Source organism: Ahaetulla prasina, chromosome 4, assembly GCF_028640845.1.
Source record: "Ahaetulla prasina isolate Xishuangbanna chromosome 4, ASM2864084v1, whole genome shotgun sequence".
Lineage (NCBI taxonomy): Eukaryota > Metazoa > Chordata > Lepidosauria > Squamata > Colubridae > Ahaetulla > Ahaetulla prasina.
Genome location: NC_080542.1, coordinates 127,353,501 through 127,497,679, shown reverse-complemented (window position 1 = coordinate 127,497,679; position 144,179 = coordinate 127,353,501). Strand labels below are relative to the sequence as shown.

Genomic DNA, 144,179 nt, shown 5'->3' with positions numbered 1-144,179 from the left:
GAAAATAGATGTAGCATTTGTAAAATATACTGCATTTAATGTAATGCATATAATGATATAATAGACCTAAAATGATCATGCAGTAGAATGGATGATTCAGCACAAGTCACAGCTTTCTGGAGTATTGTTTTGAGTTGTTCACCACACGTTTTCGGAAGGGTGTAAACCAGCTTTCCCTGTTTGATGTCTTCCAGATGTGTTGGGACATGTAGGCTGGGATTTAGGAATGCCTTAATCCTGACTCGTTTTACAGGTGCCAGATTTAAAAGACTGATATAGAGAAACTGAAATATGTCCAAAGAAAATTAGTCAGATTAATTAAGGAGCTTGGAAACCATGGTTTATGAAGGAGGCTTGAGGGACTGAAAGAAAAAAGCATTAACACTAGACATGATATCCAACTTTGTGGGTTGTAGTCAAGGTGGAAACTTCCTCTTAGAACCTTAAAAAGCAGAATTAGAATAAACAGAATTTGTACCCTATGACTATCATTAAGTGTTGTACCTTATGATTCTTAATGAACATATCTTTTCTTTTTTGTATAGTGAGAGCATATGCACCGACAAATTCCTTGTGTGTCCAATCACACTTGGCCAATAAAAATTCTATTCTATTCTAGTCTAGTCTAGTCTAGTCTAGTCTAGTCTATTAACAAGGAAGAATGCAAGGAAGATGATTTTAGCAAAATGTTAGGGAAAAACTATATTAGGGATGATAGATGGGTGGATCCTCATTTGCTAGATGCAAGTTGGGGAGTTAGATTTTTGGCATTTTGTAGCTGCTATTATAATCACCCCACAGTACTTACTGCCAAAAGACTCAAATAGCAAACTACAAATATACTGTAATCAGAAGCTGACATTAGATAAAATGGTTTAACAAATACAACAAATAGATAAGTATTATATAAAACACGTAAAACTCAAACTTATTGATGTCTTCCTAAAAACCTTGTCTTTATAACCACAGTTAAAAATGTGGCTGTCACCATTGTAATTTTGAGATTTTTATCTGAGAATGATTTGTTGACATATTTTGAAATATCGAAATATATCAAGGCTTTTATTGGCCTTGATTTTAAAATAGGCCAGATAATATCCTACCAAAAAAAAAGACTCTTATAAAATTTACAAGCAATAAAATATGATCCATCCTTTCAAGGCCAATGAAAGATGACAGCATCTTTGAAATGTACCTTTTAGCATATTTGCTGGCAGCACATTGAATCTGACTTTTCAAAAAGTGGAATATACTTTCTAAATGTTCCCATAGTCCTTGTTTATTTCTGATCTAAAAGAACATTATCTGCACCAAAATTTGATTCTTGTGAAAATAATTCCCAATTCCACGCATTCATACATGAGGTTCTTCCCAAGAACCTTATGCATGAATGAGACTCAACTTAGAAATATATGTATAGTAGCAGATTTAAGCCTTACTTAATTTTGATTAATACATACATGACATGGAAGTTCTCAGTAGATGGTTCCCTAACCTATTGCATCTGCTTGGAAAGAGTTAATTTCTGCATAGAAAAGACATTGTTTTTCACATTAATTTTCCACCTCTCACAATACTAGACAACACAGTATCAACAGTAGAAACCTTTAAATTTCTAGGTTCTATCATATCGCAAGATCTAAAATGGACAGCTAACATCAAAAACATTATCAAAAAAGGACAACAAAGAATGTTCTTTCTGTGCCAACTCAGTAAGCTCAAACTGCCCAAGGAGCTGCTGATTCAGTTCTACAGAGGAATTATTGAGTCTGTCATTTGCACCTCTATAACTGTCTGGTTCGGTTCTGCAACCCAACAAGAAAGACACAGACTTCAAAGGATAATTAGAACTGCAGAAAAAATAATTGCTACCAACCTGCCTTCCATTGAGGACCTGTATAAACTGTTTCAACTCCTACCCTCAAAATGACGCTATAGAGCACTGCACACCAGAACAACTAGACACAAGAACAGTTTTTTCCCAAAGGCCATCACTCTGCTAAACAAATAATTCCCTCAACACTGTCAGACTATTTACTAAATCTGCACTACTATTAATCTTCTCATCATTCCCATCACCAATCTCTTTCCACTTATGACTGTATGACTGTAACTTTGTTGCTGGCAGTCCTTATGATTTATATTAATATATTGACCATCATTTGTGTTGTAAATGTTGTACCTTGATGAACGTATCTTTCTCCTGTACGCTGCTAAGAGAGTCCAAAGCAATGGGTTGTTAACTTCATCTGATTGGCCTGAGACTGAGTTGAATTTGTTTAAACACACCTCCTCTTCCTGTTTAGCTCCAGTTTATTAACTCAGTCGGCCATAGAGAGACTACCTCCTTTAGCTCCATTGCTTTTGACTCTTTTATCAGCTCATAGGACTTCAATAAATTAGGAAAAATTCTTAAAAAAAGTTTTAAAGTGCCCAATTGTTTTTTCTTGACTGCTGGGAACTGGAGCGGCAAGGAAAGAGGCTCGCGCTTTGCGTGCAGCCCAGCGCCGCTCAGCTGAGCCGCCCGAAGGCCGGCGGCCATTTTTTCACACTCCAAGCCTCTCAAGCCTTGTGGAATCGCCGGATTGAGGAACGGACATCGCTGGACCTCACCAAACTGTAAGTGGAGGCCAGCAGAGCGCAGGAGAAGCCGTGGTGTCGGCTTCGCGCCTGCAGGGGTGGAGATAAAGATCCGTGGTGTCGGAGGCTAGTTCCCCCTGCCAATGCTGCAGTAAAAAGGCGCTATAGGAGCAGTGGTGTCTGCTTCGCGCCATTTGGGGACCCCCCCCCCAAAGCAACCCCCCAGGCAGCCTTTGAATGCTTGAATCCAGCTGTGGTGTCAGCTTGGTGCTAACTGGCCCTTATTGTTTGATCTTATTCCAGGATTCTCAGATCAGGGCCAATATATTATTTGGGCATATATTCCAAGGCCTCTGATAACCACTAGGCCTCATTTCCAAGATGGCGGATCGCAGCAGATCTCCTTCCCGGGCTTCTGCCTCGTCCTCCCAAGGACACCTCACTAGCGTGGCTCCTCCCTCTCACAAGAGCAGATCCAAATCAAGGGCTTCTGCCACCAAATCTAAGTCTTCTACTTCTCTCCAAACCTCTGCTGCTGCAGAGAGAGATGCCTCCAGAAGACAACGGGCCTTGGATAGGCAATTTGATAAAGCAAAACAAAAATTAGCAGAGGAAGGCAGGGAAACTTCTGTTCCACTAACTAAAGATTCTCCTCTATTAAATCAGCCTGGATGGTCTCCCACTATCCCTAGTGGTTCAGGAGAAAACCAGGAAACAATTTGTACAGTTTTTGGAGATTCTTCTAGAGCCATACCTGAGCCTCCACATCAGGCACCTTCTGCCACCTACACTCCCACAGCAGCGGGAGTCTCCCACAGAGAGGACAGTAATCCTGCCATTCCTCAGGATATACGTCATCTTATCATGCAAACCATTTCTCAAGGCATTGACAATGCCTTCACTCAGAGAGGTTTCCCAGCTCCATCTCCTTCCGGCAGCTCTGATCAAAGACTCATTTCTAATAGCCACCCACCCAGACTACGCGCGCTGCGCACACGCTCTCCAACCCCTTCACAGCATAGTGAGGACTCCTTTTTGGGGGAGGAAGACATAGCAGAGTATAACCTGTCTGAAGACGAAGAGTCTGCCCCAGACAAACCTGCTCCCACCGGCCTCTTTCGCCATGAACTTTTCTACACATTACTACACAAGGCAAAAGTTACGGCCAACATGGGGGTTGCCTTACGCCAATCTGAGGGAGCTTCAGATCCGTCAGACCCCAACAAATTCCTCTTTACTGAACCAGTCTCAGAGCAACGGGTAATTCCATCACCCAAGCTCTTCTTGGACACCATCCAACGTCAATGGGGTCACCCTGGTGCCATTCCTACTCCTAGTGGCTCAGACAAAAAGATATACACGACGGATCAAGAGCTTGAGGACCTCCTTAAGGTTCCTACCGTAGACACCCCAACTGCCACTCTGGCTTCTTCCTCCAACATTATACCTTCAGATGCAGCAGAAGGTCTCCGAACGGAGGACCGCAGAGCGGAACTCTCCACCCGCAAAACCCATCAAGCGGCTGCATGGGCTATCAGATCTGCCACAGCAGCCTCATTCTTTGCTAGAACCTCTTTGATATGGCTCAGACAAATGCAGGAGAGGATTCCTCAGGATGACTCCAGATTACATCAGGACATAAATAAATTGGTAGCGGCTGCTGAATACACTGCGGATGCCACCCTTAATTCTGCAAAATTTGCATCCAGAGCCCTTGCCTCCAGCATCACCTCCAGGAGGCTGCTATGGCTTAGACAATGGCAAGCCGACATGAAGACCAAATGGCGGTTAGCGGCTGCCCCATTTAAGGGTGGATCTCTCTTTGGTGAAGCCTTAGACCCTATTTTAGTTGAGGGAAAGGACAAACGTAAGATCCTTCCCTACATCTCTAGACGTTCAGACAGACGTCCTTCTCTTCCTTACCGCAGACAGCCTTTTCGCACCCAGGATCCCGGGTTCCAATCCCCGGCCTATCAACGTTCCTTCCAGCCTCCCCCTGACAGGTTTCAGGACAGACAGTCCTTTCGTGACAGGACCAGGCAATCCCAGACCAGACGTCCCTCCCGTGGATCCGGCTTTCGACCTTTTCACAGGAACAAATGACTATCCCGACCAGGATCCCATCGGCGGTCGTTTCACCAAGTTCGCCCCTACCTGGTCCCACAGAACAACCGATGCCTGGGTACTGCAAACCATTACCCTTGGTCTCTCCCTCGAATTCAATTCAAATCCTCCGAGGAGATTCATCCAATGCCAAATTCCCAAAGAACCCACCAAGAGGGCTCAAATGGAAGAAGAGATTCAACACCTGCTGTCCATCAGTGCCATAGAACTGGTTCCCACGCCTCACCAGGGGACCGGCTTCTATTCAATTCTTTTCTTAGTGGACAAAAAATCAGGCGGCACCAGAGCCATCTTAGACCTGAAGCAACTGAACCTTCATATCAAATATCGCAGATTCAAGATGCACTCCCTCAATTCAATCTTAGGAAGCATCAGAAGGGGGGATTATCTAACATCCATCGACCTCAAGGAGGCCTATCTACATGTACCCATCAGACCAGCCCACAGACGCTTTCTCAGGTTCAGTTATGCCGGGGCCCACTTTCAATACAGGGCCCTGCCCTTCGGTCTATCTTCCGCTCCTCGTACCTTCACCAAGATCCTGGATGCTGTGGCGGCCCACCTTCGCACAATTCCAGTACGAATGCAATGTTACCTGGATGATATATTGATCCTGTCGTCTTCCACCCAGCAGGCATTACGGGACTTACAGGTAACAATCCAATCCCTACAGGATCACGGCTTTTCGGTCAACAGAGCAAAGAGTCATCTAGTGCCTATGACCGAAATTGTCCATCTGGGAGCGAGAATCAACACCAGATCCTGCCAGGTGTTTCTTTCCCGAGACCGTCTTCTCAACATAAGAGACACGACAAAAAAGGTAAAGGCACTCAAAAGGTTCCACTTTCGCTGCTCACACAGTTATTGGGAAAGATGGTCTCTTGTCTGTCGATCGTGCCCTGGGCACGTCTTCACTCACAACCCCTACAATGGTTACTTCTCCCACACCAAAGAACAGGCAACAGCCATACCGAAATTAGAATTCCTCTGCCCCCAAAGGTCAGAAAGTCTCTACAATGGTGGCTGTCTCCAGCACTGACAAAGGGATGCTCATTCCAGGAACATTGCCGTCTTGTCCTCACCACGGATGCAAGCCTCTACGGCTGGGGTGCCCACCTATTAGACCAGGTGACTCAGGGTCATTGGTCCCCCAACGACCTCAAGAATGACATCAACTGGTTGGAAATGAGAGCTGCTCACCTAGCTCTCAGGTACTTCCAACCGCAGCTATCAAACCATCATGTGCTACTGCTGACGGACAACACTACCACGAAGGCCCATGTGAACCGTCAAGGAGGCACCCGATCCCGCATATTGATGAAAGAGGCTGCAGCCATAGGCCTGTGGGCAGAAAAACATCTTCTCTCACTACAGGCAGCCCACATATCTGGAGTCGCCAACACACAAGCGGATTGGCTGAGCAGGACGACCATCGATCAATCAGAGTGGCAACTGCATCCGGATTTGTTTCTCACAATCACGATCAAATTCGGGCATCCCATAATAGACCTCTTTGCCAGCCCGACCAACAAACAACTTCCAAGGTTCTTCTCCAGGTTCCAAACCCCAGGAGCAGAAGGACCAGATGCCCTGCGATGTCAGTGGCCCCGGGGCCTTCTTTATGCCTTCCCCCTGACTCCCCTTCTGCCAAGGGTCATACGAAAAATCTTGGAACAGAAGGCAGAAGTTCTCCTCATAGCCCCTTACTGGCCTCGACGGAGTTGGTTTGCGGATCTGGTGAGCCTGTCCGTCAATCCACCCTGGCGAATTCCACCGGATCAGATTTCTCTATGCCAAGGAGCCATTCTCCACTCAGAACCTCAATGTTACCAACTAACCGTCTGGCACTTGACCGGGAGATACTAAGAAAAGAAAACCATTCCATGGGGGTCATCTCCACCCTTCTGGCTTCTAGACGCCCATCCACAACGCGTATTTACGAGGCCACATGGTCATCATTCCATCGCTGGTGTCTTAGACATCGAATAGAACCTACTTCTGCTTCCATTAGACACATCCTGCAATTCCTCCAGGATGGATTGGACAAGGGCTTGGCCACCAACACCATCCGCCGGCAGGTTGCAGCTCTTGCCACTGTTTTATTCTGTGATGGGACTTCCACACTTTCTCAACACCCCCGTATCCGTCGTTTTCTAAGGGGAGCTTACAATCTGCGACCGCCTCCGGTACACAGATACCCTACCTGGGACCTAACCCTTGTCCTTCAGAAGCTTACGTCTTCCCCTTTTGAACCCTTGAGCTCCTCCAGTCTTAAGCTCTTAACCTTTAAAGTTGCCTTTCTCATAGCCATAACCTCAGCCCGCAGGATCTCCGAGATCGCTGCCCTTTTGGTCAGGAAAGACTTATGCATTTTTCACTCTAACAGAGTCATTCTCCGTTTAGACCCTACCTTCCTTCCTAAAATAAACACGAGCTTTCATAGGTCTCAAGAAGTCATCTTACCGGATTTTTGTCCTCATCCCAAGCATCCATCGGAGCGTAGATGGCACACGCTGGACGTAAGAAGGGCCCTGCGTATTTACCTCAACAGAACAGCTCCTTTCCGGAAGACAGAATCCCTATTTGTTTCTTTTCAACCAAGGGCTCTGGGCACCAAAGTCTCCCCATCCACCATAGGCAGGTGGATAAAGGCCTGTATTTCCATGGCCTACAACCAGCAGAAACACCATCTCCCAGGCCGCATCAATGCACACTCCACCCGCAGCGCGGCCACCACAGCTGCCTGGGCCACCCAGGCCTCTATCTTGGACATTTGCAGAGCAACCACGTGGGCCTCTCCTTCGCCATTTATTAAAAACTACAAGATGGACCAATTTGCCTCAGCCGAGGCCTCATTCGGACGGAGGGTCCTGCAGCGAGTTCTTCCTGTTGCTGAGTCTTCCTAATCTTCCTTTTTTCCCGCCCTAGGGATATTTAGCTTGGGTATATCCCATTGCTTTGGACTCTCTTAGCAGCGTACAGGAGAAGGAACATTGACTTACCTGAAGGTTCCTTCTATGTACGCTGCGTGAGAGTCCAACCCCTCCCTATTTTACTTATTGTTTTTTTCTATATACAGGAATCTGGAGGTTATTGTTCCGTTTTTTCCAGTTTTCAAATTGAGTTCGTCTTCTCCAATACTGCTTCTTCGTTAATAAACTGGAGCTAAACAGGAAGAGGAGGTGTGTTTAAACAAATTCAACTCAGTCTCAGGCCAATCAGATGAAGTTAACAACTCATTGCTTTGGATTCTCACGCAGCGTACATAGAAGGAACCTTCAGGTAAGCCAATGTTCCTTTCTTTTATGTACACTGAGAGCATATGCACCAAGACAAATTCCTTGTGTGTCCAATCACACTTGGCTAATAAAAAATTCTATTCTATTCTATTCTATTCTATTCTATTCTATTCTATTCTATTCTATTCTATTCTATTCTATTCTATTCTATTCTACATAATAAACATCAGAGATATTGATTTTTTTATTATTTTAGTTTGTTGCGTAGTTAGCCAGATATTCAGACTGGATTTGGCATTTTTATCCACCTATCTAGTCCTTCCCAAGAACCCAGGATAGACAGATATTGATGTTTTGTGGTGTTAGAGGTATTGTTGCAATATGTAAGCTGTTCCTAGTAAAGCTGCAATTGATCGATGGTAAATTTGTCAATGCCGATGGCGTTCAAGTGGTACTCCAGTTGTTTTGGGATTGCACCCAAGGCATCTATGACTATTGCTACTATTTTTCCTTTCTTTTGCCACAATTGTTCTATTAACTGCAGATCTTTGTACTTTGTTATATTCATCAGTTTCTTTTCTTCTTTTCGGCTGTCTCCAAGTCTTTTCGCCATGTCTTCTTGCCATGTCTACTATCCAGAGTTTGTTTGTTTGTTTGTTTGTTTGTTTGTTTTTATTTTTATTTTTATTATTTTTTATTATTATTATTATTATTATTATTATTATTATTATTATTATTATTATTATTATTATTATTATTATTATTATTATTATTATTTCGATTTCTATACCGCCCTTCTCCCAAAGGACTCAGGGCAGTTTGCAGTCAAAGTAAAATCAATTAATACAAAGGAAAATTTAGAGTTGATTGAAGAACTTAAAACCAATAAAACCCCTTATTAAAACCCCACTAGGCCAGTCCTGCACAGTGAACTAGAAATGTTTTCAGCTCGCGTCGAAAGATCCGAAGATCAGGGAGTTGACGGATAACTGGTGATAACTGGTTTGTCTTTCTTATCGACATTTGTTAAGTCTGGGGTGTTATGCAGCAGAGTGGCTGTCTGTTTGAATTCTAAAGTCCCAGAGCATTTTAGTTTCTTCATTTTTAAAAATCATTTTCTCTATTTTATGACTGCACCAGTTCTTGCCTGCAGGCAAAAGGGTATATCTTGCAGATCTTCTAGTGCACCATTATTGCTATTTGGTTAAGCTTTTGTTTTCAGTCAGTCTATGAAATCTTCTTGCAGCAGTTAACCAGGTGGTCCAATATTTTTTCAGTTTTTTTGTAGAGGCATCACTTGCTATCTGTTTCTGTCTTCTCAGTTCTGGTTTTGAATGCATTTGTTCTTAAAGCTTGGTCTTGTGCAGCCCTTGGTTTCTTTCTTCAACTTTCTTGCTGCTAGCCATTGCGGGTCTTTTTATTATTTGCCTTACCTGTTAGTTTTATTTAATGTAACAGCCATGTAAAACTTTACCATGTCTCATTTTTGTTCTTCATTTGGTCCTTCTTGTAGGCCAGTTTTGTCTCTCCAATATTCAGTAAGCTTTCCTGGTATGCTAGCTTCAGTGCATCTTCTTCAGTGTCCTTCAGATATTCTTCCAATGCCCATTTTTCTTCTTTAATTATCTGATGTACTTGCAACATTCCATGCTCACCCATTTTCCTTGCTAAATAGAGTCTGTCAAAGTCGCTCCAAGGATGAAGGACATGGTTTATTGTTCTTATTCTGTTTTTCTTTCTATCCAGACTCTTTAATTCTGCTTGAGTCTAATCCCCTATTCAAGCGAAATATCTAATGACTAGAATTACCCAGGTGTAGTGGTGAAATTGAGCCAGTTCTATCCGGCTTGGGCAAACCGGTAGCATTGGCAGAGGGAGGTTCCACCCACCGGTAGCACTGGCAGCGGGAGGTTCCACCCACCCACCTAGACATCATCAAGTCCCATTTTTGACCCTCCACACAGAAGGCTCTGTGCATGCGTGGAGGAGGCATGCATGTTCATATTTGTGAACCGGTACGAAGGTAAGTAATTTTCACCCCTGCCCAGGTGCTAACTGTCTTAATAGTATTACCTCCATTGAGTTTGGAGATCTTTAAAATCTTCTTCATTCTCTAGATGTATTCACTTATAATCTTTTTCTTGACTTCAGTGTGCTTGATATTATCAACTTGAACAAGCCCAGATATTTGCAGTGATCACCTTCATCCAGACTGTTATAGGGCATCTTGGGTCCTTCAACTTTCACTATTTTTCCTTGTTTGATGGCAAGCATGGCATATTTGTCCAGTCCAACTTCATTGCAATATCTTGGCTGTTTACAGAGTCAGTGTTGAGCAGCAATTCTATTTCAGATGGCATTTTTCCACAGACCTTCATATATAGGGGAGATGGGATAGTCTGGCAGATATTTTTTAATATTTGATAGCCAGGCCTGAATTATTCAGTATGGTTGGTCAGTATGGGTATTTGTCAGTGCAATGACAAATAGTAGTGAAAGTGACCCTCCTTGAAAGATTCCTTAATATTAACTTCTCCCAATCTATCACCATTGACTAGCAACCGTGTTTTCCATTATACTGTTGATCTTTGCACAAAGCTTTTGATGTTTCTACTGACTCCTGTTATTTCTGTGCACTTAATAATCTAATCACATGCCAAGGAGTCAAATGCCTTCTTGTAATCAATCCATGCTACATTCAAGATGGTCTTCCTTCTCTTGCAGTTTTCCAGAATCATCTTGTCAATTAGGAGTTGATCTTTTGTTCCTTGGATGGTTTTTTGTTCCTTGGGTGGTTTCCTTTCTGCTTGGATGAAAATAATCTTTTCAGGCAAAAACAGTCAACTAGATATTATTGGACTGTATCAGCTTCCACACCAGTTATCAATTTGAAAGTTGTTGGTAACTAGGCAATTGGTCTATAGTTTCCTGTTGCTACCCCTTTTTGCTGGATTTTCAATTGTCAGGTAGTTTTTGCCAACTATTAGCCACTCTTCATTTTCACTTCTCTGCAGTATATTGTTAAACTGCTTGGCAATAAGTAGCTGTAACAAGTCAGATGCTTCAACCAAAATCCATGCAGTTCACCTTCACCTTCACCTGCCCAATTCTTAATCTTTCTTGTCCTTTTCTCCACCATTTCTGCTTTACTACTAGTTCTTTCATGTCACCTTTTTTTTATTCTTATCTACCTCCTTTAGCCAAGCTGCATTGTTATTATATTTCTTTGGGTTATCCCAATCCCTACCTTCATAGAAAAAAATCATGGGCTGTGTTGTGACCCAGGTTCCTGGACCCGGACTCCTGGACTCGGATGATTAAGAAAGTGAGGGAGAAGACCTGGCAAGGCCAGCTTCTCTTGGGCCCTCTCCCTCCCTGGCACCCACCCAAAGGGAGGAGGAGGGGCCTGCAAGGCCTGATTCTCCCGAGCCTTCTGATTTGGCAACGCCCCAAGAACAGTTTTGGAGTGATGCAAGACTGCGCAGATGTGACTGGTGTGCGCAGCAGAGGAAGCATTGGGACAAAGCCAAAGAATGATGATTATGCAGTGACATCTGCAGAGACTATAAATAGGAGGCGGGACTTCCTGGTTTTTTGTCTTGGACAAAGCAATGAATTTGCGTGGGCAAACTGTATCAATGGAGGGAAGAATATATTCGTGAGTAATTCTGGCCTTATCTATAATTTCCTTGTTATCTCCAGAGACTTGGCAGGCCCGTGGGTAGACGTGGCCAGGACATTTATCTATGTAAATAAAACAAAGAGAAGGCCTTTGACTGACTCTTTGTTGGGAGTATTGGGGGAGGGAAACAGAACAGGCTGCCCCGTGATCTCACTGGACAGAATTACCAGAACACGATGCCTTAGCAAAGTGAGGAAATCCCCGGGGATGATTCACACCCTGGTCAGCATTTCCTTACTCTCCTACCATTGGGCAGGAGATATAGAAGCATAACCAGCCGAACAAATAGGCTGAAAAATAGATTCTATCTGTGGGCCGCCAGACTTCTGAATGCAACATAACACCATAATTAAGTTTAATATGATAGACTTGCAGGGCCAATGCAATGTGCAACATGTTCATACCAGTGTAATATAGTATAATGTTATATACAGTACATATATGTGTATGGTAGTGGTAAAATTCATTTTTTTACTACCAGTTCTGTGGGCGTGGCTTGGTGGGCATGGCAGGGGAAGGATACTGCAAAATCTCCATTCCCTCCCCACTCCTGGGGGAAGGATACTGCAAAATTCCCATTCCCACCCCACTCCTGGGGGAAGAATATTGCAAAATCTCCATTCCCTCCTACTCTGGGGCCAGCCAGAGGTGATATTTGCCGGTTCTCTGAACTACTCAAAATTTCCGCTACCAGTTCTCCACAACCTGTCACAACCTGCTGGATTTCACCCCTGGTGTATGGGAATGTGTGTTAGTTATTACTTATTTGGTTTAGGGATTTTCTTTTCTTTTATTTGAGTTTATTTTTAGTTATTGAGATGTATTCTGTGTTTCAGGGGGGCTGCACCAAGGGAAGCTCATTCAAACTCATTGTACACATATTGTGCATTGACAATAAAGGTTTGATTTGATTGATTTGATTTGATTCACCTAAAACTGCAGTATTTCTTCCTTGTCAGATGCTGACTGATCCATTGCAGTCTGGATCAGTAGAAATGTTTCTGATTGGATTAAAATTGGAGATTTGTCGTCTATAATTTGCAATTTGAACTGTGTACTTGCTGATCTTTTGGGCTATAACTGCTATTTGCTGCTTTATTATTTCACATGCTTCCTTGATCTTCCTTGTTTTAAGTGGCATCAGTGTTGATCTGCTAGCCTCTATTCTGTTATTTCTGATCCTGGATGTTGTTCTTTCCAGAACTGGTGCGTTCAATTTAAATATCCTCTTCTTGTTAGATTTGATCTATAATAACAGATCATTTCTTTGTTTTCAATCACTGTGTATTTGTGAAAAGTAAACACCTTCCCTTCCAGTAGTTCTGCAGCTGCTGGCCCTGGTTGCTCAGCCAACAGTCCTGAAGCCACTTTTTAGCAAATGTCCAGGAACTCCAACATCTAGCACGGCCTTTGTTGACCAAAGCTACAACCATGTGACCATCCTGGTATGTGTTTCTGTAATTTATGTCTCATCATATTTTGCCTGACTCATCTGATGAGATCCACAACCACATCAAGGCAGTGCCTCACTGGGGGTTTATTATTTTTATTATTATGCAGTTATTTTTGCACTTTCAAAAATATATTCTTCAAAAATACAATGTAAATATTTTTTGTTTATTGCTCAGATAACATAATAGCTCATCCACATTAAAGCACCCAAGATATCTAAAACGAGGGATTCAGAAAAAGTCCATTCAGAACATAATGGATCATGTGAAATGTGCTACACAGATGTACTGCTTCAATACTGGAACTAAGGAAGATCACAATTTATTTTAATCTTAGGCAGTTCATTGATTTATTCTCAGTATCTGCTTCATTTTTCTACAGAGTAAATACTGAGTAAACCTATTTCCCATTTTTCTTTTTTTTTCATGATCTTCAACATTAATATTTTTAATTTGGAACTATGCATATCTAGAGTGCAACATCAAACTTAAACTCTCATTTGACTCATTTAAACCTTTAACAAACCGACAATTCTTCATCTTGATAAAATTATCTTCAATTTCAACCTTCCTCTTGAAGTACATGCAATTATTTTTCCTTCTTTAATCTGCAGGAATTTTGTTTTCTTACATAAGCAACAAGCCTTATTTTTTTTATTCAGCCCATGTAGTACATTGCAGTGTATATGCTTATAACCACAACAGATGAATTCACACAACACATCAAACAAAAATGAAACAAACTACATTAGTGTGAATCCAATTATAGAGGGTTGTTGATCAAAAGTCCAACTCACAGATGAATAAAATTCTGATTTAAGGGATCTATTTTGATTGGTTTTCTTTTTTAGTTGAATCTTAAGATTCAAGCATCTGGAACAATTTAGAAATATACATGGGGTATCGGAAATCCAAAACGTTTCAAGGTAAGTTTTTGAGAATTGGAAATGAACTTGCAGATCCATATAATCCACTCCTAGTTTGCTTCAGAGATGAGTTTTTTTGTGATTGCTGTTATTGAGAGTGAAAAACTCTTGGGGCTGTGCATCTCCTGCAAACACCCCAAGATGAATTGGCAGATCCAAACCTACATTTTCTTCATCCCTGGTGTACCTTAGTATGACAGTCCTTATTAGATCTGGACAGATTTCCAGAAAATGTTAGGACTTTACCTCTTTTGATTCCAATTCTGGAACTGCTTGGATGGTTTCTAAAATGACGGAATGCTGCCTGATTGCAATACTGAAATGCCTGCATATTTTTTTGGTCAATCCAGGCAGCATTTTGTGATAGAAGGCAATGATGGAATTGCAGCAGAATGTTTTGGTGAACAAGAGAAATCAGCAGAAGGCGATTTTCCCAGCTGCACGAAAGTCCTAGAGGAAGCGTGACTCACTGACTAGGTGACTCATACAATACAAGCTGAACAATTGGAGGAACTCTGTCCAGGAAGTAACCAAAATAGCTGCATAGGCCCTGGCTTGAGTTGTTTAAATAAATAAGAGATTATTAAAAGGCCAGGGTCCAGAAAGGAAGGGGACAAGGCATATACACAGGTCTGGAAGTTCTTTATGCAAGTGATCTGGTCAGGACCCACTCACAAGTCAACAGCAAGCTTATTTCTTCTATATCAGAAGGTGTATCCACTGCATCCACATGGCGTACAGTACAGTACAGGGCGCATTGAAATATCTCATGCACTCTCAAATTGCAGCAATACAGTGATGCTTTCAAAGGGGAAGAGGGAAAAAGGAACACTCAGTGCTGTAGGACTTGGATGTCATACTTTACCATGGTTTGTGTTTAAACAGGGGTCACTATGGGGTTGTCATAATAACTTGTTTAGTTCTGGCTTAACATTATGATGTTTTGGTTTTAACTATTGGATTTTACTCAATACGTAAATCATAGTTTAGCAAAATATGTGAATCCAGCTTGAGGGAAGGACAGGATAGAAATGAAACAACTTAATGCACCTTTGTTATTTAGCCCACATATTTTGAGATAATAATCTGGCTGTTTAAATTACTGAATCTTCCCCCCTTCTTTCCTCCCTCCCTCCCTCACTGTTATTTAGTAATAGGCAATCTTGCAAAAGCCTTTCGAACTTCCACTTAATGTGCATTAATAATATTTAAGCAAGTGGTTGACTGTTGAAATAGGACAGAAATAAACAGTATGTAATCATGTTGCACCAGGAACAAGGAGACCAAATTCAGCTTCAGCATCAGAGATTAAACTTCATGTACCAGGTGATTTAGGCTTATTGGGATTGTCATTCCCTCTCAGATGGATACTGTGGGGGAAAACTGAGGGGGGGAGCAAGGGGAGATTATTATAAACTCCTAGAGGAAATAAAAGAAAGAAAGAATTAAATATATTAGAAGGTTTTCCTGCTTGTCTTCTGCTACAAGTGACATGACCAGATTCATTTGTAGCATAAAAGAGTTTCTTTTCAAAGATGAACAAAGGCAAGTAGTTCTAGTCTGATTAATTAATTAAATGCCAGCAGTGTTGATTCTTAGCAATTACACAGAGAGGCTTTGCCCATGATGATCTGTCCCTAACCTGGTCCTTCCACCTATCACCATTGTAACTGAGTCCCTCCAGCTCAGAGGTGAATTTCAGCAGGTTCTGACCAGTTCTGGAGAACCGATAGCAGAAATTTCGAGTAGTTTGGAGAACCGGTAGTAAAAATTCTGCCCCCATCTATTCTCTGTCACCCAATTCCCAGCTGATTGGGAGCAAATGGGGATTTTTGCAGTAACCTTCCCCTGGAGTGGGGTGCAAATGGAGATTTTACAGTATCCTTCCCCTGCCATGCCCGCCAAGCCACACCCACAGAACCGGTAGTAAAAAAATTTGAAACCCACCACTGCTCCACCTGGCTGCTGGTTGTCCTCTTCTTACCTTTCTTTCTGCCTTCTACAGAGAGCTGTGTCTTCTCATAATGTGACTGGAGTAGGATAATTGCAGCGTAGCCATTTGTGAGAACTTTGGGTTGATTGTTGGGGTGGGCTGCTGGGGGTTCGCAGGGGTTCGGGAGAACCTCTAGCCAAGATTCTGTGCAGTTTGGAGAACCCCCAAATCCCATTCCTGGCTGGCCCCACCCACCCCACCCCTCTCTCCCATGAGTCCCCATGCAGCCCATTTTGGATGCACGTAAGTGCAGGGTATGTGCGGAGGCTTGGGGAGGGTGAAAAATGGGCCTACTAGAAGTTTGGGAAGGTCAGAAACGGGCCTCCAGAGCCTGGGGAGGCTGTTTTCACCCTCCCAGCAGCTTGAGGAAAGCCTCTGGAGCCCGGGGAGGGCAAAAATGCCCCCTCTGACATGGTGCAGGAGGCCGACTAGGCCACACCCATAATGACCACGCCCACCCAGCAACCCGGCCGAGAACCCCTTGCTAAAAATTTTGAAGCCCACCCCTGGCTGATTTATTAATGATCCATTTGTTTGCTTTTCTGGCTGTCTGTGATATTCTGAGGAGTCGTCTCTAATACCAATGTTCAAAATCATTTTCCTGTACTGCTTCTTCAGCATTCTATTTCAGTGGTATTGCAATTTCTTAGACTTAACTCAGAAATCCAATTTCTGAATGACAAACATTCTAGCTTTCTGTATTCTGCTAAGATAATAATTTTCTGAGATAATGTGCCTTATCAATCTCTTTTTATCTCATGCTTCAAAGAAGACAAGAATATTTACATAAAAAGCACAAGACTTGACTTAGATTGTGTTTACCCTAACAAGTGTGTTGAAATAAACGGGGCTGCCAGTAAAAACAAAATCATAGCAAAATTTCTTCCATTGTTCATAATCCAGTTCTTCCTTCTAGCTTGACTTTAAAGTGGCTCTCTGCTGGCTCCCCCCTCCCAGGTTTTGACTACAAAAAGCATAAATATATATTAGCACTTTGATCTCCCTGACAGCAGTTGAATTTGGTCCAGACCTCTGTATAGTTAAATGTTATCACATGCTATCCAGTATTTCCTATGAATGATATTAAAACAGAATATGAATTTGATATATGGCTTGCTATAAAATACAGGGAAGAATCCACACCTTGTTTGAAAAACTTCAAATTTGTCCAGCCTTGCTTAATTCTAGCTTCTTGACTGTGATCCATAACCCAGTTAAGCTGCCAGATCTCATTTTAAAATGGCATCCATTGTATTCCCCCTGTTTGCAACTGGAACTAATTTACTTCTTCGAATTTAAATAGAATGTAATTTCTAGCAAACCCCGTTATTGCTGTTGACAGTAACACCTTAGTCTTTCACCAGGAATGAGAGAAGATGAATAAAATAAACCAATCCCTTTCAACAGAACCCATTAATCTTTCTGAGTCTTATTCCCCTGGCAGTTTAGCATACAAAAATGAGGGGGGCTTAAAAAATAAATACAAAGAAAGGTATTGCTTCATGTAAAAACAGCTTTCACTTCTATCTTGCTCCAGATTAAGGGGAAAAAAAACAACTATGCTCTCTAGGTTTCGACTCCTGGCCCTTCTAGCATAACAATGAATATGAATATGAATGAATGAATATTTTAATTTGTATACCGCCCTTCTCCCGAAGGACTCAGGGCGGTGAACAGGCAGATAAAATACAGATACACACAATAGTTAAAAACATCCCTTAAAAAACTAATTTAAATTTGCCCAAATGTTAAAATAACATACTCCCGCATAAAATTATAAAACTTTAAAAACCCATAAATTCAATTAAAATTTAGAGATAAAAATCAGGCTAGTCCAGCCATACGAAATAAATAAGTTTTAAGTTCACGGCGAAAGGTCCTAAAGTCAGGTAATTGTCGAAGTCCGAGGGGAAGTTCGTTCCACAGGGTCGGAGCCCCCACAGAGAAGCCCCCCCCCCGGGGGCCCGCCAGTCGACACTGTTTGGCTGACGGCACCCTGAGGAGTCCCTCTCTGTGGGAACGTACCGGACGATGGGAGATAGAGGCCGGCAGTAGACGGTTCCGTAGATAGCCCGGTCCTAAACCATGGAGCGCTTTAAAGGTGGTAACCAATACCTTGAAGCGCACCCGGAAAACAACAGGTAGCCAGTGCAGTCTGCGCAGGATAGGTGTTATGTGGGAGCTCCGAATCGCTCCCTCAATAACCCGCGCAGCCGCGTTCTGAACTAGCTGAAGTCTCCGGGTGCTCAGAAGAACAATAGCACTTAGACTTATATACCGCTTCACAGTGCTTTCCAGGCCTCTCTAAGCCATTTACAGAGTCAGCCTCTTGCTTCCAATAATCTGGGTCTTCATTTTACCCATCTTGGAAGAATGGAAGGCTGAGGCAACATTGCTGAGTCAACCTTGCAATCTTGAGCAATCTACTGTCACACAGCCATTGATTCCCATGACTTCCATGAATTGATCCTGGCCTGTTTGAAGCCAGCCAGACTAGTAGCCAGCACCATGGTAACAAAGTCCAAAGTTTAATTACATATTATACGAAAAAAAATTGATTTTTGTCTGTCCTGGTTCTTCTAAGATTCAAGTTCATTGGTTGATTTCTGGTTCTAGTATTTGGGGAAGGGGAAAATATTTTCTCTTTGTCCTCTTTATCCACCTCACAACAATGTCATTTATAAGCTGTGGGGGATGGAAAATATATTGACATGCTCTCAGAATTTGGGAGATTTCCTTCCATTAATTGCCCATCTCTGAACTTGAGATGTGCATTCACATTAGATACATAAGTAAACTGAATGCAGTATTTGCCCACCTGCATTGGGTAACTGTGGCTGCTCTTTAGCTTGTGCTTTAGGCATAGAAAGGCTCTTCCAGCAGACCACTCACCTCTTGTATAACTGGGTTTACACATTGGGCCAAATCATAATACCACCTGCATGACTGAGGTTTAATGTGTGAACCAGCCATTGTGTTTATTAGCCAGGACTTACCATGTTATACAAATGTATTATGTGGATAACTTGGCATATTACATAATGTCTGAAAGAGAATCTAGGAAAGTACAAGAATATCAAGAAGCAACCAGTCATCTACAATGAGTTGGGGTGTTGGAAAAGTAGTGTTCGTACTTCCAACTATAACCACTCTTACTCCAATGTGAACTTTGTGAATCTGCATGGACTTTCTAAGACAGAGAAATGGATGAAAATTTCACTTAGGCACTCCTTTTCTACGTGGATGAAAACAGTTTAGGAGATGGGAACAGCGTGTTTTTTGCAAATGTCTTTCTCAAATGTGCATCTTTCAATACACAATAGACTACAGATCGCATCACCACCAATTACACTATCTATAATTAATCATGTTCTGTTTCATGAGACAAAATTGGGCTTTTTCGCAATCCAGGCCTGATTAGAAACCATCATTTTTTGGGAATGGCCCTTTTTCAGAAATATTTTATTTTCTGGATAAAATTTGTCTTGAAAGATTTGCTAAAAGTTTCCTGGAATCCTATTTCCATGCAGTAATTGTTTTAAGGGAGGGCAAACTGTTTCGACTACTTCTAATTGGTGCTGTCACTTCATTTCTTTTTTTAAAGTTCATTAATAGTTCAGCTTTCAATTTTCTAACCAGTTAATTAACTCCATCAAGAAGTGGGATTGCAACAATGTTGATTTTGAGTAAATGTTTTGCATCTTTTAAAGAAAACCGTAACATAATTAACATTTTGCAAAATTATTCAGACACATGAGCAATCATACACCTCTTTTAAACTGATGAAGTTATTTATTTGTTGTACATAACCATTGTTAAATTTACATTGATGTTTTTGTAGTCTACAGAATGATCTAACGAAACACAAACATAAATAATCCCCATTGAATTCACTGTGGGTGAATTAACTAACTGCATTTTGCTTTGTTTGGGAAAAATGTGTGCTGTCAACAAACATTTAATTTCAACTTTTGCCTTTTCTTCTTTCTACTTTTATTTTTAACTCACAAGCAAGCCAGTTCAAAATTAAAAGCATCGTAACAAAATAGCCAGTGAGTAGTCAATTCTGGACTGTGCATATTCTTAATAGTGATTGCATTAGGGTGATCAAAAGTTTTGGTAGCTCTTGTAGATTTTTTTCATATTACACAACAGTATTCCCTCTATAATTATTTTATTTATCATCCCACCCAGATCCTAACATCCCCAAGAAATGTCTGCAATTTTTCTTGTTTCCACCATACCACTTGCCATGAAGGCAGAGTCCCCAGGAAAATAAATATGCTTATAGGGCAATCTTCTACATGAGCATTGAAAAAGGCAGAGCTTTGATGACACTGTTGTAGCTGCTGTTTTGATCATATCTTGAAGGTATCTCTGCATGCTGATCTTTTAGTATAGATTGCGTACAAACCTCTTCCTCTACATGGTTCATTGGCTAGCAAGACATATGTCAAGGGTAGATCCTTGTAGAATGCATTGGAACAAGAGAGGATATAAGCTGTGGTGGTGCAGTGGTTAAGTTGCAGTACTTTTGCTGACTGACAACTGCTTGCAATTTGGTATATCGAATCCCACCAGGCTCAAGGTTGACTCAGCCTTCCATCCTTCCAAGGTTGGTAAAATGAGGACCCAGATTGTTGGGGGCAAAATGCTGACTCTGTAAACCACTTAGAGAGGGCTATAAAGCACTGTGAAGATATATAGATATATATAAGTCTTAGTGCTATCACTGTCAGACTATTTACTAAATCTGCACTACTATTAATCGTCTCATAGTTCCCATCACCAATCTCTTTCCACTTATGACTGTATGACTATAACTTGTTGCTGGCAATCCTTATGATTTATATTGATATACTGACCATCAATTGTGTTGTAAATGTTGTACCTTGATGAACGTATCTTTTCTTTTATGTACACTGAGAGCATGTGCACCAAGACAAATTCCTTGTGTGTCCAATCACACTTGGTCAATAAAATTCAATTCTATTCTATTCTATTCTATTCTATTCTATTCTATTCTATTCTATTCTATTCTATTCTATTCTATTCTATTCTATTCTATTCTATTCATTTTGTTATCAATACTATATTATTACTAGCATGTGTTCTAGAAAATAAAAATTTGTTGGAAGAATATTACAACTGGGAAAAAATATTTCTGATGCTGAAAAAGTAATTTCTGATGCTGGAAAATCCTCAATTTACAGCCATTCATTTAGTGACTATTCATATTTACAATGGCAATGAAAAAAGCGACATAGCTTATCCTCACACTTACAACTGTTGCAGCATCCCCATGTTCACATAATCAAAATTTAGGTGATTGGCAACCAGTGTGTAGTTATAACAGCTGCAGTGTCCAGTTTTTGCTGTTGTTGTTTTTTGTGTGTGTGATATGATCATCATCTGCAATCTTCTCAGCTGACCTCTGACAAGCAAAGTCAATGGCGAAAGTCAGATTTGCTTAACAAGTGTGTGGCTCACTTAGTTGCAGTGATTCACAGCAAGAAAAGTCATAAAATTGGGCATAATTCACTTATCAGCTACCTTGCTTTGCAATGGACATTCTGGTCCCAATGGTAACCAAAAGTGAAGGACTACATGTAGGCCTCAATAGTTTTTAGTTTCTCATTGTAATTATTTTCACAAATCCCCCACAAAAAAAACTTAAACAATGTGTTGTCTTTTCCTCCCCGTTTGTCTTCCTTTCCAGCCTTCCATGTCCTCCTTTGTCTTGAGATATACTGTAACATAGCCATAGCCTTTGAACAAAACAGATCAGTCCAGCCCCAAAATTCCGAAGAGCTAATAATAAGGGATGTTAAAAGTTAAAGTTCAGTTAACAACTGGAAAGGTATTGCTTCCATACTCCTATCTTAAAGTTTAAATTACCTTTTCCTTGGCTCTACTGGCCAAGCTGACTTGTATTACCTTGCAATAACCTGGTTGGAAGAATAAAGAATTATCCATAGAAAAGCTTGGAATACAATAGTTGTTAGTGCCAGTATCTAATGCACATTCTTCAGAAAAATCAGCCAGAAGAAAAGTTAGCAATTCCAATAATAAAATCCAGTGTAGAAACAGTCAAGGATATTTGGGTTATTTTATTTAGGTTTCTATAATTCGTGCGCCTTGAAGCTGAATTGGCAAGCTGTATGGAAAATTACAATAAATTTTTTTCCCTTTAAAAGAACAATTCAAAAAGGGTTGAAATCCTTTGAAATTCCTGTTGAAATCTTTTTTTTATAATCTAGGTCTAACTCTGCGTTTTCTGTGTTTTGAATAAGCATGTTAATAATTCAGAACAGAATTAAATAGCAGGAGAGAAGTTCTGGTTATGAAATTGGACTTTCACATCTAAATCTTAATTTGAAACATTTTTCTTATTAGAGGGAATAGACATTTTTAGCAAGAATGACTAGCTCATTTGCATAATTGTGCCAACTATAAAAAAACCTAGAATTTTTTTTTATAGTTGGAATTTAAAAAAAACTAGATGCATTGTTGTTCTGGCTGTCAAAAGCTGGAAGAAAAATAGAACATCAGAAACTCTTTGACTGAAATACAAGTAGTTCTTAACTTAGGACCAATTGCTTTGCACCCATGCGAAGTTGCAACAAACCAAAGGTACTTAGGATCCAATTTTGAAGTTAGGACAGCTCCCACCACATACAGTCATTGACTGCATTTTGGCTACTTGGCAATTGGATCACCTTTTGTAGCATCCTGCAATCATGTGATCACAATTTTTGGAAACTTTGCCAGTTTCCAATGTTTACTTCTGGTTTCCAGCAAAAAACACCCATTGGATATAATGGATTCATTTAATGATGAATGCAAAAATGTCATAAAGTTGGGACTAGTTACATAGAAACCCATTTAACAACTGCAACAATTTACAACTGTAATCCAGGCTCAGTTATGGTCAAATATAGTACATGTATTTGAAAATAGATCTACTAAGCAACAAAATATACTGAAACCTAAATAGATTTGCAAAATAAAGCAGGCTTGTAATTAAACTTTTCACTTAAAAGACATACATTTTAAAAAGTTAATACAATTGTGTAATTGTACTAAATGCATCAAGTTTCAGTAAAAAATGAAAAGACAATGGTTTAAATATATAGTATCTTGATACTTCATGGACAGAATGGGTAATAAGAAACACTGAATTGTAGAAGAAAGGAAACAACAATTGATATTATTTAGTGCTCCTTTGTACATAACAGTTAAAATAGATCTTTCTTTCTTTCTCTTTCTTTCTTTCTTTCTTTTTTCTTTCTTCTCTTTCTTTGTTCCTTCCTTCCTTTCTTCTCTTTCTTTCTTTCTTTCTTTTTCTTTCTTTCTTTCTTTCATTTTCTTTCTCTTTTTTCCTTCCTTCCCCCCCTCAGTCTTGCTTTCTCTCTCGTTCTCTTCCTTCCTGCCTGCCTTCCTCCCTCCCTCCCTCCCTCCCTCTTTTTCTTTTATAGGCCACCAATCTCACTCTTGTGACTCTGAAGAACAGATAATTAAAACAAAAAACATCAAAACTTAGCTGATTTTTTAAAAATTATAAAAAATAATCAATAAATCATATAGAAGTCCAGGAAGATCATTTCTCCTTACCATCAATGGAAAAATAGCTATCAACCAATTAACAAACCAAGCAAGCTCATCTAACATCCCAATTCAAATGTCTGAAAAATCAACCAGGTCTTTCGTGTATTACGATAGATAGGCCAACAGGGTGGGGTGGGCCAGATCCTCAGGAGGATGTCATTCCATAAGGTAGGCACTACAAAGAATAACTTCCTAGATAGGGAATATAAAATCCACTGTCTCCAGAAGGATCTTCTTGACTGAGGTATAGTTGGAGATTATGTAGGCAAGAAGAATACTACACAGTTAACCATAAGGAGGTTCTATATAATTTTTTTGCTGTTTCTTCTTTCTTGCCTGCCTGTAAGATCCATAGACTGCAGGATCTCCACCTGTCTAATGGCCCAATGTTATGAAGAGCTGGCCAAGTCACATCAAGGCAATCCCTTGGAAGATATGTTGACCAAGAGGGTTTCTGGGACAGTATGAAGAGAGATTTCTTGGAAAGTGTGAAGTCTTCATTTTCATAAATCTGCTATATTTAAAATTTATGAACATCTAGTAGAAAAACAGAGAAAGGGGTCATGAAGTCAAAGTGTCTTTTGAAACATTTCTTGTTAGCCCTAGAATCTATAGTGTTACAAGTCTACAGTAACTGCCATCTCTACCCTCTTCAGAAAGACACAGGGCTGCTGTAAACTTTCCATTAAGTTTCAGACAATTGGAAGACACAGCTCTGTTTTGTTTGTGCTCTGCACCTTCCCTGGATAACATTAGGTTGTTAGTATTTTCACATGGCAAGATGAGTTATTTCTGGTTGGTGGCTATCAGTTTTAAGGACACACAACTGCTTATCTATTCTCTTTCATCTTCCTACTGAGAATTCAAAGAAACAGCTCATCATTTCCTGCAACTTCTTCCCTCCAGGGTGTCATCCTTATGAGGAAGCCCTGATTTGGGACTACCATGCTAGGAGGCAATATATATTCTAAAATAGCAGCCTCCGTCGGTAACAAAAATTAAAATTCAGTTTACTGCAGTGCTCTTAAATTATTTTGCTTTAGATTGCTGAGTCAAGCAAGTATAATTCTAAATATGCTGGAAGCGGGTTTTTCTCCAGAGGGAGGATAAGAGGAAATTTTAAGTATTTCCTGCATGAGTTCATAGTATCATCCCAGTTATCCCCTATTAATGTTAAGAGGCCTATTACACATTTAAGGAAAAGGGCTAGTTATTATCTGCACAAGATTCAGCTGTACTTTGAAATCCTGATGAATTCAAACTTAAGACATGCTTAGGTTTTTCACTGCAGAAAATACAAATGCAACTATATAGTCGTGCAAGTATAATCACCAGTAGCATATGTTTCTTTCTTTCTATGTTTACTCTCTTGCCATAGTTTTCTGTATTAATTTATTACTCAATTAATTAGACTTTTGTACTCTTTCAGTCTCATGACTCTAAGCAGCTTTTGCTGCTCAGTTGAACATTGTTATTTCTTCCAATCTCATGACTTAAAAGCCCTGTTTTAGGCTGGAAACTACAAATATGCAACACAGCCCTGATCAGAAAGAAAAGGTTATGTATGTATGTATGTATGTATGTATGTATGTATGTATGTATGTATGTATGTATATTTTCTGTTTCTAAATTTGCATCTCCCTGAAGGAGAAATTCTATACTAGAGCTAAACTAATTCCTGGGCCATTAGTCTGATCATGAGAGAACATAGGGAATTCATACAAATGTAATTAAACTTTTTAGGGCATCATTAAATTTTAGTTTGAGAATTCCTGAACTAAGCTATTAACTATGTGTTACAATTTAGAATGGCTTTTCCCACTCATTGTCATAAACTGAAATCAAACAACTATGTCAAAGAAACTGAAACCCGTGTTAAAATTCTAGCTATCAATCGTTGATCCGGCAGAAAAGTGGGCAGGCATACAATTGGTTCCAAACTCACTGTGCCAGAAGAACAAGTCCAAGTTGATGGTCCTGACAATTTTAATATGGGACAAGTTAGGTAAAGTGATTAGTGGATTTCTCTGTCTTGGCTTCCCTCCCATCATGTGTTGCCTGCTGATGAGATAACATCCACCAACTGAGACAGGGCAACGTAGCTGTGTCCTTGGAATGATATTTTTATATCCAAGTAATTGAAAACAGTTTGACGTGCTAATTCTTAAACTATGCTAAATGGTGGCTTATTTGAACAACTCCAAACAAGCCAAGGTAATCTACAAACAAATAAACATTGCAAAGATAGTTTGAGGTTTCCTGGCCAATTTTTGGCTTGTGTCCCTGATCTTCCTTTCTTTCTTAGCTGATTCACATTTTATAAAGCTTCAATGGGATATAAAGACAAACTGGGCATAAATTAGGAAACCACAAACAAACCATCTTGCTGAACTGACTAAAGCCGTAATTTCATACATGTGTATGACCTAAAATAGTTTATTAAAAGATCATGCCAAACTTTTAAATACTGTCTATTTAGCCTATTTTTTGAAGTGATCCATGCCAAGTAATAATAGCTCCTCATTAATAATTGGAGAACAAACAGACAAGAGAAAGTTGCTTGAAAAAAGTTTCGGTAGCAATTCTGATCAGATAAGTTTTTCCATACTTTTGAAATAGTATTAACAATATAACAACAACAGAGTTGGAAGGGACCTTGGAGGCCTTCTAGTCCAACCCCCTGCCCAGGCAGGAAACCCTACACCATCTCAATCAGATGGGTATTCAACATTTTCTTAAAAATTTCCAGTGTTGGAGCATTCACAACTTCTGCAGGCAAGTCGTTCCACTGCTTAATTGTTCTAACTGTCAGGAAATTTCTCCTTAGTTCTAAATTGCTTCTTTCCTTGATCAGTTTCCACCCCTTGCTTCTTGTTCTACCCTCAGGTGCTTTAGAGAACAGCCCGACTCCCTCTTCTTTGTGGCAACCCCTGAGATATTGGAACACTGCTATCATGTCTCCCCTAGTCCTTCTTTTTATTAAACTAGACATACCGAGTTCCTGCAACCGTTCTCCATATGTTTTAGCCTCCAGTCTCCTAATCATCTTTGTTGCTCTTCTCTGCACTCTTTCTAGAGTCTCAACATCTTTTTTACATCGTGGCGACCAAAACTGGATGCAATATTCCAAGTGTGGCCTTACCAAGGCATTATAAAGTGGCACTAACACTTCACGTGATCTTGATTTTATCCCTCTGTTTATGCAGCCCAGAACTGTGTTGGCTTTTTTAGTAGCTGCTGCACACACTGCTGGCTCATATCTAAATGGTTATCCACTAGGACTCCAAGATCCCTCTCCAAGGGAGCAAGGTACCACATATATGGTACCTGTGCATTTTGTTTTTTTGCCTAAATGTAGAACCTTACTTTTTTCACTGTTGAATTTCATTTTGTTAGATAGCGCCCAATGTTCAAGTCTGTCAAGATCTTTCTGTAACTTGAGCCTATCTTCTGGAGTGTTGGCTATTCCTGACAGCTTGGTGTCATCTGAAAATTTGATGAGTTCCCCATCTATCCCCTCGTCCAAGTCATTGATGAAGATGTTGAAGAGTACTGGGCCTAAAACAGAGCCTTGGGGTACTCCACTGCATACTTCCCTCCATGTGGATGTAGTTCCATTGAGGACTACACGTTGAGTGCGGTTGGTCAGCCAGTTACGAATCCATCTGGTCTAACCCACATTTTTCTCCTTTATCTAGTAGTAGGTTATGGTCTACTTTATCAAATGCTTTACTGGAGTCCAAGTAAATTATATCGACAGCATTCCTCTGGTCTACTAATTTTGTCATTTTGTCAAAGAATGCAATAAGATTAATCTGGCATGATCTGTTTTTGATAAACCCATGTTAGCTTTTGGTTATTACTTTGTTTGCTTCTAGGTGTTCGGTGATTCGTTGCTTATCTTTTCCAGAATCTTCCCCGGTATTGAGGTATTAAATCTTGTAAAAATCTATACTCAAGCAATTAAAATCCAATGAAAAAGACAATCTTTAAAAAGAATAATTTTCAGAGTTTTTGGAAAATCAGTATTGCTATTTCCACCCTCTATGTCCAGTTGTCCAGTTTCAGACAACTACAATATCCAAGGGACTAAAATATTTTTTTAAAAAATAACACAAAGTATATTCTAAGGTGTTTGTTTCACAAGTACAGTTTCATGGACCCAATCATTATCTGCAAGACATGTCACTCATGGCTGAAAAAAATGTTGATAGAGAGACAGAGAGATTGCATAGCAAAATTTGAGTGTGAAGTACATCTAGTTATGGTTAGATTGCATGTATGTTTGTGTCATTACACCAGCAATTGAATAAAGAGCATTTTCAGGTCATTTAGAAAAAAATGTCTCCATGGACTGAAATCATGGAAAGAGGGACATAACACAAATAATTTTATAATCATTACTTTGTGGAAGACCATTGTATAATCAAGGTGGCATCCAAAAGAAAGATTATGTGATGGGTAAGATCTAACAACGATGCAAAACAAATATATAAAAATAATGTTTTGATATACTGGCAATTGCAGTTAGGATTTTGAGAAGTCATTTTTAAGTTGCTCCAGACCAGGGGTCTCCAAACCTTAGTAACTTTAAGGTTTGTGGACTTCAACTGGACTTCAGCAAAGCTGGCTGAGGAACTCTGGGAGTTGAAGTCCACAAACCTTAAAGTTATTAAGGTTGAAGACCGCTACTCTAGACCTCATAGATAATTTCAATAGAATTTTCATGGCAATAACTTCATTGATGTTGTTGACCATTGCTTTTTTCTAGTCCGTACTATTGGTGTCCCCATCCAATTACTAACCAACCATCCTTAGTTTTTCAAAATCAGCTAAGGTCAGTCAGCTGCTATGTTCAGCTTGGCCAATTAGTATTTTAAGGTCTCACAATTAAATATAATCAATATATCTTATCTTTTTAACCACAACTGCACTAAAGTAAAATAAGTGACAGTTAAACAATAAATAATATAAGCAATAGATGTTTAAAAAAGGGCAAACAACAAAATAAAATCAGAAGCGACAAACCTATGGAAGCATCTATAAAGCATGAAAACTTTCCTAAAATGCCTTAACGCAGGGGTGTCAAACTGGTGGTCCGCAGGCCAGATGCGTCACATGTGGGCCACACCCACCCCAGCTCTGCAAAGGGAAAAAAGTCACAAAACGTCACATGGCGATGTGACACGGTGAGTTTGACATCCATGCCCTAGAGAATTTAAGTCTCTAATTGATTCTGAAAAACACCAGGCTCTTAAAAAATTCAGAAGCTGGGGACAGTTTCCAGGCTTTTGAGCTTTTTACCCATAGCAAAAAGAAATAACTAGCAAAAAAAACAACAACACAACAATTTGTCATACTCCTTCAAAGCTTGAATCCGCAGGGGAAAATGAGGTGGAGCTGTGGCTGATGGAGACTGGGAGGGCGGCTTCGTTGGCTTCAGAGGAACAAGGGGAGGAGCAGGACGAGGCAGATCTGGGCCCCTTGGGCTTGGGAAGGCTTGCCAGCCGGGAGGAATAAGGGCAGGATGACCAAGAGAGGGCAGGCAGTGGAGATGAAGAGCCACGGAGCTCAGGGGAGGAACAAGGACTGCTCCCTCCTGATCCCCGAGCACTGAGAGTGGAGAGGAGGCAGGAACAATGCAGGCTGACAACTCGGGTGGAGGGAGAGAATTTGTAGAGTTTTGCGTGCCGACATTTGGAGTTTGCTGGCCTTCTTGCTTTATTCCTTGTTTCCTGGATTTCTTGCCTTATTCCTTTGCTTCCTGGACTCATTGACTTATTCCCTTGTCCCACTGGACTTCTTGCTTTGGAGCCGTTGTGCTAACAGCATTTTGCTGGACTACTTGCAGCCAGAGGCTACTGGAGGTGTATGTGTGAGGGAGGGAGGGAGGGAGGGAGGGAGCACTTTGGGATTTGTCATAAATGTGGGAGCATTTGTGGGATAGTTAGAGCAATAAAGGGGCAGTCTGAACTATCAGCTGACTGTGTTGCCTCCATGCCTCACCCAGGGTCATCACACAATTTTAAATCTGTGTCAAACATATGCATATACATATAAATCCAATTAAAGCAATCTGAATCCTTTTTTTCAATAAAGTAAAGGCCTTCTCTTTTCAATTGACAGCCCAGTCAAATGACTTTCCTTCCCTTTTGTCTTTTTCCGCCCCCTGCCTCAAAGGAAATTTCCACATTGGGACCACCACTGAAAAGATTATTGCACAGGATCTTTGTCCATGAAGCCTCAACACCGAAGAAGAGCAGGAAAGTGAAAAGGAAAAGTGAATGTTGTTGGTTTTCTGTTTTAATTTTTCATCACCAGACACTTTAATTGACCCTGAGTGCATTATCTAGCAGATTATCACACAAACCCAACCTATTCTCAAACATCCCATATTTTTCTCATGGTGATGTCGTCGGATAAGAGGAAAATTCCCTTTTAAAAAGTGGGTAAATTAAGATCTGTTCATTATTAATATCCCACAGTTCTTACTGCCTTTCTTAAGACACATTTTGCAATACATTTTGTGCCTCAGAGCACAGGCTCGTTCATAATGTTTAATTAAAGGTGCCAAGAAAAGCAGGCTGATTATACAACCACAAGTCTCGGCTTCGGAGATTTTTATTTATTTTGCCAATACTGTAGAAAAAACAGGCTGGCTACTAACTCAATCCAGGGAAAACTGCCTATATTTTTTGTTTGTTTGTTTCAAAGATCTGAGATAAAACTCCACTTTGATCTGTGTTTTGAAGCTATAGGTTTCTGTGTTGACTATTCTGGACAAGCAGCAGGCAATTATAATAGGGGAGTAGACAAAATTTGCAGGCATAGTTTTCCTTTGGGAGGAATAAAGAGTCACTGAATATGACGCAGAAAGGCAAAAAAGACTTGGGACTAAGCTAGTTTCAAGCTGGTTAGTGAGATAGAGTATGTGTCTGTGTGTTTGTGTGGGTGTGGGAGGGGGGAAGGGAGAAGAAGAGGGAGATGGGGAGGAGAGAGAGAGAGAGAGAGAGAGAGAGAGAGAGAGACTGACTTGTACCTTCACAACCTGATAATTCCTAATGGTTTCAGTTAGTCTGTTTCAGTTAGCACATGGAGCCAAATCTGTGGGCACATGAGCTGGCACATGCGCATCAGGTGGCTGGCATGTGCGCACCAGCCACCTGATTTTCGGGCATTCTGGTCCCACTAGAAGTCGGGAAACAGACCGTTTCCGGCCTCTGGGGGGGAGGCTGTTTTTGCCCTCCCCAGGCTCCAAGAAAGCCTCTGGAGCCTGGGGAGGGTGAAAAACGGGCCTCCCGGGCCCACCGGGCCATCCCATGCCAAAAGCAGGGGAAGTCGTGCGTGCATGCATGAGGGCAGGGCAAATTGAATTATGGGTGTGGGCACGTACACGCGTGACCCACCCATGCTCCTCCCCCCCCACTTTTGGCACGCAACAGCAAAAAGGTTAACCATCACTGGTCTATAATGTAACTTTTAAACATCCATGGCATGACTAAAAGATCCTAATAATATCCTAAATCTCAGGAAGTAAAAGCAATAGCAATAAACGAGAGTACAAAGACAGAATAATTGGCGTTTTTCTTTAACTAAGAGAATGTTCCCATATAAAAGGCCATATATCATTAAGATAAAAGTCCATATATCATTAAGATAAAAGTCCATATATCATTAAGATTAAGAAACTCTGGAATATTTTTTAGGTCCACATTCCCAAGTGATGGAAGGCCCATTTTCAAGGCCTACAAAGAAGGGAACAGTCTGACCTTCATCAGGAAGCTAGTCAAAACATTGGCACCACTACAGAAATGCAGGCTGTTGTGAATTTTTCCTTTTCTTTCTTTTCCCCTCCAGTTTCCTAGTTTTAAGGTCAGCTCTATGCAAAGCGCATTGCAGTAATCCAACCAGTTGCAAATGAGGTCCTGTAGCAAGGGCTTCCAGCACCAGTTAAGATCATAACTGGCTCTCCATCTGAAACTGGGCTTATGTAGAAATTGCTTAAGAGTTCAGTTTGTTGTATTCCATTCGGGTGTACTAACTCAACCTATCATATCACCCAGACACATTCTTGCATTTTGTTGGTTTTACTTCTTGGCGGCACTTCATATTCTTAACAGCTTCAGTACACTGAGGCACAAACCAAGATCAGATCCCAGAAAGAAGCCAACTGAGAAACATCTAATTTAGGCCATGGTTTACATCCCATTGCTAACTGTTCACCACAAAAGTTCTTGGCTGATTGCTGGAAATTGTCCAAGCACATTTTGGAAACCAGTGGCTCTAGCAGCTGTGTGAGGTAGACAATCTGAATAGATACCTGGTTCTAAGGAGATGATAGGTGGGTAACAAACACAATTGGATCAGGGCATGACCTGATCATGCATATAGGTGATGAAAATTATATTATGTTTCCCCAGATAATACAACATCCATTCTGAGATATAAGCAAGATCCAACCTGTCAGGCCCAAGATTTCTTGAATGTCAATGGTTCTCATGAGGATATCTATGTTTTCAAATACACCATTGAATCCATAAGGCATATTAAGATATAACCATCTGCACAATGGCTTTAGTGTATGAACTCTGTATATCATATGGAGTTTACATATTTATACAGTAGTCTAATAATGGTTTACTGACTAATTTGCTGTATTCCTGGTGCTAAACCATAAACCAAGGTCTAGACGCAGCAATGGTGCATTTGCACAAAACATTAAACTACATCTAAAGAGCCATGGTGGCATGGTGGTTAGGATGCAGTATTGCAGACTGAGTCTGTTCACTGCCAGGAATTCAGTCCTGACCAGCTCAAGATTGACTTGGACTTTCACCCTTCCAAGGTGGGTAAAATGAGGACCCAGATTGTTGGGGGAAATATGCTGACTCTGTAAACTGCTTAGAGAGGGCTGTAAAGCACTGTGAAGCAGTATATAAGTCTAAGTGCTATAGCTATCTAATTAAGCCATAATATAGCTTAGAATGAAGTATGAATTCAGCTGGAACATGGGATCCTAAACATCCAGAAAACTTTTGAGATGATTGACTTAATTAATAAATATCAGTATGTCTGCTTAAAATAGTGAGCAACCTTAATTGTCAGGCCTGGAAACCATATTAGACTTTAGGTTTCCAGACGCTGCCACATTTTTCCCCTGAGGGGAAGAAGGGGGGCTGAGGGGTATGGTAACATTCTTTAGACGGTCAAGGTCGGATGGGGTTCACATCTGCAGGAAGAGTGGCAAGAAGATATTCGAATGGACTGGGAGAACGTGGGACCATGTGACCATCAAAGGGGTCAGGGGGGTGGGACTCTTGGGGTTTGTATAACGGGAAAAGAACTGAACTTCAGTTTTGGAATTGCACTCATCGTGTGCCAGTCTCCTCATGCTAGTAAAGAACTCTGGAAAAGAAATGTCTCTGAGTTTCTTTTACGCAGAAGAGGTATTTCTGGAACCTTGACATTATTCCAAAACTCATAACTTTCTTTTGCTAACGGTACCCTCTCCTCCTCTCAGAGGGGGCCCGTTAGAGGGGTGCTGGGCCCCAGTCTCCGCAACCTCCACAGCGGTGCAAAGACCCAGTGAAGATGGAAGAGCAGCAAGTTGAAAGCGTAGAAGGAGCACCGGAACATGAATCTGACGATATAATTGAAGTCACCTATTTCCCATCGGAGAAGAGGACTCAAGCCCAGTGGTAGAGCCTGCTTGTCAGCTTGGAGCACGGCCCAAGGACTCTGATTCATGGGTAAGCTGCCAGTCGGGAGAAAACATTTCCCCGGGGCGGAATGGAGAGCCCCCTCCCTCTTCTCAACCTCACTGGAGGACAGTAAAACCTGGAGAATCGGGAGAGTCACTGGATTGGGACCTGAGAAACCCCCTGAAATCCCAGCCCCTATTAGACCTCCCTGAAACTTTTGAGCGTCTGGAAGTGAGGCCCCGCATAAGCTCAGCCCACCTACCTCGAGAGCCTTTAGCTCAGCCTAAATTCACCTTCCCTCCCGCCAGAGAGAGAGAAATTACTGAAGCTCGAAGCCATTCCGATGAACGCAGACAACCCTCCTTTCCCTCTTTCGGATGGCAGGGAGTTCAGGCAGCACCAGGAGCTTGGGGGAAATCGCAACTCCCCCCTCCAATTGACATTTCCCGCCAACAGAGGCCTACGCTGCCTCCAGCAGTTTCTATTCCTCCTGGTTGGGCGTTTTATCCTGGACAAGGGTGGATCCAATACCAATGGCAACCAGCCAGTTCAGCACCTTTCTTTCCTGGGGGCCCCACGCCGATGTTTGTTTCATCAGCTGAAGCATTTCAAGGACTTCCTTCTCAGCAGCCAGGGGGAATTCCACCCCCCTTTACAGCTCAACAACCAGCCACAACAGCAACGCCCCCGCCCCCGCAAATCCCTCTTCAGCCGCAAGCAGGCCAGCTAAACCCCCCTGCACCCCCTCCCCTAACCCCTCCCCCTTTCAAACCAACCTTTGATGGGAATCCACACCACCTGGCTTACTTTCTCAGCAGAATTGAGGCTTACGTTGAACAATATAGACATCAATACCCATCAGAAAGAAGCCTAATCAACGCCATCTCAGATGGTATGAATGTGGGGCTAGCCTCAGAGTGGATAGCTCAGCTATACAATGAACATGCACCAGAACTAAACAATGTTCAGGGATTTATGGCACTGCTTCGCAACCGGTTTCAAGATGATGACCTAATTGCAGAATGTGAAACCTCCTTAAAAACAATGAAACAAGGCAACAAGCCACTAAAACAATTTGTATGGGATTTCAGAAGAGTTGCTGGCAATCTTAGACATTGGCCAGAAATAATTATTCTCCACTACTTCAAAGACGCAATTGATCAAAACATCAGAAAAGCCTGCTCCACCAGAGGAATCCCAGAACAACTTAATGCCTGGTACAACATGTCCATCGCTCTGGACAGAGAATTCAACCCCCTCCAAAGCCAACCACCAACTACAACTCCACAACGACCACCTACAAGATCCTCTCTCTCAAGACCAACCCCACCCTCCACCTTTCAACCTTCAACAATAATCAAATGCTACCGTTGTGGAAAACTAGGACATCGAGCGTCAGTTTGCCTAGCCCCAACACCCCTCCCACAGTATCGGCTACCAACTGCTACCCGACCACGCAACCCCCCTCGAAAGAATCCTAATACCAGTCGCTTTGCGAGACAAGCCATAGACCTTCCTACTGACCTTCCGTCATCTGATTCACCTCCCGACGACTCAAACCAAGCAGAAAACGACCCAATGGTGAGTGCACCTATTCCTCCTTTTGCCATCAAAGTAAATTTAATAATTCCAGGGGTAGGCGCCAAAAAAGTTTTAGACGCTATTGTGGACACAGGATGCACCAGATGCCTAATTTCAACCTCCACAGTCGCCCAACTCCGTATAAAAACATTTCCCTTGAAACACCCAATTAAATTCCACCAAGTAGATGGAACCTTGATTGGTGGCGTTCCAGCAACCCAAATCACACAACAGGTTCGCTTAGAAATTGGTGCCCATCATGAACTTATAAGATTCATAGTAATTCCCAAAATGTCAGAATCCATCATCCTGGGTTTAGCTTGGTTGGACAAATGGGAACCCACAATCAAATGGGAGGATGGATTCAGGAAAATTATATGGACTTTCGGACCCTTAGACCCAAACCCCCCCCCACAAGAAAAATCTTATCCAAAATGACCACCAAAGGGAACCAACAACCACCATATCCAAGCCGTCTCCTAATGAACCCCGCATCCCTAAAGCATACATGGATTTATCAGACGTTTTTAGCGAGGATGAATGTAACCTCTTACCCCCCCCCCCCCCACCGGCAAAGTGATTGCGCAATTGAATTGCACCCAGGGGCAAAGTTACCAAAACCCAAAATGTACTCAATGACACCAGCAGAAATGTCTGAACTAAGAAAATACATTGACACTAACCTAGCCAGAGGGTTCATTGAACCAGCAAAATCACCTGTAGCTGCGCCTGTGCTATTTAAACAAAAGAAAGATGGTTCGCTTAGATTATGTATTGACTTCAAAAATATCAATGCGATTTGCATACAAAACACATACCCTTTACCACTTATGCACGATTTGTTGAACCACCTATCAAAAGGAAAAATTTTCACCAGATTGGATTTAAGGGAAGCCTATTACCGGGTCCGCATCAAGGAGGGTGATGAATGGAAAACGGCTTTCAACTGCCCCTTGGGTAGTTTCCAATACCGTGTCATGCCCTTTGGCCTCCAAGGGGCTCCAGCTGTTTTTATGCAACTAATTAATGAAACCCTGCACCCCCATCTCTACAATGGGGTTCTTTACTTAGATGATATTCTTATCTACACAGACAATATGGAACAACACATCAAATTGGTCAGACAAGTTCTTAAAAAGCTCCTAGCCGCCAAGCTATATGTCAAACTTTCCAAATGCGAATTCCATAAGGAATCTCTGGACTACCTAGGTTACCGGATATCAAACAAAGGTATCGAAATGGACCCAGCCAAAGTAAAAGCAGTGTTGGACTGGCAACCGCTACGCACACGTAAGCAACTTCAAAGTTTCTTGGGATTCGCAAATTTTTACCGCAAATTCATTCCTTCTTTCGCAGAAGTAGCTCTACCATTAACAGAATTACTAAAAACTGGGCCATTACCTGCCAAACCCAAACCTAACCAACCCCTACCTTGGACAATGGACTGCCAACGTTCCTTTGAACATCTGAAACGCCTCTTCTCGATGGAACCGATTCTTCAACACCCGGATCCAAATAAACCTTTTGTGGTCCAAGCTGATGCAAGTGATGTAGCAGTAGCCGCTGTCTTATTACAACGGAATACCGAGAACAACCTTATGCCCTGCGCGTACGTATCTAAAAAACTGACCGACACTGAACGCAGATGGGCAGTTTGGGAAAAAGAAGCCTTTGCAGTACGTTGGGCACTCCTCTCCTGGAGACACTTCCTTGAAGGGGCAAAGGAACCGTTCGAGGTGTGGACGGACCACAAAAACCTCGAATACTTAAAAAAAACCCGAAAGCTTTCTCCCAAACAAGTTCGATGGGCTCAGTTTTTCAAGCGCTTCCATTTCACCCTCAAATACATCCCAGGCGACCAAAACCTACTGGCTGACACCCTATCTAGGAAACCACAATTTGACAGCAAACGCGAAGAAGTGATACATTTATTTATTTATTTATTTATTTATTAAACTTTTATACCGCCCTTCTCCCGAAGGACTCAGGGCGGTGTACAGCCAAGATAAAAACAATAAATATACACAGTTAAAAATCAATTTAAAATACCTATTCAATAATGGCCGAATTAAAACCGTCGAATTGACCAACCTAAAATACCCCATATAAAATTACAGGAAATATAAAAAATTTAAAATTTTAAAATTTAGAAATTTAAAAAATCTAAAAAATCAGTCCAGTCCCGCTTGGATGAATAAATAAGTTTTTAATTCCCGACGAAAGGTCCGAAGGTCAGATATTTGACGCAAACCGGGGGGAAGGTCGTTCCAGAGAGTAGGAGCTCCAACAGAGAAGGCCCTTCCCCTGGGGGCCGCCAGCCGGCATTGCTTGGCGGACGGCACCCTGAGAAGACTCTCTCTGTGAGAGCATACGGGTCGATGGGAGGCATAAGGTAACAGCAGGCGGTCCCGTAAGTACCCGGGCCCTAAGCCATGGAGCACTTTAAAGGTGGTAACCAGAACCTTGAAGCGCACCCGAAAGACCACAGGTAGCCAGTGCAGACTGCGCAGGAGTGGTGTTACCCGGGAGCAACGTGGTGCTCCCTCAATCACCCGCGCAGCTGCATTCTGGACTAGCTGAAGTCTCCGGGTGCACCTCAGGGGTAGCCCCATGTAGAGAGCATTGCAATAATCCAGGCGAGAAGTGACGAGAGCATGAGTGACCGTGCATAAGGCATCCCGGTCCAGAAAGGGGCGCAACTGGCGCACCAGGCGGACCTGGTAAAAAGCTCTCCTGGAGACGGCCGCCACATGGTCTTCAAACGACAGCCGTCCATCCAGGAGAACGCCCAAGTTGCGCACCCCTTCCGTCGGGGCCAGTGACTCACCCCCAACAGTCAGCTGCGGTTGCAGCTGACTGTACCGAGATGCCGGCATCCACAGCCACTCTGTCTTGGATGGATTGAGTCTGAGTCTGTTTCTCCCCATTCAGACCCGTACGGCCTCCAAACAACGGGACAGCACTTCGACAGCTTCGCTACATGCGATGATCCCCGATAGCGAACCTGCTAGCCAAGCACTTACTCGACCGCGATCACGCCGCAGTACTAACATCCCACCAAATAAACTGCTAGCGGACTTAAAATCAGCACTCACTGACGATGCTTGGTTTAAAGAAAACTTGCCAGACCTCACCTTGAGGGATGGGGTACCCTGGAAGGGCACCAAAATTTATGTACCCGTCGCTATGCGGTTGCCAATACTACAGAGAAGCCACGACTCTCGCCTAGGAGGTCACTTTGGATTTTTAAAAACTCTCCACTTGGCTAGAAGACAATTCTGGTGGCCGAAAATGAAATCAGATGTCGAAGACTATGTCAGGAGCTGTGCTACCTGCGCCACCATGAAGTCCAGACCAGGGAAACCTCCTGGACTCCTACAATCCGTAGCCGAACCCACCAGACCCTGGGAAGAGATTGCCATGGATTTTATTGTTGAACTCCCACCTAGTGGAGGAAATACAGTGATATGGACCGTGGTGGACTTGTTTTCTAAACAGGCCCACTTCACTGCGTGCAGCGGATTGCCATCGGCTAGAAAATTAGCAAAGCTCTTCCTCAAACACATCTACAGACTGCATGGAGTCCCTAAAAGGATAATATCCGACAGGGGTGTTCAATTCACAGCCAAGTTCTGGAGAGAGTTCCTACGGTCCATTGGGTTGTCTCAAGGACTTAGTTCTGGATTCCATCCGGAGACTAACGGAGCGGCTGAAAATTAAATTTGATGGTGGAACAATACATACGGTGTTACGTAAATTACCAACAAGAAAACTGGTCCGACTTGTTACCATTTGCAGAGGTTGCATATAATAATGCCGTACACAGCAGCACGGGGTTAACCCCTTTTCAAGTAACCAGCGGCATGGACTTCGTTCCAATGCTTGAACTCCCCGTGCAACCCCCCACTTCGGTTTCCCTAACGGACTGGATGAATTCGTTGAAGAAAGGTTGGGAAAACACAAAAAAGGCCTTAGCTGTGACAGCTCGAAATTACAAAGCCCAAGCTGACAAACACCGTTCCCTTCAACCTCCTTTTAGCATTGGAGATAAAGTCTTTTTGTCTACTAAGTATCTAAGATTAAGGATACCCAGCAGAAAATTCGGTCCAAAATTTTTGGGTCCTTTCCCCATTGTAAAAATTATTAATCCCGTTACCGTCCAACTCAAGCTCCCTCGAATGTTGGGGAAAATACACCCGGTATTCCATACCAGCTTATTAAAACCTGCTAGACAGTCTGGTCTGAGACCTCAACCTGCCGCTCCCCCACCACCCTTGATAATCCAAGGTGAAACCCACTATGAAATCAAGAAAATCCTTGACTCTAGACTATATAGAGGTCAATTACAATATTTAGTCCACTGGAAGGGATATCCATTATCTGAATCTACTTGGGTCAAAAGTTGGAAAGTAAATGCGGACAATTTGATTAAACAATTTCACGACACTTTCCCTGACAAACCTAAGAAACCTCTTGGAGAGGGGAGGGGGGGTAGAAGGGAAGTGTGGACCACTGACACTCTTCTTTATCGACTCTTTGTTTTCTTTCCTAGGATATAGCTTCTTTTCCAAGAGGGGACGCCTGTCAGGCCTGGAAACCATATTAGACTTTAGGTTTCCAGACGCTGCCACATTTTTCCCCTGAGGGGAAGAAGGGGGGCTGAGGGGTATGGTAACATTCTTTAGACGGTCAAGGTCGGATGGGGTTCACATCTGCAGGAAGAGTGGCAAGAAGATATTCGAATGGACTGGGAGAACGTGGGACCATGTGACCATCAGGGGGGTGGGACTCTTGGGGTTTGTATAACTGGGGAAAAGAATCCGGAACTTCAGTTTTGGAATTGCACTCATCGTGTGCCAGTCTCTTCATGCTAGTAAAGAACTCTGGAAAAGAAATGTCTCTGAGTTTCTTTTACGCAGAAGAGGTATTTCTGGAACCTGTTTCTTAGCTCCACTGAGATGTGAGGATTTGTATTGGGGTTCTACACTGGCGCTCTTGATCCCAGCCTTGAAAAGTAGAAAAACATTCATTGCCATTTCCAAGGTTGTTCCAAGGAGAAAAAGAGCACTCAAAGAAGTCATTTCTCTGTGAAAATTCTTGGGTTCCATCAGTGGTATCTGACGGGGCCTCTCCTACCCTTATTGGTCAAGCAAAAAGCAAATATTCCCAAAGCCACAGATAAATAGGGCTTCACTTAGTGAATATAATACTAGTTGGCAAAACATTTCACACTTCAATTAGGTAAATTCAGGATGAGCATTTTCAGAAGCTTTCAACATTTGAAACCTGAGACAATGCTAAAAAACTCTGTCTATGCCATGTACATATGAAGGAAAAAAACATATTTCATTTTCTTGGGAATTAGCAATCTAGCATAAACCCATCTCTTTTTCTCATCAATTTAAAGAAACCTTTCCAAATGCTTATTATAAGGCTATACCTGTAACAAGCAAGAAACACTAGCCCACTGAACAGTTGGCACTAGTTAACATGTATAGTTTTTGGGTGGAACAAACAGAATCGTTTAAAGCCATCCAGGAGATTCAGAACTATTAAACGTGCCTTTGAATCAAGTCAACTTTGGCCAGTGAGATGGGATACAGCTCTGCCTGTTATTTGGAGCATAAAATCGTATTGCTTCTGCTTAAATGTAGCATCGAAAATCACAGATACAGACAATAGATATTAAAGTCATACGGAACAAGGAGTCAATTTCCTCTCTCGCAAGGCAGGATAGGGAGAAGTGATTTGAACACAAATTATTTCCTGCCTGTTTGTAGTTTTGCAAATAGAATGAAAAGTTCTTAACCAGAGCCTGACTGGAACTGAAATGTAATGCAGTGTTCATGAGTGCCCTTCTCCCCCTCCCCGTTTTTCAGTTATGACAATATTCTCCAAAACTCCAAATGAAGCACAAATTAACTCTTTGTGGTCAAGGAAACACACCAGATGAAACAGTCTGCTCTGCTCATTGAAGGTTCCTGTTCTTTCCAGTTGACAGTTGACCAAGTTTATGCAAAGCATTGAACAGTGGGAAAGCTGCTTTTTAAAAAAGCATAATATAAAAAACAGCTTCCTCCTGCCAGCTGTCCATTCAATGCTGAAAAATTTACTACAGCAGCAGAGTTAAAATAGTTCTCAGGAAAATAGATCACTTGAGTAAAGCAGGATTCAATCCTTTATCTGCAGGAGATCATCTGCTGGGGCGATGGGAACTAAGCCATAGTGATTCAGTTGAAGCTACACATGGCAAAACTATGTGTAAGGGGCGGTGAGAGGGGGGGAAACGGGGAGAAGGATTTCAGCCAATGTTTTCTGCTTTGGTAACCTCTTGATTCCACTGGGATTGCCGCTCCTTGTCTTCTTGCTAGCTAGGAATTTTAGGAGCAGCAATCCCCCTAACATAGATGCAGGGAGGAGGGCTGATTTAAGTGCTTGGAGTCTTGTGCTCAGATTTAATGGTAGACGGAGTACTGTGAAACTCAAATGATGATTCATGTACCTGAAAGCAAGAGTGTGTGGTGGCACTGTGTTTTTATTTTCTGCCACCATATTAATTTAAAGCAGTATTTTTTAAAGATGGGCACTTTAAGATGTTGTTAGTCGTGAAGTCGTGTCTGACCCATCACGACCCAATGGACAATGTTCCTCCAGGCCTTCCTGTCCTCTGGAGTCCATTTAAGCTCACGCCTACTGCTTCAGTGACTCCATCCAGCCACCTCCTTCTCTGTCGTCCCGTTCTTCTTTGCCCTCAATCTTTCCCAGCATTAGGCTCTTCTCCAGTGAGTCCTTCTTTCTCATTAGGTGGCCAAAGTATTTCAGTTTCATCTTTAGGATCTGGTCTTCTAAAGAGCAGTCAGGGTTGATCTTCTCTGACTTGTTTGTTTGCCTTGCAATCCAAGGGACTCACAGGAGTCTTCTCCAGCACCAGAGTTCAAAGGCCTCAATTCTCAATTCTTTGGCGCTTAGCCTTTCTTATGATCCAACTATCACAGCCAGACATTGCAACTGGGAAAACCATAACCGTGACTATACAACTTTAAGATGAGTGGACTTCAACTTCCAGAATTCCCTAGCCAGCAAGGGAATCATGACTGGGAATTGAAGTTCATACAGAGCCCAAGTTTGAAAAACACTGATTTAAAACTTGTAAAAGCCTACACTCCCACCTTACACTTGACGTATGAGAATGGCTTACCCAAGCAGGAAGAAGGTTCATCAGATTTTTTTCCTTCACAACTGTAATCAAAATCACCCCATGAAATTGTTCAGGACAAACCAAAAACAACAAAACAAAACAAAAACCAACGAAAAATGTAATTTTCTATTGTGAGATACAATGAGGATAGCCACAGACTAAAAATAGGAATAAATGTAAGAATAGACAAATATTAGCTGAAGTTCAGAGGCACTCTTTTGCTGAAGATCAAATTTTAATTCAGGGAAAGAAAACTGTTTTATATTTAAATGCTATTTTTGTATTATTTTAAAATGTTTACAGTTGATAAATCTTAAAAACATTTAAAATAATACAAAAACATATATACATGTATTGTTTCATACTAAGGATTTTCCATAGTGTATTAAACAACAGCCTATCAAAATTTGGAAGGCCAACTCCTATCTATTTCAGGTAAACAAAAATATTTACTTGCTCACCCCTTTACAGTATGCCAAGATGCTGGCAAACTTACTGATCATCAGAAGAGAAGGGAAGGGAAGGGAAGGGAAGGGAAGGGAAGGGAAGGGAAGGGGCAAGGCGAGGCAAGGGAAGGGACGGGAGCAATGGGCCAGGGCATTCAGAAATCCAATGGCAACAATTGCTTTCTGTTAAGTGCAGCAACCACATACCAAAAGATGAAACCCAAAATACAAAAATATACAAAAACGAATCCTTTTTGCCTCTTAAGTGCAATAGTGGGGGTATATGTGTGGTGTGCCTTTCTCCCCCACCTCCCCTGAGGGGGGATTTTTCCCTTGACAAGAGCTGAAGACCCATATTAGGCTTTAAATTCCTACACAAGTATAGAATCCTCAAACGACTCTGACTTTAAAATGTTTCAGAAGTACAAGAAGGCTGGTCATAACCTGCATGGAAGATCCTGAAGGAGACTTAATAAAATTCCAGGAAGCATCAAGAAGCGAGGCTGCTCCTTATTTCAACTTCTCTTACCTGGAAATATAATTGAAGTTGATTTTGAAAACAAAGGTACAGTATGATCCAAAAGATAAGTGTACTCTTTTTTTTAAAAAAAAGCAATTTTTCTCTGCAGCATGGAAATGCCATTTGTAATTAGTCCTTATTGTGTAACTAGATAATTATCACTCCTCAGACAGTTTTTTAGTTATTAAGAAGCCTCACAATAAGAGCTCAATCACTTTGTTTTGCTTATTTTATTTCTCATTATGGGTATGAAAAACTGCAGAAATCAATGTAAGTACTTCAATAAAAATGGCTGCAAGCGTGTCAGTACGTTGGCGAATCTGATTTTCCATGGGGACGCTTTTAAAAATATATACATACTCTGAATTGTATAACACACACACACACACACATATATATATATGTTATACAATTCAGAGTCCCCTAGAACCTTCTCCACCCCCCACTCCCATGTCCAATAGTGCATTCTTCTTTCTTGGCCTGTTATCAAACATGATCAGTAGAAGGTGAATGGAGAATTTACTAAAGGATCCAGCAAGAAAGATATCCTGGCCAGTCCAGTTGCAGATGACCCTTCCATTTTAAACCAGGAAGAAGCCTGGCTTCTCAAGAGTAAATCTGCAGAGTCCTGTAGCAGCTGCCACACTTCTGAACCTTATCTGGGCATTGGCCTACATCTTTAAGGAGTTTAGCAAGTCTTTCACTCTGTCGCTGTTTAACACATTCAGTCGTTTGAAGCCTTTGCCGACACGTCCTGGTTCAGATGGTTGCAGAAGGGCAGCCAAGCCCCAAGGCTTGGAGTTATCTAAAGGACGTTTCTCCACCTGCTGTAAAATCCAGGCGCCGTCTCTGGCCAGGCTAACAAATCGTTGAAGCTGAGCTGCGTTTACATTCTTGCTAATGTTAAGATTCTCCTCAAAGGGATTCTGGATATGGATGGCAGAGGCCTCTGGCTTGTTCTGCTCTTTCCCCTGCAGAGTTTGAAAAGGAGAAATGAAATCCTTAAGTACCTGAACTTCAACTTCCTCTCTGAACAATCTTTCAACCGTTATGTGAGAGATTGCACAACATACAAAACAGATATTCCACCAACCATAGAGGCAAATTTATGTTGTTCGGAAGATAGAAAGATAACGAATGAAAAGAATGAACTGAGTTGCTACAGAGAGAGGAGACACCCTGTTTTGGCAAGGACACTAACGAAGCAAATAGTACAGATAGTCTTCAACTTATAACCACTATTTCCATGGATAAGCAAGAAGATTGTCATTGTGCTGGGTTTTATGATCTTTTTTGGTTTGGTTGTTAAGCAAATGACAGCAGTTAGTAGGTAAATCACATGATCATTAAATGAATACAGCTTCCCTCATTGTTTTTCCTTGTTGGAAGCCACTTAAGAAAATCACAAAGGGCGATCAAGTGAACTTGGGATGCTTGCTTGCATAAATGCTGCTTGCCTAGCACCTGAATTTTGATCACATGTCCACTGAGACTTTGCAACAACCCTAAGCGAGGAGAAGTCATAAGTAATTTTTTCCCCCAGTGCCACTGTAACTTTAAAATGTCGCTAAACGAACAGTTGTAAGTCCAGGACTACTTGTAGTGATATCTTTTGGGACTGAATTCATTTCCTTCCTTCAGTAAGTGCACCCCCGGTGGCTTACTGCTAAACTACAGTATATGCAATCTTATGCCACTGGAGTCCTGTAAAAAAGGTTCAAGGGCAACAGTTTGTTATAGGAGATAAGTTATTGTGTTAGAAACTGAAAGATGATGAATTCTGTCCTCCCTTAGGCATGAACACCAGTTGAATGGCTCTGGGACACTCTCACTCTCTCTTAGCCTGGCCAAACTCATAGAACTTTTCATGTCTACAAAAGGCAGGATACAAATCTAATGAAACAATGAACAAATAAATAAATAAAGACTGTACTTTGTTTTACTCAGGCCTCAGGCCTCTTTTACTCAGGCCTCTTCCCCATACGGCATTCATTTATATCAGACTGTTGATCTAAAACATTAGTATCCACTAATCAGGCAAACCTGATAATCCACCCTTTAGTGGATGATTGCTCTAATGGAAAAAAATTTCCACTTGTCAAAGGGTTTGATGTCCATTTCCCCCAGCAGCCCATTTTCAAGTGGTGTAATTAGCTATCATACTGCACTGCAACAAGAGGTTTAGTCTTTCTAGACAGCAGAAAGTTTATATCAATTTTTGATGTGGTGCACTTGACTTTGTAAAGGGCTGTTGAGGAGAAGAGCATCTCCTGCCCCAAAAGAGCTGTGATCAGAAGGGTTGGTTAGAATAATCAGTTAGAAAATCTCAATTACCAGCCTAAGGCTAACTAGTGCTTTGCTCAGTTTGCCCATGCTTTTAATGACAAGATGTTGTTTTTCAAAAGACGCCAAAAACTTCTCTGTGAAATTACTTAATGCAGGTTACCTTTCGGATGTTTAGTGAATTTTTATTGAAGGCAAAATTTCCATAGAATTCAAAGAAGTCTCCAAGAAGTACATCTGAAACATGAAATAGACCTGAAGTCAGTAGAAAGGAAAAACGAAACCAATTTTCTCAATTAATTGGTTCTCACCAATTAATTGAAAATGTCTCTCTCCTTACCTAATGTTTCTGTGTTGCTTGTTGGAGCAATTTTGTTCAAATTACTAACGAAGGTACAGTCAAATCCTTCAATTACTTCTTTGTCTTCTACATCTGAAAAAAGAAGTAATTTTACGAGCTTCATTAATTCAGCATCAACAAACAAGTTAGCATTTCTGTGAAGGGTTATACAAAATTACAGAACTCTGGGAGTTGAAGTTCATTTGTCTTAAAGTTGTTGAGGTTGAAAAACACTGAGCTAAGGAAAGGAACATTTCATGAACAGTGGTTCTCCAGCAAAAAGTAAATTAATCATTCTTTTACCGGCCAGTTTTTTCAGTTGATCCAAGGTGGGAACAATGGGTGGCTGCCTTTGTTGTAGGAAAAACAAGACCATCATGGTTAGAGAGAAATTGGTAATCCAAGCACCAGGGATGCTACTTGTAAGTCCGTGATTCCATGCCCAGTATCGTATGCTGAATGCAAGAGCTCTCACACGTGGGTCAAGGCTGCCATAGACATAAAGGAGTTCTGAACTTTTCAAGGCAATTCTGTTGGAACATAAAAATATCAAAAATTACAGTAGCAGTGATAATATACTGTAGTAACTTTACTACCATCTGGCAGACAGTACAGGTCAATAAAAACAAAGACAAATAGGCTGAAAAACAGCTTCTATCCCAGGGCAATAACCATATTGATTTTTATGGTATACTGCAATATCGGGTTTTCAATTTCAATTATATACCATGTTTCCCCAAAAATAAGACCCTGTCTTATATTTTTTTGAACCTTGAAATAAGCACTTGGCCTTATTGCCATGCGCTCAAAAACCTGATTGGGCTTATTATCAGGGGATGTCTTATTTTGGGGAAAACAGGGTAGAATGTAAAGGATGTATATTTGTGTTTTTATTTTTATAGTTATAATGTACGCTGAAGACGGCATTTAATTTCGTTGTATCATGTGCAATGACAATAAAGTAAACTAACTAAATAACTAACTAAAAGCTAACAATGTTTTAACTGTGAGTCCTTAGTTCTCTCTAAGCTTGGTTGTTTGCTTGCAAATGTTTTATTACCTGCTTAGGTAGCAATATCAGTATATCTAGTTAGGTAATGAAACATATTCAAGAAAGCAATCAAGCTGAGAGAGCATCAACCCTGAACTAGTACTATAGATTCACTTCTACATTAATATTTTAGCTTTCACATAACAGCTAATGCAAGCTGTTGCGTTTCAAGGTGTTGGTTACCACCTTTAAAACGCTCCATGGCTTAGGGCCCGGGTACTTACGGGACCGCCTGCTGTTACCTTATGCCTCCCACTGACCCGTACGCTCACACAGAGAGGGTCTTCTCAGGGTGCCGTCCGCCAAGCAATGTTGGCTGGCGGCCCCCAGGGGAAGGGCCTTCTCTGTTGGAGCACCTACCCTCTGGAACGAACTTCCCCCCGGTTTGCGCCAATTACCTGACCTTCGGACCTTTTGCCGTGAACTGAAAACGTATCTGTTTATCCAAGCGGGACTGGCTTGATTTTTAAATTTTTAAATTTTTGAATTTTTAATAATTTTAATGGGGGTATTTTAGTATGGGTCAATTCGACGGTTTTAATTCTCGGCCACTTATAGAATATGTATTTTAACTGTTGTTTTAATTTTGTATATTGAATTGTTTTAATCTGGCTGTAATCTGCTCCCTGAGTCCTTCGGGAGAAGGGCGGTATAAAAATCTAAATAATAAATAAATAAGCATATACGAAAATGGAACTCCAATAACAAAAGCAATTTCTAAAAAGAAAACATGAAAGCACATTAAATTCATTGAAAACACACTATACAAAGAGTAAGAATATGTTGCAAAAGTTACCAATTTAAGTGTATATTTATTTATTTGTATATTTATTTATTTATATTTGTATACCGCCCATCTCCCGAAAGATAGTGTATATGATAGTGTATATTTGATTTGAAAAGAACATTTGCAACATTCTATTTATTATTTATTATTATTAATCAATTATTATTAATCAATTATTTAGACCAATGTTTCTCAAACTTGGCAACTTTTTAAGGTGTGTGGACTTTTAACACCCAAATTTGCTGGCTGGGAAATTTTGAGAGATGAAGCCCACGCATCTTAAAAAGTTGCCTTGTTTGAAAAATAATTGATTCTATATAGCAATTTTAACAAATGCTTATTTATGAACATTGTGTTGCCATAGGATTACATTTTCTATTTGGTGGCTGGCATGTTTTTTTGTTTTTTTACAAAAACAAAACTGTACTGTGTTACTGTAACATTACCACTATACTTTAAAAACAAGATTGCTTTTTCTGGACAGCAGTAACAATAATGAGTTTAAGACAGCTTGGGAATTCTACACATGAGCCTAGTGAGCCAATTCAACTGGCAACAGTGATATCTTAAACAGTCTGTTAACCAGAATTACTAAGTGTCCTCAATAAGCCAATATTATTATTATTATTATTATTATTATTATTATTATTATTATTATTATTATTATTATTATTATTATTATTATTATTATTAAACCAGAGTCCTTACTAGCTTTGGGCTGAAAAATCGCACCACAACATAACGGTATTATGTGGGAAAGCTGATGGGCCCCATATCAGCTATAGGAAGTGGCTGTTCCTATAAGGCTGTTTTTGAACACAATTTATATACAATACGGAAGTACCTTTCACAAAGAGGTTGCAATAGGACATTGTAAGTGGCAAATGATATTACTTTCCTTCCCTGTTTCATCAGTTAGTTTCAGAACAGAAGTTAAAAAAAAAAAAAGGAACAGAATTCTTGAGTGGGAATGGAAAGGACTTGATTTAACTAGGAACAAAGGAGCATCGCCATACACAAAAAGAGAAATGATATAACAAGGCCCATAAATCCTTAGCTAAGACATGACACTGATCTATTCAATAGAATGAAGCTACTTCTCTTTCTCTCCCTTGGCAATTCATGATTGAGTCATTAACCAAGTGAAAAAAGATTCAAAGGAAAAATGAATCGATGATTCCAAAGAGATCTGCTTCCTCCTAGTGGCCATTGTAAGAAAATGATTCTTTCTGAATAATCCAAGTTTGGACAAAAATCCATGGTTTATTTTAACCATTTAAAAAATAAACAAAAAAATAAATAAATCCTGAATGTTATATCTGTTCTGGCTATTTCTAGAACAAGGACCATTTGAGGCATACAATGCTCAGATGGTGAGATCTGGGTTCAAGTCAGCCATTAGGTTTGTCAGCCATTAGGTTTACTGTTCATTTGCCACAAAGCCCTCCAGATCAATTGTACTTGCTAGGGAGGGTATCTCTGAAAGAATGGAAATGTCAGAAAAGTCAAGATGGTGCCCGCAATCATGTGGCAGAAGTTCTGCCCCCTTTATGTAAGCTACACAAAGAGTGAAGTTTTGATCATATAATTCTGGTAGCCATTTTGGCTTGTTTGGCTTTGGCTTGTTTGCCTGACAAGTACCCTTATAAAGATGTGGTTAGGGGGATGTATTAGGAAATGGGAAAGTCAGGTTCATGTCCACCATTAGCTATAGCAGGGCTCTACAAACTTGGCTCTTTTAAGACTTGTGGACTTTAACTCCCAGAGTTCTTCAGCCAGCAAAGACCACAAGTCTTAAAAGAGCCAAGTTTGCAGAACCCTGAGCTATCGAAGCTCACAGGGTGGGTGTGGCACCTTTTCTTAATCCACCCAATTGATAATGACCAACCGCTATTGCGAGCAAAAAATGCCAGTACAATATACTCCTCCTGGAGGAAAGAGACTATAAAACGAAGCAGTAACAACAGCAAAAGGGAAAGTGTAAATTTTAAAACCTTGTAATGCTTACCGGTTGTTTAGTGTCAAATCACACTGAAGCCCAGAAGGCTGATGGGAAAATCTCACCAATGGACAACGAGCGTTAAGTATCTTCTGTACACCCTCGCATCCTGGTCCAGAGTTATCAAGAAATTCACCAAGCACGTTAAGGATCCTTTGTGCTGCTATTCGTTCGGAAGGAGCTTTCTTCATTTGGTAAATTATGTTAAAGGGGCTTGTTTTCTAACACAAAAGAAAACCACACAAAGAATTAATTCGCAAATTAGATGTCCCATTCCCAAAGCTGAAACAAGGAGAGGAAGCATTGGAAAATTAATGTCAGACTTTCCCACATTAGGCAGAAGGCAGAGTACAGTTAACCATAGTAAAAACAGATGTTTCCAGATAATAATGGCCATTTTTATTGGCATGAGAATTAAAGTTACATGGCAACTAAAGCCTTCTTGATTTGCTTTTATAGTATTGTGTGCACATCTTTGAACTTCTTAAATTCTTAAAATTCACCTTATACCTCCCATAATGTAAATTTATATTAAACTTTTCACACAAAACAAAACTTCTGGCTCAGATAGAGAATATTGATTTACATCAGTTCTCTTTTCAATTTAGTGCCCTCCAGATGTGCTGGACTCCTCAATCCTTCAATCAGGGCTGAGGTCCCATCATTCTCCTGCATGGGTCACACTTACTGCTACATAAAAGCTACTTGAGAAGCTAACATCTCAGATTCTGGAAACTAAGAAGGCTTCATTTAGGCTACTGACTGAGTCTAACTCCCTGCTCAGAAGAAATCCAAAGCAAACAATCCCTTGGCAAATAATTGTATTGTCTGCTTTGGTACAGCACATAAAATAAATTCACCACTTCTTTGAGCAATGATTACCTTGATGACTTGCTTGTACATTTCAGAAAATAGTTTCTAACATTCAATCAGACTCTGCCTTTTTGTAATACCATGTACTCATAGTTGGAGAAGAATCCACAGATGCAATGACAACCATTATATCAGAGCTGGGAAATTTCTGATACTGCTAAACCAGAGTTGTTCAAACTTGGCAACTTTAAGATGTGTGGACTTTAATTCTCAGAATTCCCTAGCAAGCAGATATTGAAGCCCATATATCTTGAAGCTACTAAGTTCGAAAAAGCACTGTGTTAAACCGTAAGTCAAAGCAGCCCTAGCCAGCAGGAATAATGGCAAGAGATGATGGGAGGTGCAGTTCTTTATCTGGAGAATCACAGATTTTGCAGCCTTCTTTGACACTGATAAAATTACACTATAGCTGATTTGCATGTAAACGTTTCCATTTGTAGCCACATTTCTAACATGTAACTAGATAATAGTAGTAGTTGTGATTTTGCAACCTATTTACAAAGGGACAAACAAATTATTTCTTGCCATTTTAAAAATCCCTACAGTAAGCCTTTTTTTTTCATTTAAATACCAATAACTAAATTTAGGAGAATCTGTGCATTAACCTCAGAGATATATTAAGCACATAGAGCCAGAGACCTATCAAATCTGGTTTTTTTAATCAAATATCATGCATTTAAGTGGCACAATAGGAAAAAAATACTAACAGCTAAGATTTAAATTCATGTGCTTTTCATCGCTAATTATAGCAGAAAGAGCAACACAAACACATTTTATTTAACCAGTTGACAACTGAAGAGTTTTTGAGAGGATGGTGGTGGTTGTGGCACAGGGTAACAACAGAGTGAATCTCAAGATAGGATTTCTATAATCTCCCAACCTTTACCTGCAAATTCAAGATTTATCAGTGCAGCTGCCTGGTGCCAGAATTTTTATTTTTTTTCAACTACATGCAAGTAAAAGGCAATGCCCATGAAGGCCAGTTTGGTATAGTGGTTAAGGCGCCAGGCTAGAAACTAGAAGACTGTGAGTTCTAGAGCTAATCCTTGATTTACGACCACAATGGAACAGGAATGTTTGTTGCTAAGCAAGGCAGTTGTTGAGTTGTGCCCAATTTTACTTTTTTCACCTTGATCATTAAGTAAAACCAACACGGTTGTTAAATGAATCTGGCTCCCCTTAGTACTTCGACTGTTGGAAGTCAGTTAGGAAAGTCACAACTGACAATCACATACCCCAAATGATGCAACCATAATTACATACCAATTCCCAAGTACCCAAACTTTGATCACGTGACCATAGAGTTTTGGCAACTGTTTTAAGGGCATGGACTGGTTGTAAGTTGCTTTTTTTCAGCACGGTTGTAACTCTGAACGGTCACTAAACCAATGGTTGTAAGTGGAAGACAACTTGTTGTCCTACCATAGGCACAAAGCTATGTGTAGGTGACCTTGGGCAATAATTCTCTCTCAATTCTAAGAAGCAGGCAAGGTCAAACCACTTCCGAAAAACCTTGCCAAGAAAAGAACTAATCCAGGCAGTCAATGCTGACCTGAAGGCTCAATCAATCAGTATGGATGTGAATAAGCCCAGAAAGGATCCAAGCAGTTGCAATGCCTCATTCGTTTCTTGCACACATTTCAAAAGACCATGAACAGCAAAGCACAATCTTATGCTTTGAGTTTACATTTTCTTACAGCAAAGGAACAAAAGCAGTAGTAAAAGCGCATCACGCAAAGGAAAACACAGCTTCCTCCTGTTGTGAAATATGTCTTTGTTGACTAATGCGGTAAAGTTTCAAAGCTGTACGTGGGAAAACAAGGGGAAAACTCCCAGTTTCCCCAGGCCTAGTTTCTTACCGTTCAGCTCATGCTTGAGCCTTAGGGCTTAAAAGCTCTCAAAGTACTGAAACAAACAAACTATAAATATGATGATTAAAAATATAAATAAATAAAAATGTTCACATAAAGTATTTAAAACCATTTAAAAAGTATGATAGATATATTTAAATGATTCTTTTCCAATGAGGAGTCAGTGAAAAAAAAAATTCTATGAAAAATGATAGGAAAAAGTCAGAGTTTCTTCTTTTTTTTTTTTTTGCCAGAAATGAGAGACCCCGGAGGAAGTAGTTGATCACCAAAATGATTTCCTTAGTGAAACTACGTAGCAAGAAGCATGTAGGGAATTCGTCCACCCATCTTTAAGTTGCCAAGTTTGCAAAACACTGTTCTAAAGTCTAACAGTTTACAATAATATTGATTTTTCCTGCAGTAGCTGCCTCTTTTAAAATATAGGAGCATAACTATTTCAAATGTATTAAGAGTAACATTTAGCCTATTCAGGAGGTTAAACATCTTTTTAAAAAGCCAAGAATAATGGGAGATGAATCTGGGAATCAATCAAGAAATCAGACCAACTGCAGAGGCCAATGCTATCCTCATGGCCTCATTTCCATCCCAGCACAACACAATTAAGTCATTTTACAATAGCATTTGAGAAATATTTTACCCTTTTGGCAGAATTTTTCCCAACTTTATTCAGCTCTAGGAACATATCTAGGTCGCATCCAAGTTTGCCAAAGGTATTCACAGTAGAACCAAAAGGCTTCACGATACAGTCTGGAACATAAGCACTTGCAATGTCTTGAATTAAGGAACAGGCTAAAAACCGGAGCTTGGTATTTTCTTCGGTCAACTGGCATTCATTTGTGAGCAGGTACAACTGTTCACTCACCTGAATAACAACAATAATAAAAAAAGGAAGTATCTCAGATTTTAAGTATCTGGCGCTCAAGGTATTTGTAAGATGCAGCCTTACCTTTTACAATTGTATTCTTGTAAGAAACGGCATCACGGTTAACCTTTACAGAATATACCCTTACAAGAATTTTAGAAGAATAGCTAAAACATTAACAGATGATACAACCTCTATATAGACAAGTCTCCAAGAAAATAATCCTTTAAGTCTGTATTGAAAGAACTGGCTGTTGATTCTATAAAAGGAGAAACAATTTAAAAGATGCAGCAAATAATCTCTAGTTGCAGTTTTCTTTTCTTCAGAATGCTTTGGCATCCTGCTGGCATTGTTCTTTCATTACAATTTTATTGTTCTTGCTGCTTGCTAAGAACATTATGTATTTTTAAAGATAAAATGACTAAATTTCTGAGAAAAGGGCACCACATGATTATGTACCAGAAATATACTAACTCTACAGATGCAAGATGATCCTAGTTAATTTGGCTGTGTTGCACAAGCTCCCCAAATTGGTTCCTAGAGCTGTTAGACGGCAGATAGTTTTATACCCTAGAGAGATAAACACTGAAGTTGTGGGTGTAGCTTTTATTAGAAAGTATTTTGGAGGCTGGTTTTTGTATGAAGGAAAAATGTGTTTTATTTAGGAAATAACATGGTGGCTTGGGAGCCACAGTTTCTTAAGTCTAACTATAGTTATAAGCCTGGGATATGTTAAGAAGAAGAAGAAGCAAGTGAGGTTGGCACTTGAACTGCACAGGTCAGAGTCAGAAGAGAAAGAGGACTGAGACTGATAGGAGCGATGAAGGCCCTGAAAACATCAGACTAATTGGTACAAGACATGTTATACTGAGACACACAAAGTGAATCTTTTAAACAAGGAGAGGAGATAAAAGGTTCTCTGCTAACTATCCCAATATTTATTCCTCCTTGTGGTCGGAAGGTTTATAGGTACAGAAAGCCAATGCATGCAAACAAGAATTATATTTCTTCTTCAAAAGTGTAGCTGGAAATATTCTTGAATATACCTATCTGGATCAGTGAGGAAACTGGATAAATTTGTAATACCGTGTTTCCCCGAAAATATGACATGTCCCGAAAATAAGGCCAAGCTTGATTTTTGGGGTGGGCATAAATATACGTCTTCCCTGAAAATAAGCCCTAGTGAAGGGGTGGGCGTGGGCAACCCTTCCCTTCCCCAGTCACCTCCTGGAAGTTCAGCCCCATAATTGCTGCCCGCTGATCAGCTGAGCCAGCAAGGTCTGTGCAACTCGGCCCAGATCTCCAGAGCCTCCCCAGCTGCCAGCCTCCTTCCCCTTTTCCTGCCGAACTTTCTTTACTTGGGATCACAGCACAGACACACATCCTCAAAATGCTCCATCCGAAGCCTTCAGCCTTGCAATCCTGGCTGCGATCCTGTGCTGCGATCCCAAGTAAAGAACGATCGGCAGGGAGAAAAAAAATGGGAGGGGGTTTCCTGCAGCCTGTCCTTTCTTTGGGATCGCAGCACAGACACCCCTGCTATGATTGCAAGGCTGAAGGCTTCGGATGGAGCATTTTGGAGATGAGTGTCTGTGCTGTGATCTCAAAAAAAGGACAGGCTGCAGGAAAATCTCCCCTCCCCACTTTTCCTGCCGATTGTTCTTTACTTGGGATCGCAACACAGACACACATCCCCCAAAAGGCCTTCAGCCTTGCAATCCTGAAAGGGGCATCTGTGCTGCGATCCCAAACAAAGAATGGTGTGTGTGCGTGTGCGTACGTATGTGCGTGAGAGAGAGATCCGATCCAATCTTGGAGAGTTATCCAGGGCTGGCAACAATGTTCTCTCCATCTCCCCACCTTCTCTCACACATATAGAGGTTCTGCACTCCCCCCCCACCCCCCAAACCTCCCAGGGCAGCCACATCCCTTCACTAATCTGCTTTCCAGCTCCGTTTTTCACTGTCACAGGCAGGGCAAGAAAATAGTCTGTGAGACTAAGGTAAAAACATCTTCCAACTTTGCGAGATTTTTTTTTTCTTCATGAGAAGTTGGAAGGTCTGAACTACCGGTATTTGTCTCCCCCCCCCCTCGGTGCAACAGACTACACTTTTTGTCCTGAACGTGCAGCAGAGAACGGAGCAGGAAAGCAGGTTAGTGAAGGGATGTGGCTGCCCTTGGGGGGGGAGGGGGAGGGTTTGGCATGGGCAGCCTGGCTGAAGAGCTTTCAGGTAAGCCGATGTGGGGCCTTGGGGCAGCTCTGCAGCCCCTGCCTTGCTTTGTCCGCCAGCCCCCCACGCCCTTGCTTCGTTCTCCTTTGCAACATGCAGCCTCTCACAGTAAGAACTGCAGGCAATTCTCATTACCGTGAGAGGCTGCACGTTGCTTCTGAGCAGAGGAGGCTTAGTCCTCTTACCTGGTTCCCCTCCAGCATTTCTTTTTTTCTCTCTCCCTCTGTCGCTCACACACACAGAGATATTTCATCTCTTGAACTGCTGCACACTTTTTGCCCAGAGGGAAACGAAGCGGGTGAAAAGTGTTTGGGCGCCTGATAGGTGCTGGCCTGCATTGTCAAATGTTTGAGCTGCTGAGCGTTGGCCTGTACGCCTATTTGTTGCTGCAGGAACTAGGTTACAGCTATGCCGAGCAAGGTGCTTTTCAGGCCCTGGTGGCCACTGCAACTCTCATGCCAGCTCTGCGCACAGATGGCCTGAGATCTGCAGCACTCACCAGACCCAGGATTGTAGCCTGGCACCCGCAACACCAAGCAGGCGTGCAGGCTGGTGCTCAGTAGCTCAAAGGAGAAGCCTTCCTGCCAGAGTTCCGTGTCCAGCCAGGGAGAGGTTCCCAGGACTGCCCAATTCTCAACCAGCCGGTTACATGGTAGGAGGGGGCTTCCTGCCCAACTGAATGAGGGGCTGGGTTGCGTAAAGGGGCTTTCCCCATCCCTCAGGCGCTGGGATGTGGGCTCTACCACAGGGAACCTCAGTCGGGGTCAAGCTCTTTGCAATCAATTGAGGTAAGACTATTCTTGAAGTGGGTGCGACACATGTGGGGCCTCCTGCTTCTTTTGCAGCCTCAATCGAGACAGATTTTTGCTGTCTCTTCTCCCCCCCACTCACTGGGCATGGCAGGGCTTCTCCCCCTCCCCACCTGCCACCCCCAATAAGGGCCAAGCCCTTATTTTGGGGTTCAAAAAAACATAAGACAGGATCTTATTTTAAGGGAAACATTCTTTTTGCTTTGATACAAATTGCTATATAACTCACCGTTAACATACAATGATTAGTACAATGTAGGAAGCCAGTCCCTGTGTCACTTTCTTTTTGGATAGAAAAATGGAAGCAAAAAATAAACTACCACCTTACCATGCCAACTTATGTACTTAATATCTTAATGTTCTTTCCTTTTTCGTCTAAGGCAGTGATGGCAAACCTATGATACATGTGTCAAAGGTGATATGCTATCAACATTTTGAATGATACACAAGCAATCACGCACAGTTGACAACCTCTATTCTCGAAAGCACACCTTGTTCTCACATAATTTTTGAAGGCTGCAGAGGCTGTGTGAGAATGGATATGAATCTGGTCCAATCCCTGCACCCTTCCTGGCAAGAAAAACCAGGGACTGGAATTCTTATGTATTGGGAGGAGACAATAGAAAGAAACATAAGGTCCATGTTCTTTTGCTTGGCAAGCAAGGCAAACCCCAAAATAGAGTTCTACATAAAGCCAGTTTTTTTTTTCATTCAGAAATTTAATCAAGGTATTGATCATTTGTAGTACCTGTTAAAAACACCTGCACTTTAGTTCTTTCATCAATACTGATCTCTCAACTTTAGTTACAACCCATTTTCCAGTTATATATTCAAAGCAAAGTAAGCCTGCTAGTTTGCTGTCAAAGAATTGCAAAACAATTACTGCATGAACCATTACCGTATGAACTTACACTTTCTGCATCACAAAGTTTCTTCACCAGCATTTCAACTGGAATAGAGGTTTGTCTATGACAAAGAATTGGGATTTGTTCAGAAACGGGGTCTGATTGTTTCCTCAACATCAAGGTAAGGATTCTAGATTTAAATGGAATAGGGTGTTCATCCTTAAATTCTGGAATTGTAATGACATCCTGCAATGAAGTTATGCTTTCTTTCTCAGAAAATTCTATCACTGCATACATAGCCTGAAGCAACATGAGACAAGAAACAGGAAAAAATATTAGGAATAAGAGCTTAAGTTTGAGAACACAGATAAACTATTTAAAGGATTAGAATTTAATAGTTAAATTGATCTGCAACTCAGATAGATTGATATACTTAACTTCTTTTAAAATCCTTCAGGGCAAAAAAAAAAGAAAATGTCAAAAAATAATTATTATGCCATACAGTATAAGAACAAGGCAGAAAAATACGGATTCTCTTAAACTCATCCACTGAGGCTTTTTCTCTCTAAAATATATATACCTTAAATATTTAGATTTCAGTTGCTAACCTTTCAAATACTTACTTTACTTTTATAGAAGAAATGATTCTTAATATTTCCATGATGTGATAAGTATTTGAGAAAAGCCTTGGCATTGAAATTGGGGGGACAATTTATTAACACAGTCCTCTGTGCTTCTACTTGTCTTTCTGCAAGAATTTCACTGAATGTCTTTTTCCTGGAGTCATTTTCGCTATCTAGATTTGGAGAACAAGAGACTAATGTGAGAAACTTAGATGACACACTAGAAGTGTTTTTTTTTAAAGGATTACCTGTAAAAAGTTTTAGATACTGAAAGAAAAGGTTTGGGACGCAAAGCACTAGATGATACTTCTCCTGCGTCCCTTTTGCATATTTCTCTAACTTGTTCTTTATGAACTATTTCACTGATAACGCAGCAAATTTATTAAGAGAAATAGATTGGGTTGATCAAGTACACGTTTGCTGTGTTTCTTATCACTTACAATAGATAAAATAGCATTTTACTGCCTCGTAGCAAATTCCTGTAAGAGTTAAGAGGCAGAGTTCATGTGAACTGGGGGAAGTTGGGAACCAAATTTGTGATGTACCATAGTTTGAATTTATCTGGAAGCTAATTTTTCTGGGTTTGGTATCTCATTTATCTGCAGAGTAGCTTTAGCAGAAAACATGGGAAGTGCTGATAAAGAAGAATATTTGTAGCTCAGGATTGAAATGAGGAATCCATGATGTTCTATGAGCTTGATTATTTTCCTGCAGATATTTATTATCCAAACTAGGTAGTATCACCAGTGCTCAGCACTGATAATGTTACCTAGTTGGGTAATGAAACATCTGTAAGAAAACAACCAAGCCAAACACATGAAGTGAGTATATGAGTGACTAGCCTCAAAAAAGGGCAGATATTTGAAAGAATTGAATCGATGTACAGTCTGGCTGTCCCTTCCTAAACTGACTGAAAGAATGTTGCATTATTGGATAAAAGAACTGACTATCTGAGGCTTCTCTTGCAGAACAGAATTAGAAGGTCAGTGAAAACACTTGGCTTTAGAAATATACGAATCTAATTGTAGACTTTTTATTACAGGTAGTCCTCAATTGAGCTCAAATTGGACCCAAATTTTATGTTGCTAAGCAAGAAGTTTTAAAATGAGTTTTATCCCAATTTTATGATCTTTCTTGCCACAGTTATTAACTGAATCACTATAGTTATTAAGACAGTAACATGGTTATACATGAACCTGTCTTCCCTCTTGACTTTGCTTGTGAATGGTCACAAAAAGTGATCACATGACCCCAGGACACTTCAACCGTCTGAATTTTAGTTGCATGACCATAAGAATGTTGCAATGGTTTTAAGTGTGAAAAATGGTCATAAGTTACATTTTTCAGTGCCATTATAACTTCAAACAGTCAGTAAACGAATGATTTAAAGTTGAGAACTATTTGTATTCAATACTCTAGGTAATGCTTAAAGAACAGGTTATAAAGAAAATTTTAGATTTAAATGCTCACATCAAAACAGCTGTCCTGTCAACAGTTGAACTTCCAAATGGAAACATATCTAACATGCAGTAAGAAAATGAAGCAATTGAAAACTTCGACTTACCTGCATTTTATGCATATAGACATTATAATGAAGCTTGGCCAATTTTATGGCAACTCAGCTCAAGAAAGGCTTTGTGTTTATTGCTGTGGCAAGTATCAGATGTGTTTCTGAACCTTTTTTTAGTAAAATCCAGGAAGGTAAAAAGAATACATTCTTCATACTGGAATAAACCACTACATAATAGTGGTTACATTACAACACTACATTATTAATTATATTGATATGAGCCGTGGTGGCGCAGTGGTTAGAATGCAGTACTGCAGGCTACTTCTGCTGACTGCCAGCTACCAGCAATTTGGCAGTTAGATTTTCACCGGCTCAAAATAGACTCAGCCTTCCATCCTTCTGAGGTCAGTAAAATGAGAATCCAAATTGTTGGGGGCAGTATGCTGACTCTGTAAACCACTTAGAGAAGGCTGTAAAGCGGTATATAAATCTAAATGCTATTGCTATTAACCGTGTTTCCATGAAAATAAGAGCCTGTCTTATTTTTTTTTGAACCCTGAAATAAGCGCTTGGCCTTATTGCCATGCACTCAAAAGCCCAATTGGGTTTATATCAGGGGATGTCTTATTTTGGGGGAAACAGGATAGAAGACGATGTTATGAATATGTTTGCCGCCTTGAATTATTTGTAAAAACAATAAAAGCAGGATACAAATAAAGAATTAAAAAAATAAAGTACCCACCACATTATCTATTGTGAGCTAAGAAACAACTCCTAAATGTGATTGCGGTGCACTGCTAAAGTGATTCTAAAATATCAACACTTATATTTAGGGAAAACAATCACTCTTTCGGGGGGGGCGGGGGTTAAAAAATGTTTTAAGTTTTATTTGTTCTGTTTAGAGCGTTTTATTTGATTTGATGCCTGTAGAGATTTTCAGTCACGGTTGTCCCAAAGGTACTTGCCCCCCCCAAAAAAACCAACTGGAGTTTCTTTGTCTTTCCTGGAAGCCGTGGAAGGAAAAGAAGAAAAGAAAGCCCAGTGGCCTTTTGGTGGGGTGGGGTGGGGGAAGCACCTTTGGGATATTTGGTTTGATATTTCAGTTTGGTATTTCAATTCTCTTTCGCTAGGCTTTTGGTTTCAATCCGTTCACTCTTTTATGTTTCCATTCCTTGTCTGTTCATATAAGATATACTTGACTGGGTTGTCATGAACCTCTAGAAAGCAAAATGCTCCATACATCTTAGGGCAGGGGTTTCCAACCTTGGCCGCTTTAAGACTTGTGGACTTCAACTCCCAGAATTCCTCAGCCAGCTTTGCTGGCTGAGGAATTCTGGGACTTGAAGTCCACAAGTCTTAAAGCGGCCAAGGTTGGAAACCCCTGTCAGGGCATCACCTCGTGGCCCTCCTGTCTCCCCGAGCAGCTTTCTCCAATGCTATCCTCTCTGATAGAGCTTTGCCCAGTCTTACTCTTCGTGGGTAAAAACCTACGAACCATAAAAGAGTAAACGGCATTCCTCCCCTCTTTCGAATATCTACGCCAGCCGATCTCCATGCAGGACCTAACGTTCGCCTCTTGCCTTAGCCGGCTACCGTCCGCCGTCCGAAAAAATAAATAAATAAAAGGACTCCCCGTTTTACCCTTCGTCGGCGCCATGCCGCCAGCAGCCTGCTGCTCTCCCAGGGATACTGCAGCGGCTTCCGCGGAGCTGAACCGAATCGCACCGACTCGCCTCTTTGCCACAACCAGGCGGGATAAAAGCGATCCTCGCCATTGAAGCAACAGAGGCAAGGTCCCTGTGGGGGCGGCCATGACTGCCGAAAGGGAAGAGGGCGGTGCGCCTGCGCGCCGTGACCGAAACCGAACGGGACAGGGTACCGCGAGGGTCAATATTCCTCGGATGACAAAAGCAAAACAAAACGTGTTTCCAATCCAGGAATAGCCGAGGATGTCTCGAATCTATTCGGCTTCATTCGAAGGATTATTGGAGGGAGAAAGACTAACCTGGCAAAGGGCATAAAGTTTGCTTTTACTGCGCTGAATGAAAATTCAAGATTGTTTTTGTCTGCTCCGTAAGAGATCATGCTGAAATTATTTCTTGTAATTGATGTTACACATCTATTTCCTGAGAATGATTGATGTGTGCGGATTTTGAACGCAGAGACTCCATTTGGATAAGGAGCCCAATAATGACTGTGTTAACCCAACAACAATATAGATTTCCCTAAATCGATGTGGAAGAAGGTGGCAAAACAGCAAAACATGAAAGAAGAAGGAAGATGGAAAGGAAGATGGAAAAGAACAACCAAGGTTGGGAAGCTGGATTGTCTTCATCATGTTGTATATTTCATCATTTTCAAAGCTTTGCACTTTTTACCAGATAATTGTAAATCTAGCTGCCATTGACTTTTCTCCAAAAAACTAAGAAAGGTGGACCTGATTGATACAGGATTGTAGGCTAGATGGGATACTGGAAAACATCCTAAAAGAATCAAAAGCCAAGCACTGCCATACAGTATCGCTGCCAAGAAAACGACGTGAACGTAGCCACCAAATCACCAGGAATAAATATCTGATATTTCTTTATATTGGTATGGTACTTATGATATGGTACTTATAATCAGATCCAGTCTGAAAGAATTTTGGGTGGCATAACAGAAGGAAAGCAACAAAAAGAAAAATATAATAAATAGCAAAATCAGAACAAAAAGAGCCAGTTGGTGTAGCACAGTGTTTTTCAAACTTGGCAACTTTTAAGATGTGTGGATTTCAACTGCAAATATGCTATCTGGGGAATCCTGGGAGTCGAGTCCGCACATCTTAAAGTTTCAAGTTTGAAAACAACCTGGGTATTGCTTAAGGCCTAAAAACTAGAAAACCTTTGAGTTCTAGGCTTCAGACATACTGTATAAATTGCCTGTATGATTTTGGGCCGCTCACACTTTCTCACCTCACAGAAGTTGGGAAATAGAAAGCAGAATTAGTTCGCTGTCTTAAATTACATATAAAAAGACAAAATAGAAATAAAATAATAGGAATAATTTCCAAAACAAAGCATAACCATAGGTAGCAATGCTAAACATATAAAATCCCACATAAAATTCATAAAAAGAAGCATTCAGCCAGCTAGGATGGAAAGCACATATAAATAAAGCAATTTTTGCCTGGAACAAGGTGAGTGCTACTTATGCTTTCTAGGACAATGTTTTCCAAACTTAAGCCATTTTAAGATGTGTAGGTTTTAACTGCCAGAATATTGCAGCCAGTAATACTGCCTGGAATATAATACAACCCACACATCTTAAAATGGTTAAAGCTGAGAAACAGTGTCTTGGGGAAAAAGTATTCCATGAAGGAAGGGTCTGCGCTTCATCCACACCCTAAAGACCTCATAAGGGGAGGGACCCTTCAGCACACCCTCCCTCAACAACTGGGTCAGTGAGTAGAAAATTTGCAGGCACCGCCTAGAGCAGACTTAACCCCTCCCGATGTACATTTTTCATATATCAGCCCTGTATTTATCACTCAAGGTGGCCCATAATGGCAGCACTTAGGATCTTTGGAAAAATACTTACCACCTGTCTCATTTTTATACCTTTGAAAAGAAATGCATTAATTCCTCTGAAGACAAGGGTTATTAAAGTGGGCAGGGCTGACAGATGAGTGTGCGCACGTGTGTTGGAAGTGATGACAGTTTTCACACCCAGACAGTAGATAACCACCCATCCTGTTTCACCTTTGCTCTTAAAGGCTGACTATTCAAAGCAACCAAATGTAAAACAAGCCAGTATTTGTATTAAACGTACTGTGTTCTTCAGAATCCCATGCACTCAAGTAAAGCAACAACAACATAATTTGATGTCACTACGGATGGGATTGGTTGAGTGTATGGAAAAATAGGGTCCATTCAGGGGATCAGGCAGCTTTTTGATTTTAATAGAAATGAAATCTATCTAAAAGCATCAGGGAGGTTGGTAAATATTCACTGGAGCAGACCAGGGCAAAGATGACATTGTTTCTGCCAACTGGACAGGATGCTGAGTAAGTAGGCATTAACTGCAATATGTCAGGAGAAAAGGGTGGAGAAGGTGAAAACAGCATTATCCTTTTAAACTGTAAGTGTAAACTGCTCTAAATTTACTGGGAAACATACTTCAAAATGGTGGAAGACGAAATGTCAACCATGGGTGGGAGAGGAAGGAGACGATAAGCCTTCTGAGTCAGCCATAGCCAGAATACAAGCTGAAGAGATTCCCAATTTATTTGGTCCTCTAAATTTTTTAGAGTCTTCCTTCACTGTTAAGTTGTTATCCACAAAACTAAACCACATAAAAGTAGCTATTTTCACTGCTGATCCTGATCCTGCTACTGCTGCTTAGGGGTCAATTTGCGCTCCTCCCCAGGACAACCATCTTTGTAACCAATTTTTGCCAATTTTACAGATCTTGTGGTTCCAATGGAACTGGAGGGGGGTGGGGGGGGACAGAAATTAATTTTCTTTTCATTATTGCAGCTAAAAATAATTTAAGGCTGTTTCATCTGTCACCTGGAAAGGAGATAAATGTAATGTCATAGACCAGGGGTGTCAAACTCATGGGCCATGGGCCAGATGCGTCACGCGCTGGCCATGCCCACCCCCGTTTTAGCGAAAGGCAAAAAAGTTGAGATACATCACATGACAACATGTTATCATGAGTTTGACAGCCCTGCCATAGATAGACAACAGTGTGTGTTCATGTCACTGTTAGGTACAAATAGGAAAAAGGCCGTTCTTCACAGCCAACTTAAGTGCTATCCACAGATTTCAGCCAAGAGAACAGATGTTGACTCCAGCATACAATTTGCTGACCAAAATTGTGATCCCTATCCTGCCAGGTGAGAGAGACTGGCAAACGCTGTTATCCTTATTTAAGGCATACAGACTGTGGTAAAAGCAGAGAATGCTAGATTCCCCCAACTTTGTTTACTACTTCGTTAACTAAACACTCTCCTTAATGTGAGCAGGGATTGGGGAAGGAAGTGGATTTACTGGCTGTTTAGCCATCTGTCAAAACATGTTCTGGTTTGGCACAAGTGTTTTTGCTCATTTCAGATACTTATAGAGCTGTGCTACGTTTGATTGTACAGAACAGTGCTGGAGTGGAAAGGATATGACTTTGCCATGCTGGGTTGATCCCACCATCTGGAAAATATATTCAGTGCCTAGATGGCAAAGTATATCAAATTGAACTCAAAGCAAAAGCCTACGTTGGAGTCCCCAAACTGGCCGTAGCCTATTCACAACTGGGTTGGGTGAGTGGCAGGTGCTGGCGCTTGCAGTCCTACTCGTGCAAGGTATACACATGTGCAGGCCCCTGACACAAAACCATCTCCTCTTCTTCTTCCCCCTGCCCTACATAGATAAAGGAAATACACTACAGTACTTCATTATTACCATAGGTAAGAGCAGCTTATGCCTATCTCACTGACAAGCTGATGATCAGAGAAAGGCAATGTCATTAATATCTAAAAAACAGATTATTGGAGGCTCTTAGAGAGGGTTTCTATTTGCAGCAATTTCTGCCATATTGTAAGAATAGAATATAATCGGGTGGGATTCAGCCGGTTCGAACTGGTTCAGGCGAACCGGTAGTTACAGCCAGGAGTTGGGCCCACTCACCTATCCCTGCCCTATCATGTCCTATATTTTCTTTCTGACTCAGCTGATTTACGATGCACAGCTGATTTCTGCCCCTTCACTGTTCTTACTAGGGCTGCCTTAGCAGCTGAAGCAGCTGAGCTTCAAATTGCTATATTTTGAATGCTGCATGCAAGCGCGTTAGGCGCACTCATGCTCACAGAACATTGTTAAACTGGTTGCAGCCCACCACTGAATATAATCCTGTGTAACATACTTATTTTGTACATATTACAATACAAGTTCATTATCTGATATTTCTAGTGAAATGTCTTGCAGGCAGCAAGATTAGACACTAAACAATATTCATTAGAAATGATGCAGCAGGATGTTCTCAGCTTCAATAGAAAATATTTGTAGCTCAGATTTAAGCTGTGGTTCATGGTGCTCTCTTAGCTTGGCTGTTTGCTTGCAGCATTTCATTACATGTAGTCCTCACTTAACCGCAACTGTGACCAGTAACAGACGTATGTCAGTTCTGCTGCTGACATTAAGCGAGACATCATATGACCCTGACTTGCAATTTTATTGCTAGCTTTTCCATTGACTCTACTTGTTGGAAGTTAGCTGTGAAATGCAAAAATGATGATCATGGATGTTGCGATGGTTGTAAATGCCCACCAGTTGGAAAGTTCCCAAATGTCACCCAGATTTGGCTATCAGATCATAGGGATGCTTCAACAGTCATAAATGTGAGGACTGGTCATAAACATACTTTATTTTCTCAGTACCATCATAACTTTGAATAATCACTAAACAGGGTATTAGTTAAGTGAGGTCTACCTGTACATAACTAGTGACATCATTGCTGTGTGTGCTGCCTATTTATATTTCATCAGGTTTCTTGGACAAAACTACACTTCAACCAAAACAACTTCAAGCAAATAGCCAAGCACCAAAGACTCCACAATTTTTACTCTCCATGATCTGACTTAGTGGAAGATTCTTTCATCTGTAGATATCATGTTTTGGGGTCCCAGGAATACACTTTCAATAGGGATCTGGGTTTAAATCAAGCTAACCTGTTTTGAGATTCAGTTCATTTTTGTATTTGTCCTCAAGATGGGATGAAATTATCTTATTGGTTTTGGACAGTTCTGATGGGAGAAGGCTCTTAGGACTGCCAAAAATCAGTTACTGCTCTTCTAACACAAGCCCCATGGACAGTTACGCAAACTTGAAGTGATATAATTTAGGGCACAGGCCTAATTTGCAGCTGCTACTGTTTAACAGTTGGGAATTAGGAATCCTTTCTGTTCCACAATAGATATCACCCAATATCTGCCAGTAGAGCCTTATCTCACTTCTGTCCTACAAAGGCACTTCTGAAAAGTTTCAACCGCACCCTTGTGCTATTTTGAGATAAATCCTGAGTTGTGATTTCCATCTGTGTGCGCTAGGAGTTCCCTGATCACTTATTCTATAATTAAAATCTGATTCTGCTGGTGGCTCTAGGCCAAGGGTCTCCAATCTTGGCAATTTTCAGCCTGGAGGACTTTAGCTCCCAGAATTCCCCAGCCAGCAAAGCAGCCACCAAAGCAAAGCTGGCTGGGGAATTCTGGGAGTTGAAGTCCACCAGGCTTAAAGTTGCCAAGGTTGGAGACCCCTGCTCCAGGCTGCCAACCTGTGAATTAAATTTATTAAAAAAATTGCAGATTGCAATGAATTTGGAATTGCTATCTCAGCATAAATGGTAGTGCAGTACTATAAATATTCTTCGGTTGCACTTGTAACCATTTTCAGAGATACTTAAAGACTTTCCATTGGTATGACAACTTCACATGCTATTCGGGTTATTGTCTGTTTTGTTGACTGAAGATGGAAAAATATAGATTGCAGCATCAGGTTGCAGAATATACTACTATCAAAAATACATCATGGTTTTGTGAAAGAATCCCAACCCTTCTGAGTGAAGGACCTGATATCATCAGTATGTGGATTATATTCAGATATGCAGCTCAACCCAATCCAGGTCATGTCGTTAGTCTTTTGTCCATGTCTAGAAGCAGTTCCAGAGATGGAACAGATTCAGGTTCAATTCTAACCAGCCTGAATAGTTGTAGATGTTGGATCTTGGAATGTTTTATCTTTAGTCTTGGAAGAGGTAGCATAAGAACCTAAGCTGTCCTTACTGGATCAGACCCAATTACACAAGGAACACTACTAGCATCTCAGCACATGACCTACAGTGCGTCACACTGCCATCAAGGCTAATAGATATTGAGCCAAGATGCAGGTGATAGCTTGGCCAAGAAGGCTTTGCAGTTATCTGATGTGCCAGTCCTATTTCTAGTCATGCTCCATTCAACTCACAAATGCACTATTGCAATGCAATTTCGTGAGGTTGCCGTTGAAAATTACTCAGAAGTTACAGGTGATCCAGAATGTGGTAATCTATTCTAGGCAATGATAGGCATGTTGTGGTATGTTTATGTGTCTGCTGCTCTCTGAGCTGCACTGATTGCCAGTTGGTTTCCAAGTACAATTTAAGGTGCCAGTTACTACCTATAAAATGCTTCAAGGCCATTTGAGGAACCCAGGACTATTTGAAGGATCTCTGATAGCTTCTGACCATCCAGAGAGAATGGGTAGAATGGATGTGCTCCAGATCCCTTCAATTAAACAGTATCATCTGTTGAGATTTAGATTTACTATTTCTGCCATGGTGCTTTCTGTCTGGAACAGACACCACCACCCCCCCGCAAAAAAATACCCTGTATGACTCCCACCCTGATACTATTTCAAAAGTCGCTGAAAACTTCCAAATCTTAAGGTACATTATATGTTGCTTTTTTGATATGCTACGGATGATTTTCCTGAATTTGCACGATACTATCTTTTTAAGGTGTAAGTTATCCAGGGTCCTCAGGATGCCGCATTCATTAAACATAAAATGTCTCTTATTACTTCATGTTTCCTTTTCTCCATCCTGATCGTGAAATGAGCCAAATGACACATAGCCAGAGTTGTGTCCTTTCTATACACGTGCTATGTGAAAAATCCTTTTCAGTGCTCCTGCCCCATTAATTATAATGTTTTTCCAATAGACTCTCGTGACCTGCCCTTGTAAATCTGCCAAGATGGCTTCAGGAAGAGCTGCCTCTCTTTCCTGTGAAGCTGGCCTTAAAAGGACAAAGACTTCATTACAATTAATTATGAGCTTAAACATACTAACGATCCTGACAGGTTGTTTAAATTAATGACATCTTGAGGCCTGCTGGGGAGAAGGTGCTTGACTCCTGGTTTCACCTTCGATCATGCTCCTTAATTCTCTTCCTTTGATGTCCTCCACCCTCTGTTCCTCACCTGTACTAGATTCACATCAAAGGTAGAGTTTTGGAAAGGAATTGGCTGGAATGGAGTTCTGTGAGAGATTAACCAGATCAATTCATTAGCTCAGTGTTCAGCAAGGTAGACAATGATGAGTTAAAGAAAGGAATAAAATTTTATCTCAAATAGAACTGATTTTAGATGTTTATGGTTGGAACTGCTGGAAAAATAAATTCATTTTAATTCATTTTATTTAGTTGTAAACATTTTTATTGCATTTTTTCTCTTTACATATATTACATATTTAACAGATCTATGACATTATTCATACAACTAGAACCAATATTCAGTACATTGTATACATTCTATTTCTAAACATTCTGTACCTTTATGTACATTTCCATTCCTTATTTCTGTTATCTTTCCATTCATACCATTTCTTCCATACCGCATAATATTCCGAATCATCCTTTCCCTTTAACTCTAATGTGAGTTTATCCATTTCTGCACAATCAAATATTTTTTGAATAGCTAATCTCTCTGGCGATATACTACCTTTCTTCCAATACTGCGCAAAAGCAATCCTTGTTGCCGTTAATATATGTAACATCAAATATTTTATCTTTTTATTATATTTTGCCCTAAATATCCCCAGAAGAAAAAAATCCAGTTTTGCTGTAAACATTTATATACCACTTCATTATATATGAATATAATCATTATATATAAATATAATAATATATAATAATTATGGTATATGAATATAATCATCCATCACTGGAGGCTTTCAAGAAAAGACTGGACAGCCATTTGTCTAGAGTGGTATAAGGTCTCCTGCTTGAGCAGGTCCCTTCCAAGGTCTCTTCCAACTCTATTATTCTGTTATACAGGATTCCAGGAAGGTGTATATTATATAAAGATAATGCTTAATTTTCCTTTGAATTGAACTTGATTTCTTGTGATGCCCACATGGATTTAAAAAGAACTAATATAGGAATGGCTTGTCATTACCTTCTTTGAGGTATCTAGTTTATAGCCCTAAAGTTTTTCAATGGTATCTCTATCCAAGCATTAATCCCAGTTAGTTTTTCAACAACAACAAACATCAGTTAGATTCTGCTCCCTTGCTGGATGTACATTATATAAACAATTCATTATTTGAAACCCATCTGTTGTATAAGATGTAATACATAGACCTATAATAAAATGCCTCCATAAAAAGTCGTTTTGTTTCCATATAGAGATAGTGGTGCCAAAGATATAGGCCTAAGATATATGCTTTAATGTAATGCTGAGATGTCAGTAGATAAGGTGCAGGTATATTTCCAGAGGAAGTAAATTCATTCATATCCTTTTTCTGATAATAATAATTCTTACTGGAGCGATTCTATTTGTCCCCTTCTCCCCAGTCCTTAGATGTTGATTTGAAGATGTCACCCTGGTGTAGCATTTTCATGGATGATTGATTGAATCTCACCGTTCAGTGAAGATCTCAACTCAAAGAGATTTGAGTTCAGATCTTCATTTGGAGTTATTTTAGCCTTATTGATTAGACACTAGAGGATAAATCATGTGAAATGCACAACAGTAAATTGTATTGGACCTGACTGGAAAAGAAGGTACAACAAAGATAGGATATTTGCAGCTGGAGGGACTCTCTTTATCACTTCCTGGGCAACCCACAGATTTCTGGAGAAATATCCCATTCTGTTGTCAAGTGATCAGTCTTTAGCTAGACATGGATATATGGGGAAATCCAGCAGTTCACTAAAGTGATGGTTTTAGTAGAGGAGAAATGAGATTTTAATCTTGGTCTTCAGTTCCCAAAAATCATAATGCACTCAAGATTCCCACTGCCTACACTTGAAGCAGCAACTTTTATCACCATCACTGGAGGTGACATTTACCGTCACGTTCTACACATACAATTTCCCCCCCTTCCTTTCAGTGTTTCTTCATCAGCATGTTTCAATATAGATCTCTCTGTTGGTGCAGCTTGGCTGCTAATTTAATTCCAGAGGAATAATGACAAAAGAACCATGTCCCTATCAATTTGTGAGCACCCAAAATGTGCCTTGTTAGCTATTAAGAGAAGTAAATTCTGGAGCACAATGGACATTGGCTTGATCTATCTTTCTAATTTCTGTGAGCATCCACAAGACGGAACAGAAGATGCAGTTGAATTCTACACTTATCCTCATAAATAACATAAAAATAACTTAACTTTAGAAAACAATTTTCTTTCTTTCTTTTTTCTCTTTCTTTCCTTCCTTCCTTCCTCCCTCCCTCTTTTCCATACTGCCCAGTTCAAACAACTCTAATTTGCAAAAATTAACATAAAACAGTAATTAATATGGCTATACAACCAATGTCTCACATCACTTAACCTCCAAATGCCCACACCAATGGTATTGTCAAACTGCCTTATAGGCTACATGCACACCCACAGAGAGGCATATCATGGATATCTCTGGGGACAAATTTGAAGAAAGATTGCCTCGAGGCCATGTCCTTTCGATTTCTTGCTAGATTGGGATTGGAAGCATTTCCTCTCTATGCGGCTGGGCTGATTCCCCTTGGAAAAGATGGATCCAAAGTATCCTGGAGCTGAGTCAAGTTAGTTCTTACACTGTCATTAAGAAACAACATAATTGCAAACAACAGTGGCAAGAAAAGTCATAAAATGGTGCAAAATTTACTTAACTGTCTTGCTTAGCAACAGAACTTTGGGATTCAATTGTGGCCATAAAAATAGAAGTCCACCTGTATAAGACTTTTCATGTCTATGAATGTGAGATTTTGTTCTTGGTCCAGGGCAATTGCTGAAATTCATTTGATATGGCTTCCATTTCTTCAATAAACACTCTTATTCAGAAGTTCTTTGATTTTTTGTGAGCTAGTCCTAAATATTCATTCACTTGGGAAGTAAAACCTGACCATGTTTATCTATTATTCTGCTGTTTTGTTTTCCAAAAAGAAAATGCTCATTTAGATTATGAATGAGCATTTATATAAACAATTTAATTCATGCCTAGTCTGAAGAAGGAACTTCATGGTTAATTTTTTACAGAATGGAAGGCCTCATTTAAAAAAAAAACTTCTTTGGAAGAAAAATATGTTGATCAAGATTCTTGGTTCAGCCAAATAAAGTTATATAGAAAATTGAATCACGGTCTTAATTTTTTTGTTGGTTTGCGGGAAATAATTCTTTGGAGGGAAGTAATTGCTATTCTATAAACACAATTCAGGAATCCAGGATTTGAAACTTGCTATAATTGAGTGTGTCTATGCCAATATACAAAAAGTGGAATGTCCTTTAAGACACACTCAGCTCTTGCTGATTTTCTGGATGTCTCCATGTATATTACTTAGCTATGATCCAGAATCCACTGCCTTCAGAATTTTTGACTATCCATTCTATTACAAAACCCTGAGATCCCCTGGAGATATCCTCCTAAGGACTAGCTAGGCCCAACTTTGCTTTGCTTATATATACACTCATTTGCCAATTTACATCTGACATCCTTCTTGTTGGCATGTGGATACTATGAGTGGTGCAAAAAGCCATGGAAAGATATATGCTCATTATTACAAGACAAGATAGAAAGGTCTGCACATGGATTAGAGCAGCGGTCATCATCTGGTGGTCCGTGGACCACTGGTGATCCGTGAGAAAACTGGTGGTCCACAGAAAAATTATTTGCATTTTTTATATTGCACTAAATCAGGGGTCCTTAAACTATGGCCCCTGGGCTGGATACATGGAATAAATGTCTGAGTTGCTGCAGAGAGTCTCCCCCTTCAGGATCTTTTTGTGTGGGGCAAGGGGGGCAGAAATTCCAACTGGAGGGAAGTGCCAGTGGTAGTGAAGAGCTGGTGGGCCTTGTTCTAGTGGGACTGCCTCATGGCCTGGAACTGACCGACCATCTCAGCCCACTGTGCCTCCAGGCATCTGTACCTGGGCTTGCACTCCTCTGCTTGGAAAGCCTATGCCGTAGTCCTCAGTGAGGTGCCTCTGCTGATCTCGGCCAGATCCAGTTTGAACTGAGCCAGCTGTTTTGCCAACTCTTACTCATGGTGGCTGCTTAGCTCCAACAACTGCTTCCTGTTGGGGCCCTAAGGAACCCGGGCAGGCAGGCAAGAAGTGGCTGGGAGGGGAGGGGCAAGTAGAGGCTGGCAAGGCACCCCTCGACATGAGTGACATTGAGTTGGCCATGCACACCAGTCACATGGCCATCTAGCCACGCCTACACAGCTGGTCATTAGGCAGTTCATATTAGTGGTCCGCGGGATTTAAAATTATGAATTTAGTGGTCCCTGAGGCCCAAAAGGTTGGTGACCCCTGGATTAGAGAACAAACAGAAGTATATGGTATCATCAAGAGATACCATATAACCAGATAACAAGAGAGTAAAAGAATTGAAATGGAAAAGTCACTTAGCAAAAAGAACTGATGGCAAGTGGACCAAGGCAGTCACAGAATTGATCCCATTTGATAAAAAGTGCCCATGAAAGAGACGTTAAACAAGATGGAGTGATGACATCAGCAAGTATTGCGAGCCCAGTTGGCAAAAGAAAGCTCAGGACCATATTGGTTGGAAACACACGGAAGAGGCTTTTATCCTGCAGTGGATAGGCAATGGCTAAAATGGTGATTATGATCAAACAATACAAACTTATTAACGTTTAGATAATATTAACTGATTACATATGGTGCCACTTAGCTCTTCTCCTTTTTCTTTAATTCTTTTTATATTGGGAAGATCAGAAAACATGCATAAAAGGAACAACATTCAGTTCTCTTCAAACCTGTACATTTCACATAAGAGAACTGTAGTGCACTGCATCTGCACTAAATCCTAGGTTTTTTTTTAAAAAAAAATTAAGTATGATGGATACAATGGGATACATTTAATGCGAACCTGTGAGCAGGTACTATATCCACCAGGACTAGATTAAGTTCACTTTCAGTTTCCGTCTCCCTGAATCTTACATGCATTACAAATCTGCCCAGGGATTTCCCCAAACCTCCAAAATAAATTTGTAGGCTGGCTGTGTGTGTTAAGAGGAAAAAAATATCCTCAGTTCCATCTCATCAGCAGAGTGTCATCTAATGCAGAGTTTCCCAATCTTGGCAACTTTCAAGATGTAGACTTCAACCCCTAGAATTCCCTAGCCATTCATGCTTAACCCACACTGGGGAATTCTGGGAATTGAAGTCCATGCATCTTAAAGTTGCCAAAGATGGGAAGCACTGCTCTAACTTATTTTTACAGTAATATACACTTCATATGCACAGAGCCAGTAGTGGGTTCCACTTAACTTTGCTACCGGTTCGGAAGTGTGAGCACTCACATGTGGCACTTCTGCGCATGTGCAGAACCTTCTGCACATGCGCAGGGTGTCCATGATGATGTCCGGGCGGGTGGGAGGAACCTCCCGCTGCTCCCACTACCAGTTCACGTGAATCAGGGCGAACTGGTAGAAATCCACCACTGATAGGGGCTCATTGTGCAATTCTCTGATGCTGCTGAAATATAATTTTCTGGTCTGGGCTAGAAAATTTGGAACTGCTGGAAGGAAACAAAGTGGATTGTTTAGTAGCCAGTGCTACCACCCAATAGCCATCCAGAGTTTTGCAACTAATGTATAAATCTATAATTTAGCACATGAAGTAGTCTCTGCATCTCTTACACAGTATTAAAGCTACAGGCATGTTTTGACTGCACTGATTGGAATATTTTTAAAGATACCTCTGCAGACCTGGATGAACTCACAGATACTGTAACATCATATGTCAGCTTCTGTGAAGACCTATGTGTACTTACAAGGAACTTGCGAATACACAGTAACAACAAACCTTGGTTTACACCTAAACTTAAGCAGCTACGACATTCCAAAGAGGAAGCCTACAGAAAAGGTGATAAAATGCTGTACAATCAGGCCAGAAATGCACTAACAAGGGAGATAAGAGCAGCAAAAAGAAGCTACTCTGAAAAGCTAAAGAATCAGTTTTCAGCAAATGAACCAGCAAACATGTGGAAAACTCTTAAAAATATCACCGGCTATGGCAAACCTCCTTCCCAGGCTGAAGGTAATCAACAACTGGCAGATGACCTGAATGAGTTTTACTGCAGGTTTGAAAGGAAACTACAGCCACCTATCTCCACAACCCCCATCTCAGACACACCAACAACAGCCAAGCCTCCTACAACTGACCCCATTTCATTGGGTTCACAACCCCTAGTGATCACAGAAAAGGAAGTGCAGGACCTATTTCACAGACAAAAGCCAGGAAAAGCTCCAGGCCCAGACAAGATAACTCCTTCTTGCTTAAAAGTCTGTGCTGACCAATTGGCCCCATCTTCACCCATATTTTCAATAAATCACTAGAGATGTGTTATGTTCCTTCTTGCTTCAAACGCTCTACCATCATCCCAGTGCCGAAGAAGCCCACCATCAAGGAACTGAATGACTACAGACCAGTTGCTCTAACATCTGTAGTCATGAAAACCTTTGAAAGGCTAGTGCTTTCCTACCTGAAAACCATCACGGATCCGCTGTTAGACCCCTTGCAATTTGCATACCGAGCAAATAGATCAACAGATGATGCTGTTAATATGGCTCTGCACTACATCCTACAACATCTTGAGTCTCCAAAGACCTATGCAAGGGTCCTTTTTGTAGACTTTAGCTCAGCATTCAATACCATCATTCCAGACATTCTTCTAACTAAGCTAAACCAGCTACAGGTACCGGAACAGACTTGTAAGTGGATCACAAGCTTCCTAACAAACAGGAAGCAGCAGGTGAAGCTAAGCAAGATCACATCAAATACCTGTACAATTAGCACAGGGGCCCCCCAAGGCTGTGTGCTCTCCCCACTTCTCTTCTCTCTGTATACCAATGACTGCATCTCCAATGATCCATCTGTTAAGCTACTGAAGTTCGCAGATGACACAACAGTGATTGGTTTCATTCGAGACAATGACGAATCCGCATATAGACGAGAGGTCGAACGACTAGCCTTGTGGTGCAACCAAAACAATCTGGAACTGAACACACTCAAAACCGTAGATAATTAGAGGATAATTAGAACTGCAGAAAAAATAATTGCTACCAACCTGCCTTCCATTAAGGACCTGTATACTGCACGAATCAAGAAGAGGGCCGTGAAAATATTTGCAGATCCCTCGCATCCTGGACATAAACTGTTTCAACTCCTACCCTCAAAACGACGCTATAGAGCACTGCACACCAGAACAACTACGCACAAGAACAGTTTTTTCCCAAAGGCCATCACTCTGCTAAACAAATAATTCCCTCAACACTGTCAGACTATTTACTGAATCTGCACTACTATTAATCGTTTCATAGTTCCCATCACCAATCTCTTTCCACTTATGACTGTATGACTATAACTTGTTGCTGGCAATCCTTATGATTTATATTGATATATTGACCATCAATTGTGTTGTAAATGTTGTACCTTGATGAACGTATCTTTTCTTTTATGTACACTGAGAGCAAATGCACCAAGACAAATTCCTTGTGTGTCCAATCACACTTGGCCAATAAAATTTTATTCTATTCTAAGAGTAAATCTAAAGCTTTATCTGAATTAAATATAGGTTGGCTTACTGCAATACTTAACTGCAATACAGTTAAGAGGTGATGTGATTGTTTCTGGTTTACCATGTTACCTGAGTTGAGTCAATAGTCAAAAAGGTTAGACAATGATTTGCACATTACATTCCTGAGCTATTTTTTTAAATGAACACTGCTGTTGTGTCAAATTTTACTGTAGCAGCATGCCAATGCTGGTTACCATTCTGGCACTTATTTCAAATTAAATTCTGCATTACATCAGTTTTGGTAAATACGTAGTATGACTGAAATAAATTTTTAACAGGTCATCTGCTGGTTTCAATGGATCTCCAACATGTTCTCAAAAAATATGAAGTAATTTTGCATACATTTCACCAATTTTGCATATGACAGATGAAGTATCAAATATATTGTCTGTCCTTTCCAATAGAAATAGATGACTAAAATAAATGATGTGAGTTGTAATGTTTTACTTATCATAAAGACTGTTAGGTTTAACTTAGTGGTTGGTGAAAGTTAGGTTTTGACCTAGCTTGTTTTATGGAAACCTAACATTAGTTTGTTTCATTATGGTTTACATGCTGGCTGGGCAATTCCAGGAGTTGAAGTCTAGACCTCTTAAAGTTGCTGAGGGTGAAAAACACTGCTCTAGCCTACAACACTCAAAACATCATTAGCAATTCTGTTTTGGAGCATCAAATCTGCAGGACAATGTAAGAATAAAAGCAAGCATCTGCTAAAATCAGCAAAGAAGAGCATCCATATGCCTGGCTTCAGGTGTCTCACTAAGCTTCGCTTAGCCAAGATTCACTGAAGAAACTACGATTAATAAAGGAGAATATTTGTAACAGGGTTGAAACAAGGGGTCCTTGGTACTCTCTGAGCTTGGTTGTTTTCTTGCAGATGTTTCATTGATACAAAATAGATAATGTCATCTGAGTTGTTGGATTCCCTCAAGGCATCATTCTCCCTATGGTTTTGAGAATTTCTACTAGAATACAGGTAGTCCTCTTGACTTACAATCACAAATAAACCCTAAATTTTGGTTGTTAAGTAAGACATTTGTTAAGTGAGTTTTGCCATTTTACGAACTTTCTTGCTTCGGTTATTAAGTGAATGACTGCAGTTGGTAATCCGGTTGTTAAGTGAAACTGGCTTCCCCATTGACTTTGCTTGTCAAAAGGTGATCACATAACCTTGGGATACAGCAATGGTCCTAAATATGAACCAGTTGCCAAGCATCTGAATTTTTAACGTGGTTACGGGGAAATGCTGCAAAGGCCGTAACTGGAAAACGGTCATTAAGTCACTTTTTTCAGTGCCATTGTAACTCTGAATGGTCACTAAATGAACTGTTGTAAGTCAAGGACTACCTGTATTAAATTCTATCTCTAGAACTCTTGGATGGTAGTAAATCTAATTTTGTAACTGAACTGAAGTATGGGCTAGTTTCCCTTTTATGTATTCTTTCATTCAAGTTCTATAGCTGACCATGCTGGTCAATGATTCAAGTGCGATGTAGTTGTTTATTGATATCACTGCTTATTTTTAGCATGTTATCTTAAGTCCAGACAATGCAATGTCTGTATGTTCCATACACACAGTTATTTTTTTTAAAAATAAACTTTGCTGTGTTAAATTTTAGATTGTAGTAGGAACCACATAATATGGTCTACTCTATTGCGCTCGGTGGCGTTACAAGAACTGACCATTTTTGTTTCTCCATTTCCCTGCCCGCATTAAATTGTTTCTCCAAATTGTTTTGTTTTTTCATCTCCCCACCCCCTTTAATTCGGTTCCTATTAATAAAGTAATAAGGGAAGTATAAAATATCTAAAATAGATGTTTTTTTCTTCTTTCTATTTTTTTCTCTAATTTCACCTCTTTTTAAGGACACAGCCCGACTCTAAAAGAAAGTTGTCCCTAACAGGTCTGTTCAGTGTCCGAAAACATCCGGACTGGGCAGGTTGTCACCTGACAACCCGGTCGCCTCTCGCCCTGCTAAGTCCGCCACGCCGCGGTTCCCGCTCGCCTTCCGCATTGCTTCCGAAACTGAAATCGAAAGCGGCGCAAAACTGGACCTTCCTCCCTACCAGGCGAGCTCTGCTGCTGCGGAGGCTGGATTTTCCACTCGGCCCTCCTCCTCCCTCTCCCTCCTCCTCCTCCTCCGCCCGGCTTTTCCCGTTCCAGCAGGGGAGCCGAGTGCTCAGCCTGCCCAGGTAATCGAGCGTGACGGGTGGAGAGAGCCAACGCGCTCACCTGTTGCTCGCCTGGGCTACTTTTTTTCCTTTCGCGGGACAGAATTGGGCAGGAGGCAACTCTCCCTTGGCCCGGTCAGCTATAGGGAAGAGGGAAGGTGGCAGGGGAGCCGCGGGTGGCGGAGGAGCAGGGGGACAAACGCATTCGCGCTCCCGAGTGTAAGTAAACCGGTTGCCTATTTTCTATATAGGAAAAGAGGGGTTTGGGGCATAAGAAAATTACTTATTTCTTTTGGAATTAATGCAACTCTGGCGTGATCTTCCGCTGTTTATCGTTAAAAATGACGTGGGAATTTCGACTCAGTCACAACTTGTCTTCGGAAAATGTTTTATTTATGCTTTTGCAACCCTAATGTAGTTAAGTATTTTATGCATCGCATTTAAAGCCGGGAACTAAAACTAGGAACCATTTATAAGGATTTAAGCGTTAAATAGGACGATCTTAGTAAGTCTCTTTAAATATTGAATGTCCTGTCAGCGTTTGCTTGATGTACTCTTTTCTTTAATGGTAATCTAACCCAGGTTTTAAATCAAGCAGTTTATGCTGTAATGTTTCCTATCTACACCTGTGTACACCCATTATTTCCATCCTAGAGAGCACTTTTGGGAAAAGTGGTAAAAATAATTCTATTGCTCTTCTATAACTGGTTTTTCATATCAGTTTGCTTGCTAAAATATGGTTGGTTAGTTTATTGGGGTCAGCTAAGCAATTGATGAACATCTACTTAAAAATATCTTCGGAATAGTATGAACTTGTATTTTAAGCTATAAAGGTTACATGCACGGACTTCAAACTGTTGAACTTAATATTTAACAATGGAATCTTGGATTCTTGTATCAGTCAGTTGGAAATGGATCTTCTTCAGTTTGCATTGGTTGGAAGGGAAACTTATACAAGAGTCTCCTTGTCTTTCGTGTTAGCTATCACCAAATGTTCCCATCACTAGTGTGGGAGAAGCTCAGTGGAATATATTTGTTCTTGGAGAGGAAGGTGAATCTGCTAGAAAATTCCCTTTCCAAGTTTGCCATGAACTCAGGACTCCCCCTTCTTGCTTATAAGAGTAGCAACTTTATTCTACCTGATAGGACTGTTGCAAAGCTTAAGACAGATCTGTGCTAGAAAGTGATTTGAAGGTTATTTCTCCAGTTTAGCCTTGCAGGGGCAATGGAATACCAGCTTCCAAAGTTTTCAGCAAGTCCATAGTAATAATATTCTCTGGAGGATATTTGCTTTATTTCCTAAATATTATTATGCCTTAAATCACTGAATCAAGAAAGAATGCTTATTTTTTGCAGATTAAAAACATGTTTATAATATTTGATCGGAATTGCGACATTCATTTTGTTATTTTTTTTTTCCTGTACAAATGTATCAAAAAATTCAAAGAATGTTCCTAACATCCTGAGTGTCTGCCTGTTGTTTTTAATTGATATTATTCTGGATTTGCCTATGCAGAAATTATATTTGACTAGTGAAAAGCAAGAGACAAGGGGAAAAGTCATTCACCCCCCTTTTTTTAAAATGCATTTTTCCCATTTCAAATAAGAAACAGTCTATTTGTACCGAAACTCAGGTCTATACACAGTTCATTAAAAACATTACCTTAAGTGTTTGAAATGGTTCCCATTTTCTTCTACACATTTCCTCATGCTTTTGACACATGACATTTGAACTTCCACAATTGCGGTAATATATTAACTGGGAGAAAAAAATACATTGTGAATGGCCTATGGGCCTGACTTTTACTCTGCACAAGTTGTCCTTCACTTAGAACCATATGTTTAGTGGCTGTTTGAAGTTACAACAGCAGTAAAAAAGTGACTTACGACTGTTTTTCATGCTTAAGGTCATTGCAGCATCTCCATGGTCAGGCGATCAAAATTTGGATACTTGGCACTAGCATGCATTTATGACGGTTGCAGTGTCCCAGGGTCATGTGATCAGCTTTTACAAGCTCCTGACAAGCAAAGTCAATGGAGAAGCCAGATTTTGTTTAACAAACATGTCACTAATTTGAACATCTATAATGATTCAACTGTGGCAAGAAAGGTTGTAAAATGGGCAAAATTCACTGATATTCTGTTGATAATGTCATTGTGTCTAGGGAAAGACAAGAATGGGGCCACATTGAGTCATACTTAAGAAGAAGCCCATTAAAGTCATTGGTACTTCAGGCAGGGTAATAATGATAGTTCAAATCCCATTGCCTGTATCCCGAGGACTTTATCTTAGCATCATATAGCATTCGTTTCTGTGATATTGACAATCTAAGACAAACTTATCATTGATCTTTATTAATTTTCATTTATATGGATGTCCATCTCAAATTCCTGACTCTGGGTGGCTTTAACAACAATTAAAAGCACTTTATTGAAATGAAATGTGATGCATTACTGATCATGATGATAACTGAGATCAGACTAGAGCAGTGTGTGCCTCAACTTGTTAAATTTAAGAAGTGTGGACTACAGTTTTCAGAATTCTGCACCCAACATACTGTCTTTTCTGGGGTTCCTGGGAGGTCTTAAAACCTGACTTTGGTCCCTGGCAGGTTAATGTTTAATGCATTTAATGCATTTTGGGGGCTCTGTTGTGATGTGTGTTACTATTAAGATAGTTTTAGTCTGGGCTGTCTATACGATTTTATGGTTTAATTGTTTTTATGGGTTTGGGATTTCTATGCCATTCAATGTCCATGTGAATTAGGTAGGTAGGTAGGTAGGTAGTAGGTAGATGGATGGATGGGTGGGTGGGTGGGTGGGTGGATGGATGGATAGGCAATTCAACAGCTATTCTCCAAAGCAGGCAGGAAAGCCAAAAGCATGTATCTAACTCTATTTGCGGAATCTTAAATATTTAAGAGAAAATTTTGGGTAGCTGAGGTTAGAAGCTGGTGAATGGCATTAACTTGCTTGTTCTGCTTTATCATTTGCATATTCATTTTTGGAATAAAGAACCTTGAATCCCCAAAGAGAGAAGCTGAGTTGGGTTTTACTGACCAAGCAACTCAGCACCCATCCAACCACTTCAGTGGTTTTTCCCCAGCAATAATAAGACAAGAAAAGTAGACTCCTTGTTTCCTCTATTGGTAATCCCAGGCAAGAAAGACGAATGGCATCCTGTGAAAAACCCTCATCCTGGCATTTTGGGTGGAGTGGGCAAAAGCAGGCTGCTAGCCTGACACTCCAGCATCAAGTTTGTCTGGATGCTACAGTCCTGAATCACCTGTCATGTTGGTCTGATAGGCGTGAATTGAATGAATCAGGCTCATGGAGAAATGTCACTGAAAAATACTTGCTTCAGAATTAGGTCATGTTTCAACTCGGTGGGGACATAAAAACACATGGGGTGTCCCTGCCCTTAGGAATTTTGGTTTACGCCTTTCTTAATGACTTTGCAGGTCAGTTAGTGGAAAGTTAATTGGGGTGCCACCTTTCTAGACCTTGTGATTTTTCCTCGTTCACTACATTTTAAACATTCTTTGTGGTAAGCATTTTAGTGTACTTATTTGGCAATGTCTCCTTGACTATTCCGAACTGTAAAGCAGAATTGCCTCATCTAGGTTTTTTTTTAAAATTTCCCTAATCTAGTAAGGTTGACTTAGTCTTCCATCCTTCCGAGGTGGGTAAAATGAGGACCCAAAATTGTTGGGGGCAATATGCTGAGTCTGTAAACTGCTTAGAGAAGCTGGAAAACACAGTAAAGTGGTATATAAATTTAGGTGCAGACTATAGTTTTCAGAATTCCATAGTCAACATACTGTCTTTTCTGGGGTTCCTTGGAGGTCTTAAAGCCTGACTTTGGTCCCTGGCAGGTTAATGTTTAATACATTTAATCTGTTGTGATGTGTGTTACCATTAAGATCGTTTTAGTCTGGGCTGTCTGTGTGATTTTATGGTTTAATTGTTTTTACGGTTTTGGAATTTTTATGTCCATGTGAATTAGGCGGTAGATGGGTAGGTAGCTAGGTAGATAGATACTAGGTGCTATTGCTATCCTGCTGGCTAGACATTATGGGAGTTGTAGTCTAAAATATCAAGGTGATGCCTAATCAGGGAAGGTGTTGTGCGCAGATATTTGTCAACAAGCATCCTTGCGATGAGCTTTTATTCAGTGCTTTGATGTACATATCATTTAAGGGGTCACAAGTCCTCTTTTTTTTTCTAGAATAGGCTCCATCACATCCTCTCTATCTCCTAGCAAACCTCTTTTTCTAGGAAGATAACATTATACACAATGCATTTAAGGAATGAGGAGAAGAAAATGCTTGGAAAAGACATTTCTGTGAGTTTATTTCCTGGTGGTGATATTCCAGTTTTTACTGGGTGTCCTTGTGATTCTGGAGCAATTAGGCAAACAAGAGAATACTAAATATAAAATGAACAAACAACTTATGTAGTAAGTATTCCAAAGTAGTTCAACAAACTTTAATCATTATTATAATCTTGCCAGTCTTTTTGCTATAATTTTAAGCTCTGTAGCTTGGGATGCAGAAGCTAGAAATCTCAGAATCTCTACAAAAATGTTTATTGCTTGTTTGTTTAATTTATGGAATTTATAACCTGACCCAATCCCAAAATACTCCACCACCACCCCCAATAAGCCACTAAAACTGAACAAAATCCAAACCAAAAATAACCCTAGAAGGCAAAGATAAAACCCCCAATAAAACTCAAAACAGGTGCATGTAGTCAGCCAGTTTCCAAAATGCTTTGAAAGAAAATAGTTTTAACTTGCCTACGGAATTGCAGCGAGTACAGGCACTCCTTATTGAATGACTACTCAATCAGTGGCTGTTTGAGATTACAACCAGCATTGAATGAGGAGGACTTGCAATGGGTCCTTATAGTTGTGACTATTACAGTGTCTTGGGAATTGCATAATTGTGATTTGGGTGTTTGACAACTGGCTTGCATTTACAACATTGTAGTGTCCTATAGTCATATGAACACTATTTGCAACCTTTTCTTCCAGTTTCCAACAAGCAGGCCAATGGGGAAACTGGCAGGAGATTACAAATGGCAGTTGTGGGATCGCTAGAACTGCATTTAGCACAGTCTCATAACATTGTGCTTTATCAGCACATCACTTAGAATCGAGTTTTTGGTCCAATTTACATTATTAAGTGATGATTATCTGTAGTTTCTTGGTGGGAGAGTAGAGGTAGTGCTCATTTAATGATTGCCTCATTTAGTGATCATTTGCAGGTAGAATAATTATGAAAAGTTATTCTTGTAAGTTGCCTGAAGCCATTGAGAATGAGTTGGGGTGACCATATAGATTTTCTTAAGTAAAAACATTTTGTGACCAATCCTCTTATTTGTTTATTTGTTAGTTATTATTTGATTTGATTTGTGTGCCACCCATCTCATTTAGAGGCTACACATACAGCTTTCACAGCGAAAGAAAGCTGAAGTAGGACTATAACCACAATTTCATTTAACAACCAAGTTTCCTGATCCCCCTTTTTTGCGCAATTCTTAAGGAGTTACCTCTCATCAGAGGGAGGGGTTTTTGCAAAGCACAGGAAGGAGAAGAGGCACAAGATTTCTTAGGTTACCCTGTTGCGTTCCTTGCTCTTAGAATCCAACCCCCATTGCTTTCTGTTCCGATACAAGTGTGATCCACAGTTCTCTCTTGTGCTAAATGTAGACTAATTCTAAAACACAGCCTCACCCATTTGGGAGCTATTAGAATGATGTCAACTATGCAAAGCTCTCATCTCCAGAGGCTTCAGGTATTCATAATTACCTTGAAATTACAAGAAGGTTCGGGCAGAGATATTTAAAGTCCACATGGAAGCATAAACAATGCTATGTTTATCTTTTCTGGTCTGTATGGGTAGAGTTTGGAATTTACTGCAAAGGTACTCAGGAAGTGATCTGACATGATGGACAGCACGTAGGTTGCCTCCTGTGATCCTCCAGCTGTCTAGCCATGGATCACTGATTGGTGAATATTTTTCTTCAGAGAAATCCACTGCAATGTACGTATAAAAGGGTAGATTCACACAGTGCGTATACCTTGTTAAACTAGAATAACAATGTTTTGTTTTTTGGAATTTCAACATTTTAGGTGTTTTGTAGAGAACAAGACTTCCAAGCACTGGTATTGAATATCAATTTAGGATTTGATCAGTGTTTTGATCCAGATTTCCTGTAAAAACCTAGTGGTTCTTAATAGACATCAAACCTGTAAAAGATTTGCTCTGACCCTTCTTTTCAACTTATAACAAATGTAATTTCCTGTTTCCTTTTGTCAAGGGTTTTTTTTTCCTTCCGTAATTGCTCTGCTATTTTATCAGAGTCCCAATTGATCTTTTTCTTCTATTTCAAGCATCATACCATTTCGTATCATTTACCATTGTACTTCTGTCCTGGGAAATTCATTAAGGAGGAAAACAAATCCCAAGAACTGCTGCTGAAAGTCCTTTGATTGGTTGAAACTCTGACTAAAGATTATATGTTGGAATTATGACACTGAGGGACTTTTTCTGATTATTGAGGAAATAATTACTGTTCTTGGTAAAAATTACTGTTCTTGGTGAAAGAGAAAACCTTTCAAAGCTTATATCAGTAGAGTTAAATGCCAACACAGGAGTTCTTTTTAAAAAAATGTAGTTTAGTGAGGCTGAGGTTGGATTTTAAGTAGCTGTAGAGATAACCCTTTTTTAAAAAATACATATAACATTAGAAAAAGTATGTTTCAATTTGGAGACTAGCAGCCACCTTGATTGTATCTGGGAGTAGGCTTACCAGATGTCCAGTAAAAAGAGGAACGTAACCTTCCTTTTCCTCTCATGCGTTTTGTTCAGCACGTACAGCCTTAAAATCAAATATTGTTCAGGTTTTTTTTTTAGTGTCTTGGGCTTCTTTGAAAAAATTTGGGCTGCTTCCATATTGGTTTGTTTTTTTTTAATCATGATCAATTCAGTATTATTGCTAGCATATGTTCTTGAAAATAAAGATTTATTGGAAAAATATTGCAATTGAAAAACCTGTTTTTCTGATATTGGATAGAATAATTTCATATACTTGTAGGCCTAAATCTTTTTTTCCTTTACAGTGTTTCACTGTAATGTTGGTCATGGATGCCAAAAAATTTAAACAATTCGTGTGTCTTCCTTTTTCCCCATTTGTCCTTTACAATTGTCCTCCTTGTCCTTTTCAGATACCTGGCAATCCTTTCTGTGACAAGCCAGACTTCATTAGGACAGTGAGTTCATGCATTTAATTTTGTCTAGGGTTTGAGGCTGCAGTAGGAATTCCACTACGACAGTTGCAGCAAGTTTGAAAGGTGTTTTTTAAAAAATGGCACAAAGTCTATCAGTATACAGATAGAGAACATCCTTGTGAAAAACCCAATAGGCGGTGGCGGGTGCCTCAGTCCCGGCGGCGGCGGCCGCTTCGGTCACAGCGGTGGTGGCTGCCTCAATGTCTGGGGACATTGGGGACTGTAGCCCTCCCGTTCAAAACGCAACCGAAAATAACTCCGAGGAAAATAACTCGGCGTGAGCCACTTTCTCCCGAAGAGGGTGGGGGTGGGGTGTCTGAGAAGGAGCCCCTGTACGGAAGGGTGTATGTATGGAAATGGCTACGCCCTGTCGATGCGCAGGAGGCGTCCATCGCTCATCTGTCTGGAACCCATACCACATCTCTGACATTAATACTATTGAACGCGTCCAGAAATATTTTACTAGAAGAGTTCTTTGCTCCTCCGAAAACAACAAAATACCACCAGGCTTGAAATCCTGGGTTTAGAAAACTTAGAACTCTGCCGACTCCGACATGATCTGTGTTTAACACACAGAATCATCTATTGTAATATCCTCCCTGTAAAAGACTACTTCAGCTTCAATCGCAACAATACAAGAGCAAACAATAGATTCAAACTTAATGTCAACCGCTTCAAACTTGATTGCAGAAAGTATGACTTTTGTAACAGAATTGTTAACGCTTGGAACTCACTACCTGACTCTATAGTCTACTCAAAACCCCAAAATCTTCAACCAAAAACTGTCTACTATTGACCTCACCCCATTCCTAAGAGGACTATAAGGGGCGTGCATAAGAGCACAAAAGTGCCTACCGTTCCTATCCTATTGTTCTCTTCATTATAGTATTATATGCATACTTTTACTTATACTTTTACTTATATATACTTTTTTCTCTCATGATGGTTATTGTTTATGTTGATGATTGTATATACTGTTGTGACAAAATAAAAAAAAAGAATAGAATAGAATAGAATAGAATAGAATAGAATAGAATAGAATAGAATAGAATAGAATAGAATAGAATTTTTTATTGGCCAAGTGTGATTGGACACACAAGGAATTTGTCTTGGAGCATATGCTCTCAGTGTACGTAAAAGAAAAGATACCTTCATCAAGGTACAACACTTACAACTCTTAATGATAGTCATAGGATACAAATAAGCAATCAGTAAACAATATCAGTATAAATTGTAAGGATACAAGCAACAAACTTACAGTCATAAGTGGAAGGAGATGGGTGATGGGAACGATGAGAAGATTAATAGTAGTGCAGATTTAGTAAATAGTTTGACAGTGTTGACGGAATGATTTGTTTAGCAGAGTGATGGCGTTCGGGAGGACATTTAGCGTAAATATTTGCTGGCTATGGGGAAGGTTTTAGGCGGCTCTCAGAAGAAACTAAAAAAACAATTTTATTCTTGTATTTTATTTCTTGTATATAAAACCAGCAGTGATGTGGGCAGCATGAGACTGAGCCTGAAATTTACAAAAATTAAGTTGGACTGTTTTCTTCTTTTTCTGGCTTAGGGAGAGAGAAAGTGGTACTCCTGAGCTCCTTGCTTGGTTTCAACTTGACACAGTCTGGGTGAGCACACCAAGGGAGTTTGTGAGCAATATCCCATTCCCTAAGTTGGTCTGTGGCCACAAAGAGTCCGTCCATCTCTCTTCCTTCCATTTTTCTGTCCTTGAAATTTTCTGCCTGCTTCTTGAAGGTGTGAGTTGATCCTCTTCACATCTCGGACAAAGCTGGTTGGAAGCTCTTAGTCACCACAGAAGAGACAGAATTCTTAAGACAGGATTGGCAAATGTGCTTTCCACTGATCCTGTATGAAAGCCTTGGCCCAGAGGCTCCCCGCCAGCGGAGAGATAAAAATCTTGGACCCAAAACTTCAGCTACTCACGCAAACATTGCCTGGCAGCTTCATCAGATCAGATGTCACTTAACCTTGGGAGGAGTTGACCCATATTTTCTGTCTCTTGTGTCACCGTCCACTTTTTCATCCTTCTATCTGCAGATACAGATAGTCGAGATTCTGTCAGGTGGGCCAGGTGAGTCAAGGGGAAATCTGCCTGTCAGCTTGAGGAAAAGTATGTCTAGGTAGGATTAGGTATAGGTGGAATAACAAAAAGGAGATTGATTGCAGGGAAAGATCCTTTATCCTCGATCAGGTCTAAAGGTCCCAAGTAAGTAGGTGAATTTGTGCTGGCTGAGCCCGCCTTTCCTCTTGAATTTTCTTTTTCTTTCTCAGATTTCAGTGCCAAATAATTGTAGCACAATGATTGCAGTTCTCCAGAACAGAGGTTTTTCTTAGAATTGTCATCTTCGTAAACCATCAAATTCAATAGCAGTAGATTGGAGAAATCTTTGCTTAATATGTGCTTTTTAATATAAAATCTGAAAATAAATACGTTTTTACAAGCCAGTTGTTATAATTCTTTTTTTTTTCTTACAAAAAAAGAAAGAGAGAGAGACAGGAGCATTGTCTACAAAGAACGCCTGGGGGATTTCCAATGATCTAATTATCTAAAATAATGCAATCCTTGTTTTTCCAGGTTTTTAAGGGAGCCCTCTTGTGAATAGGAAGGTTTCTTCTTCTGATTGAGCACTGGGAAGTGATTTTAGTTGACATGTCAGTTTTGGATTCCTGTAAGTTCCCTTCCTTTCCCCAGCTTTGTACTGGAACTATGTCAAAAATCTGCACAGAAAAAAAAGTAAATTAGAAACAATGTAATGGGAAAGTTAACTCTATGATATCATTGTACAGTAATGTAGAAAATTTTGGGAACTTTCCTATGGTAATGGAGCATATCATCTATAATGCTCTTATCCTACAGTCTCTGCTGTTTTATGCAGTATTTCCAGTTTTCCCCATGGAGAGAGTTCCTGCACTAAATTACTGGAAAAAAGCAGGGAAGCTAAAATTTTTCTTTCCTTCCTAGGTTATTTCTCACAATTGCTGGGTTTATTTTTTTCAGATTAGTAAAGTGTTGATCCATTGGCTGTAACAGAATTTGATTTACCCAGGCCTACTGTACAGGCTGAGAAAGTTACCTATCCAGTTTCCATGTCTAAGGTGGACTCACAGTCTCCTGATTTCTAGCTGGTGCCTTAATGTTTTTCCTGCAATTGCAGGGTCCACTTTTTTTTGGGTGGAGGGGATCAGCTCAGTGGGTAAATCTATTGGTTGCAACAGGCACATTTCAGCCCATGAGTAAAAGAAGTCCTAGGATTTCTTTGGGACTACTTGGAGCATGAGTAGATATGGTTCAAATCAGCCTTGGCAGCTATCAGTGGCTGAAGTTCAAGCATGGAAAATAAACGTGGTAGGGAGAAGACCAAAGCAAAATCTCCCAAGGTTGGTGCTGATCATTTTGCAGAAGCAGGAAGATAGTTTAAGCCAGAGAATTGCAGAATTAAATTTTCTGCCACCTCAGATGTCTCACTCTCCCCCCATCCTTCATCCCCATACCCTGCCCTTGTTTAGTAATTGATAGTTTGGTCATTCAGAGTGGTGACCTTCTGCATGCGAAGAACTGTTGAAAATATGGGTTCAAGTAATACCACCAGAAAACCTTAAAGACTACATACATTCAGTCTACTTGGGCGACAGGGGTTGACAGCCACTTGATGTCTGATAATCAATTCAAATAGTTACTATTCTCCATCATATTGGAGGGTATCACTGGCCTTCCCTTCCAAGGATAAAAATCATAGTTCTACAACATTTGCTGAAAATGTAATTCCCAACAGTTCAAATCAGAATTGTCTAGGTGATAGGAGCTGGGAAATATAGTTCAATATTAACAGAACAGCCACTGTTCTTTACCTTTGCATTAGATTTCAGTGAGTACGTTCTGCTTCAGCAGGGTTGATAATATTAACACTTAAATGTATTTTTGATTATCTGCTGGAAAAGGACACAAGACATGTTGAACTCCTTTCAAAACCAGTGATTGCCTAATGTATAGTTGACTTGGAGAGTCCCTTGAATTCAGAGGTACTTAAACATATGCAACTCTGGATCAGGCCCACTTCCAACATACATTGCTCTAAGTCAGACCCTGTTCATCCATTGACCTTCAGCAATATTTTGCTCTCCAGGTATGTTATACTTTGGCTCTACTAGTCGTCAGCCATTTTCTGACCTTGGTAACCAGGAATAATAGTTAACATTTAGCACATCTGGAGGAGGAAGAGCTAATATCAATGCTTATTTGACATGCCTCTGCTTACAGTGAACTTTCTCCAATTATACAGGGTAGAATTAGGGCTTTAAAATGTGCTGGTTTGCATTTTATGATTAGGTAAACTGCACAGTTCTGCTTTTTCCCATTCTTAAATGTAGAGATGTGTAAGTTGCCCTTACATATATTTCCTCTGTTGCAATTTATTAACCAACCATAAAATATTATTCCCTTTTTTTTAGGTAGAATAAGAGGAAGAGAACATACAGTAATGGAGTATATGAGTACTGGTAGTGAAAATAAGGAAGAATTTGACTTACTGCTGACAGATTTAAATATGTCTGAAGTAATTGACATCATGGAGAACCTTTATCCCAAAGGTGACATGACAATTTACAAAGACAGCCTCATTGCTCTGCACCCAGAAAAGAACAAAAATGAGGAACGGAGTGAATCTTTGCTATTCAGCCGAAGAGAAGTTTCTTTGCTTTCATGTGTCAAGTATGGGACTGTGGAAGACCTGCTCGCATTTGCCAATCAGGTGTCAAACACTGCAAAGCAGTTGTGCCAGCAGAGGAGACAAGAATCTGGAATCATATTAAACATGGTGTGTGTTTTTTAAAACCCCCACCAGCTATTCTGCATGAATGTATTTCATATGAAACTTGGTTCAAAGCTATGGGTTTTGTGGCTGGATTTTGAAGTCTTCATAATTTAGGGCTGGCTGATAAGAATTTGCTGACCATAGACATTCCTATACCCTTATCAGGCTGTATAATATCTAAATATGGGAGTTAGATATTATTTAGTTCCAAAGTGGGGAGATGGTGAAGGTATTGGACTACTGCACCTTACTTGAATGACCTTGGTCCTCTTACACTTTTTCTCATTTCCTTGTGAGGCCCAGAGTTACCGGGAAAACCCTGAAAAGAGAGGGGAAGGTCCTTGAAATACCGCTTGAAGCTACATGAGAAAATTACATAGTACAGAAAAATGAATCTTAGCCTGAGCTGTGGTTTCTGCAAGCAAAGTCTTTAGCATGGATTTAAATTTCTGTTTGCAACTATAATGAACAAAACTCGGAGTGCAATACTGTTATTAGCACCTAGCTGAGCTTGGCTTCTTTCAAATAGCTAAGCAGGATTGGACTTGATTAATACTTGGGAGGTCATAAGGGAATCCCAGCTTATAGGTTAGGCTGAGCAGTCAAAAGGAGGCAATTGCACAGCCTTCCATTTAGTGCCCAAAATTTGACATGGATGTGTCAATGAAGTTCCAGGCATTGAGCTTGTTGAGTGAGATCTTATTGCATAAATTGATTCACTTTCTTAAAAAGAGAGTTGCAGCTATGAACATAAAACTAAAATAGATCATTTGCGCCTTTCTAAAATGCATACATTTATCAACCTGTGACACCTTATATGAAATTACATTGGAGCTGCCTTCCAGTTAATCTGCCTGTCTCTTTCTGTCTGTCTATGTCTATATCTATCTTTATCTCTACTTCCAATCCACCCATCCATCACCCACCCACCCACCCATCCATCCATTTTATATATTATATAGCCACCCATCTCACCAAAGGCAACTTTTGTGCATTCCCCAACTTTAAATCTCAGCTGTGATACAATTAAAAATTTCATGTAAAAATACATACTGAGACAAAAATCTAAAGTCTGAGCATTAAATGTGTTAATTAATTAATATACTGCCCATCTCACCAATAAGACGACTGTAGATAGCATACAAAGTGGTAAAAAGATAAATAGGGAAACAGTTTAAATTATTAAAATTATGCAGCTATCTATCATGTCCCTGTGGAGAGCATATTTGTCAGCCCTTATTTATGGTTGTTATATCAATCCTTGCTCAAAGTTGCTATTTGCAACTATGAGGACTAGAAAATTAGGTATTTCTTGACAAAAAACAAATTAAATATGAGGTTTCCATAACAGGTTGAAATTAAGACCAGGAAAACAGAATCTTCAACCTTCTTGTCATTTCTCATGAAGAGAGGTTGCCCTTTGATTTCTGTCAGTTTTTTTAGATGAGAAGAAGTGAGGCTAGGTAATAAACCAGTGTTTATAGTAGCCTTAGCTTAAAATCAAATGGCAGGCAACAGTTGTGAAAAACCATTGGATGGAGTTAGTCGGCTTTTTAGTTTTGTTTTTTATATGTTCAGGTCTTTTCACAAGGTTTTCCAATCAAATAGCATACCATACGATGTCTTGCTGGCTCATTCTCCATTCTGTTTTTCAACTTCAGCTTTGCTTGTTTGCCAATTCAATCATGGCCTCGAACACAATTAAACTTCCATAATACAGTTTAATCTCTGTAGAGGCAGTTGAAATCCCACTATTTTAGAACAGATGAAGCTAGGCTTAAATATAGTAATCTACTTGCTATACTTGAACTCACCCCAGGTATTTCAATAGTTTTCCCCTGATTAATTTTCCTTTGGAGAATTTTACATTGTTAAAGAAAAATCCTTGTACTTTCAAAGAACATTCATTCTCTGCAGTATACGAATAATTAGATTTCAAATTTCTTCTGCATCACCTATTCTGAGGGGGAAAAAAATAGTTTTATACACTTCTCTGCCAACCTCCTAATACAACCTTTGAAGATAGAATACCTTGTATTTGCTCTCAGAGCCAAACTCACAATTCTATAGAGGAAAAGGTTAGGAGATAGCCAGAATTACCCAATAAACTACTAAAAGGACTCCTTATGTAAGCCTGCTGATTAGGCTGTCAATCAAGCTGTTGATACCAGACAATTAAGTGCAACTTATGCTTTATGCAAGGCTAATCACCACTTGGAATCATAAATATTTCCAAGATGAATTGAGTAGCTCACATGCTGTTCCCATTTTAATGTTCTATATAAAGACTACTATGATCATGGAACTGCTATGTTCTGAAAAGTAGAACATCAGCAAAGTTCTGTTACAAGAAACAGCTGTAGCTTAGAGCTGCTGTCATCTTACAGGTATTGCTTGTGAAGACCTATGTTCTGTCCTAGATACAGGTAAAAATGCTTTGAAATGAAACTTCAGATCTGGTAATTCCAGGCACATATCCATGTATTTTTCCTGGCAGTGTTTTATAAGTAATTCTCATTGGATCATTTTGGTATTCCTTTATCTCCTCCTCTACAATATGTGTCTATCAGCCATAGGTTTCCCAATGGTCTCTTAACTAGACACACTCCAGAGCTGATCTTGCTTAGCTTCTGAAATCAACCAAGGTAAATTAACTGCTGTTACCTACTAAGACTCTGTAAAGGTATGTGACAAAGACCTTGGAAGACTGGGCAAAAAGTCACTGCCAAAGGTACAGTTAGATAAGACACAGCATAACCTGTAATTGGAAAATTGGCTGAGTGAGAGACATCCATAGTTTCTCAGATGCTAAAAGAGGTGGGAAAGGATTGTACTTTCAGACTTGCAAGATTCTGTCCATGTAGCTTTATAACAAAGTAGAATTAGCTCATCAGGTCACAGTTCCTATCTGGTTTGCCCCAGGGGCTGGTTTCAAAATCTGTTGCTACCAGTTTGCTTGTGGATGCATGTAAACTTGTGTGCGTGCGCAATGCTTCTGTGCATGCGCAGAAGCTTCTGTACATGTGCAGAAGCATCCGGGTGGGTGGGCGGAGCCTCCCACCACCATCACTACTGGTTCACCTGATCCGGGGTGAACTGGTAACCCACCACTGGTTTGTCCTCTGAGGACAATATCCTGCATGTCTGAATCCAGTTGCAGGCTATGCTGCCACTCAGATATCCATTCTTTAGCAGCATCTGTTTGCCCAGCCTCTCAGGTTTTTCCCACATACCAGTTTACAGACTCAGGCCCCAGTAATTTGCAACAGAAAGATCTTGGAGAAAATGTAAGACCTCAGGAAAGGCATTGCAAGATAAAGGTAGATGGTTGGTGCATATAGATTAATTCAGGTGTGTGTATTCCAGTAAGCATATTCGTATTTCAGAATAAAAAAGCTGTGAAGGAGTATTGTGTTTTGACTTTTTCATTTATCTGAAATATCTTTAAATAGATCAAACCCAAAAATGGGCGCTACAAGATTGACTCGGATGTGCTTCTATTTCCTTGGAAGCTAACCTACCGAAATATTGGGACTGACTTCATTCCACGGGGAGCTTTTGGGAAAGTATACTTGGCACAAGACACAGAAACCAAAAAGCGGATGGCTTGCAAGCTGGTAAGATTTCTTAATTATCTTTGGCAATGCCTGTGAGATGTTAGTCTTCTCTATAATGCTGAAATAAACGAGACCTATTTGTCCCTTTATGATAGACACCAGCATTTTGTAAATGTACTTACTATAATGTGCATATGGTAGACTCAAGTTTTGAAACTCGGTCTAAGTAGGACATACCCAGTTCTCTTCTTCTTTGGAAGAGATTCATATATGCTTCATCAACAAATGCTGAAGTGTCACATATGTGAGATGGGTGGCTGTATACGTTTAATAAATAAACGTAATTATGGTTAACAACCATCTGGAGGTGGATAACTATGCTGAAACTAATTAAGTCTGGTCAGGATAAGATAGAACATCACTTGAATAGTCTTGGTTTGCCAATGAGAGATCCACGGAGAAAAGATAGAATACCACTAGAAGAATGAGTCAACCAAAGTTTAATGCCCTTTAGATTGGGATGGGACATTCTATCATAAAAAAAGGATAGGAAGCTTCTGCCTATGTTTATACTATTATGCTATTTATACTGATGTTGGCATGCATATGATTTTATTTTTATTTGCATTTATATCCCGCCCTTCTCCAAAGACTCAGGGCGGCTTACACTATGTTAGGAATAGTCTTCATTCTATTTGTATATTTATATACAAAGTCAACTTATTGCCCACAACAATCTGGGTCCTCATTTTACCTACCTTATAAAGGATGGAAGGCTGAGTCAACCTTGGGCCTAGTGGGACTAGAACCTGCAGTAATTGGAGGCAGCTGCTGTTAATAACAGACTGCATTAGCAGCCTGAGCCACAGAGGGTTTTACATACCAGAGTTTTACAGTAGAAACATATGGAAGGTTTTTTTTTATTTCTAATACTTGAATTGCTGTATTAAAGCAGTAATTTCTATCAATAGTCCAAAATCCTGCTGTCATCTTCCTCTTCATAATAGATACTCAATCATTCTCTGACAAAGTTCTTAAGAAGATGAATAAAGATCAAAGAAAGCTGAGCTTTCTCTGTCCATTATTAAGAAAGAACAAAGGGAAATTCCTTATCCCCATTCTAGCTAAATGTGCTGAATTGGTTTGGGGTCAGTTTGCCACCCAAGCATGAAAAGAAGCCCTAGCTTTTTCTTGGGACTCCAGGGGGGAAAGTTGGGGTTGAATGGTTTTCTGGATCTACTTTCTTGTTTGTTTGTTTTTTCTTCCAATTTAATAATCTTAGATTATTATGTGAACACGGGGTAGTACTCCACAATATAGACCATCAAATTAAGCTTTGCAGCCATTCTAGCAGAACTATCTTTGCTTGGACAGTATAATTTAATCATCTTATGTTTGGCATCATAGGTTCCCGTGGAGCAGTTCAAGCCATCAGATGTTGAAATCCAAGCCTGCTTTCGCCATGAAAATATTGCTGAACTTTATGGAGCCATCTTATGGGATGAGACAATCCATCTCTTTATGGAGGCTGGAGAAGGAGGCTCTGTCTTAGAAAAGATAGAAAGTTGTGGGCCTTTGAGAGAATTTGAAGTCATCTGGCTGGCCAAACATATTCTCAAAGGACTTGAGTTTCTTCACTCAAAGGGAGTTATTCATCAGGATATCAAACGTAAGTTAACCTAGTCCTTGTATTGTGCAATACAAACTATATTCAGGATAACCCCAGCTTCTTTTAAGGTTATTTGGAGATTATTTACTTACTGAAAATCACTTGAATTTCTGCACCTTAGAGACAAGGTATATTCAACTTATCTTTTATTAATACGTTCATCTGCAGCGGGTAGATAATAAAGTTGAGAATGTTTTAAGGACAATATGTTGTGTGGAAATGGAATGAATTAAATGCTAAATGGGCTCCTTGCATTGCAATCCTAACTATGACTGCTCTGAAGCAAGTCCCATTAGATTCAGGAATCTTGTTCATATAAGCAAACATAGGAAAGTTGGGGTTACTGTAGCTCTTATTAGACTTAGTCAACAGTCAGAAGTTTGTAAGCCTATTGTTAGTTTGGAAGTCTGAAAGTTTCCACTGGTATATAGGATTGCTATTAACAAACCTTATGACTCCCCCTCCCCACCCATGCATTTATGTTGTAACCCCATGAAAAGAACAGAGTGATGCAATCAGGATTAAACCTAAATCTAAAAATTTTCCCTACCGGTTCTGTGGGCGTGGCTTAATTGGTGGGCGTGACTTGGTGGTCAGATGGATTGGTGGGTGTGGCCAATAACAATAAATAATAAAAATAAAAAACAAAGTATAAAAAAACAATAAGACGTACCAAAAACCAACTTTCACACTTTACACACACACAACACAACACAATTGACTCACACACAATGTAAAAGCAGCTGCATTTCACACTTCACATAGCCACAAAAAGCTCAAAAACTAACTTTCACCCTTTACACACACACAACACAACACAACACAACTGATTCACACACAGTGTAAAACAGCTGCATTTCACACTTCACACAGCCACAAAAAGCTCAAAAACCAACTTTCACACTTTACACACACACAACTAACACACACACACATACACACACACAATATGCCACATACATCTTTCTGAGATTTTGTGTGTTTGTGTAGTTAGAGTGAACACTACAGAAACACACCAAATCTCAGAAAGCTGCACAAATATTTTATTTTATTTTATTTTATTATTTTATTTTATTGTGGACTTCAAATCCCAGAGTTCCTCAGCCAGCAAAGCCAGCCAGTTGATTACCGAGGAAATAGATTAGCTGAACGATTGATTCTGTCTGGCTGAAAGTGAAACTGCTTTCGGGCTGTGGCCATGCGTTCATCAGTAATCAGGTAAGTGCCTTAGAATCTCTACTCTTACTTGTAGAAAACATCTTTTCTACAAGTAAGAGTACAAGTAAGGTTCTGCTGAGGCTTTTTTTTTACTTTTAAAGGCCTGTTTCGGCTGAAGCAAAATCGGCTTTTAAAAATAAAAAAAACAACCCTCTGCAGATGGTGCGGCTCAGCAGAGGCAGGGGGGCAGGGCCAGGAATTTTTGCTACCGGTCCTCCGAACCAGCAGCCGCCATCACTACCGGATCGCGCGATCTGGTCCGATCCAGGAGCATTTCACCCATGGATTAAACATTCTAAGAATGGAGACATATGTTTTAATTAGACAAATTCTGGAGTCATGCATACCATTAAAAAATGACTTGCCCAGCCATGATTTTATATTTACTTAACTATGATTTTTTACACCTGACAAACAAACCTTGCAAACATGATTGGCTAGTTTTACGCGGAATACTAGGCCAAAATCAAATGAACCACACTATGGCATAGCATAAAGTGTGCAAGTGGAAGTTTTGTATTCACGAATGGCAGATTACAAAAGCAGGAACATTGAAGCTCAGTCCTTTCTCTCGCTCTCATCTGCAAGAATTACTTTCTTTGTCCTTTGGACCTCCTGGTTAAAGGTATAAATATCTAGCATTCCTGGAGGGCATTGAGTTGCTCTGGATCATTAGGTTTGGTCTCTGTTCAAAATTCAGTAATATTTGGCATGGGGTGGAAAGTGGCATTTGTCATTGATCTAAAGAACTTCATTTCCTGAAATTTATCCCAAAACTCCAAATGTACAATTCTGCTCTAGAGCAGGGGTGTCCGACCTTGGCAACTTTAAGCCTGGCGGACTTCAACTCCCAGAATGCTTTGCTGGCTGGGGCTTTCTGGAAGTTGAAGTCCGCCAGGCTTAAAGTTGTCAAGGTCGGACACCCCTGCTCTAGAATACAGATTTTCCTTGACTTTGCTACTTTAATAGAGTCTGGAATTAGGGTTGTAAGTCATTGTGGTCGTAAGCTGAGCCATCACATGTTCAGAACCTCTTTTTTTTGGTGACAGTTGTTAAGCAAATGCTTAATTTAATCATTAATTTAATTTAAATGCATTAAATTAATCTATTTTTTCCAATGGCTCTTGCTGGAAACTGGAAGTAAATAGTATAAAACCGGCAAAAAAGATTGCAGATTATGGTCACATGATGACCGGATGTGCAAATTGCCATGAATGCAGACTGGTTGCTGAGAGTCTAAAATGTGGTCATGTGATCATGGATTGGGTGTGCAGCCATATTAACTTTGAAAAGTCTGTCATTTGCACCTCTATAACTGTCTGGTTCGGTTCTGCAACCCAACAAGAAAGACACAGACTTCAGAGGGTAATTAGAACTGCAGAAAAAATAATTGCTACCAACCTGCCTTCCATTGAGGACCTGTATACTGCATGAATCAAGAAGAGGGCCGTGAAAATATTTGCAGATCCCTCGCATCCTGGACATAAACTGTTTCAACTCCTACCCTCAAAACGACGCTATAGAGCACTGCACACCAGAACAACTAGACACAAGAACAGTTTTTTCCCGAAGGCCATCACTCTGCTAAACAAATAATTCCCTCAACACTGTCAGACTATTTACTGAATCTGCACTACTATTAATCGTTTCATAGTTCCCATCACCAATCTCTTTCCACTTATGACTGTATGACTATAACTTGTTGCTGGCAATCCTTATGATTTATATTGATATATTGATCATCAATTGTGTTGTAAAGTTGTACCTTGATGAACGTATCTTTTCTTTTATGTACACTGAGAGCATATGCACCAAGACAAATTCCTTGTGTATCCAATCACACTTGGCCAATAAAAAAAAAATATTCTATTCTAAAATAGGTAATTAAGTGATCGGTCTTTATTTTTTTATTATAAATAGAGCAACATATTCAATATCCATATAGGCAGTATGTTGACTGGTTACAATTCCTTTAAACAGTACTTCACATCTTGATAGTGATGATATTCTCTAGCAATAATCTCATGGTAACAGTGCTTTTCTTTCATAATAATACATATTAATTATTAATACTAATTAGAATTAATAATAGCTTACAATAATCAACCGTAATGATAAAATTAATCTTTCTCTTATAGTTTTAAAAGTTCTAACTTCTGTTTCTCTTATTTAACCATTGATGAACAAGACCCATATCTCAAAATATTCAGTGTCTTCCTTTTCTTTAATTTCAAGAGTTAGTGTACCCATTTCTGCACATTCTAAGATTTTTTTTTTATTATCTTCTCTTCTGTAGGGATCTCCTCACCCTTCCAATGTTATGCAAACACAATTCTGGCCGCTGTTAACACATGTACTATTAAATACACATTCCTTTTACTATATTTTTCAGGTATAATTCCCAACAGAAATATTTCCGGTTTTAGATCTATATATTCCTTTATCATTTTTTCTATCCAGGTATGTACTTTTGTCCAATATTTTTTTGCTTTTGGTTCGTCCACCACAAGTGGTAGTACGAACCTGGGATGTGGTTGCTCTTCCAACACTTGGACATATCTTTAAACATCCCGGCTAATTTTCCTGGAAGGAAGTGCTATCTATAAAACATTTTATATAAATTTTCTTTATATGCTGTAGACATTGTTAATTTATATTTCTATCCCACAATTTTTACCATTTATCCAATTCTATAGAGTTTTTGGGCGACACTATCATGGTTTCCTTTACTTGCTCTTCTTCCATTCTAATACTCAATAAATTATACAATTTTTTAATTAGCTTCTCCTCCGGTCCTATTAAAATTTATCCAGTTTTGCTGGTTCTTTATAAAAACCATATATTATAGCGTCTTTTTGATATCTAGATTGTATTTGTACATACGGCCATCACGTTAAGTCTCTCCCTTGTCTATTCAACTCCTGTTTGTTTTTCAGTTCCCCCTTCTCATTCAAAATGTCTTTATATTTTACGATTTTTCCCATATCCATCACATTTGGGTATGTCAATGCCTCCATTGTGGAAAAGTGATCGGTCTTAAATTGAGAGTTATCTATACTTAAAAGGGCATTTCCAGGCCCGGGAAAATAAAAAGTTCTATGAGGAAAATGTCTTGCTTTTTCTGCCTCCCCCTCCCTTCGGAGGCTCTTCTGTCTTTAAAGCTAAGCTGACATTTGAAAATCCAGTGGATGATGTTTAGTTTGGCATGGAAATGCATCAGGAGATGTTCCAACGAAAAAAATGTGGTAGAAATCCTAGCAATTGAAAGCATTTCACATCTAGCACTTATGAAGTGCTTTAGAGCAAGAAAAAGCCAATTCATATTTCTGTAGACCTCCACAACTTTATTTTCCTTTTATAGTCAAAGATGAACACTCCAGAAAAAACTTCCTTTTCTTTTGTGTGCCCTCCCCAGCGATCTGCAAGACAGCATTGTACTGTAGTTTTCTTAGATCTGCACAACTCCACTTGACTGCCCAGCCAGAATTAAGATGAACACTTAGTTTTGCATAGCTCCTCTCCCTTTTCCCTTCTGAAGAAAGCATGGTAAACCCTGGAATAGCGGTTGTTGCCCATGTAAATGTAGCATTATCCCCAAAAGGGCCACTGGAGTCCGGATCCCTCTGTCCCTTTTCCAAGACAATTAGGTCCTCCCCGCTCTCAGTTGCTGGCCTGATGTCTCAAGGTCTCTTGCTCTGTTGCCTTCAGCCCTTTCTGGTTGCTCACCCAGGCAGTTCCACTCGCCTGGCTCAGTTCACCTCTGTCGTCCTCCGGTCCATCTGGCGCTCTCTCTTATCACTGACTTCAGAAGTGGTATTCAGCAGGTTCTGACTGATTCTGGAGAACTGGTAGCAGAAATTTTGAGTAGTTTAGACAAGCGGTAAATGCAACCTCTGACTGGCCATGCCCCATCTATTCTCTGCCTCCCGAGTCCCAGCTGATTGGGAGGAAATGGGTATTTTGCAATAACCTTCCCCTGGAGTGGGGAGGGAAGGAAGATTTTACAGTATCTTTCCCCTGCCACGCCTACCAAGCTACGCCCATCAAGCCATGGCCATAGAACCAGTAGTAAATTGTTTCGAATCCCACCACTAACTGACTTGCCCATTCACCTGGATCAACTTGCCTTCCTTGTCTTCTGGTGCATCTGGCTCACCCACTCATCTGCATAAGCTTCCTTCTGCTGTTTGTTATGTCTGGCACCCTTTTTGGTCCCTGGCTCACCCACTCGCCTAGATCAGTTCTCCTCCTGGTGTGTCTGGTGCCTCTGTTGGTCACTGGTTTGGCAATTTTCCGGGCAGCTTCTGTCTCTCTCTCTCTCTCTCTCTCTCTCTCTTCTCCTGTGCAGGCCAGCCAAGCAGGGACCATTAGTGGGGTGGTGGCAGGGTGGGCCAGTAAGCCCCTCTTCCCATATTTCTCTTCTTCCTATGTTAACATTGCCTCCGTTTGCGTCCGTTTCTCTCCTGCCATTTCTCTGCTTGTCTCTCTTTCTCTGTCTGTCTACTTTTCTTTTCTACCTTTTTTTTACTTTGCTCCCTCTTTGTGCCACACACCTCTTCCTTTTATCCCTCTTTGTGCCACACACCTCTCAGCCATTCCTTCCCCCCACCCTAATTTCTGGCAGGCCATCTGCCCAGTAATTATTCGCTGGATGAGCATCACCCCCTGCAATTATCCTGAGTCCTGTCAAACTGTGCTGTGGTCCCAGGACATCTCTAGCTGGCCAATCACCCAGGTGTCCATGGTGATCTGGGCTGCCAATTAGCTGAGCCCTCCTGCCCCTCTCTTGCTCCCAAATGGACCCAACTGAGATCCCTGTAGAAGTGGGATCAGGGCAAACAGACTCTGGGACACCCCCAGCCAAGCCACCTAGCTGATTCGGCACTGCGCCCCGCAGTTGGCCCTCCCTGCACATACTCCCTGCTACACAAAGAAAGGAAGAAAATTCCTAAGCAACTGAGCTGCTTCTGACACAGCTTCCTTTGGGACTCTACTCTGCTTATCTTTTTACTTTGTTCAACATGAGTTAGGAAAGAATGGGGCATAAGAGAAAGACACAGGAAGGAACTGTCAGGCCTGCCCCTTGTTGTAACTCTACAAATGACAAAAGTTTTTTTATTTCCAGGCTGATGACAAGCAAAATAGGGCAGTAAAACTGAAGGAACTGACCGAATGGCTTGATTATCACACTCTACCATCCGAAACTAGGACAGTGGCATGTAGCAGTGACTTTTATAGATGCATTTATTGAAGAGGCAGGATAAAGTTTGGCAATGTGGGTAGAAAATTGCACAACAATAGAGTTTTCTACCAAATGAAGGCTGAGTAAATAGCACTTGAATTCAGCCATGAGGAAAGATCTTTGGAAGTTCTAATATTCACCATCCTTCTGAGCAGAGTTCCTGCTCCTTATTTTTATTTATTTATTTATTTATTATTCGTATTTGTATACCGCCCTATCTCCCGAAGGACTCAGGGCGGTTCACAGGCAGATAAAAACATTTATATACAAATTAAAAATAACCATTTAAAAAACTTATTCTAAAGCCCGATTCTTAAAAAATGATATAAATATTAAAACTAATTAAAACCCCTATAAATTTAAAATCTAGTCCAGTCCTGCACAGATGAATAAGTGTGTCTTAAGCTCGCGACGGAAGGTTCGGAGGTCTTGAAGTTGACGGAGTCCTGGGGGGAGTTCGTTCCAGAGGGTGGGAGCCTCCACAGAGAAGGCCCTTCCCCGGGGTGTCGCCAGATGACATTGCCTAGCTGACGGCACCCTGAGGAGTCCCTCTCTGTGAGAGCGCATGGGTCGGTGAGAGGTATTCGGTAGCAGTAGGCGGTCCCGTAAGTAACCCGGCCCTATGCCATGGAGCGCTTTAAAGGTGGTTACCAAAACCTTGAAGCGCACCCGGAAGGCCACAGGTAGCCGCATTCTGAACTAACTGCAGTCTCCGGATGCCCTTCAAGGGGAGCCCCATGTAGAGAGCATTGCAGTAATCCAGGCGAGACGTCACGAGGGCGTGAGTGACCGTGCATAGGGCATCCCGGTCTAGAAAGGGGCGCAACTGGCGCACCAGGCGAACCTGGTAGAAAGCTCTCCTGGAGACGGCCGTCAAATGATCTTTAAAAGACAGCCGTTCATCCAGGAGGACGCCCAAGTTGCGCACCCTCTCCATCGGGGCCAATGACTCGCCCCCAACAGTCAGCCGTGGACTCAGCTGACTGTACCGGGATGCCGGCATCCACAGCCACTCTGTCTTGGAGGGATTGAGCCTGAGCTTGTTTCTCCCCATCCAGACCCGTACGGCCTCCAAACACCGGGACAGCACTTCGATAGCTTCGTTGGGGTGGCCCGGTGTGGAAAAGTACAGCTGGGTGTCATCAGCGTACAGCTGGTACCTCACACAGAAGCCACTGATGAGCTCACCCAGCGGCTTCATATAGATGTTGAACAGAAGGGGCGAGAGGATCGACCCCTGCGGCACCCCACAAGTGAGGCGCCTCGGAGTCGATCTCTGCCCCCCTGTCAACACCGTCTGCGACCGATCGGAGAGATAGGAGGAGAACCACCGATAAACGGTGCCTCCCACTCCCAATCCCTCCAACCGGCGCAGCAGGATACCATGGTCGATGGTATCAAAAGCCGCTGAGAGGTCTAATAGGACCAGGGCAGAGGAACAGCCCCTATCCCTGGCCCTCCAGAGATTTTAAATCTACTTCATTCCAAAAGCATATTTTAGGCCAGCCAGTTTTCCCCAATTTAGTACCTTCTAGATTTGTCAGTCTAATTTTAGTCCTAAATACATGGCTGGAGGAGTGTGATAGCAGTGAAATGCTGCTATTCAGCAAGCAGGAATCAGAGGTCTGAGCTGCAGACTACACAAAATATGTCATGCACTTTTGTTTATGTTATCTCATAATATTTCATAGTCTTGCAGTAAGGCCGGACTTATTTTTGTACAACGAGGGGATTGCTAAATACCTATTTTGGTATTGGAAGCAGAGAGACCAACTACGATGAGGAAGATACAAGATTTTGATCACTGAATAATTTATTCTCCTTTTTGACTAAGAAAGCTCTGCTAAAATAAGTGAGAGTTAAGCTTGATTTAACTTATCCAAAATGATATAGGCATTGCCACATATATACACAGCAAAGGGGTTGAGAGGAAGAGTAGTTGCAAATGTTTGCAGACAGGCCAGCATGCAGACCTCCTAAATCTCAGTTATATATTGTATGGAGATGTGTGTCCTACATGGGTGATTGGTTGATTCAACCATGGATCAACAAATACCTTATGCCACCAGACTTGAACTTCTGGGCTTAGAAAACTTAGAACTATGCCGCCTTTGGTATGATCTAAGCATAAAATTATCTGCTACATTGTCCTACCTGTCAATGACTACTTCAGCTTCAACCACAACAATACCCGAGCACACAATAGATACAAACTTAAAGTGAACCGCTCCAATCTCGATCGCAGAAAATATGACTTCAGTAACAGAGTTGTTAATGCCTGGAATGCACTACCAGACTCTGTGGTTTCTTCCCCAAACCCCCATAACTTTAACCTTAGACTGGTTACTGTTGACCTCGCCTCATTCCTAAGAGATCTGTAAGGGGTGTGCATAAGCGCACCAGCATGTCTATCGTCCCTGTTCTAATGTTTCCTCTATTTGTATCTATTTTATGTATCCAATCTATGTTTATCCTTATTACCTAATACATTCTTGACAAATAAAAAAATGGTTGATCCTTTGTTGTTTGAGTGTTCACCAGCCAGAATGTTAACATTCACAGAAATGTAAATGCAACAACTATTCAACTTTCTAAATTACAGAGGCATATGTTACCTAACATGAAGGTGTTGGAGAAATCCAATAGCAATAGTACCTAGACTTATATACTGCTTCACAGTGCTTTACAGCTCTCTCTAAGTGGTTTGCAGAGTCAGTATACCAACAATCTGATGCAGCCTTTAGTCTTCTGCCTGCCACTTTCATGTTTAAATTGATCTCCTCAAGGTTTAGTTGAAGAGAGAATGGAGGTGGAAGTTATCATATTTCTCTTTCTCCCTTTTTCTCATCAACATATAAAGTTTTCCCATCATTGTTGTTGAAACTTAGATAATTTCAAAGACATCTGAGGAGTCATGGTTTTATCCATGTGAAATGCTATGATTATCTAAAAAAAAAAAATAGACATTTCAGATCTCAGAATTTGCTTTAGGACCACAATCTTCACAAACTCTGGAATTGAGTGTGGATTGTGTCTATCAGTGGCTCAAGTCGCTGCTGGAGGTCCTCCAAAGTGGGTTTGTGAAGAGTGTCTCATACCTTGGGTCTGGAAGCCCAGGAAGTTTTCTTAACTTGAAATTGTTCTTAACTTGGAATTGTCCCTTTGAGAACCATAATTAGGTTCTCAAAGGGACAATTATATATTTTTTTATTTTATTTATTTATTTTATCATACAGTATATATAAGCATAAGCATGAAATAACTATACAATATATAAGCATATATATAAGCATAAGCATGTGATAACTATATTAATTGGATATAATGAAAGGTAACAATAGGACAGGAACGGTAAATCAAGGTCAGAAGCCCAAATCTACAGAGATATCTATGCTATCTTTTCTGTCCCTTCTGATGCATCTTGAGACCCAAATATGGACATGCAGCTCAACATCTGAGTCAAATAATCCATCTATAGATTTGTTCAAGTGCAGGAAGTGGGACAAAGCAGCTGTAATGGCTTTTCCCTATCCAATTAGAATCACTGGTAGAATATGTCCCAAGTGTATTTTTGCTTGGTGTGTGCCTGTTTAATAATTGCTTTTCTTTTAATTCCTGCCTGTAAGATATTTTCTGTATTAAACTAAATATGAAAATTTGTTCCCTCCCTAGCTTAATCCTGATTTTTTTCTTTAATTTCTAGCAAGCAACATTGTTTTCATGTCAACCAAAGCTGTTTTAGTGGATTTTGGACTTAGTGTTCAAATGACAGAAGATGTTTATTATCCCAAAGAACTTCGAGGAACAGAGGTAATGATTCTCTATGAGAAGATAGCCTCATATGTATCATAGTAATTAAGAATGTCTGCCATGGACTTACCCTTCTCCTCTGTCCCCTTCTCCAATTTAGTAAAACAACCAGCATGGTTGGTATGGTTACCAACCAGGTATGGTTTAACCAGGTATGGTTAAACAGCTTTGACATGTCATTTAGAACTTATCAAGATTAATATTGGCTAAACATTCCTATGAATAGAATTGTACTAGAATCCTTTCGTCTAAAGGTAAGGGGAAACAGGGGAAGCACTGCTGAAGAGTGTTTCAGATCTGGACAAGTTCAAACGGAAGCAAGCCTCCCTACAAATGTAGTCATTATTATCAATACAAATCTTTGATAAATCTTAAATGGGATAGCTTATTATTTCTTGCTCTTTGTTAGATGTTCATTCATCACTGTATCAAAACGGGCAGCCAAAATTGGCACCCAATGAATTTTCCTGTTTCTTTGAGCAAAAGCTCAAATTTTGCATGGTTTTTAAGTGAGATCAGCGAAAAATGCAAAATAATAATAATAATTTTTTTTAAATCTTCTGTGCCAAACTGTTCGGCTTTAAAGAGGATTCCAGAGTAAAGTTGTCACAGAGGCTAATTTTTTGTTTGGATTTTATTTGCAGATTTATATGAGTCCAGAAGTGATTCTCTGCCGAGGCCACAGTACAAAAACTGACATCTACAGCCTAGGAGCAACCATCATCCACATGCAAACTGGCATTCCACCATGGGTCAGTCGGTATCCTCGTGCAGCCTATCCTTCCTATCTCTACATAGTAAGTTTATTTAATCAATTATTCAGTAGGCGTTCAACCTCTTTCTGTAGATTTTATAGTAGTGCAGTGATTAGAACAGTGCTTTTCAACTTTGACAAATTTAAGATGCATTGACTTCAACTCCCAGAATTCGCCAGCTGGGGAATTCTGGGAGTGAAGTCCACTCATCTTAAACTTAGCAAGGTTGAAAAATGCTGGGTAGATAATTGGGTAAAACCTCTTGGTTTTGTAAAGGTGATGAGGTTTTTAGAAATGGAACTGTGTTTGATTTGCTCTTGGTGTCATTCAGGATGTGTTTAGCAGCCGAACTGGAAGAAAATCATAGTAGGGTAGGACTCGTTGAAAATCCAGGGTATACGTGGGGAACAGACTTCTTTTTCCAGCATTACAGTTTCACATTCATTAATCCTAATCCTAATTCCAAACAAAAAAATCAGGCAAAATGAGTTGGCAACTACATTACTTGTTGTTTATTATAAACTTATTACCTATGCATGGGCTTAGATAATAAGATGTGATATATAACATGCAATAATCATCATATTATCAATATATTTAAGTATGCCAAATAGTAGCTTCAGCTAATCTAAATCATATGCCAATCATTGAATACAGTGTTTATAATATAAAACAAGTGATAGGTTTATTTATTTATTTTATTTATTTTTGTCAATCATATATAATATAACAGGTAAAAGTATAAACATAATTTGGATGTATGAAAAGAGTAAGTAAAATGGACTATTAGGACAGGGATGGTAGGCACACAGGTGCACTTATGCATGCCCCTTACAGACCTCTTAGGAATGGAGGTGATGCCACGGTCTTGAGTAAAGGTGATCCTCAACTTTTGACTGGTTTTTTAGTAACAGTTTAGTTAAAATAGACCTGACTAGGGCTACTCATCACTTATAGTCACATGATCATTTTTTCAGTGCTCAGCGATCAGCCTGCATTTATGACCATTTAAAGCATTCTGTGGTTCTGTGCAATGGTGGGATTCAAGTAATTTAACAAATGGTTCTCTGCCCTAATGATTTCTTCCAACAGTTTGCCAAACTGCTCAGAAAGTTAACAACTGGTTCTCCTGAAGTTGTGCGAGCTGGCTGAATCCCACCATTCGTTCTGTGATTGTTTTGCTAGTTTCCAGCAAAAAACACCTATTTTGGGATGATGGATTTGCCTAATAAGCATCATATTCATGTTATAACCACTGCAAGAAATTCTGGGTTCAATCACAATCATAAGTCAAGATCTACTTATAACTCACATTCTCACCTCAGTCCACAACGACATGTTGGAGAAACCATGCTTTTGCTTCTATATGCCACATATGCACCCAGTCCTATAGTAGATGCTGGGTGCATATGTGGTGCACATATGATTAGCCATATTGGAAATTGTAAACAACAAAGTGAAGTTTTGAAGACCAGGTCAGGATACTTACATTTTCTGTGTTTTGCATTCCTGAGCCAAGGAGGTTGCCATCCTGAACCTGTTAAGTGGACAGACAGAAATTCAGTCTGAAACCTTCTGCATTTAATATAGGAGTTTCATTTCAGAGAAATGTAACATTGCAATTTGGGTCACATAATGAATCTGGCAAGGGCCAGAATAAAAACACAAGCTGCTACAAAAGGAAGGCATTAGTTAGTTTTCATCAACTACTTTGCCTAAGGCTTGGAATCCTAAGTACCCATCCTGTTTCTTTAAGCAAGGATTGTAATCAGTGCTTCTACATTCAGTGTATTCATACTTATCATCTTCTATTCCTATAGGTATCTAAAGAATGCTGCTCTTGGCAAGATGTGTTTGTATGCATGTGTGTGTGTGCATTTGGGTGTGGTGGAAAGGATTGTTGCTTTGGGATTCTGGAAATATGCAGGGAGTCAAATTGAAGGCTTCCAAAATTCCTTCCAAATGTGTGATTACCTGCTTGCCCAACCCAGAACAATTTTTATTTATTTTTATTTATATTTATTTATTTGTCACAACAGTATATATAAGCATAAGCATGAAATAACTATACGAATTGGATACAATCAAAGGGAACATTAGGACAGGAACAGTAAGCACACTGGTGCTCTTATTGGGGAATAATATTATAATAATATCTAATATCTAATTATATATATATATATATATGTAGGTAGGTCTTTGGTTATTCGGGTTTTCTCTCGCGTAAAATTGGAAGTGTCTTGGCAACGTTTCATCTTCAGGCTTCAGCTTTGTGCTTCTGGGAGCAATGTGTGATTGCAGCTGTTTCTTCCTTTTAACTGCTAGTGGGGTTTGAACTGATTGGGTGGGAGCTTGGCTGTGCTCTGATTGGATGGGGTTTTTGTGCTCTGATTGGCTGGGGTGTGTCCTGTTTGGGTGGGGGCTTGGTTGTGCTCAGATTAATCTGAGTTGCAGATTTGAGCTGGTGAGTTGCATTGCTGTTGTTTGGCCGTGTTTGTGGTCGTGCTACATCTTCATAGTGGGTGTCTGTCTGCTGTATGTATGGATTGGAGGGTTTGAAATGGCTAATGTTGCAGCTGCGGTCTGGCTTCTGGTCCTTGGTTGTGCTTCCTGATCAGTGTGGGTTTGGGTCTGCTTTCTGGGTGGATGTGTGGTAGTGACATCCTGTGTGGACCTCGTGAGTGTGGGTCTGGTGTCATTCCTCGTGTTAGGGACTCGTTTGTCAATAAGGGCGGATTTCCAAATGGAAACCCGCCCTTATTGACCCGCCCTTTTCCATTTGGAAACCCGCCCTTATTGACAAACGAGTCCCTAACACAAGGAATGACACCAAACCCACACTCACGAGGTCCACACAGGATGTCACCACCACACATCCACCCAGAAAGCAGACCCAAACCCACACTGATCAGGAAGCACAACCAAGGACCAGAAGCCAGACCGCAGCTGCAACATTAGCCATTTCAAACCCCTCCAATCCATACATACAGCAGACAGACACCCACTATGAAGATGTAGCACGACCACAAACACGAAGCCAAACAACAGCAATGCAACTCACCAGCTCAAATCCCCCTGCAACTCAGATTAATCTGAGCACAACCAAGCCCCCACCCAAACAGGACACACCCCCATCCAATCAGAGCACAACCCCCCCCCCATCCAATCAGAGCACAGCCAAGCTCCCACCCAATCAGTTCAAACCCCCACTAGCAGTTAAAAAGGAAGAAACAGCTGCAATCACACATTGCTCCCAGAAGCACGAAGCTGAAGCCTGAAGATGACGAATGAGACTTCGTCGAAATGTTGCCAAGACACTTCCAATTTTACGCGGGAGAAAACCCGAATAACCAAAGACCTACATACAAACACCCGCGAAAACCTCAGAAAACCTTCCCCTTATTGGGGAAGAGACTTCAGTGGTCAAGTAGCACAGGAAAAAGGATTGAGCAGATGCCTTTCAGTAGCACCAGTACAATTTAAATTTCTGAATGGAACCTTCCACAACCGGTTGATTGGAAACTCCCAAGTTTCCATTGTATTAGAGATAAGCATAGCTATTCTACTGTATGCAGTCCAGACAATTGAGATGGTTGTGCCATAATTATGTACCAAGCAGTACAGAGTTAATACTTTTATTCATGGAAAATTAAAGTCAGAGGGGAGGTTTTTGGTATTTGGGATGGAGAAAAATAGGCGTACTTTCTCCTGTGAGGTCTGAATACTGAAATATAGTGAAAACAAAACATTGTTGATATGCATCTATGAAGTAAGCTGATAGGCTGCTGTGCTACCTCTTAGGCCTTTTGCATTCCCCTTGTGTAAAACTTTATAAATCATCACAAGGTTGTGGATATGGGAACAATTTGGAGAACAAAGATGTTTTGTTGATCTGAGTGGGAGGGAGATAAAAACTGCAAGCTGAGAAATTTGCAAGCAAAAAATAAATTTTAAAAAGGCAGCTCTGAGTGATTCAGCTTATTTGTTTTTACAGAACCTAAACTTGACCAGCCGGTGATTCTGCTTACTTACTATAAAATTCATCAGTCCTGTTTTGAATTGGCCCAAAGCTCAATTGATTAAAACTAGGCAGCATTTTTCTGGATAATTTCTTCTTTATCAGATCAGAAATAGAATGTTAAAAATATATTCAATATTCCTAGATAGACTCCTTTTATACATATAAACCCCGCCTCACTTTGAAACCAATTTAAGTATTTCCAGATGCAAAGCTGGCAAGTTATGCCTTGGGAGGTTGTGTTTTGTTGCAGGAGTGACAACACCAGCCTAAGCCAAAAGAACTATGTTTCTCATTTATAGCATGCCCATCTCGTTCCCGTTTGCTCCCCAAATTAGATTGTTCAAATGCTGTGCATCTGTCTTTGCTTGCCTTGGATATTCTGAGTTAGGATTGTAGATCTTAGGTTGAATTTGAACCTGTTTTGGGGGCAAGTTTCAATGTGAAACTGGCTCTGCTTCCAGAATTCCTCTGGCTTTTTGTCTTGGGAGTAGAATGGCATTTTTCCAACCTGTGAATCAGGGAGAGGAAATTCCTAGAGTGGTAACTTTACAACATGCATATATTTGTGCAGCTCTGGGAAATTTTTCCCTGCCTCCTCTTAAGCATCAAGTTACAACCTTCCTTTTTTGAACATTTCTTTTGGTAGATCCATAAGCAAGCTCCACCACTTGAGGACATTGCTGAGGATTGCAGCGCTAATATGAGACAGTTATTGGAAGCAGCTCTTGAAAGGAATCCCAATCAGAGACTCTCAGCTACAGAATTGCTCAAACATGAAGCCTTGCACCCATCAAGGGAGGAACAGCCCCGATGTCAGAGTCTGGACTCAGCTCTTTTTGCACGAAAGAGGTTGCTGGAGAAGAACGAGCTGGAACTCTCTGAGAATATTTCAGGTATGGTCTGCTCTTATCTCCAGCTTCTTCCAGACAACTTTGGCAGTGGTGGGATTGAGGTAATTTAACAACCGGTTCTCTGGCCTAATGATTTCTTCCAACAACCAGTTTGCCAAACTGCTCAGAAAGTTAACAACCAGTTCTCCCGAAGTGGTGCGAACTGGCTGAATCCCACCACTGAACTTTGGTCTGCATGGCAAAGACCCACACACTTCCCAAGTCTCTTAATAAAAGTCTGAGGGCCAGCAAAACCAATATTTAAGGGCAAGGCAGAATCCTTCTCAAGTGAAAAGGCTTTAGATGAATGGTGTAATTCCTGCAAAATTAGTTCAGTAAGTTCACATTGGCATCTAGTAATCTTAACAAAAGGGCTAAGGTGGCTCAGGGGCTAAGATGCTGAGCTGGTTGATCGAAAAGTCAGCAGTTCAGCGGTTCAAATCCCTAGTGCTGCCATGTAACAGGGTGAGCTCTCCGTTACTTGTCCAAGCTTCTGCCAACCTAGCAGTTTGAAAACACATAAAAAATGCAAGTAGAAAAAATAGGGACCACCTTTGTTGGGAAGGTAATAGCGTTCTGTGCACCTTTGGCATTAAGTCATGCCTGCCACATGACCATGGAGAAATCTTCGGACAGCGCTGGCTCTTTGGCTTTGAAACAGAGATGAGCACCATCCCCTAGAGTCGGGAACGACTAGCACATATGTGCGAGGGGAACCTTTACATTTACGTTTTAATCTTAACAAGTATTTTGGAACTTCCAAAATTATGTAGTCTAAGTGGTTCTTGGGTTACTATCACTCATTCAGCAATCATTCCAACTTGCCACAGGACTGAATGATGGGAACTTACATAGGATCCACAGAGTTCTGGCCATTGCAATGTTCCTGCAGTCACGTGCTTGCAGTCCTAATACTTGGATTGTCATTATAACCTGAGGACTATTTATAATGTTCTGCAGAATCTGAAATATTAGATTATTTTCTTAAAAAGGCTTTAAGAGGGGAAATCACAATAGAAGACAAATTTGAGTACTGTTGGTTTGCTGTATCTGTCTTCTTCATTTTCCTAGAGCATCATTATTTTCATCAATAATTATATTCCCAGCCTTTTTAACAATGCAGTCAAATTTCATAGTTCACCAGGTTACTTTTCTCCTAGCTAATACCAGGCTGATATGGTTTTGATTTAATAGTGGTGGCCTTTATTCCTGATTTCCCTGTATTCATTTGTCGGACAATTCCTGTTCTAACAGAACTAAGGCAAATCTGCATTAGCTCACATAAAGCTCTATTTCATATTTGATATAAAACTTCATTAGCCATGTGCTCATCCCTAATTGTTTTACAAAATGAACTATTTCTCAAGCTCATTGTACATTTAGTTTTGCCAAGGAGGGATTTAATGAAGAACACTTTGAGCTTGCTAAAGGAACAAACATCTATTTAATTGATGGCAATATTTAGCTAAGAAGAATAAAACTGTTGATAATCTTATCTTCCCCTTTGAAGTTATCTTAATTGGAAGCCACTGTTATGTATACTGTTCCTCTACTTATTTATAGAGGAAGGAGGGGAATTCATAAACTGTAGAATCACAGAACTGTGGAATTGGAAGGGACTACAAAATTAGTCCAACCTTTTGCAATGTGAAGGAAAACCAATGAATACATCCTCAAACAGTAATTGACTCATCTCCAGAGATGAAGAATCCCCAGTCTGGCTAATTAATTGTTCTGAAACTACTTTTCTAGTGTATAATATATCTTTTCCTTTAATTTTTCCTTGTTAGATTCTTCAAATCTTGGGATTACGGAAGAATCGGATTTGCTGAGGAGACAACGCTCATTATATATAGACCTTGGAGCATTAGCTGGCTACTTTAATATTGTCCGTGGACCAACAACACTAGATTATGACTAGATTTGGGGAGCTTTCATATGGAACTGAACAGGACTAGTTATATGTTGAGGGGTGGGAACCGAGAAAGAGAGAGAAGCATGAACCTTTATTGGCTTTGCTTGGATTCCTTGAACTCTAATAATGTTTAATGAATGTACTGGATGAGCTCCATTGCTACTTTCAATCACAAACACACACACACCCTTGCTCTCGTAACTGTGATGTTTTAAATACAGTTACACTGAAAATTAGTCCTTTGCTCGGTTTCTATTTGCTTGGCTTACCTAAAAAACAGCAATCTGCCTTCTGTTACCTGTAGTTCAACCTCATTTTCCCATTGTCTTCTTACTAAGTGAATGAAGTAATATTGGAGCAAAAGAGTGTATTTATGCTCCCCCATTAGTTTTGTTTATGCTTTGTTTTGATTATCAAGTGAGATAAGCATCTCCTTTTTAAATAATATTTTGGAATTTCTTTCTTTCTTTTTGGTCATTCTTCCTAACTTAGTGCTGTTGCAATGACCTCCTTTCTTTCAGACTGAGAGTGTGGCAATTTTAAGAATTCTGTACATAAGCTAAGAATATTTTCAAGAAACATTACTGAATTCTGGGTCACCTATTTTCCTAATGAATATGTATATCTACTGGTTTTGAGGGAAGGAAACCCCTATTGTGACTTTAGTTATACCTCCTGTTTAAGTTTTTAAGTATCAAGCTGCTAGACAGGGTATTGTCAAAATGCTTGCTCCCCACGCTGGCTGCAAATATTTTCCAACACAATAGTTCTTTGACATGAATGGGAACTATGCCAGATCTTGAGATAAACTCTGTCATGTGAATGTAAATTGCACAAAGACTTAGCAACTGTAATCATAGGCTATTTGAATGTTAACACATTGTATAAATGATTCATGAAGGTGAGCTTAATTTAATAAGAACTATGTGTTAAAAATAGACATGTAGTTAGGTGTTATGGTTATTTTATGTTCCTATGGAAAGAATACCTCCTTTTGTTTTTGAAGATTCGAGTGCATTTAAAACAAGTGTTTTGAATGATAGTAAAACTGGTCCAAGAACAAAGTTTTGTACATCCTATGGGATGAATATATTAACTTTTATAAAACAGTTTAGTAGAGGCATACTATGTATGTTATAAATAGAGTGATTAACAACATCATGGTTTAGATGTTTTATTGGAATGTCTTTGTATGCAAAATATGTTTGTATTAATTTCTTGAAGTCCTAATTCCTGAATCAGTTATTATAAAAAATAAATAAATTTCTGTTAAACATATTTACTGTTTTGGATGAGTGATATGGAATGATTAGTTCGTTTTGTTCCATTTCTCTTGTTATTAAACAAAGTTGTCGGGAAGACAGATTTTCAGAGGTCAAGGATTGCTACTTAATTTCTGGGCTTTCTGGAAAATCACAGGGAAGCTTCTTGTGACAAGAAGGATGGGTTCTACATCTGTCCTTCTGTCTGTCTGTTTGTCTGTCTATCATCTCTCCCTCTCCCGCCCTCTCTCTCTCTCCCTCTCCCTTTCTCTCTCTCTCTTATCTAGCTCTATTACGGTATATCTCACTGCAATTATATGATTCTTGGAAGTTCAAAATAATAAAACACAGTAATCAAACAAAAATATAACAAATATATTAAAGCAATACATAGAATAATAACATTGTGTCCTCCCACAAAAGACTTTAAAAGCTCTGTTCTTCAGGAAGGCTAATACGTTGGACAGAAGTGGACCACTACAGAAAAAACCATGCTTTGGCTTTGAGCCACCTAATGAGAAAAAATGAGAACAGTCTTCTGTTTTCCCCACCACAATATTAGTTTAATTGATGGTCACGAGGGTGGGAGCCATTTTAATCCAGTTCTCCCCTCCAAGTTAGACCACAAGTTGATACTAAGTAAAGGCCTTTGTCTACAGCCTCCACTAGCAAGTCAAGGAGAACACAAACAAGTCTAGGATAACAGCCAACTCAGCACAACCAATTTACCATGGCCAACTCGCCACGGGATAATTCGGGACAAGAATTATTCTAACATCAAAGAAATGATAGAATAGAATCATTAAAGAAAATATACCAAAGGAGGGACAAAATGAAATGTGAATGACAAAAATTAAAATATTTTTAATTATTTTAAATAATTGAATTATTAAATTGTGACTTATTAAATTGTCCCACAGCAAGTTGCCCATGGCCAGTTGGCCATGGTGAATTGTTCCATTACACACACACACACACACACACAGAGAGAGAGCGAGAGCCGTCTGAAGTTAAGAAAGAAGGATACAAGATCAAAGACAATCTAGGAAGTCCAGATAAATTGGCAAGAGAATCACTCTACAAGACTCCACTCAAGTGAAGTTCAGATCAGAGTAACTGCCAGCCAAAGTGTCAGGCAAAATGGTCACAGTGGTCAGGTCAATAGAATAACCCTCGAGAAACCACCTCATCCTGATGAGACTGACTTGTCCCATCCCTTCTGGCAGAGGGGTTAAACTGCAGATTCTCAGCCTAGGAATTTTGACTGGCAGGATCCAGGAAAAGAGACTGAGGCAGGGGTGAAATTCAGCAGATTCTGACAGGTTTTGGAGAACCAGTAGCGGAAATTTTGAATAGTTCAGCAAATACCACCTCCGGCTGGCCCCACAGTGGGGGGGGGGGGAATGGGGATTTTGCAGTATCCTTCCCCTGGATTGGGGTAGGGAATGGAGATTTTACAGTATTCTTCCCCTGCCAGGTCCATCAGCCACACCACACCCACAAAGCCACGCCCAGAGAACTGGTAGTAAAAAAAATTGGATTGAGGTAAGATTGGTTGAGGTGAAATTGGTTCCCTTCCCCCAATGTTTTGAAAAAGCTCAAGATCTTGGCTTGGGGTTTCAGTGGGAGACCTTCATACTGGACGTGTTGATTAATGTGGTTAATTCCACCTCCCCACCTCCTGTGTGTCCAGATCCTTTCTTTGCCATCTTGCCCCCTTGATTTTATCTGTTAATGTCTTTATTTACTTTATTTTTATAATGGATGGTTTTAATGTTTTTCAATTTTTTTTTATGTTGTAAGCCACCCAATGTCAGATACGAGATGGGCAGCAAATAAATTTTATATCTAAACAAATAAACCCCTACTCAAAAGGGAACTGGCCACAATAAGGTGGAAGAAATACTGAAAGAGTTTTTACTACTGTTATCATTGTAGAGTAGGCCTGAATATGGACATGCACCAGGGATGAAATCTAGAAGGTTCTGACAGGTTCTGGAAACCAGTAGTGGAAATTTTGAGCAGTTCGGAGAACCAGTAGCGGAAATTTTGAGTAGTTCGGAGAACTGGCAAATACCACCTCTGGCTAGCCCCAGAGTGGGGTGGGAATGGAGATTTTGCAGTATCCTTCCCCTGCCACACCCACCAAGCCACACCCACAAGCCACGCCCACAGAATTGATAGTAAAAAAATTTGGATTTCACCACTGATGCACATATGCTATGTCAAATTCAGTCCTAGTCATTTTCAATCTGCATTGCAGGCATTGCTTCTATAGAAGCATGTCTATCTAGACCCATTCCAGTCCAGCTTCCGGTCCGGGTATAGCACGGAGACAGCTTTGGTCGCGTTGGTGGATGACCTCTGGAGGGCCAGGGATAGGGGTTGTTCCTCTGCCCTGGTCCTGTTAGATCTCTCATCGGCTTTTGATACCATCGACCATGGTATCCTGCTGCACCGGTTGGAGGGGTTGGGAGTGGGAGGCACCGTTTATCGGTGGTTCTCCTCCTACCTCTCCGACCAGTCGCAGACGGTGTTGACAGGGGGGCAGAGATCGATCGTGAGGTGCCTCACTTGTGGGGTGCCTCAGGGGTTGATTCTCTCGCCTCTCCTGTTCAACATCTACATGAAGCCGTTGTGCGAGGTCATCAGTGGCTTCGGGGTGAGTTACCAACTGTACGCTGATGATACTCAGCTGTACTTTTCCACCCCAGGCCACCCCAACGAAGCTGTCGAAGTGCTGTCCCGTTGCCTGGAAGCCGTACGGGTCTGGATGGGGAGAAACAGACTCAGACTCAATCCCTCCAAGACGGAGTGGCTGTGGATGCCGGCACCCCGGTACAGTCAGCTGCAACCGCGGCTGACTGTTGGGGGCGAGTCATTGGCCCCAACAGAAAGGGTACGCAACTTGGGCGTTCTCCTGGATGGACGGCTGTCATTTGAAGATCATTTGGCGGCCGTCTCCAGGAGAGCTTTTTACCAGGTCCGCCTGGTCCGCCAGTTGCGCCCCTTTCTTGACTGGGATGCCTTATGCACGGTCACTCACGCTCTCATCACTTCTCGTCTGGATTATTGCAATGCTCTCTACATGGGGCTACCCCTGAAGTGCACTCGGAGACTCCAGTTAGTCCAGAATGCAGCTGCGCGGGTGATTGAGGGAGCATCACGTTGCTCCTGGGTAACACCACTCCTGCGCAGTCTGCACTGGCTACCTGTGGTCTTTCGGGTGCGCTTCAAGGTTTTGGTTACCACCTTTAAAGCGCTCCATGGCTTAGGGCCCGGGTACTTACGGGACCGCCTGCTGTTACCTCATGCCTCCCACCGACCCGTGCGCTCTTACAGAGAGGGTCTTCTCTGGGTGCCATCCGCCAAGCAATGTCGGCTGGCGGCCCCCAGAGGAAGGGCCTTCTCTGTGGGAGCACCTACTCTCTGGAACGAACTTCCCCCCGGTTTACGCCAATTACCCAACCTTCGGACCTTTCGCCGGGAATTGAAAACCTATCTATTTATCCAAGCGGGACTGGCCTGAATTTTAAATTTTTAAATTTTTTAAATTTTAATAATTTTAGTGGGTATTTTAATATGGTCAATTTGACGGTTTTAATTTCGGCCTTCATTGAATAAGTTTTTTAATTGTGATTTTAAGTTTGTATATTTAACTGTTTTAAGGTAGGCTGTACACCGCCCTGAGTCCTTCGGGAGAAAGGCGGTATAAAAGTTTAAATAAATAAATAAATAATAAATATAGCTTTATTTTGTGAAGGTCTTCAGAAAATCATAAAGGACGCAGTGGTTTAGTGGGTAAAACACTTAGCTTGTCGATCGAAAGGTCGGCAGTTCAGCAGTTCGAATCCCTAGTGCCATGTAATGCTCCCATTACTTGTCCCAGCTTCTGCTAACCTAGCAGTTCGAAAGCACATAAAAAATGCAAGTAGAAAAATAGGGACCACCTTTGGTGGGAAGGTAACAGTGTTCTGTGCGCCTTTGGCATTTGAGTCATGCTGATCACATGACCACGGAGACGTCTTCGGACAGCACTGGCTTTGAAACGGAGATGAGCACCACCTAGAGTCGGGAATGACTAGCACGTAGGTGCGAGGGAAACCTTTACCTGTACCTCAGAAAATCAAGGAACCACCTGGAATTGACTGGAAGTTGGGAGTAATTTTTTTAACCATCTGAATGATACTTCATGCCAGCAATGACAAGATCCTCAACTGAATCATCTACAAGATTGTCAGAGAAATCTCAAAATAATTTCTGGAAACTAGATGGATCCAAAAAGTGTTTGGGCAAATAATCTAAATGTATCACCTGTGGAAGAAATGAATGACTGCAACATATGGGAAATGGTGGTTACTCCACACATGCAGATATCACAATAAACCTTAAGAGTGAAAAACCATCCATCTGTGTGTCAAAGTCAAAATGACTTGGGAGAAACCCATGGTTATCATTCACACTGAACTCTTTTATTTTTATTTATTGATAAAAAGTTTTTAATTTAATAAACATTAAAAACATTGGACACATTAAAAACAGTAAAAACATCCTGGTCTTATCATATCCATACATATTTTTTCCATAACAGCAAATTACTATTTAACATACATTGCGACTTTGTTCTTATATCCCTTGTCCTCATTTACATATTTGTCCAAATATTATCCAGTATTAATTCTATAAACCCTAAATCTTTTTCAGCTACCTGAAAAATGAAGTTCTATAATAAAAATAAATTGTTAATGCCTAATATTTCATTGCTGCTACAGTTGCTAATACAGGTGGTCCTCGGTTTATAACAGTTTGTTTAGTGACTGAAGCACCGCCCTGAGTCCTTCGGGAGAAGGGCGGTATACAAATTAAATTATTATTATTATTATTATTAAGTTACAACGTCACTGAAAAAATGACTTGTGACTATTTTCTCATTAAGGCAGTTGCGGCATACCCATGGTCACATGATCAAAATTCACATGCTTCACAACTGACTCAAACTTATAATGGTTGCAGAGTCCCTGGGTCATATGACCATTTTTTGCAACCTTCTGACAATCTAACTCAATGGGGAAGCCAGATTCACTTAACAACCATGTTACTAACTTAACAACTGCAGTGATTCATTTAACTGTGGCAAGAAAGGTTATAACACGTGGCAAAACTCACTTAACAGCTGTCTCACTTACTAACAGAAATTTTGGGCTTCTGGTTATATGTCAAGGACTACCTGTACTCTAAATTCATAGCAGCACTTGAAAATCCCAGTTATTCTTGAGATAACTTACATAAAATAAAATCGGAGGTTACGTTTGGTATATTTCCTATATGAAAATGTCAAGAAATCTTCCCCAGTTTTGGGGAAATATAATTAAAAGACTTAAGGGAGGGAGATAAAAATACAGCCTTAGAACTGTATGGCTAATTGAACTAGCAATTACTTACAGCTTCTAGTTTTAGAGGCTGTAAATGGTCATGTAACACAGTACAGAATCTAACTGGTTACAACAATTATAAATGAAACAGAATTACAATATCTGAAGAACACTAAGATTTACAGGAAGTAGACTATTACCAATCAAACAAAAACTCCACCCTTCCTTCACCAATAAAACAAAACAAATAATGATTTTGTAATAATCACGAGACTAATGACTGTAACTGAAATAAGGCCATTTACATTTGGCATGGGTTGGCGATGCTACTTGGACATTAAAGAGTTGTGGCCTAACAGATTCAGAGACCATCATTCTAGCTAGTGTATTTTAAGACATGTGGGGATTTGCAGTCTAAAAGCATCTGGAAAATTCCGACTTGGGATATGAAATAAAAGAAATTTATGAAATAATAAAGCAAGAAATAGTAAGTACAGTAAGTGTGGACTTAGTTTTTATTTACTTTTTGGTTCTAAATTAAATGTATAGACTGCATAGAAACTCATAGAAACTGTGGTTGGCCTGCATGAATATAAACATTGTTTAATAAGCAAAAGTAATTGTAAATTACATTTACAATATAATTTAGTACGTTGCAAACAAGCTTGGTATTTTTCTTAAATCTGATCTACCAAATTATTCAGGCCTGTCAAATTGCCTTTTGCATCTTTTTTCATTCATAGGTTTATTATATATTATTATAATTAGCAAATATAGAATGATCTGAAAATATTACTTGTGTCATGAAATTCAGATTAGAGTAGATGCTTATGGCCATACTACATATTATATTTTTCATTCACATTTTTTAAAAATGTGTTTAAACCCATCACTCTTATACTGAAAGAAACATGGCATTCAGGTCACAATTTAGAGTGGTGTGGTTCTGGTATAAATTCCTACAATGACCATATTCCTATTTCAGATTGGAATCCAGCATTTTTGTGGCAAAGGGCAGCTGGAATAAGATGGAGGAGCAATTATGCCCCCATTATAAATATACAGTTTGGTTGTATACAAATAGAAATTTAGGAATAATTACTGTCATTTAAATGGAAATACAATACCTATCATCAAAGGGAAAGAGAGCAACAATGCCTTGCATACATGGTTAATTTATACATTTTACTGCCATCAAACTTGATGTCACCAATTTAGTGGATTTAAAAAAAAACTAGAGACTATCAGTAGTTACTCGTTTCGATAGCTGCATGTACTGCCTGAATATAAAATCAAGCTGCTGAAGAGCATCTGTAAAAGACAATTATCATTCTCTTGTAAGCTTTGTTAATCTATTCAATTATCTGTTATTTGTGTCTATTTGTATTAGATGGGCCATATGCATACATACAAAGCAGTGGTGGGATTCAAGTAATTTAACAACCGGTTCTCTGCCCTAATGATTTCTTCCAACAACCAGTTTGCAAAACTGCTCAGAAAGTTAACAACCGGTTCTCCCGAAGTGGTGAGAACTGGCTGAATCCCACCACTGATACAAAGATATACACACACACACACACACACACACACACACACACACACATAGAGAGGGAGGGAGGGAGGGAGGGAGGGAGGGAGAGTTGGATGGGTGGATAGCCTACTACTCTCTCGCTATACTGTATATGTTTGGCCTATTCTCTATGTGTAGGACATTCCGATAGTAGCTTGTTAATTTCCTCCCACATACAAAGGGGCAGGATTCCTGTGGCACGATGAAGATTAACAAATGTTGTTGACTACTTCACCAGATCCATGAACTATCCTGAGAGACAAGTATATATCTCTAATTGGATGACTGGATATTGATGAAATGAGCAACAGTCTATGAAAACATGTGGCAAATTACTTAGTTAACATTTAAAGTACAGAGTAGTTGATTTATTTTATTTATTTATTTTATTTATTTAGATTTTTATACCGCCCTTCTCCCGAAGGACTCAGGGCGGTGTACAGCCAGAATAAAACAGTACAGTATACAAATTAAGACAAAAGTTAAAATAACATATTCAATAAATGGCCAAAAATTTAAAACCGTTAAATTTGACCCATAAAATTCATAAAAATACCCGAATTAAAATTATTAAAATTCAAAAAGTTTAAAAATTAAGCCAGTCCCACTTGGATAAACAAGTGCGTTTTCAATTCACGGCGAAAGGTCCGAAGGTCAGGTAATTGACGCAAACCAGGGGGAAGTTCGTTCCAGAGGGTAGGTGCTCCAACAGAGAAGGCCCTTCCCCTGGGGGCCACCAGCCAACATTGCTTGGCGGACGGCACCCTGAGAAGACCCTCTCTGTGTGGCGTCTGGTCGGTGGGAGGCAGAAGGTAACAGCAGGCGGTCCCGTAAGTACCCGGGCCCTAAGCCATAGAGCGCTTTAAAGGTGGTAACCAACACCTTGAAGCGTACCCGAAAGACCACAGGTAGCCAGTGCAGACTGCGCAGGAGCGGTGTTACACGGGAGCAACATGTGGCTCCCTCAATCACCCATGCAGCTGCATTCTGAACTAACTGAAGCCTCCGAGTGCACTTCAGGGGTAGCCCCATGTAGAGAGCATTGCAATAATCCAGACGAGAAGTGACAAGAGCGTGAGTGACCGTGCATAAGGCATCCTGGTCAAGAAAGGGGCGCAACTGGCGGACCAGGTGGACCTGGTAAAAAGCTCTCCTGGAGACGGCCGCCAAATGGTCTTCAAATGACAGCCGTCCATCCAGGAGAACGCCCAAGTTGCGCACCCTTTCTGTTGGGGCCAATGACTCGCCCCCAACAGTCAGCTGCGGTTGCAGCTGACTGTACCGGGGTGCCGGCATCCACAGCCACTCCGTCTTGGAGGGATTGAGCTTGAGTCTGTTTCTCCCCATCCAGACCCTTATGGCTTCCAGGCACCGGGATAGCACTTTGACAGCTTCGTTGGGGTGGCCCGGGGTGGAAAAGTACAGCTGCGTATTGTCAGCGTACAGCTGGTAACTCACCCCAAAGCCACTGATGACCTCGCCCAACGGCTTCATATAGATGTTGAACTATAGGCGAGAGAATCGACCCCTGAGGCACCCCACAAGTAAGGCGCCTCACGGTCGATCTCTGCCCTCCTGTCAACACCGTCTACAACCGGTCAGAGAGATAGGAGAAGAACCACCGATAAACGGTGCCTCCCACTCCCAAACTCTCCAACCAGTGCAGCAGGATACCATGGTCGATGGTATCAAAAGCCGCTGAGAGATCTAACAGGACCAGGGCAGAGGAACAACCGCTATCCCTGGCCCTCCAGAGGTCATCCACCAACGTGACCAAAGCTGTCTCCGTACTATATCCGGACCAAATTGTTTTAACTACAATAGACCTCCCTGGATAATAAAACAAACCTGAGAGCCACGTGTATAATTTTTTATACAACTTTCAAAAAATTTACCCTAACTACAAATCAGCAGTGTTCTAGTTTAGATGGCAGTATTTGTTGAACAAATACTGAGGTGGGACAGCTCACCTCAGCCAACTCACCAAGGGTAGCTCACTGTGGCCAATTTGTTGCGGCCAACTCACCAAGTCCAACTCGCCATGGGACAATTCAACATGGCCAACTCCCTACAGGATAACTCGCTGTGGGATAATTCAACAATTCAATTTAATTATTTAAAAGAATTAAAAATTATTTTAATTTTTATCATTCACATTTAATTTTTCCTCTCCTTTGGCATCCTTTCTTTAATAATTCTATTCTACTATTTCTTCGACATTAATGTAACTCTTGTCCTGTGGCTAGTTGTCCCATGGCAAGTTGGCCATGGTGAGTTGTCCAGCAGTGAGTTGTCCATGATGAGTTGGCTGTGGCAAGTTGGCTATGTGACTGATTTTAACCTCAATATAAAATGAACTGGGAAACTATGAGCATCCTAGAGCAAGCTAGTTCCAGAATTCCTGGAAGCCTGGTATTCAGGCAAATCAAACAGGCACATAGAGGTAAGCAACATCTACAAACAATTCAAAAGAGACAGTCAAAAAGTTAAAAAGGAAACAAAAGTCAGTCCAATCAAGGAACTCCTATCAACAAGCCACTAGTGCAGTGGTTCCCAATCTTTTTTGGCCATACTCCACCTAAGCATCTCTAAAATCCTGATGCCCACCCCCCATGACATATAATTCTTACTGTTTAAAAAGTGAACTTCTACTCATGCAGAGGAAGCCTAAAAGGCCATTAACTTGGTTTAAATAAGGTTCCAATTGTCCCCCTGTGGGCCATGGGCTCCATGTTGGGAACCACTGCACTAGTTTATAAACACAGAGCCAACTTCTCTTCTCACCAGCAATCAACACTCATATAAACAGAGATTAACACCAATATTAATTCTAGGCCAAAAATAAACCAGTAAACAATACCCCAATGAAGGAGCTACCAAATCAGACAAACAGTAAACAACTGTCCAATCAAGGAACTCCCATCAACAAGCTACTAGAGAGCCTACTTCACTCTCTGCACTAATGAACTTACCTAGTTGGTAATTAAGTGTCTGTAAGAAAACAACCAAGCTCAGAGAACACCAATAATTTAATCCTGAGCTACAAATATTTTTTTTCTATTGGTACATACAAATCAAACAAAAATCCAGAAATAAACTGAATACAGCCACTATCCTTTAATATATATCCAATTGTCTCTAATATACATTATAGGTTAAGAAATACATGCATCGCAATGGTGAAGCTCCCTAGTTTTTTTTATTTGTTTATTGATTTATATATCTGCCTATTTCACAATTGGGAACACTTCCTTTCTCTTCCCTTGTGTTGATAGCTGTCATTAATGTATCTGAAAATATAAGCAACTATGTTCTGTATTTTATTTCTTCTTATAGGTTTCAGTTTGGTTAAGCTGATTTGGCAACTAGTATATTGGCCAAATGTTTGATTCTTGTTAACAACCAGCAATTCCCAATGGGCCATTTTGTTGGGTCACAATGATTCATAATTTGAGATTCTGGGCTAAAGCTAATCTCACCCTATGTTGTCCATTTTCTGTTCTTGCTCATGAGAGAAATATTGCAGTTTTATGGACATCTTTCTCTCAGTAGAATAGGTTAGGTCAGGGGTCTGCAAACTTGGCTCTTTTAAGACTTGTGGATTTCAACTCCCAGAGTTCCTCAGCCAGCAAAGCTCTTGGAGTTGAAGTCCACAAGTCTTAAAAGAGCCAAGTTTGCAAACCCCTGGGCTAGGTGACCTCCAATAATTCTGAACTTCCTTTTCCATCATTTCTGGCTCTTGGCTAGGTGCACTGGGATTGTAATCTAAAAATCTAGATGATTTCAGATTGTGGAGGGCTGGTCCATGTCATAAGCGGAAGATTCATTTCTCATCATCACTTCTAGTGTTTTTTTCATCCCAAGATTAAAGTGGATATAGCTCAGAGGTGGGTTTCAGCAGGTTCTGATCAGTTCTGGGGTACCAGTAGCGGAAATTCTGAGTAGTTCGGAGAACCAGTAGTAAAAATTCTGACTGCCCCCCCCATCTATTCTCTGCTTCCTGAGTCCCAGCTGATCAGGAGGAAATGGGGATTTTGCCATTCCTCTGCTATGCCTAGCAAGCCACGCCCACCAAACCATGTCACACCCACCAAGCTACGCCCACGGTAGTAATTTTTTTTGAAACCCACCACTGATATAGCTGTGCCTGTCACATTAGAGATTTCCAAATTTTATTTTTCTTTTTGCTACAAAGCTCTGTGAATTTGACCATGGTATTAAAGGAGGAAACAGTTGAACATATTGTTTTGTGATGAGACTCCCCTCCTTCCATGGGAGACATCATTAATTAAGGGAAAAGCCTAAGTGTTCCTTACCATGTTGTATTCCTCTGATCCCATTCCTCTTTTCACCAACATCATTTTGGGAATAAAAGAAAACAAGTGGTTATGCATTCCTACCTCTGATATCATCAGTGCATAATAGAAATTTGTATAAGGAATGCAAGTGGAAAATTTGGAAATCATGGACATCTAAGAAGACAGAATGTAGCCTGGCTACCAGATATTAACTGCTTATTTTGTGACTATTGTAAAATGTCCTTTAGAATATTGTGTTTATTTCTGTTTATTTCTTTTTCTAGTTTTTTTTAATCTTACAAGTAGCGCTTGACTTATGATTGGTCACTTTTAGCAACTATTCAAAATTACATAGGACTTCCCAAAAGCTACTTGCAACTCAGTTTTGAAGTTACAATGTCTGTGCCTCTACTAGCCCTCCCCCCATCCTGTTACATGACCACATTTTGAGCATTTGGCAACCAACCAACATTTACAGCCATTTGAAGCACTCTGCTGTCATATGACTGGGATTTATGACATTTTTCCTGTGGAAAACCTGCATTTTCTTCTGGTTTCCAAAACTCCCCACCCAATGGGTTTGCTTAACAATGGCCACATTTGCTTTATGACCGCCACATTCTCTTAATAACTGCCACAAAAAAGATTGTAAAATTGGGTTCGAACATGTGATGACCCACTTTATGACAATCACAACTTATGACTGCAACAGGCAAGCTCAGATACAGTTGTAAGTCAAGGACTACTTTATTTGCATAGATTTTCTCACATTCAGACTATGCATCGATCCACCTTTACAAGTTCCTTTGGCTAGCAGACAGGATTCTCTAACCAAATCCTTAAAATGCAACAATTTGAAATGCTTTTCCTTGTGGTTATTCCAGAATATGACTCTTGAGCTTGAGTAGTTCCTGGAGCGAGGTTGTTTTTGCATCACCCAGGAGACACTTATGCAAACAGCCTTCAGCCTCAGAGCAGCATGGCCAGCTGAGTATGTAAAAGAAGTGTGGCAATGTTACTGAACACATGGCCAGTGAATCTTGAGTGGCATCTGCACATGTTGGTGTTGACTTGTAGTTACTTTAGTGCTCATCCAGGTCACGGTTTCTCTTCCATCTTTCCAAATAATGACTCAAAAGATGAGATGAGAATTTGGAAATAGTGGAGCAAACTCTGGCTACCTGGGACAAGACACAGACTATTATCTTTCTACACTAGACTAATTAAATGTGTTTCTTAAGCTGTTGCTACCTTGACTAATTAAAGTACATTGCCTTAAGAAATGATGGGGAATATAGTAAATAGAGCTAATATCATCATGTTTGTTGCCATGGTCAGAATATTCACATGCACATTGCTTGTCACAGTAGCTTTTTCTTCTTCTTTTAATGTGTTTAGCAGCAGTGGAAGGAAATCCAAAGACATTCCCATATTTACACCCAGAAGCTGTAGAAATGATCATGGTCAGATAAACAAAAACATTACAATTTGGGGACAGGATTATTTAGATATAAAGGGCCAGAAATTTCTTGATTGCATGTGCTGCAGTCTCTTTTCTAGAAACTACTTTTGGGTTGTTTGATTCATCAATTTTTTTCTTTACCAGACAAAATAAAATATGATAAAAATCACATGCTGATGAAAGAAAAGTTATTCAATATTACTTATTGTTGCATGTTGCACAAATGACATTTAAGAGACACTGCACAACTCTTGGTACGAGGTGACCCCTTTATTTATCCACCATGCAGTTTGAACAGCTAATTTGGTGCTTCTACGAGGTCACTATTTTGAATGTTTCTTGATTATTGTCATTCTTATGCTGTGTTGTTATTTATTGTTATTTATTTATTTATTTATTTATTTATTTATTTATTTATTTATTTATTCATTCATTCATATTTGTATACCGCCCTATCTCCCGAAGGACTCAGGGCGGTTCACAGGCAAATAAAACATTTATGTACAAATTAAGATAACCATTAAAAAACTTATTCTAATGCCAAATTATTAAAAATATAAATATAAATATTAAAACCAATTTAAAACCCCTATAAATTTAAAATCTAGTCCAGTCCTGCACAGATGAATAAATGTGTCTTGAGCTCACAGAAGGCGAGTCCCTCTCTGTGAGAGCGCACAGGTCGGTGAGAGGTATTCCTATGCCATTTAATTTATTATATTATCTCTATTGTACTGTTTTATGTACTTGGTTTGTACATTTCCCCCATTTTAATAAAACCCTTTAATGACTTCATACACAGGCCAGAGATTGAGATAATCTAAAATCACAAGAAAAGAAAAGGACAACCATCATCACTGTGGATGGACTCTATTATAACTATAATAGGTGCACTGTTAGACAGAACAGGCTGGAACTGATTATCCTGGAGAAGTTTATCAGTGTAGTCTCTAATACTCAACATTAACCAAAAGGCACATAACCAAATTGAAAAAAAAAATACAGACAATAATGCTCTCCCAAACAAGAAATGGAGTTGTAGAATCATTAAATCTAAGATCTAAAATTAGATAGCTTTCCTACAGAAGTAATTGTCTACATAGTTTGCTTGTGTTCTTAGTTCACTTCTGGTTCAATCAATGTTTATAAAACTTTGGTGGTGCAATAAATTGTTTTTGTCCATCCAGGGGAGATTTTTTTCCTCCCAGCCTTCTCATGAGATAAGATCTGGTTTATCCTAAAATTAGCTTTGCACCTATCTTACTTGATGTTCATGTTTCAGATATGACTCATAACTTGCTTTTGAAAATTGATTCCTCATGAGATTGGTCAGTTCACAGCACATGCAAGAGTAAATTAGCACAGTTTCTGTTAATGGCATAGCACAGCAGTAGCAAATGTACAAGACAGCTGCCTAACCAGCCTTTCTACTTGCTACATCAGAAAAAACAGAAGTGCTTCTGGCTTCCTACATTAGGAATTATCTAAAGGGAAATGCTTTAGGTTTTGATAATTCATGGTGAAAAAAGTACATCAATCTAAGGTTATTACAAATTTGGAAATGTTTCAACTACTTAGGAACAACTATTGAAAATAAAGCTATGTATACAAGTGGAAGTAAAAGAAAAAGATATAAAATTCAGTCCAAAGGTAGCTTTAGCATTTTACCATTCTTAGACATTATGCATCTGAACAATTTCTAGCAAAAGATGTATTGAAAGCTTTAGAATTACCCGCAAGTAACCAAGCAACCAAACTTGCAACAGTCAACATTGTAATGCCTGTAATCTATCACAATAAGCCAATGATTTAATTAGCTATTGTAAAGATCAGAAGCAGCTATTCACAGAACAAATTTGAAACCCAATACTTATTTCAGGGGAGTGATAGTTCATACTTTACTTTTCAGACTGAATTAATACAAAGCTAAATAATATTAATCTAAGGTAATGAGCCATACAGTTTGACTACATAAAAAAAAAGCAAAAAATTATAGAATAAAAAATCTCCAAGTCCAAAATCCTTCAGTCTGGTACTGAAAGGAAAAAAAAAATTATGCCAGCGGCCACCACAAAAAAACAAAACAAAAAACAAAAAAACCCTGTATCTAATTTATCAAGCATCTTATCAACTTTTAGGAAACTATAGAATACATATGCTTTTAAAAGAACAGTTCAAAATATTTATTCTATTAGAATATTAGAATATTTGAATAATTGCTATTATTTAAAACTATTTCCCCAGTTTAATTGAATTTTATAGTGAAATCAATGCTATGTTTTATGCACTATGGACCTCTTTGAATACTGCTGAGTTCCAAAGACAAGGTAATAATGCATAAATATTTCACTTTAAAAAGCAAATCTACTTATTTGCCACAATTAAAGCATGATTTTCTGCAATAGCTAAAACAGAGTTTCAATACCCTTAATTACAAATGTTTTAGAAACATTAAATTCCTCATAAAGAAGATCAAATGAGAACAGAAACCAAGAGTTTGCTAAAAATATTTTAAAAGAATTTTTTCTACCTGAAGAAAAATAATTTACTGCTTAGCAAATTAATGATCATATTGCATTCTAAATTATTATAAAAATGTAAGGTCTTATTCTAAAATATTTATTATTTTATCACTTTATTAAATGTTATTGTTATAATGTGCACATTAGCAGAATAGGGATACTTTGCTAGTTGAATGAATGAATCAATGTTACATTCAGCAATGTACATAAAAAAGGGAGAAAGGCTTTGATCATATGATTGTGGTTGCCATCTTGATACTTGGGCCTTTTCCTCCAAACACCTCTTTGCATGTGCTACGTAGATTACACACACACACACACACACACACACACACACACACACACGTATATGTATGTATATAGAATAGAATAGAATAGAATAGAATAGAATAGAATAGAATAGAATAGAACAGAACAGAACAGAACAGAACAGAACAGAATTCTTTATTGGCCAAGTGTGATTAGACAAACAAGGAATTTGTCTTTGGTGCATATGCTCTCAGTATACATAAAAAGACAAGATACATTCGGCAAGAATCACAAGGCACAACACCTAGTGACAGTCATAGGGTATAATAAGCAATCAAATCATACTAGGAAATAATCAATATCAATATAATCGCAAGGATATAAGCAACAAACAAGTTACAGTCATGCAGTCACAAGTGGGAGGAGATGGGCGACAGAAACAATATGTATGTGTGTGTGTGTGTGTGTGTGTGTGTGTGTGCATGTACACACACACACACACATAAATGCATCAAGAAAGCTCAAAATCTTGTCCCCTACACTGACTGCTTTCATGTCCAACATGTGACCTTCTCAGAAACATATAGCTAACACATGTCACTGCTATCCAGATAATCTTCATTTACAGCCACAATAGGGATTGGAAAATTCATCATTAAATGAGGTGATCATTAAGCAAGGCATCATGTGACCATGCCCGATTTTACAACTTTTTTTGTCACATTCATTAAATGAACCATCTGGGATAGCTGAGGCATCACATGCCCATGATTTGTAACTTCCTTCCAGCTTCTGCACTGATTTTGTTGTTGGAAGGTGATTGGGAAGATCGCAAATGGTAATCATGTGATCATAGGATGCCACAACCATTGTAAATATGTGATGGTTGCAAGTGCCCAAACCATAATAACATGACCGTGGTGATGTAATGGTCATAAGAGTGAGAACCAGTTGTAAGTCACTTTTTTCAGCATCATTGTAATTGGAACAGTTGCTAAACAAATGGTCATAAGCGAATAAACTGAAGCTTGATCTAATAAATTCTGCATACATGCTTGATTCTGATTTTCCTTCCCCTTACAATAGACTCCACAATTTATTCCCATGATAGGACTTAGACAGTAATGGGAACCAAGCACAGGGAATGATAGTTTTATTTGGCAAAGGAGCTGTAGATTAAGAGAAGCCATTGTTTCCAGCAAGTATAGAAAGACACCTAGCAAAAAATTATGACCTGCCATTTTTTCGAATCTGATCTTTCAAGAGACAACATTTCCAAAAGTTTGTAAAATTCAAGATAGCTACTGTCGTAATGTGGGTGTTAAGATGAGTTACTGCACTTGAAAACACTAAAGCTTTATTTGAGGACAGAACATCATACAGGCCAGTCTTTCAATTAGCGCTATCTAGATCAGGGGTGTCAAACTCACATTGTCACATTGTTGTCAGGTGATGTATCATTACTCCCCCCCCCTTTGCTAAAATTGGAATGCACATAGCCAGCATCTGACACATCTGGCCAGTGGTTGGACACCCCTGGTTTAGATAATTTGAAATTATAATTATAGCAGAGTCAAAACAACTGGGAGGCATTAGATTTGGGAAACTTGATATGTAGTATGTTAATCTTTAATCCTATTGGATTCACAAGGGACCCAAAGCAAAGTGCTTTAGCATCCTACTTTGCATCCTACTCGATTCCTTATCTAGATTAATTTAAGCGGACCGGAGTTATAAAAAAAAGAAGCAACATTTTGATTCTCCTGTGGTCTCATAATTCATGAAGAGATAATGTGCCGAGTTGTGTCCATGATAATGCTGAAAAAAACCTCCTTGTGAAATAAATTGTATGCAGCTTGCAAAAATCTCTTTTACACACTAATGTCTTTCAGTAGCTTTGTTTGCAAAGTGTGACTCGCCCAGTGAGTATCCCTTAGTCAATTCAGCCAACTTCACGTGTCATCAGCACATGATCCATAACGATAGGAACACTCAGGAGTGAGTACCTTTTACTCCACCCAGCCACCAAACAAGAGCCTGGATAGTTATTACTTCCCTCCCACTTCCTGCCTTTTTGTTTGTCCCTTTGAAAGAAATAGAATACGTGTGTGTGTGTGTGTGTGTGTGTGTCTGTGAGAGAGAGAGAGAGAGAGAGAGAAAAAAGAGAGAGAGAGAGTTAAACTTTATAGATTTAAACTTAATGTCAACCGCTTTAATCTAGATTGCAGAAAATATGACTTCTGTAACAGAATCATCAGTGCTTGGAATACTTTACCTGACTCTGTGGTCTCTTCTCATAATCCTAAAAGCTTTAACCAAAAACTTTCTACTATTGACCTCACCCCATTCCTAAGAGGACCATAAGGGGCGTGCATAAGCGCACAAACGTGCCTACCGTTCCTGTCCTATTGTTTTTCTTTTCTTCTTCCTATATATATATAGATGCTTATACCTTTATATACTATATAACCTTTCTGTATGATACTTACATATATTGTTGTGACAAAAATAAATAAATAAATAAATAAATAAAGAGTGAGAGAGAGAGAGAGAGAGAGAGAGAGAGAGGAGGGAGGGAGGGAGGGGGAGAGAGAGGGAGAGAGAGAGTGGGGGGAGGGGGGAGAGGGAGAAGGAGAGAGTGGGGAAGGGGGGGGAGAGAGAGAGAGAGATGGAGGAATATAACTCCTATATGCTACCCTTGACTGCTTGGGGAGGCTATTGTGAATGTAAGCTTCTTCCCAACGACAGAACCAGTCATTCACATGGATTCTAACATCTCAGTAAACATCCTTGTTCTTTTGGTCAGATGCAGAGATCTTTACCTCTTTGCTGCAGCTAAAATGAGGCTGAAATTGTTGGGCAGAGGCTGGTAAACAAGTGGTATGTACCATCTACCCAAACAGCCCCTGATTGATACATATAAAGCATCACCAGAAAGTCCAGGTACACTGAAAAACAGAGCAACATCTCTTTAAAAAGACTTTTAAAAAGACTGTAGAGAGATCTAGCCAGAAACTTATATTTTTCTAGATTTCTTAAGTCTGCTGTTTATTATTTCTCTGTCCAAATTTGGGATATACTCTTACTCTCTCTCACACTATCCCCACTCTTTCTTATCATATATCTACAATTTATCCTATATCTGTCTGTCTATCACCTATCATCTATCTACTGTGTTTCCCAGAAAATAAGACCGGGTCTTGTATTAATTTTTGCTCCAAAAGACGCATTAGATCTTATTTTCTGATTAGGTCTTATTTTTGGGAAATATGGTACTAAATGCATCCATCTGGCTGACAATCTTAACTAGGGTTTATTTTGGGGATAAGGCTTATATTACAAGCATCCTGAAAAATCATGCTAAGATCTTATTTTCGGGGAAATGGGGTATATCTGATCTCTCTGATTTTTATGGCCATCTCATATACATGACTCTGGGCAGTGCACACCCCCACACACTCTCTTATCAAAATGGAGTTAAAAAACATATAGCAGCAGGGGAATCATACAATGCTTTTAACATAGCCAGGAAATGATTTGCCCAGGCAGCAATCACAGAACTGTTCAAAGCCTTCTGGAAGCCATTTGGAGAGGGCACATAATCTCAGGTTAGAAGATGCTCCAGAGGACCAGAAAAAAACCAAACCCTCTTCTTTGAAGTCCCATCAGCCAACACCTTTTAGCCAAGGTGAAATCCAGCAGGTTCTGGCAGGTTCTGGGGAACCAATAGAGGAAATTTTGAGCAGTTTGGAGAACTGGCAAATGCCACCTCTGGCTGGTCCCAGAGTGGGGTGGGAATGGAGATTTTGCAATATCCTTCCCCCAGGAATGGGGAGGGAATGGGAATTTGCAGTATCCTTACCCTAGCCACACCGTGCCTACCAAGCCATGCCCACAGAATCGGTAGTAAAAAAATTTGGATTTTACCACTGCTTTTAGCCAAAGGTGCATTTGAATGTGCCTTTCCTGCCAGATCTCATAGGATGAGTAGAAACTGGGAAAAAATGTATGTCCCATAAGTATCCCAGCTCTAAGCTATGTAGAGCTTTAAAGGTAATGATGTACATTTCAGATTCTTATGCACATATCCAGTTGTGCATTATATATATTTTTCCAGAACCCTGTGTTTTATAATATTAAGCTTAAATGCATGATTTTAAAAAAAGGAGAAACAAAACAGCCATTGAAACAAGAGGCTTATAGAAACCTCTGTTTTTTGAATCACACTTAGGCCATTATTTCAATTGTGGATGTTGAAAGAGATGTCTAACCATTCTGAAAGTAATTCAGACAACTTGGTGCATGTGTGTGTGTGTGTGTGTGTGAAAATTAGTCCAAATAAACCCAGTTCTGTTTGGGTTTAAAAATTAGCCCGTGAATATTATAGTGGAGAATAGCTGTACCTTAGGGGTGGAATGTTGAGGATTTGGGGTTTGTGGGCAGGGTTTTCTTCTTGCAAATATTATATTATCAAACTATATTATATATTATCATTTGTATTTATTAATTAAATTATATGTTACCCTTTTCACTGTTGGATTAACTTTGGGCAACTTACAAATTGATGAAAAGATAAATATAAAAGCAGTTACAATTAATAAGAATTAAATAGAGACTAAAAACCAAGGGTACGGATGGTACAGGGAAGGGTCTTAGCAGCAATTTGCCAGGGAGGCTAGTCAGAGACAGCCCCCCCTTCCCAAACTACAACAGTCCCAATCAAGACAATAGGACAAGTTGCCATGTAAACCACACTCCTTTGTGTCAAAGTCCTGATGATGCTTTCAAAGATGGGAATGAAACGTTTGCAAGAAGAAAAGACAGCTCAGCAAACATCATCATTCCAACAAAATTCACATTCTCTAGAGCCTGCAGAGGAATCAAGGAGAATCAAAGTGAAGGAGGATCACAGCATTGCAATGTCACAATGAGAGTCCTGTTCACTTCTTTGTATGTATCACAATGTCATCTGCAAACCTGAAAGGACAGAGCTTGTGGTACAATTTTGCAATGCTACGTTGGTTATTCTGATGAAAGCAACAAGTGGGAAGAGACACTACCGCTTCCCTGAATTAATTGACTTGGACACCATTGGAATCAAATAATCAACACATTTCTATCTTGCAGTTCTGTCATATGGCTTATTTTCTAAAGATGAACAATTTGTCAGTTTTTTAAAAATGGGTACATTTGATTGCAGTAACTTTAATGTATTGGTGCATTTGATGGCAGCAAACTTCATTCTGATTTTTTTTTTTGGCTGCTCAATTTTGTTCAACAACAATGAGTCAGAAGAACTGACAGTGCAGCTATGTGGAAAAGCAGGTTTAATTATGTTTATGGCATGTGACAAAAGCATCTGCCAGGGAATCAACAGCCTGAAAATCAAGCAAATAACTTCCTCTGATGAATTTACTCTAAAATATGCCATAATAGGCATTCCTCCCACTGGTCAAAGCTTTAGCCTGGCATTCCGTTTTTCATCAGCGGTGAAACCTATCTTTTGAAAGCAGGAGTAATTGCATCCTATATTGCATACATTCTTGTAAAATCAGCATAGGTAAATTAGTGCCATTAGAAATAGCATATAGCTCAAGGCCTTATTTAGATCTGGGTTCCTACTGGACTCTGGTAGATCTTTTTAAGTTGCAAAGTGCTTCAACAGGTGGCAACACTTGGCTGATCTTGGCTCAATCTGTACATTAATCAGCTTCAGGCATGATGAATATTTGGGTGGGAGATCTCAAAGGAATATTAGAGCTATAGTCTATAAGGAGAAGTTGAGAAATATGCTGGAATGTGAAACTGGTCAACCACTTTTGTCCTGCTACTGAAATCATTACACAATTGTATCCATGCAATTGCTAAAAAGCCAGTTTGACTTAAATATCCATCTGTTTCTGTTCCAAGCCAGGAGAAAGACACTGGAAACATGGAGACTGATTGGAAAGATGGTTTAATGATGAACAGAACCACCAAGCACATGTTTCTGGGTCTCTGACCACATGGAATTGAGAGTGGGGGGCTTTTATACCTTCTCCGGGCTTTGCACTTGAGCTTCCTGTTCCTGTGCAAGAACATGTATTCTACTGGCTATTGTCAAACTCCCATGGGGATATGTAGGGGTCATGTTTTTCTGAGCTAAGTTTGGTTGAATTTGCTGGGGGTGGTGCAACTGAGACGATGCAATGAAGGAGCTTGTGTTCTGAAAGGGTGTTGACGATTCCTATTATGGCTGAGAGCTAATCCTACCTTTGTTTAGACCTTGCTGCAGGGAATTTTTGTCTATGAATAGAGCTACCTAGATATTTCATTAAGCTTTTTATCTCTTAAGTGCTGACATCTGCTGAGGGCTATTAAGAAAGGTGGGGGCTGCTTTCGCCCTCTAAAAAACATGTTTCTCAATTTCTCATTCAGGGGAATATAATATTCTGCCTTTTTTAATATTTATCAAAATATTTCATTCTTCTAGGAGAGGGGTGAGTGCTAACTTTCTACAAAAGCATCTTCAACTTTTTTTTAATCAATGAACAATTATTTAAAGTTGCTTGTTCGATGAGCTAATATAGACCCTAAATATTTAACCTTTTTTACTACCTCAAATCCTGTCATTTCCTCTAGTTTTTGTTTCTGTTGTATAGACATATTTTTAATTATCACTTTTGTTTTATTCTGATTTATTTTAAATCCTGATACCTTTCCATATTTATCAATTACTTCCAACAAAAATCTACTTGAATTTATAGGATTCGTTAACGTAACCACTACATCATCTGCAAAAGCTCTAACTTTGTACTCATATTGTCTAATCTTAATTCCTCTATTTTCATTAATTCTCGTATTTTATCTAATAATGGTTCCAGAGTCAAAACAAACAATAATGGTGATAAGGGACATCCCTGTCTTGTTCCTTCAATCTTAATAACTTCTGTCAAACTACCATTTACTATAATCTGTGCTGTTTGCTCTCCATAAATCGCTTTAATTATTCTAATAAAACAGTCTCCAAATTGCATTTTCTCTATTAATTTAAATAAAAAATCCCAATGCAATCGATCAAAGGCTTTCTCTGCATCCAAAAAAATAAGTGCCGCTAGTATTCTTCTTTTCCAAATATTCCAATATATTAATAATCTGTCTAACATTATTCCTCATCTGCCTCCCTTTTATAAAACCAGATTGATCAGTATGAATTCTTTGTTGTAAAACTAACATTAATCTATTTGCTATTATTTTTACAAAAATCTTATAATCATTATTTAAAAGTGAAATCGGCCTATAGTTACCAGGTTTAGAGCAGTCTTGCTCCTCTTTGTATCAGTGAAATAAAAGATGTTTTCCATGACGGGGTATTCCCACTACTAATTGTATCTGATTAAATAATTCTTTAAGTGGGCCTAATATTTCATCCTGTGTTTTTTTATAATAAGTTGCTGTAAGACCATCTGTACCAGGGGTTTTCCCCATTTTTAATTGTTTAATTGCCTCCACTATTTCTCCAGTAGCTATCGGCCGGTTCAGCTCCTCCCTCTGTTCTAATGTTAGAATATTCACCTTATAATCTTTCAAATAATCATAAATGTCCCTATCCAATATTTTGTCTTTTGCATATAGTGCAGTATAAAATTCTGAGAATGCCTTTTTAATTTTATCCTGTTGGTATATCTCTTTACCTTTATATTCTATTTTTTGTATGACACGTGCTTTCTGTTTCTTCCTTAAATTATATGCCAACCATCTCCCAGGTTTATTTGCATTACAAAAGGTATTATGTTTAGCATATTGTATATTCGTTGCCACCTGGTCTGCCATTAATTGTGGATGTTGAAAGAGATGTCTAACCATTCTGAAAGTAATTCAGACAACTTGGTGCGTGCGTGTGTGTGTGTGTGTGTGTGTGTGTGTGTGTGTGAGAATTAGTCCAAATAAACCCAGTTCTGTTTGGGTTTAAAAATTAGCCCGTGAATATTATAGTGGAGAATAGCTGTACCTTAGGGGTGGAATGTTGAGGATTTGGGGTTTGTGGGCAGGGTTTTCTTCTTGCAAATATTATATTATCAAACTATATTATATATTATCATTTGTATTTATTAATTAAATTATATGTTACCCTTTTCACTGTTGGATTAACTTTGGGCAACTTACAAATTGATGAAAAGATAAATATAAAAGCAGTTACAATTAATAAGAATTAAATAGAGACTAAAAACCAAGGGTACGGATGGTACAGGGAAGGGTCTTAGCAGCAATTTGCCAGGGAGGCTAGTCAGAGACAGCCCCCCCTTCCCAAACTACAACAGTCCCAATCAAGACAATAGGACAAGTTGCCATGTAAACCACACTCCTTTGTGTCAAAGTCCTGATGATGCTTTCAAAGTTGGGAATGAAACGTTTGCAAGAAGAAAAGACAGCTCAGCAAACATCATCATTCCAACAAAATTCACATTCTCTAGAGCCTGCAGAGGAATCAAGGAGAATCAAAGTGAAGGAGGATCACAGCATTGCAGTGTCACAATGAGAGTCCTGTTCACTTCTTTGTATGTATCACAATGTCATCTGCAAACCTGAAAGGACAGAGCTTGTGGTACAATTTTGCAATGCTACGTTGGTTATTCTGATGAAAGCAACAAGTGGGAAGAGACACTACCGCTTCCCTGAATTAATTGACTTGGACACCATTGGAATCAAATAATCAACACATTTCTATCTTGCAGTTCTGTCATATGGCTTATTTTCTAAAGATGAACAATTTGTCAGTTTTTTAAAAATGGGTACATTTAATTGCAGTAACTTTAATGTATTGGTGCATTTGATGGCAGCAAACTTCATTCTGATTTTTTTTTTTTTTGGCTGCTCAATTTTGTTCAACAACAATGAGTCAGAAGAACTGACAGTGCAGCTATGTGGAAAAGCAGGTTTAATTATGTTTATGGCATGTGACAAAAGCATCTGCCAGGGAATCAACAGCCTGAAAATCAAGCAAATAACTTCCTCTGATGAATTTACTCTAAAATATGCCATAATAGGCATTCCTCCCACTGGTCAAAGCTTTAGCCTGGCATTCCGTTTTTTATCAGCGGTGAAACCTATCTTTTGAAAGCAGGAGTAATTGCATCCTATATTGCATACATTCTTGTAAAATCAGCATAGGTAAATTAGTGCCATTAGAAATAGCATATAGCTCAAGGCCTTATTTAGATCTGGGTTCCTACTGGACTCTGGTAGATCTTTTTAAGTTGCAAAGTGCTTCAACAGGTGGCAACACTTGGCTGATCTTGGCTCAATCTGTACATTAATCAGCTTCAGGCATGATGAATATTTGGGTGGGAGATCTCAAAGGAATATTAGAGCTATAGTCTATAAGGAGAAGTTGAGAAATATGCTGGAATGTGAAACTGGTCAACCACTTTTGTCCTGCTACTGAAATCATTACACAATTGTATCCATGCAATTGCTAAAAAGCCAGTTTGACTTAAATATCCATCTGTTTCTGTTCCAAGCCAGGAGAAAGACACTGGAAACATGGAGACTGATTGGAAAGATGGTTTAATGATGAACAGAACCACCAAACACATGTTTCTAGGTCTCTGACCACATGGAATTGAGAGTGGGGGGCTTTTATACCTTCTCCGGGCTTTGCACTTGAGCTTCCTGTTCCTGTGCAAGAACATGTATTCTACTGGCTATTGTCAGACTCCCATGGGGATATGTAGGGGTCATGTTTTTCTGAGCTAAGTTTGGTTGAATTTGCTGGGGGTGGTGCAACTGAGACGATGCAATGAAGGAGCTTGTGTTCTGAAAGGGTGTTGACGATTCCTATTATGGCTGAGAGCTAATCCTACCTTTGTTTAGACCTTGCTGCAGGGAATTTTTGTCTATGAATAGAGCTACCTAGATATTTCATTAAGCTTTTTATCTCTTAAGTGCTGACATCTGCTGAGGGCTATTAAGAAAGGTGGGGGCTGCTTTCGCCCTCTAAAAAACATGTTTCTCAATTTCTCATTCAGGGGAATATAATATTCTGCCTTTTTTAATATTTATCAAAATATTTCATTCTTCTAGGAGAGGGGTGAGTGCTAACTTTCTACAAAAGCATCTTCAACTTTTTTTTAATCAATGAACAATTATTTAAAGTTGCTTCCCATTCACATGACTACTATAATAGCAAGAGGGTGTAACCCTTGCCAGATGGGCTGTCTATGACCTCAGGTTCACATTGGAAGGAAATAGCACAGGAAGAACTTGCTACAGAATGCATAGAAAATCATGTGTGCCAGCAAAAATCCCCATCCCCCCCTCCAAAAATGGAAAAGGTGGGGGAAGCGAAGTCCTGAGCCAGTGCTCAGTTTATAAACTTTCTCAAGCACGCCTGAGGATTGTGCGCCATCTAGTGACTTGTGAAGGCATGGCTGTATCAAGGAGTATGTATGCAGGCTTCAGCAGATCAAATTGATGTTCAGCATATCAATTGAATCTAGTAGTCAGCAGTGCTTTTGGCAGCATTTGCTGAGGCATGGTGATGTGTCTCTGTTTTTCTCTTCTCTTGTTCGCCCTCAAAGGTCACACTAGCACCACAGCAAGACTAACATTTGCCCAAAAGTGGAAGTGCAAAGGATGTACCCTCGGAAGAAGACATAATAACTAAATTTACAACTGCGCAGAGATGGATAGAAATAATAATAATAATAATAATAATAATAATAATAATAATAATAATAATAATAATAATAATAATAATAATAATAATTTAATTTGTATACTGCCCTTCTCCCGAAGGACTCAGGGTGGATAAAAGCCAAATAAAAATGACAGTCAATAAATACAATACAAATAAAACAATAACTAAAAAACTTATTCAAAATTTGGCCCAAATTTAAAATACATTTAAAACCCTAAAAAACCAATTAAAAATTAAAAACCCATAATAACATCTAAAAATTCTAAGCCAGTCCTGCGCGGAAAAATAGATACGTCTTCAGCTCGCGGCAAAAGATCCGAAAGTCAGGAAGTTGTCGGAGTCCAGGGGGAAGTTTGTTCCATAGGGTGGGCGCCCCCACAGAGAAGGCCCTTCCCCTGGGGGTCGCCAGCCGACATTGCTTGGCTGACGGCACCCTAAGGAGTCCCTCTCTGTGAGAGCTCACGAGTCGGTGGGAGGCAAACGGTGGCAGTAGGCAGTCCCGTAAGTAACCCGGTCCTAAGCCACGGAGCGCTTTAAAGGTGGTAACCAACACCTTGAAGTGCACCTGGAAGACCACAGGCAGCCAGTGCAGCTTGCGCAGAATTGGTGTTATGTGGGAGGCACGAGCAGCTCCCTCTATCACCCGCGCAGCTGCATTCTGGACCAACTGGAGCCTCCGGGTGCCCTTCAAGGGGAGCCCCATGTAGAGAGCATTGCAGTAGTCCAGGCGAGAGGTAACAAGAGCATGAGTGACTGTGCATAAGGAATCCCGGTCAAGAAAGGGGTGCAACTGGCGAATCAGGCATACCTGATAAAAAGCTCTCCTGGAGATGGTCGTCAAATGTTCTTCAAAAGACAACCGCCCATCCAGGAGAACGCCTAAGTTGCGCACTCTCTCCATCGGGGCCAATGACTCGCCCCCCCAACAGTCAGCCATGGTTGCAGCTGACTGCATCGGGATGCCAGCATCCACAGCCACTCCGTCTTGGAGGGGTTGAGTTTGAGCCTGTTTTTCCCCATCCAGACCCGTACAGCTTCCAGGCACTGGGACAGCACTTCGACAGCTTTGTTGGGGTGGCCTGGGGTGGAAAAGTACAGCTGCGTGTCATCAGCGTACAGTTGATAACTCACCTCAAAGCCACGGATGATCTCACCCAGTGGCTTCATATAGATGTTGAACAGAGGGGCGAGAGAATCAACCCCTGCGGCACCCCACACATGAGGCGCCTCACAGTTGATCTCTGCCCCCCTGCCAACACCGTCTGCGACTGGTCAGAGAGATAGGAGGAGAACCACCGAAAAACGGTGCCTCCCACTCCCAAACTCCCCAGCCGGCGCAGCAGGATACCATGGTTGATGGTATCAAAAGCCGCTGAAAGATCTAACAGGACCAGGGCAGAGGAACAACCCCTATCCCTGGCCCTCCAGAGATCATCAACCAACGCGACCAAAGCTGTCTCCTTGCTGTACCCAAGCCGAAAACCGGACTGGAACGGGTCCAGATAGACCGTTTCATCCAGGAACTGGGGCAGCTGGCGTGCCATCACACTCTCTACAACCTTCACCAAAAAGCGAAGGTTGGAGACAGGACTGTAATTACTTAAAATGGCGGGGTCCAGGGAAGGCTTCTTGAGGAGAGGTCTCACCACCACCTCTTTCAAGGTGGAAGGGATAACACCCTCCAACAAAGAAGCATTAATAATTCCCTGGAGCCAGCCCTGTGTCACCTCCCATGTAACCAGCACCAACCAGGAGGGACATGGATCCAGTAAACATGTAGTGGCATTAAGCCTTCCCAGCAACCTGTCCACGTCCTCAAGAGCCATAGGATCAAACTCATCCCAAACAGTCTCAACAAGCCGAGGCTCTGATGTCTCACCTGAATCTACCCAATTTTGGTCCAATCCGTCCCGAAGCTGAGCGATTTTATCGTGCAGATACGCACTAAAATCCTCGGCACGTCCCTGCAGGGGGTCATCCCGCACCTCCTGCTGCAGGAGAGAGCGGGTCACCCGAAACAGGGCGGCCGGGTGGTTATCTGCTGATGCAATGAGGGAGGAAACGTAAGTACGCTTAGCCTCCCTCAGTGCCACTTGGTAGGTCTGAATATATGACCTAACCAGTGTTCGGTCAGCTTCGGAATGGCTGGACCTCCAGGCACTCTCTAGGCATCTTTTCCGGCGCTTCATCTCCCTCAGCTCCTCAGAAAACCAAGGAGTTGGTTGAGATCTGCGCCGGGTCAGAGGCCGCAAAGGCACGACACGGTCCAAAGCCTCCGCCGCAGCCCGTTCCCAGGCCGCGACTAGTTCTTCAGCCGTGCTGTGAGCCAGATCCTCAGGAAACGGCCCAAGCTCCGTCAGGAACCTCTCCGGGTCCATCAGGCGCCTGGGACGGAACCAATGTATTGGCCCCGTCTCCTTGCGGTGTTGAGTAGTGATCCGAAAGTCTAGACGAAGAAGAGAATGATCCGACCATGACAAAGGCTCAATGACTAAATCACCTAATTCCAGATCATTCAACCACTGCCCAGAGACAAAAATCAGATCTAGTGTGCCTCCCCCGATGTGAGTAGGGCCGTCAACTACTTGAGTCAGGTCCATGGCCGTCATGGAGGCCATGAACTCCCGAGCCGCCGAAGATGCCATGCTGGTTGATGGCAAGTTGAAATCCCCCATGACCATAAGTCTAGGGGTCTCAACCGCCATCCCGGCAAGCACCTCCAACAGTTCGGGCAGGGCTGTTGTCACGCAGCAAGGAGCCAGGTACGTGATCAACAAGCCCACCTGAGTCCTACGACCCCACTTCACACAGAGGGATTCACAACTAGCTATCTGAGGTACAGTGGTCTCCCACGGTTCCAGGCTTTCCTTAGACTTACCCTAGAACTTAAAGATAAATGTGAATCAAGGTATTACGAGGTCTGGAATAAATTTTATGACTGGCTTGAGAGGAGGGAGAATGCCAGAAAGTAGGGATAAGGAGTGTCTGGAAATGTATATATCAATATATATTGTATATTGTATTTATGAGGGTAGAATAATTTTATTAAATATGTACAGAGTTGTAATAGTAGTAATAATATGGTATATACTTGATATAAATGGAATTAGGAGATATGTAAATCTATATATAAACTGACAACACATGACATAGTAAATTAAATTTGACATAGATGTTAAAAACCAGAGACGTGGAACAAAGTCCACTGTTTTTGTTTTGTTTTTTTAAATTCAATAAAAATTTCTGGGGGGGAAAAAAAGGTCACACTAGCAACATGTCCTCTAGTGACTGAGATCGTGGGTTTCCCCCTCAAAGTTATATACAAGGCATGGCAATGGGGGTGCTACCTACATCTGCCCCACTAGAGTCTTATCTAGCATTTAGGAGAACTTTTTATGTTGCTCTCACAAGGAATACCTGAGCTGCTTCTCCATATTTTTCCTGCTTCTTCTGCTGATCCATGCCCAGCACAACAGCAGCCAAGCCAGCTACTCAAACCCATATTCCCTAGAAATCCTTGAAAGGATGGGTCCACAATTTCCTAAAATGACTTAATGGATTGTTGGATGTTCTGCCTCTGTCCTCTGGTAGATATTGTGTTTTTTTTGTCTAGCACTAATAGTTTTTCTTAATGTTTATGCCATGAATAAGCAACACTTGCAGGTATTTCCTTTGG

The 144,179-nt window shown here is 40.3% G+C and overlaps 2 protein-coding genes across 6 annotated transcripts; one reads left to right on the top strand and one right to left on the bottom strand.

Moving 5' to 3' along the window:
* Window positions 1–43,260: 43,260 nt before the first annotated feature.
* MTPAP (mitochondrial poly(A) polymerase) lies at window positions 43,261–60,969 on the bottom strand. The gene is made up of 9 exons (XM_058182824.1): window positions 60,775–60,969; window positions 57,624–57,796; window positions 57,067–57,300; window positions 52,891–53,115; window positions 49,519–49,730; window positions 45,976–46,202; window positions 45,673–45,765; window positions 45,496–45,569; window positions 43,261–44,020 (listed from the first exon to the last, which is right to left on the bottom strand). The coding sequence occupies exons 1-9, from the start codon at window positions 60,944–60,946 to the stop codon at window positions 43,721–43,723; spliced, it is 1,710 nt and encodes a 569-aa protein (XP_058038807.1). The 5' UTR covers window positions 60,947–60,969; the 3' UTR covers window positions 43,261–43,720.
* Window positions 60,970–77,891: 16,922 nt separating this feature from the next.
* On the top strand, window positions 77,892–114,057 carry MAP3K8 (mitogen-activated protein kinase kinase kinase 8). Of its 5 annotated transcripts, XM_058182845.1 has the most exons (11): window positions 77,915–78,106; window positions 85,119–85,163; window positions 86,752–86,809; window positions 87,778–87,871; window positions 89,652–90,016; window positions 93,466–93,630; window positions 94,978–95,239; window positions 105,403–105,509; window positions 106,154–106,306; window positions 110,932–111,178; window positions 112,966–114,057. In XM_058182845.1, the coding sequence occupies exons 4-11, from the start codon at window positions 87,853–87,855 to the stop codon at window positions 113,094–113,096; spliced, it is 1,449 nt and encodes a 482-aa protein (XP_058038828.1). In that variant the 5' UTR covers window positions 77,915–78,106; window positions 85,119–85,163; window positions 86,752–86,809; window positions 87,778–87,852; the 3' UTR covers window positions 113,097–114,057. The 5 variants fall into 5 exon arrangements, with proteins under 5 accessions (XP_058038832.1, XP_058038828.1, XP_058038829.1 ...); XM_058182846.1 differs by lacking the exons at window positions 85,119–85,163; window positions 86,752–86,809; XM_058182847.1 differs by lacking the exons at window positions 77,915–78,106; window positions 85,119–85,163; window positions 86,752–86,809 and adding an exon at window positions 87,231–87,273.
* The last annotated feature ends 30,122 nt before the right edge of the window (window positions 114,058–144,179 follow it).

What these genes read in the sequence shown, in the direction of transcription:
- MAP3K8 (XM_058182846.1), top strand. An exon ending in CTGGAATCATATTAAACATG is followed by an intron (nt 90,017 to 93,465) that starts GTGTGTGTTTTT and finishes ATCTTTAAATAG; the next exon opens with ATCAAACCCAAAAATGGGCG. An exon ending in ATCCTTCCTATCTCTACATA is followed by an intron (nt 106,307 to 110,931) that starts GTAAGTTTATTT and finishes TTCTTTTGGTAG; the next exon opens with ATCCATAAGCAAGCTCCACC.
- MTPAP (XM_058182824.1), bottom strand. Translation starts at nt 60,946, where the DNA reads ATGGCCGCCCCCACAGGGACCTTGCCTCTGTTGCTTCAATGGCGAGGA. An exon ending in CGGCATGGCGCCGACGAAGG is followed by an intron (nt 57,797 to 60,774) that starts GTAAAACGGGGA and finishes CTCCAAATCTAG; the next exon opens with ATAGCGAAAATGACTCCAGG. An exon ending in TCAACTGAAAAAACTGGCCG is followed by an intron (nt 45,766 to 45,975) that starts GTAAAAGAATGA and finishes TTCTTTTTTCAG; the next exon opens with ATGTAGAAGACAAAGAAGTA.